At 41.1% G+C, this 121,896-nt stretch overlaps 3 protein-coding genes and 1 long non-coding RNA gene across 6 annotated transcripts in view; 2 read left to right on the top strand and 2 right to left on the bottom strand.

The window, feature by feature from the left end:
• Positions 1 to 782: 782 nt before the first annotated feature.
• Positions 783 to 2,756, bottom strand: LOC307026258. The gene is made up of 2 exons (XR_013804364.1): positions 2,015 to 2,756; positions 783 to 1,493 (listed from the first exon to the last, which is right to left on the bottom strand). It is a non-coding gene; the product is annotated as an uncharacterized lncRNA (long non-coding RNA).
• Positions 2,757 to 14,928: 12,172 nt separating this feature from the next.
• Positions 14,929 to 56,226, top strand: odad2 (outer dynein arm docking complex subunit 2). Of its 3 annotated transcripts, XM_079661114.1 has the most exons (21): positions 14,929 to 15,044; positions 15,825 to 16,072; positions 16,430 to 16,587; positions 17,344 to 17,545; positions 17,756 to 17,862; positions 18,306 to 18,442; positions 20,454 to 20,570; positions 24,540 to 24,751; positions 25,250 to 25,399; positions 27,243 to 27,396; positions 34,884 to 35,030; positions 35,358 to 35,567; positions 37,008 to 37,241; positions 37,967 to 38,077; positions 38,180 to 38,334; positions 42,950 to 43,130; positions 43,223 to 43,284; positions 45,643 to 45,757; positions 48,635 to 48,823; positions 49,032 to 49,253; positions 55,935 to 56,226. In XM_079661114.1, the coding sequence occupies exons 2-21, from the start codon at positions 15,849 to 15,851 to the stop codon at positions 56,049 to 56,051; spliced, it is 3,204 nt and encodes a 1,067-aa protein (XP_079517240.1). In that variant the 5' UTR covers positions 14,929 to 15,044; positions 15,825 to 15,848; the 3' UTR covers positions 56,052 to 56,226. The 3 variants fall into 3 exon arrangements, 2 of the variants coding, with proteins under 2 accessions (XP_079517240.1, XP_079517241.1); XM_079661115.1 differs by lacking the exon at positions 34,884 to 35,030; XR_013804324.1 differs by lacking the exons at positions 48,635 to 48,823; positions 49,032 to 49,253; positions 55,935 to 56,226 and adding an exon at positions 44,804 to 44,946 and having other exon boundaries at positions 45,643 to 45,758.
• A 10,344-nt stretch (positions 56,227 to 66,570) lies between these two features.
• Positions 66,571 to 91,797, top strand: mkxa (mohawk homeobox a). Its single transcript, XM_079661116.1, has 7 exons — positions 66,571 to 66,708; positions 67,864 to 68,129; positions 70,476 to 70,635; positions 73,239 to 73,392; positions 76,403 to 76,837; positions 89,005 to 89,038; positions 89,150 to 91,797. The coding sequence occupies exons 2-7, from the start codon at positions 67,954 to 67,956 to the stop codon at positions 89,355 to 89,357; spliced, it is 1,167 nt and encodes a 388-aa protein (XP_079517242.1). The 5' UTR covers positions 66,571 to 66,708; positions 67,864 to 67,953; the 3' UTR covers positions 89,358 to 91,797.
• Positions 91,798 to 109,218: 17,421 nt separating this feature from the next.
• LOC307025944 (ras-related protein Rab-18) overlaps positions 109,219 to 121,896 on the bottom strand; it is a 16,292-nt gene continuing 3,614 nt past the window's right edge. The window contains exons 3-7 of the mRNA XM_079660956.1: positions 114,023 to 114,084; positions 113,663 to 113,735; positions 112,545 to 112,663; positions 112,137 to 112,203; positions 109,219 to 111,623 (exon numbers count right to left, since the gene is read on the bottom strand). Of these exons, the coding sequence (XP_079517082.1) occupies positions 111,454 to 111,623; positions 112,137 to 112,203; positions 112,545 to 112,663; positions 113,663 to 113,735; positions 114,023 to 114,084 (491 nt within the window). The 3' untranslated portion in view covers positions 109,219 to 111,453. The remainder of the gene's footprint in view (positions 111,624 to 112,136; positions 112,204 to 112,544; positions 112,664 to 113,662; positions 113,736 to 114,022; positions 114,085 to 121,896) is intronic.

Raw genomic sequence — 121,896 nt, 5'->3', positions numbered from 1 at the left:
CGAAGGAAGGCAGGCAGGCAGGGAGCTTTGCATGACATGCTTCTGGACATGTGTCATTGTGATGACAGTGAGGGTGAGTCAAGCTGTTTGTTGGAAAGACAGTAGTTGAGTGATTACTGAGAGAAAATTATTAAAATAGATAATTATTCAGTGTTGTTACTTTAAAGTGTTGTTACTGACCTTTTTCTCTTATTGTCTTTACCTCACCTGTAACTGCTGAGACCCTGAGGAACATGCACACTGACCTGCTCTGGCAACCTGATTTCCACTGTACGTAATAGTATTTGGTTATGGTATATTATTTATATACATCAAAGGCACAATGCACCCCCCAGAGAGACACATGTATTGAGTGTGATATTTTGCATAGGTCATGTGAAATCATCTTTACATACTAGAAAACTGTAGGAGCGGCAACTTGTTTTGAAATTGAATTAATATCCGATAATAAAGTTGATCTGTTTTCTTTATTCTTCTCTCTTCCCAGCTCCATCCATCACCGTTCTCTGTTCCTGCAGGTCCTGCTTGCTAATAAATGCTTTATTTTTTGACACAATTACAAATAAAGTCAATGTATTGTATGACATGAAGTTGTGCTTCATTCTGAGTCAATAATAAATTCATTCTGCCTTCAACTGCAAAATGATTGTGGACTGCACCGACATCCATGTAGCTGCCCCCCAGTAAGATGAACCAAGCAAAGCTGACACAAAGCTGTGCTCTTAAGTTGACATGAAGAATTTGTGAAATATTGGTAATTATTTGGAAAAAATGACTGACGATGCAGAAAACTTTTTTTATTTAGGAACAGTGGTCAGGTGAAGCATTTATCACTACATATGTGTCACACTTAAAAGGCCAAACACACCTCGTTTACAACTCCCCAGTTGACAGCCATGACTCCGTCTAAATTGTACCCCCCAAGCACCCTCTTCATGAGGGACGCGCATGGAGTGGATGAAAGTCCCGACCTCAGCACAGCACCAAAATTGCTGGCTGTCAACCTGCCCTGCCTGTGTAACTGCCACTGAGGATTTGTCTGCTGTCCTACGGTGGCTGTCTGGATGGCAGCTTAATGGTCTCTGCTCAGTCGCATTGAGGCAAGAATTGCCTCAAGCCCCCGACCCCCATGCTCCTTCACCAGCTCCGGCACGTTGAAAATGGCCTGATGTTGAGGCTGCAGCTCTGGCTCAGGTGACAAAAGCCATGCCATGCCACGCTGCGCCCCTCAGTGCAGACCTAAACCAGTCTACTTCCTCAGTGGCGATGTCTCTGGCCAGTGGGTTGTATGTCTCCTCTTGCTGTTGGTAGAGTTGAGACACCGGCTGGACTACTTTTGAAGTGCCAGGCTTCCTCCACTGGCACTCAACTTCTGTGGAGCTGATCTGCCACATGGCAAATATTGCCAATGCTGCAGCGTGGCTGCATTTGTACATCCCCCGTGCACAACCACAGACAGCGCTCTGCATCGCGCCATCGTCTCCCATGTAGATCTGTACAAATAAAGTAAGTACCATGTTTGTTAACATGCTATAATAGATTGAATGAGCAATACAAGGATGGTCCAGATCTGGGGGTGGGAGGGTTTATTTTTCCATTGTTTTGTCCTCTTGTCCGATTGTTGTTATTGTTTGTTTTTTCTGAAGTTTTTGTAATTTGTGTTGTATTGGTTGTGATTGTACATTGTATTTTTTTTTAAATGTGTATTACATTTTTGAAAAACATTTGATCAACAAAAAAGGATTTGGTCAGGATCTAGACTCAGTGTGTAGTTTATGAATTAATCAATGCTCTCTACATTAGGAAAACACATACCAGTGTACCAGAGGGAGTCACACACAGCTGTGCCTAGATAACCAAACAAATTGACAAGATAACCAAAATCCTTGAATCTACACACAGCAAATAAACTCAAATGACACAACGAGATGTAAAAAGGAGATCACACATATAGTCGATATAAAACTGGCCGCTTCAATCTGAAGAGCAACTAAAACAAAACACGGGAGTATACCTTGTTCTTGTGAACACTAATGTTATCCACAGCATACACACCCGTATACAGTACACCCGTTCTAGGTTCTGATTGGCTCTCTAGGTTGGCATTCTAGCTTCTGACTGGCTGTCCAGGTTGTCAATCACAGCCGTGGTTCATATTATGCTAGTCGACTCGTAACATCGCTAAACTTTTTTTCTTGACGGTTTTCTCAGTCAACTAATGCTATTGATAACAGTAACATAAATTAACACAGCCCTGCACACTGCAGTCATTATATGCCGGGTCTGTGGTTCATCATCTTCTTTTTCATTCTCCTCCTTATTGACTGACATTAACGTTAAACATTGCACTCATGTTACTCACCGAAACCTTGTAAAGCCGGTCCCGCATGCTGGCTCTTACAGAACCGACTAACTCCCCTTTCGTGTATGTACAGCTCCCAACGGGCCCAGACTTGTAGTGATTTTCACCTCGTTTTATACTTGTATTCTCATTCTGAAAGAATGAGGTGAAATGTTCCAACGTGACGGTCATCTTTGTGTTGGTGACGCGTATTGTGCGGGACCAGAGACATGTAGTTCACTGAGCGGCTTAACATAAAAAAATGTGTTACTTCACAGTTTTACGACACATTTTAATTTTTTTGACTTGCAAAATGTTCTTTTAAATTGACAAACATCATATGTGTCATTCGTGGCACAATTCAAACGGGATCAAAAGATACGTTTTCTCTCTCCATTGAATTCAATGTATAATTTTCCGCTTCCGGGGTCCCATGGAGGCTCCCGGAAGGGGAGGGACTTCGCCTCTCTATACCATTACTCTCTGGTTGCCTCTCAGCCGCTTTTAACAGACGACACAGATCAGTTGATTGAGTCAGCTGGGTGGCCTCTTTGATGATCTTCAGCTTGAATGTTGTGTCCCACTTGTTCAGCAACTTGGAACTTGTTTCAGCACCAAACAGCAGGTTGAAGTCTTGATTCACCTGTTAACCACATAAAGAATAACAATATTGAATCAGGGTTTGGTACCACTTATGCTGCATTAAAACTGATTTAACCATCGCTAGAACAAAGATTTCAAAACTACACACAAAGGACACAATCATTGACACTAAGGCTGAAGTATATTGCATATTATAAAGAAAGATATGTTCTACTCACCAGTCCTTTGACATCCAGAAAACGTGGGAATGTTTTGAAGACATCTGCGCTACTTTCTGGGTCATGCACCAAGTCCTGCCGATATTGAAACGTCATCTTCATTTTCTCCAGCACACTTGCTTCTTCAGGGGTGTGACTAAGGAACGAAATGGCTTCCCTGCAGTCGTCACCATCAAGCTGCTCAGGCAGTGTTGTCACTTCTCTTCTCCGTTTTGGCCCTTGGTCTTTAGGCACTGATGGCTCCTTAGCTGGCCTCTTCGCTGTAGTCCTGCTCATTGTCTTCAGGCGCCACGCCAAATATCCAGTGCCTTTCTCTGCATCAAAAAAATGCTCCTGCAAAAAATGAAAGAACATCAAAATAGTCTTACATCGGGCACAGCAAAAGGAAACATAAGTAAAATCACCTAAATAAAGTCAGGTTCATAGCATACTCCAGTTTCAATAAAGTGGCTTTCTTCAGTTGCTATGAATAAAATATAATGCAATAATAACCATCTTATCATTTGGATTAGCCATCTTCCAATGAAAACTTTCCTACTGACTCCTCACAATCAATGCAAAACTTACATATCCTTTTGGTGAGAAAGGATCCTTAAGTGCAGGAAAAAGTGTAATGATTCCCAGCGCATAATTCTCCCTCTGTTTACGGGTGGGAATCCGGCTACAGTGACAAGACAAGAAATGTACTTAGTACTGACAGGCAGGACAACATTGTTGCACAAATCTAAACCCAATCTAATCTCAAAGTTCAATTGCTAGGTCTTACCCATGTCTCTCAGTCATGTCACTTGCCAGTATGTTGACAAGCTGCCTCCTGGTGCGGTGCTTCAGTGAGTTTTCTGATTTGTACTCTTCAAGAATGTCCTCTCCTCCAGATTTCCGAAGCAAGGCATTTTTGACCATCTGCTTACACAAAATACACAAAAGTAATTATCATCATTAAACATCAGAGCATGTAAATTGTCAAGCACCACATGACAGTTCTCTTAAAATGTTACCTCTTTTGCGGTGTCTGACAGGGGAGCCTTCACCGCAGATGGGCTACCTTCAATGTTCAATCTACTACGGCCTGTAGAAATGCCCTTTTCTCTTAGGTCGCTGTCACTCGACGAAAGGGACAAGGTGTCCGTGAGTGAACATGCAGTATCTGAAGTAGAAGGTGTTGAGTGGTCTAAAGGAAAGAAAACTGTACAACACACCCTTTGATTAATGATTGTCATAGTATCCATTTTGACATGGGCTGTTGTGGTAACATTCCAATTTCTTAAAGGCAGAGTATGCAATTTTGTACAAGACAAGTAATTATTAGTGTTTTTAATGTTCCTGAAAAGTTCTAATTTGGGAATGGGCAGCATAGATGCAATGCTGACTCGGGCCACAATCCTACATACCATATCTATAACAATTCTCAATAGTGTGCATCGATTACCATGCAACGAAGTACTGTATACAGTGCACAGCAAAAATGAGTACACCCCTGTTGAAAAGTAACATTTTGAACAATATTTTAATAAACACACAAGTTATTCCCAAAACGTGCATAGAGTAAGTTTAATACAACATCTGTTAAGCTTACAACAGAATAATAAGGTCAATAATATAACTTAAATGACATATTTGTCCATTTTTGTGAAATTATGCTGGTGCAAAAGTGACTACACCCCTATGTTAAACTCCCATAGAGTGTCTGAGAACGGGCTGTGTTGGCCCGAAACATTATGAAATGAAAAGGCATTAAAAGGGAGCTCATCGTTGTGCGTTTCATCCTTGCCTTACATTGAACTTTTACATTTTGGTCTGCACCAGGCTAAAAGAGATGCGTGTGAGATTTGACTGAAATCCTATGGAGTGTATCATGATCTGCTTCAGTAGTAACAGTACATGTTGACAAGCATGTTTCTTTTGGTGAAATTCAGCCTCCCTACTGTGTATGGCATCCATACAGCCCCAAACCATGTCACTCCTACTATAATGCTTGACTTCAAGCATGGGGCACTTTTTTGTACAAATCACTTTTTACCACCACACATGCTTGACACCACCTAAAGCAAATTTGTTTATCATCGTCTCATCAGAGATAAACAAAATAAGGATATGGATTGCTGGAACCATGTCCTGTGATCTGATGACACCAAGATAAACAAATTTGCTTTAGATGGTGTCAAGCATGTGTGGTGGTAAAAAGTGATTTGTACAAAAAAAGTGCCCCATGGTTAAAGTCAAGCATAGTAGTGGGAGTGACATGGTTTGGGGCTGTATGGATGCCATCAACAGTAGGAAGCTGAATTTCACCAAAAGAAACATGCTTGTCAACATGTACTGTGACTACTGAAGCAGATCATGATACACTCCATAGGATTTCAGTCAAATCTCACACACGCATCTCTTTTAGCCTGGTGCAGACTCAAAATGTAAAAGGTCAATGGGAGTGGGAGTTTAACATAGGGGTGTGCTCACTTTTGCACCAGCATAATTTCACAAAAATGGACAAATGTCATTTAAGTTATATTATTGACCTTACTTTTCTGTTGTAAGCTTAATAGATGTTGTATTAAACGTAGTCTATGCATGTTTCGGGAATAACGTGTGTTTATTAAAATATTGTTCAAAACGTTACTTTTCAACAGGGGTGTACTCATTTTTGCTGTGCACTGTATTTAGCTTAATTTCACACTGTCAGTCCATTGCCAGCTGTACCGAAGAGCAAAAGCATGATGTACATACGTATGTTAAGTACTCTTCATTGACAGCACAAGACTCATACCTTCATCTGAAGTTTTTTCACGAACTGTCAAGCAAAGACCCGGATTGGACTCCAATAATTCTGCAATAATGTCTTCGTCAACTGCTGTGTCCGTATCATCGAACACCTCAAGCTCAGAGGCATCAGGAAGCCCAAACTTTTCTTTGACTGTAAAAAAAGAGAAGCAATGACTAACTGAAATCTGACCCAATATAGTGTATTGCCATCCTTGTATACAATATTACTGTTATACTTTGCAGTCAATGGCAAAGGTGTCTCATTAAGGTACCAGTACCATTGCATACAAGGATGGCAATGTAGGATCATTTTTAAGTTCAGTTACTTTCTTTCATAAAACCATACAGATATGTCTTTGGAATGACATGCAAGGGGGATACACAGAGAAAATGCCTACTGACAGCAATAGAATCATGGCCCATGTCTTTTGGCATCAATCATAAAGTTCTTGCCTTTACTGATGAAGTCCACATAGGTCATGGCTGAGTGCCAACTGATGTACTTCTTCACATTCCGGTATTTCACTTTCAGCAACATGTTGTCCTAAAATTGCACCTGGAATACATTTAGAAATGCAATGTCAATATACAACAATTTTGAAGCTACAAATGGGACTCAAGGTGTTAAATAGTGGAAATATCCTTTAACACAGTGGTCCTTGAAATAAAATGATGTTTTGGCAACCACATTGAACAATCCCCCCCCCCCCCCCCAAAAGAAAGAATCCACAAAAGTCTGTGACAAACATTAATCTCACTATCTGAGTGAGTGAGTGTGTGTGTGTGTGTGTGTGTGTGTGTGTGTGTGTGTGTGTGTGTGTGTGTGTGTGTGTGTGTGTGTGTGTGTGTGTGTGTGTGTGTGTGTGTGTGTGTGTGTGTGTGTGTGTGTGTGTGTGTGTGTGTGTGTGTGTGAGTGTGAGTGTGAGTGAGTGAGTGAGTGAGTGAGTGAGTGGCACGTCACACAAGACTTACTGAGGCCCTAGAAAGAGAACCAACACATTAGACCCGACATTTGGAGTGCCTGCAACAAAGGGGTGGGGGTGAAAGAACAAAAATGAGTTAAAGGATAATTCCACTATTTACCACCTTGAGTCCCATTTGTAGCTTGTTTATCAAGAATAAGAGTGGTGGACACCATATTCTGAACAATTGCTCCTTTCTTTTCTTTTTGACTGTTTTTGCTGGACCACCTGACAACTTTATATCTTGATTTATTTGGCATTTTGTAAATAAAGTAAATGATTGTGAAAGTGAAAGTGATTAGTCTTCTAACAGAAAGCAATGGGCACTATTTACTTTACAAAATGCCAAATAAATCACAACGCAACACAACTTGTTTTCGGAACACCCACGAACACCACTAACCACTCGGCGAGTTGCAATTTTTTTTTAATGAACGTTTAGTGTTGTTTTAAGGATCCACTGGAGAGTGCCCAATGGAACCCTGTCTGTAGCAGCCAGGTGGTCATGCAAAAACAGTCAAAAAGAAAAGAAAGGAGCAATTGTTCAGAATATGGTGTCCACCACTCTTATTCTTGATAAACAAGCTACAAATGGGACTCAAGGTGTTAAATAGTGGAATTATCCTTTAATGTTATTTATGCTCTCATCTTTACATGTATACTTTTATAAATATAGTTATTGATACTCTCATCTTTATACCTTTAGAACCAAATCTTCATGACTGAGCCACTGTGTTAATGAATTAGCTTAGCATGTTAGCATCGAACTGGCGGGAGATTATAAACGTTCATAATTAGTTTATTATAACATTGTGATTGATTATTAATTAACAACATCATGTATTATAATAATTTCATGCATTATAATAATCGAACTTACTTCTATAATGAGTGAGTATTACTATAACTAGCTAATCCGTTAGCTTAGCATGTTAGCATCGAACTGGCGGGAGATTATAAACGTTCATAATTAGTTTATTATAACATTGTGATTGATTATTAATTAACAACATCATGTATTATAATAATTTCATGCATTATAATAATTGAACTTACTTCTATAATGAGTGAGTATTACTATAACTAGCTAATCCGTTAGCTTAGCATGTTAGCATCGAACTGGCGGGAGATTATAAACGTTCATAATTAGTTTATTATAACATTGTAATTGATTATTAATTAACAACATCATGTATTATAATAATTTCAAATGTTAAATGCCTTACTTACCTCTAAGAATGCCCTGTAGGAAGGATGAACGAAGATGCTGCTGTAGGTCTGGTCAGTGTCTGCTGCTACTTGTAACGTAAAGAGAAATAACGTAAATGTAAAGAGACACCCCCTCCCCTTTTCATTCGATGGGCATAAAACACTGGCTAGCATTTCTTTTAAAACATTAAATGCAGTGTTAAGCACTAATATAATACACATTTATTTTCACTGTAGTAAAATATTACCTTGTGGAAGATGGTGAGCTTTATTAAGGCTAATGAATCACCGCCTTCAACACAGTTTGGTATGCAATCCTGCATTGGCCACATTTAGTATTCTTTAGATTAATAACGTACCCCACTTATTAAAAAATGGTTTAGGCTAAACTATTGAATAAGGATATAAATAATAGAAGCCTTAAACTGATATGTATGGTGGTTCTCTTACCTTGTCAACCGTCCTCATCGATCTGGAGTCCACACGATCTGACTTCTTCATGCCCAAGAGCGCGCAAAAACCGGATGTAGAATTTAACTCCAAATGAGTGTTGGGTATTGACACCTTGAAATAACACCACCTACAGAGCCTTTTCAGCACTTTGAGTGTTAAAATAACTCTCAAATCAACACTTGTTAACTCTGAATAGTTAACACCAGATATTTTAACTCAAATTAACACTACCGATTTTGCTGTGTGTGCTGACCAAGAAGTGGATGGCAAAAAGAGTATGTTTAACATTGAAATGTTTTGCTCTTCTAGAAGTAGAAGTAAGACACAATTCTGCTATATAACATTTAAAAAGTACTGCAACATTTGTTATTAATATGATTGTATATATATTGCAAAAGGGATATTGGGTGATTAATACCACTCTCATATCTGTTTTAAACGCAGCTAAAGCAGGGAAGACAGCTAGCGTGCCTCTCCAAGCAAAACTACAATGTGTCATTTTGACATTCCAAACTAACAAGATACAACATGGAAGGATGGAAGACTGAGCTACTGTTACCCTTCAACATAATATATTATGATATACTATATTTATAGTGAATTATAGTTATAGAAGTTTTAGTAGACAGATTTGGTTTAACTTTGGCAAAGCCAGGCTAACCTTTTCCGACCCTGTTTTATGCTAAGCTAAGCTCATTGTCCCCTAGCTCTCGCTTCACATTTAACGTCTCATCTAGTCCTCAACTATTCAATTTAGTTTTTCCCCCCAGTTTACACTTTAGCCGACCCGCTCACATTCATTAGAAATAGGACCTGTGACAAACGTTAAGTAAACATTTTTGCATAGGGATCATTAATTATACTTTATTAGGACAAAAATGATGCTATTGCAGTTAAAGTACGATCAGATCTATTGTACCACTTCAATACAAATACTAATTCAAACCAAAGGAATACATGAGAGTACAGTAACAGTTTGAACTTACTTCAATTGGATTCCTTAAGAATAACATAGGATAACCAAGACTAAGTATAACAGTAACAGAGGTGTGCTGGTCTTTGTTAAAGTGATGAACAACAGAGATGTTTCGGGGGAAAAGTCATCTCCTAATTGCATTTGTCTGTCTCTTTCTCTTTTTCGTGCCTTTCACAAGGATGCCTCATTATTTCCAAAGAGCAATATAACTCTCTCATGCTTTTTCTGATTGGATTGGCAGCGCCCAAACGCTGGAAGCACACCAAGTTAAGAGTTTCATTCAGCACCCCCTCCCTAATGATGGGAGGACAGGGAACCAGCCTCTTCTCTCACTACACTTAACAAGTCGCCCTCTTTGTCTGTTCTCACTCTCTCTACCCGTCTCACAGCTTTTCCATTCCAATCTTCCACTCAACGTCCATCTCCATCTCAATCCACGTGTTCTTCTTCACCCCCCTTTCCAAAAACAGGCCTAGAACTCCCTCCTCCCCTGTCCTTCCTTGGTCTTTATTACCTTGCCCACGCTCTCCTCTCCTGTTTTCAGCTGCTACTTTCATCCTGAGACAGGGGAATGTAGAAACCAAGGGCCCCTGATGTCTTCCTGGAGAAGTTCTAAAACAAAAGTCAAATTGAATTAGAGCTTTCCGAACATTAGCAAAAGAGGCAGTGCCAAACTCAGACGTCCTCTTAGAATGCACTCTCACAGAAATAATTACAGCAGAGATGAAGCGAGGGAGACAGAGGATAAAGGAGGTGAAGGCAGGAGAGAGGGAATATCTCTTTTGTTGTTTTAAGCGTGCTGAATGTCTCCAAAGAGTAGAACCAGCTGCTATCTCCAGGCAAAGAGAAGAAGGAGCCGGGGCAACGCGACCCGTCTAGCAGAACAGATTATGCCAGCTGAAGGGTATTTAGAGGCTTTTATCTAGTAAACAGGTCAAGGTGGGGCCAACATATCCTCACATGAACCAGACAGCTTTTACAAGTCTTTCAGAACATTGTGAGCGTCTATCCCCCCCAACGCCAGCAGAACTAAAGCAGGCTTACTAACCAACCAAGTGGGAACCTACCCTGAACCCAATGACCTGGGCATATACGTTGATTTCATCCAAATGTTCCCAGTACATTTGCACTGCTTTAGTGATATACTGTACAGTATCAGCTGAAAGGCCTCCTAATGTTGTGGCCTTAAATATCTGTTGGTGATGTCATAACCATGTGTCGGTCCAGTCCAATCCACCAGTTGAGTTGCTTAGACAATGAAGCTAAGGTCGACTCCATTGTATGTGCTTGTGATCTTTCTATCCACACGTACTATAACAATAATATAAACAAATACAACAGGGTTTTGTCTAAACGCCCTCTTACTTTCGGCATGCGACCAAAATGCAGATTTTCCCCGTATTTCCCCGTATTTGAAAGTGATGGCAGAAATCAATATTTCTGTTCATCAAAAACTGTATTATTACTCCAAAAGTATGAAAACCGTGTCAAATAGGCCGACAGACGGCATACTGTAGACAGCTTTGTTTTTACGGAACTCGGACGTCACGTTGATGTTGACGTTCGCGGCACCATCTTGTATACAGGCGTCATGTTCTCGCGAGAATTGATAGTTCTTATAGATCAGCGCCACAGTATTGCCCTCATACTATATTTTTCTAGAAAAACCCCTTTTCAAGATCTGATCTATATTGAAGCCACACACAGCTTCAATATACTGTATTACTGTACATCTGCTTTTCAATTATTTATTTTGACGTTAAATGACAACCTGCAGTTTTAAAGAAAACACTGTAGCTATATGCCAGTCAGGGGTCCATCCATCCATCTTCTCCCGCTTATCCGTGGTCGGGTCGCGGAGGTAGCAGTTCCAGCAGAGAGCCCCAAACTTTCTTTTCCCTGGCCACATCAACCAGCTCTGACTGGGGGATCCCAAGGCGCTCCCAGGCCAGAGAAGAGATATAATCCCTCCATCTGGTTCTAGGTCTACCCCTTGGTCTCTTCCCAGCTGGACGTGCCTGGAACACCTCCCTAGGGAGGCGCCCAGGTGGCATCCTAACTAGGTGCCCGAACCACCTCAACTGGCTCCTTTCGACGCGAAGGAGGAGCGGTTCAACTCCGAGTCCCTCCCGGATGACCGAACTTCTCACCTTATCCCTAAGGGAGACACCAGCCACCCTGCGGAGAAAACCCATCTCGGCCGCTTGTACCCGCGATCTCGTTCTTTCGGTCATGACCCATCCTTCATGACCATAGGTGAGGGTAGGAACGAAAATGGCCCGGTAGACAGAGAGCTTTGCCTTCTGGCTCAGCTCCCTTTTCGTCACAACGGTGCGGTAAAGAGACTGCAGTACCGCTCCCGCTGCTCCGATTCTCCGACCCATCTCACGCTCCATTGTTCCCTCACTCGAGAACAAGACCCCGAGATACTTGAACTCCTTCACTTGGGGTAAGGACTCATTCCCTACTTGGAGTGGACAGTCCATCGGTTCCCAGTCAGGGGTGCTGAGAATATTCAAGTTTATGATGACTTTCTCTAAGATATGTTTTACGGCCACATGTGCTCATTCAGCTTTTCTGGAAATCCTTAAAAGCGCTTGTAAAGCGCCTCAATGATTTCCAAAGATGAGCCAAGTGTCGGCTTTCAGAAGTGCAACCAACATAAACAAAGTGTGTTTTAAGTCATGTAGATGTTGTCATTGGTTTTGCCCAGAAGCCCTATGGACATGAATCTTGAATTATTTCTATTTTTGACAAGAGTCCATCCACTCCAAAGAAAGCACTGGCACTAAGCGATCGCCACTTGAAATACTTACCGTGCACATTATTTAAAAACCACAATTGCAGGTTTATGTCCAAGAAGCTCCAGCAGTGATATTGTTGCAAAATCATATTCACAACGGTATCGGGTTTTGTTTGCTGGGACTCATTTAGAAAAGATTTTGATAAAATGTCATGTTGCATCCAAACTTTGAAGACAACTTGAACCTTGCTATACCTACCAAATACCTTTATTTAGATGAGTGACATGCCTCAATGATGGGTTAATATGTAGATATTATCCCGGCTGTGTGTGTATAAGAAATAATTATGATTAGTTTTCTTTGGTTCCATTATCACTCTTGTGTTTCAATGTGTCTCTCGTGCTAGTGCCTGTTTAAACAGTCAATGAACCAGGCAATTACATATAACTGGCGAATGATCTCATCAAAAGATCTTTTTTTAGCAATTACCCAGAGTCAACTATACGAAAGTAACAAAAGTGAGTCATAAACTTTTCCTTAAAAGAAATTTACACGACAAGCTTCTTGTCCATCACGATTCACCCGTGCTGAATCTCATTTGAAAGCACTTCTTTTGCGTGCCTAAAAACACAGGGGATTATGGGAAATGACAGGCGGGTTTCTGGAGCTTTTTTACAACGGGACGATGTGGTCACGGCGTCTTGTTAGAGTCCCTTTAACTGTTTCTATTTTAGAACCCGGTGGGTTAGAGCGACACATCTCACCGGTGCTCATTACAATGGCCAGTGTCACACAATGTCCTTTACTGCTTTTAACCGCACAGCCATGAGCCACACTGAACTGGTTTTGACACGAAGCCTGAATAAACATCCCTGGAGGATGTGAATGCATGGGGGAAAAAATACAGGAGATACGCTCACAAGCTCCCTTTAAACCAGGAACAGGAACAGTAGTCAGCGCACCTCCTCATCATCACTCTTGTTACTCACGCACAGCTTTTGTGTATGTTAAATGTGAGTGTTAATTGAGTAGTGTGGAAGTTGCACACACTGCGAGCGGATGCAATCATGATGTCCATGTGTATGGAGGTCGGCCGCTGTACCTTTCTGTGTGTGTCGTCAGCGCGTTTCCATGCAGTTCAATCAGCGACTGAACTCAGGCATTGGTGAAAAAGCACTCGTGTTTATTATGCTGTATTAAGTTTTAGTGGAAGAACATCTAAGAGGGAGCAGGTGCTTCTGGGCTCACAGCATATTTGTTTTACTTTGTAAAGGGCCCAGGCTGGGGAGAGCGTTTCATTTAATCCTTAAACGAACAGCAATTAGGCTCGCTAATGAGGCCCAGGGTTAGATGTATTAAGACTCTGTTTATCCTGCTTTCCTTCCCATTTTTTCTCCTCTTCCATCCGTCTTTGCATTGCTTTTTACTAGAAGGAAAGCTCAAACGCACAAACTTTATCAGCACTGTCTGAGCTCCATAGCCCCCCCACTCCAGCACTTAATACAGACAGTTGGTTCCAAATCAAATACCTGGAGGGGGAGGCAAACATAAATCTAATCTTTTAAGAACAACATCCAGACAGATCTCTCTTGATACTACTGATGAGCTACTACTTCTCCTACCCCTGCGGGATTCTTGGTGATTGATTTACATGCAAGCTCACTCCAAATTACCCAAAACGGTTTCATAAGAAAGTAGTTCCACCTGCTGTGCCGCCATCGCGCCAGGCTAAAAGGGAAAGGTCTGTGCTGCTGGCAGACTGTGTGACAGACAAGGCGGCATACGTTTGTGCTTTTAGAGTAAAGGGGTTAATCACATTACACTAAAAGTCGTCTGCATTTATAAGGAGAATGTTTCCTACCATGGTGTGGGGCCTGAAGACATTTTTATGTTTCTGTCACTTTTGAGTGAGTTTGAACAGAAAAAAGAGTATAAAGTAGGATTTTTTAGAGCTCTTCATTTGCCATATTTGCAAATAATTTTCTTTTCAAGCCACCATGTTCAGTGACTGTCCTCATCCACTTTAATTACTATTCTGTAAAAAAATATATGCTACAATTGGTGTTGCTTTTACACATCCAAAAGTACAATGTCTTTATCAGTGGCTTTTCCACTTAAATTTGAACATTTCCATGTCCAAAATAAGGCTTAACATACTCGTTTGGATTGGTGTATCTACCTTAAACTGAGTGAACCTGTTTGCCGAGTCTAAACAGAGAGTATCCACCCAAATAGACTGTTTTCACTTGCCAATGTTTGTCCGCAGGACACTGCCAAACCAGTAGTGAGAGGGGAAATAGGCTCTCAAATATGCGGTCATGTGGACACTCAAAAGGGAAAGCATACAGGGATATTATTATTATGACAGCATTTTCCTAGACATTTCGCAGACTCTGACCATGCAAGTCACAACACTTGCATTTCTACAGTTACAGTTCACACACAGGTAGTTTGCATCTGCTCTGTACACATAAATATAAATAATTATATTTCAGTTTTATTTGTATTCTTTATATATATTTTCCTTAATCTTATTTTTGTATTCCAAACAACATAGAACAATATAGTAATGGTAATGTTTCAATACACTAAAAGAGATTATTAAAAGTTTGAGTTTAGTCATTTTTGAACCAACTCGCGTTCCGTTGTATTTGGTCGTATCATAGCAACCAAAAGGGTCGGATATTGCTGGGAGAGGCGTGTGTGGTTTCCATGGACACGGTTGATACCAAACTTACGATAGAACTTTAGAAATAGACAAAAACCTTGAATTACACGGTAAGTTTACATGACTAGAAGTAGCAAGTCATGGTTAAAACTTGTAATATGTGTTTTTTATTAACAAGGAATAGCGCAAAGTGGTTGTAGTTAGTCGAGAGTAATCTAAAGGATGTGTATTAGCTTTGCTAACGGCACTACACTAACGCTTAAACTAAGTTAGCATATTAAACGTTGGTACTTAAACTTCGACATTGTTGTAAAAAGGAAGAGCTTGACAACTACCATGTAAGCACGTGAGCAAGTATTCTTATTCCCTACTGCTTAAATATATTTCATAAAGGTAAATAATATTCAGAAAACCATAATTGTAGACGTTATTTAACACCATAAACTCAACGTGCCTTTTTTTTAGAACGTTAGCTGAAATGTTAGTTAGCTTTTCAATGTATTTTCACGTTTTGAATGAACGGCAAAAATACATATGAACAATTACTTTCACTATAATTTAATCTGAACATATTTTTTAAATGAGTCATGATGGCTATGAACTGTTGGAAAATAGTTTCAAACGATTAACAATAATCTTAAGCCTAAACTAACTGTTAACAGGTCAGTTAAGAATCCAAACTCTTTATTCAATTAACTATTATATAAAGCAAAGAAGAAATAGCTAATCATTACACTTAAAAAATCAAACAATCTAATATCAAAGTAGTCTCAGAAATAAAGCATGACCTCTCAATTTTTCCTCATGAGCCCCAAAGCCAACAGATGATAAATAATGAGTTTGAGTAAAGTGACACACTGTTTAAAATAGTGTTGTTTTTATTTTTTCAGTTTCAGAATATCCCAGCCGCTGCTATGGGGCTATCACTGACGAGGGCAGCCCAGTGGACCCCGGCCAGCTCTGGTACTGGCAAACTTGAGTCCACGCCAATGAATGAGTCCTTGTTGAAGGAAATCCTGAGCTTTGCTGAGCAGTTCGGCTCCCAACACCCACAGGAGGCCTTGCATGTGTTTCAAGAACCTCTCCAGTGGAGTACCACTTTAGTGGCATCTGATTTCAAAACAGACTATGACATCAGGTTGGTCTAATCATGAGGCAGGCAGCTGGTTGGCCGGTGTTTTCAGTATTACGTGTCTGTGCAGGATATGCTGTCACCATGGTGTCCAAATGTATTTTACCTTGGCTTTACTCAAAGCAGTATAGGCTATAATTAATTTGTTATTCAGCTTCAGTTAGACTGAGTACATTCCATTTTATTTCTTCAGAAGTTCTGGTCTAGCGTGTGTTTAGCTTTGTATCTTGGAAGGGGAGAAGTAGAGAAACAAAAATACAGACTCTGATCTTCCTTAAGTGTGTTGGCTTTTATAATCTAATACAAGAAAAGTCATAAGAGGGATAAAACTGAAGTACTGTTTTTGGTTTCTTTTCCATGCAGTGACTCAGACGTAAAGTCCAATGAGAGAGACAGTGAAGGGCTTCCATTGTTGCAGCTCTCCCCTCCTACTGTTTCTGTACGCAGCTTCAGCCAGCTCTCTAAACTCGTTCATCTGGCAGAAGATAAGAAGGTGGAAGAGGTTCAAGCATGTCTAGAAGGTAAGCATGATGACTGCAGGGTGATATTTGAATCTAATTAGCATCTTAAGGAGTCTAGGCACCAGCATAGCTTCATAACCTACAGACTTCATTGTTTTTTGTTTAAGATCATCTAATAATGCTTGGTAATTAAGTGCGCTACATACATTAAAACCCAAGGCAGTAACATTACAAACGTTGAAACAGGAGTAAAAACAGATACAACTAACCACAGCAATGAATACAGATACAATTAAGAAGAGATAAAGATTTGACAAAACTTAAAAGTACATAGAGAGGGATTCACATAAAAGTCTGGTTTAGGTTATTTTATACCATTTTGTTTTACACATTTGGACTACTAACCTCCGCTCCGTGTGTAGAGGGTGGGAGTCATCATTTAACATAAAGCTGGATAACTGCTGTAGCTTTCTGAGGTACAGGGTCTCGAGGTTTCGCTGTGACTCACCAATCAGTCTGCTAGACCACTTGATAAACTCACTGAGAGAGTTAGAAAAAGACAGAATGGACTTAATAAAAGCACAATAAAACATGACCATCATGGTTTTCATCAAAATATGCATTTAAAAGATGAAACTGATTTCTCAAGCCCAATATCGTCGTGTGCACCACAGTACGGGTGCCCTAATAGAAAAGTACATACAAGGGCTGCCTCATTGTTGGATCCAAATGATTCCAACTCATATCGTCCATGCCACTGCAATCAGGCTCTGAATCTAAAGATGTGTAGAAGTTAATATCTTTTTTTTCCTTCAGAAAATAGATACCCCTTGGTTAAGATTCTTGGTTCCAGTGTTGCCAGCATCCTGCAGGGAGAAGACACCGATACTGACGTGCTAAGTCTGGTAGACAAAGTGAAAGATCAGGGCAAGGACTCGGAGGTCAAGGTCAAGCTGTTCCTGTTGCTCCAAAATCTGGATAACAAGCTCCTCAGCAAGTGCCTCGAAGAGATAGCCGGGTATGTGCGTCTTTTATCTCCAGCTGTCTCAGAAATCTCTCTGATTATCTATCCATCCTCCACGCCTATCCTCTTTCACTCCGACCTAACCAGTCCTACTGCGACATGCTGTTGTTTATGATTGGAATAGGCAGCAGGTTTAGAAAAGGGAACCATGAATGAATGAGAGGAATTAGATGTTTGTTTTGTTTTTCTACATTTTCATTACAGAAAAATCAGGCTTGACCCCACCGCAGTAAAGAATGAAGTGGATTCACTGAAACATTCAAGCATTGAAGGGGAAAAAAGGGTGTTGAAGTCCATTCGATACACATCAGGTTTGAATTATCTCCACATTTCACTGACTTGCAAGGAGAGCAATTGCTATTAACACTAAAGCTGGATATTCCAACGCATAAAAAAGTCTGCATTTGCCACCACAACAGACATGGAAGCTATTATATCTGTCAGATTCCAGTTGACCAAGTCGTTAGTCAACGCAGTGCACTTATCATGGCCTTATAAAGCAAGTGCACACCAGGCGGTTAAAGCAGTACTCATTTCTCATGTTGGATTGACACTGTATAAAGAAATACTGCAAACGGCCTTAAAATATACTAGCATCACATAGGGCCTCCTTTTAGTGGTTGATTTATATTGCAATTGAAAGGATAGAGTTACCCAGGGCTCATGTCTAGGACCTCTGCAGTTTTCCTGTATACTGTTAATATAATACGTTTTTGGCAAGATTTATGCAACGTTCCTCCCCTTTCCTCTTCAGATTATATATTTTCAAATGGCTGCCGTGCCCCTCCTTGGAGACAGGTTCATGGCGAGATGTGTTACCTAGTGATCGAGCCGTGTGACACTGAGACCCTCTGCGTCACCTGCAGCACTGCGGGAGTTTTTATTAATGGGGTAAGACTAGGAAGATAAAGCACTGTGTGCTGCTGAAGGTCAATGCAATGTTATTTCCTTTTTCTGTGTGAGGAAATGTTAAAGGAGCAGACTGGAAAATACTTTTCGATAGGCCAATTTATCATTGCACAGTCAGTAAAGTGGCAGTAAATTCACCTCAGCAAGTGTTCCAGTGATTTGGTAAAGATTGATTCCAAGTTCCTTTAGTCGTGCTGTTGAATCAAATAACTACATTGTGTTACTTTGTTTATCCTCCTCCTCAGCAACTGTTACAATAGCAATCTTAAAGCAACATCACAGATCAATCAGTTGGTAGTAAAGTCGAAACATCTCAACAATACATTACAGATCTTAATGCATACACCCAGAGCTGGAAGAATCTATTAAGAGTTGCATTTAGTTAAAAGTTCTGAAAAGATGTTTAATGAATGTAGTGTAGTCAAATTACATTATTTCCCTTTTAAATGTAATGAAGTATAAGAATTGTAGCATTGAATTAAGTACTCAAGTAAAGTACTTTAAATGTACTTAGTTGCTTTCCAACGCTGCATATACCACTTACACATTTCCAGCATATATTCAAAGGAAAGCAGGAAACCAATGGGACATACAACCTAGGGCTGCTTGATTATGGCAAAAATCATAATCTCGATTATTTGGGTCAATAATTGATATCACGATTATAAAAAACGATTATCCATTTACTTTGAAAACATAAATGTATTGGACAAGAAAAAATAAATAATAATAAAAATAATCGTTTAATTTCGATTACGTCGTTTTCGTAATCGTTGCCAGCCATAATCGTAATTGCGATTAAAATATGATTAATTGAGCAGCCCTAATATAACCTATAAGAGAGGGCAGAAGGAGCCACACAACTGTAAAAGTGTGGCGTATTCTTTCCAAGAAACATCCAATCTATGATCTGTGATCCAAAATGGGAAAAAGCCCACCTAAAAATAAAAAAAACTGAATTTGTAGCAGCTGACATTATTTGACTTAAACATACCATACTCAAACTGCCCATGTTTTCAGGCCTGAATAATATTAATAAAGTAATACAAAGATGGTTCTATAGCAATACATCTACAACATAAAAAGAGTCAACTGTTTGATCCTGCAGAGGAGTACATACAAGATGCGTTTCAGATACATAAACAGTTCTGAGTTTACAGAAACAGATCAATAAAATGAAAAACAATACCTCCTCGACTGAAGGCTTGGACCAAGAGTTTTATTTTCCAGATCCATTAAATCTGACTTGAGTTACCAAGAATAATCACTTCTGACATTTGTAAGTCCCTCTGTACATTGTTCCAGCTGGAAGGGGTATTTAAACAAAGATCAGTGGTCTACAAAATAACCACGCCCAGCAATAAAAGCACATACTGGTATAGTGCATCCAACAGCTTTAGGGCATGTGCACTCATTAATAGCAGATCTCCAATATCCAATAAAGTCTGAAGAAAAAGGTTTGTTTACATTGTTACAACAACAAAATAACTAAAATATCTCTTTTGATTTCAATCATGTTCATAAATAAACCTAAAATCGAGGTCAAACCCTGGCTTTTCAGTGCCCCCCCCCCCTCAGTGTACCATTACATAGAGAGCTCAAAATACTTTCAAGTCCAGGATACTCTGAATGTGTTTGCCATTAATCCTAAGAGAAGATTTTGCATGCTGCAGCACCTTTCACTCTTCCACTCACATTGCTGACAAGCCCTCGGTTTCCTGCGTCTGTTTCTTCACCTGGAAACGGTTCGACCGAGGTGAAAAACTACAATCTTAAAACACCCAACGGTCGACATTGATGCAAATGAAACCTCAAAGAGCACTAGTGTCTGAAACCTAATTTAGCGGTTTTACATGGTTTTACACTTCCTCTTTGAGGCCGCCTGGAGATACTCTGAGCTTTCTAACCCCGGCTATTCAGGCTGACATGTGGGTCACATTATAATTGTGGTTTTTAGAATTAATGAAGCTGTTTTTACACTTTGTTTTCACAGGGCATAAAACAGGAGGGGGAGGAAAGTGGCTACGAGCGAACAAGTGATGTGTACAGAGACCTGCGCACTCTTCTGAAGAGCAGATCTCCACATTTAGCTGAGAACATAAACACGCAGGTACAGTGGGATATAGCAGATGTAATTATCATTCATCCACACAGTAGGACCTCCTCTTTCTAACCTTGGATTTTATCTCACAAAGTGTGGATGTGTGGGTGATGAAATGGCTCTTTGTTCCATAACAAGGTCCTTTTTTCTAACCTCTGATTTGATCCCTGATACTGTGTGACTCACATGCATAAACACAGTTAGGATTGTGTAATCAGTGTCTGTGCTGCTCAACTCTAGTGAGCTAGTGTCTGGTTGTCACTGTGTTGAAACATTTCTAAAAACCTCCAACATCCAAACAGCACAGCCCCATCTTACACACACACACACACACACACACACACACACACACACACACAAACACACACACACACACATACACATACACACACACACACACACACACACACACACACACACACACACACACACACACACACACACACACACACACACACACACACACACACACACACACACACACACACACACACACACACACACACACACACACACACACACACACACACACACACATACACATACACATACACATACACATACACATACACACACACATAGACAGACAGACACATTTCCAGACATAGAAATACGCTTGATTTATTCAGTAGTGCTATTTCCTGCTTCGGTAATTTGACGACATAACAAATCGCCTCAATAATAGATCCCAGCTGCGTCCAGAAATCTGTTAATCATTTAAAAATATCTCACACTGATGTTTGTTGGAAAATATGGCATCATCCATGCTTTACAGACCACCTACTGCCCACTGCAGACTTTGTATTGATCTTGTATCTTTACCATACATAATTGTATTGTTTGCTCTTATGTCATCCCAGTCAAATAAAGTGGGAGGTAAGTTGTCTTTAAACAATCATTAATGTGAAATGTTTAAAATCAGCCATGCTAGCATACTGCTTATACGTAGATCTGTACATGGTGGTTGGTCTACCACATTGGTCAAGACTGAAAAATAGGCACAACTTTTGCATGGATTGCACAGCGTAATGACTTTGGTAGCATTCACATCAACATCACCTCTACATTGATAACAGAATGTTAAAATGCTAACAGGCGTCTAAGAGGTTAAACATCAACAGTAAGCTTTAAACACTGCTTCGTGGTTGTACACCATTAGACTATAGATTAGATTATGTTTACTGTGCACTATTTTATTTTTATTTGTTATTTGAGTGTGACATGTATGCACCATATGGAAAGAAGAAGTAGTGTAACCCCAACCATGGCATGTACTACTACTTTTTGCTAACAGTTTCACAATGCTATGCTCCTTATTCTATTGATTAGAACATAACCATTGTGAGAGACTAGTACATTGAAGAGGCAAAAGGTGAAGATTCAAAAATGTCTGAAACCGCAATTGAACCGCTCACAATTGAGTGACTAGAAAATAGGAAGTAAATGAATAAATAATGGAGGGAATCATTTTGGACACAGCCTAGTTAAATGAAAGCTATTCTTAGATTATATTCAGGGGCGCACACAACTTTTCTCAGTGAGGTACTCAGATGAGTACCTGGAGTCAGTGTTTGGTACTCCAACTTCTGGCTCCCCTCAAAGTTCCCATGAAGCCCTCTGTATCGCGAACGTCAACGGGGGGGGGTGGGGGGGGGGGGGTAGTGGAGTGCAGAGCTTCGTGACCACAGAGCACATCAGCTGTTTTAGCGCAGTGCTGCTCTACAGACCGATGTTAACAGCAGTCCTGTCAGCCCTCTGTCGTCCGGTGATCTAACCGCCTTCTGGAGTACGTCGGTACCTATGGTCGGTACGCAAATGCGCTTTGTGACACAAGTGACGGTACGCATTTCAGATTGTTGCCGCGCATGCTTACCTGCGTACCACTTATGTGCACCCCTGATTATATTCCATAGTTTACAAAGTTTTCATTATATATACGTGGAGTAGATATTGGACCGTCCATATTGCGAGCTGGAATGGGGTTAGTAGAGACTTTAATAAACCAATGTGTAGTGCCAGGCCGAGGCGTGTAAAAAAAGACATTCAGGCTTTTATGTTTTACGAGTCCTGTGTGAAGAGTGATGCTTTGAGTCTGAACAATCTAAAAGTGATGGACAGCCGCAGTAAACTTTGCTGTGAACCAGTTTGTGGGGGCACAAATCATCGTCACGGTTTCTCTCTTCTGGATTCTTTACCCCCTTTGATATCAGCCTTGCATTGTCCGGTTACTTTTGTTTCACAATATATTTTTCTCTTCCTCAACTTCATGCCAATCATGTGATGGGGTCAACTTGAAAACTGCTTTGAAACTCCTTCGGTTGATTGCCGACGACAGCAATCCAATGGCGCAATATGCATCCCATGTCAGAAATTAAGTAATTGCAGTCATGATATCTTCCAGTTTTTATTTGATAGAGCTACGGCAGTCTGTCAGAAACACGATCTCGCATATCTCTGTCTCGCTTCCCTGATTGCAACACACTTGGAAGGCGAACGCCAAAGATAACAACACCTAATCTCCAAACACATCTTTCCAAAGTGAGGAAGCAGGTCTTTTTGAGTACTTCTATTAGATCAGACAGCCTCAATCAAAAGAGCAGAGGCAGCCAGAGGAGACTGCAACACGGGGAGGAAGCTGGCCTGCCCCCTCTGCTCCCTGTTGTGGATTCATTTTGACATCACAGTGATTGGAAATTGGACATGCGATGTATTTGCATGCACACGACGCTCGCTGAAGAGCAAAACCTCCCTGGTTTGTAAGATTTGTTATTCATTTTGAACATCCTGAAATTAATTAAGACTGTCACAATGAGTCAGTAGAGAATGTGACAGATGTTATATGGCCGATGGCTTCAGATTTGCTGCCCCGCTGATTTTCCATCCGTATGGATCAAGTGATTAGACGCAACTCTCCGCCAAACACATGTAAATAGTTGGACGCTTTAGCAGTGAAATTAAGGGATACAAAAAAACTGCTAATGATTGAATGTCACCTAGTATAAAAATGTTTGCAGGCGTCAGGGCTGATTAACACAGCATTAGTCTCCAGACTTCTAGTGTTCTCAGATGAATAAAGGCACCTGTAATGGGACTTTTTTTACTATGACATGTCAAGAAATGTGGAGTGTTTCCCTCTGTGTAAGCGCATGGTCTTTCTCCATTTCACATATAATAGAATTAAGGAAGGTTGGTTGGCCTAATAAAGTCAGACTGTGGCTCTGTGGTTGGCTGAATTGACTTGTATGTTTCCAATAGCGGGTCACTTTGTGTTTTATGAAAAACAAGTCTTTGGAAAAGCGATTGGCTCCAGCTCGAACACAATCCCTCGGAATACATCTTAATTATTTCCCCCTTGCCTTTAAAACATGTTGAGCCCCTAACAACCAATGACAGTGTGAGCTGTTTCTGCAGAGCAGGTGTCTGTGATTAAAACATTCTCCTGCCTGCAAACCATTCATATGTGTCTCATTGGCATTCGTGTATAGGTTGTAAAAGTTTGATATAAAAGCCTTCAAAAGAAAGAAAGTCATAACTGAATAACAGTGACACAAAGGCGTTACTCTGTCTGTGCCAAGCTGCAAGGCTTTAGGTGGAGGAATGTACAGAAACAATAAACGTTTTGATATTGTTCAGCCAATTAACAGAGGGGGAACCTCTTCTGTGTAAAGCATGGGGAACGTGTTATTCTACCCCTATGCCTCAATAAAGACTGAATTGTTATTCTGTCGAGAGCGGGTTTATGGTAATTTTATGTTTTTCACGTGTCATTGATACTGTTCTGTAGTTTAACATGACTTTTCTGGGAACACTTTGTCAGACAGTGTTATGTAACGTGTCTCAAATAATGAAGAGAGAGGCATCGTGTCAGATGGAAAATATGTTTCAGTAAATTGTCTAATTTCTCCAATTTGGCCACATATTAAAAAGCCGTCTTTACCTCTCTCTCCTGTCTTTGTCTTGTTTCCCCCTCACCAACAGGATTTTGCAGTGCAAGAACCTCCATCAACTCAAAAGGTGCAGCATGTGGAACCGGTTGACGCGGAGGAACAAGGCCAATCCCAGAGTTCTTACGAGCAACGGGAAAAGAATGTGAATGAGAACGCGAGGCAATCGCTGTACAAGACAGGCGGCGAAAAGAAATATGAACCATGTCCGAGATGGAGGAATCTCGGCCTCACGTCTCCATGTGGGTACGTAATAATTCCTCATGAAGATGTATCCTAAAACACACACTGTGTAGCAGGGATCCCTCCTGTTGGAGCTTTACATGACAGCGATGCCAAACCTCGTCACGTTTTTCTGCCAGCACGGTTATATGATTTTATAATTTGAAGGCAACTGAAAATATTCCCGATTACACAAATATCTGAGTTAATGGATACGTTCACAGCGTGGAAACCCTTTCTGCCCAATTACAGGCAGAAATGTTGGGAAAAGCAAATCCCCCAAAGATCTGTCACATATGGTCTTTGATTGATAAATAGATCTCGTGAGGGCTGAGCTGTTGCAGCTGTACCTTGTGATAACTATACCCACTTGAGGAGAAACTGGCTAAAGATAAAAGCATCTCAGAAAAAGAAATGCCCGCTGAACCCTTGTCTCGAATTGTTAAATAATGATTATGTTAGAAAAATAACCATTTTCAAAATAGAAGCAGGCGTAATGACTCTTATTTCACATCATTACAGTGAAGCGGAGGAAAAGAAACGCAGTAAGAGCTCTGGAGAGGAGAAGTGTGATGGAATACAGAAGAGAAAGCGGGGAGCAGGAGCCAAAGGAAAGATGAAAGCAGAGTTCTCTGCGTCCTCTTTACCTGGGCGCCTGTCATCCCAGAAAATGTAAGTGTCCAAAAACAGGTATTTATACAATCCAGAGGAAATACCTATTTTTCTGTAGGAGGAGTAATCTACTGTATACAAGGTTTGGGAAACTGAAAGCTAAATCCTTTTTGTGGGGACATTTGTACATTCATTAGGGGAATGTAATAATGTACATTTAATCCCCTCCCTCCCCCCTCTCCCCCCTCTCCTCCCTACCCCACTGGACTATAACTCCCCCACACACTCAGACACTCAAACCCGGCACCAGACACTTTTTACGATGCTATGGACAATATTGCAATAATGCACGTTCGATGGACAATCTGCACTAATGCACATTCTCAAAATATTGAAGTGACTGTTATTTTGTATATATTGATTGTTGTGTTTTTATTTAGGTGCACGTGTACAAATGTGTCTGTGACTGTGTATATACATACATATTTGCACACATATTTTTATATTCTATATTCATTTGTTTTTATATTCGAGATTGTGGGAAACAGTATTTCGATCTCTCTGTCTCACTTTGAGCACATTTCTGAGTTACTAAACAATCAATGTATGCCACTATTTGCTTCTACTCCACTACATATATCTGACAGCTTAAGTTACCTTACAGATGCAGATTATTGGCTTATACAACATATAAATCAACTAATAAATAAACAATGACATTTCATTCTAGGTTAAAATGTCCAGACGTAGACAATTAGCTCCACTTTTCCCAGCTGCGATTGACACATAAATGCATCAACAATCATAATCAATTATTGAATGCCTATGATTCTGAAAAGGGTCATTACTCATAACAAGTACTTTTACTTTTCGTACTTAAGTATATGTTGATGTCGATACATTTGTACTTTAGAATTTTTAATGCAGGACTTTTATTAGTACCAGAGTATTTTTACAATTTAGTATTGCCCCTTTAAGTCGGTGCCAGTTGAAGAATAATCCGCTTAGCACTTGTATTATGACTGCCACCTTTTAGTCAGTTTTAGACTTTAAAATGCATATTGATAGGTTTTGCATATTGTATATGATTGTTGTATTTCATGCCGGTGCACTGAAACATTTCCTTTTTATGCAAATGAAATAAATAAAGTAACCTGAACTGAATGTGAAGTATCAAATAAAGGCTTTTTCTTCCTCTGTTTCTTGGCAGCTAGACCTCCTCAGCTCTTTGCCAATGCATATAGACTGCTAGCATCATAAATTGTCACTCGCCACTGTTCACTGATAGCATTATTGCTCATCAGGTAGTGTACTGTACATGCTATGATCTCCCCAGGGTGCATTCAATCATTCCTGAATGTCCACGCACCGGGGGCGTGCGTAGGCGTGGCAGCTTCTTGAAGGTTCGCTGTTTATCATGTTGCTTCCTGGAAAACGCTCCCTCCAATCTGCTCCCCTGGAAATGCCATTTGTACGTACATGGGAACCGTTCCTCCATTTGAATATGTACCAAATTTCATTGCTCCGCTGTGCCCCATTTTCATGATGAAGTTATCCAAGTGACCGGAGCAACTTCAAAAAGCCATCTGCATTTCTGTTTGCATCAATAGCCTTGCAGGAGTCTTCCCTCTGTATATGATGATGACGACTCCAGCCCTCCCCTGACATTAATCCAATCCTTATTCTCCTGCTGCTTAGATTCTGAGGAAGTTCAAACTTGACACTTGTATTTCAAATTCCTTAATGTGTCTCCTTGTGTGGGATGACCGTGCTGTTTTATCCATTTATGAAGCCGGAAAAGAGATATTCCATCCCTTTGTCTGGCTATTGTATTGTCTGGTTACACTATCCCGCACTTTTGTACGTTGTTATCTGAATGTGTACTGTTTTTTTCTTTGTTCAGTAAGACCCCAGCAGGATCAATGCCATTGGACGCTTTCAGTGAGAGTTCATCTGAGAGTGAGGAGGAGGAGGAGCAGCCGGAGCGCCGTCAGGAGAGTAACACAGACCTGCCTTCTGAATATTGGCAGATCCAGAAACTGGTGAAGTACCTCAAGGTATGTTACCTGGCACACTACCGTCTCCTCACTCCGAGAGGGATTTCAAATCCTAAAATAGCGATTTGTACAGAGAGCTGTACTCCTGCAGGCTAAGGCCGGCTTTAACTAGCAGGAAATAATAAAGTCAATGCTCCTTTCCTGTCATCTGTTCAAGAATGTTGATGCTGTCCTGAGTCGGTATTCAAATGTCAAAAACCGCGTGGAAAATAGACATTAAATCGTGGAAGTGCAGGAAAACTTAGTATCACGAAAAAGGTAATTTTCCAATCCCACCTGTCTGTTTTGCCTGATTCATATCAAAAAAATATAGGGATGTCAGATGAAATATATATATTTGAAGCAGCACTTTTGAAGGAAGATGCTTCTTGAAGTGGTTGGCTCATCTCATGGATTCGTGGTTTCTGACACAGGCCCGTTTGGTTGCACGTGTGAGTCGATGCACAGGGGGAAAGAGCTGTCTAACGGCAGCAGCTGTACGCACTGTTTGCCCACACCGCAGAAGCATAAAAATGAAGCGCGCCTGTGATAGGTCTGACAGGGCATATGGTGAATATTAAAGTGTCAAAACATGGAAAGAAAAGAGTATAGAAACGCCACTGAGCCAGTTGACTTCACATTTTACCGTAGCTCTCTCCCATTATCTATTTATCTGGACATTATCATTCAGACAGATTATATTAAAACAGACTGTGTTGACTTTATTTTGACAGGAATCCGTTTTTTTTGCTTCTATTTAACAGTAAAAAGACCTTAAATGCTCTTTCAAAATAATTCAGTTAATGTTATTTCAATGTGTAATAACAGTCTACATCACATATTTTTATTCAGTATAGAATTTCTTGATATGACTAACAGATTTGTGTTCTGCGGCTTGAATAAGATCGTTCACTTTTATAGAAAACACTGCTTGATATTTTTAGCTTAGCAAAATAGGATATAAAGGAAATTCCCACTCCATTCCAGAGAGGAACAAAAAAAAAATTGTAAATGATTGGAAAGAGGGAAACTCAGATATATAAAAACCTCACTGGTTTTTGCATATTCCTTACTTTTCAGCGTTGTGGCGTCAGCTTTAGGTGCGTGCGTGCGCGTGTGTGTGTGTGTGTGTGTGTGTGTGTGTGTGTGTGTGTGTGTGTGTGTGTGTGTGTGTGTGTGTGTGTGTGTGTGTGTGTGTGTGTGTGTGTGTGTGTGTGTGTGTGTGTGTGTGTGTGTGTGTGTGTGTGTGTGTGTGTGTGTGTGTGTGTGTGTGTGTGTGTGTGTGTGTGTGTGTGTGTGTGTTCATGCTTCAACAACATGCACCACTGCAATAACCAACATGTCCCAGCTTTCTATCTGTCTGGAAACCACACAGCACAGTTATTTATGGGGTTTTATCCAGTAGTCATTTTATAATATCATTACCATCAGACGCTGAAACTTGCCATGAGCCAAGTTAAATATCTGTTTTATTTTAGGAGGAGTTATTCCCCCCCCCCCCCCCCCCCCCTCTCCCTCGCACTATAGACAGCCGTTTGTACTCTAGGAAGTTTAACACTTTCATAAAGCGACACATGCATGTTCTGTTTTGTGTTTTAATGATATTTATGTAGGAATATTTGCCCCGGGATCCGATGTGTTTGTTTTTATACTTGTATGACTGGAGACCTGTGCCTGTAAAATTGTTACATGGTCTCTCACCAAACCCTGCATGCAGATTTGTGTCTCTGGGGATTATATTTGTGTTTTTTACAGGTCTGTAACATACTTCTTCACCTTCTTATTTAAGTTTACAAACAACCATTTATAAAAAAGACTTTATATTAAAAAAATATATATTTTAAACGCTGTTTTCTGTACTGTAGTTGTACAAAGAACATCCAGTATGGCCTTCAGTAGACCAAGCTAAATAACAACTTCGTTTAAAAGAACAAGATGTTTTTTCGCGAGTCAGGACTGAAGATTGTTATTCAAGCAATTAAGGCACAACATGTCATTTGAGTATTTTATTTCAGTTTAGATAAATACAAAATTCTCCAGCTGCTATCAGTTAGGTTACCCTGTGGCTTAAAAATAAATACATTTTCATGTTCTGACGGACGTAAATATTGTGTCCTTTACACAATGTGTTACTTGTTACCTGGTAATTCCAAAATTGAGTGTTGTAAACATTTTTGTAATTTAATTTGTACAATAATCCTAATTTCTTCCTCTTTGTTTTACTGAGCATATGGCTTTTTGAGCAGTCCCAATGAAATAATTCACCAGACTTCTCTTAAACAGTGTCACTGTTAGTGCAGACTTTCCCCATTGCTTTGACATTGTGTGTAAATCTCACTATAAATGTACAAATTCTGCAGATTAACAAGCTGATCCTGGACCCTGACACACATGGTATTGTGTTCAGCCCTCATTAAAGTTGCTCCCCCTCTGCTGGCCAGTCATGGTACTACCGCGCTGCTCTTCTCTCATGAGAACCATATTACTAATTGCCACACTAAAACTAATCCTGCCTCCAGTGTACAAGAGCCAGTATCAGCTCATTTTCTCAGCAGAGAGGAACATACAGCTAATTATGTTCTAAGCACTTAAGCGTTTTTGATTCTTTTTTAATAACACAATTAAAACATTACATTTTTACTGCCTGTGATGCATTTACAACACAGTTTACTCACAAGAACAGCAATCATTTCACTCTCATGAGCGAGGCGACTTTGCAATTGAAAGACTAGACGTTTGCTCAGCGTGCATATTTGATGACAGAGAGGCCTATTATATGATTATGTTTTATGTTATAGTAGATCCCATGTCAAATATGAAGCAAGAAACAAGCAATGATCATTAATTCTATCCTTACGGTACCTTTCCCCATAATACAGCAGGGGATTTGAGTTTGGTCTTGCCATTAGTGCAGTGAAGTTTGAAACCTCATGCATCCTCTACGGCTCGGCCTCTGCCAAGACCCGCTACTTTCAGCTACTTCTATCTTACACTGAGCTCTATGAAGCGCTGGCAGTGGCCCGAGTCCACCTGTCACCGCTCCAGCATTGCAGACACACGTATCTGAGCACTTATTCTCAATATGCACTTTTATCCCTGGTGACAGGAAGCCAAACACTCACTCATTCGCAAAATATACACAACAAAACGGCAATAAGGAAAAGGTCTCAGGTCAATAGGGTATCATTGACAGCCCCTATTAAGCCCCTTCCTGCTCCAACATGCTCACTGCGGTGATTTATAGGCTCGGGCGGGCCAGTCTGTGTCTGTTGAGTCCAGTCTGCTACCCCAGACAAGAATAAGACCTCCATTCAGCAGTGGGGAGGCATTAGCTATTTTAGTAGCCACCTGCAGTGAAGGAGGAGATGCAACGCATAAAGCATCTTTAAGTGGTTGATATTGGGTTCACCTCATGAATGGAATCTGATCCCTCTTACTGCTTTATGTCTAAACTCCTTGTTAGGCAATTTAAAGAGACAAGGCAATAGATCATTTATACAACTATCTCCTTAATCATTACTAGATGAGTTGCCATTAAACTGCTGATTAATGAATATTAAAGATATCCTAAATACCATGCTTGAAATTCCACACTCTACATGTTCTCAATGGGATGTGTAATGGTTGAGCTGAGTGTACTGTAGTATCACTACTTAGGGTTATATCGGCCATCTATCATCATTTAAATATCCATTCAGCTGATAAGAAACACTTATTTTGTCTCTTCTTCTTACTTAAGTGTTGTACATCAGGATTTATATGTTGTTTTTATACACACGTGCCGCAAGTCTCTATGGAAGGCAAGCTCAATTTATCTGATCTGTCTGTCCTGACTTACTCATCTCTATTAATATTCGATAGATTGCCATGAAAGGTTGTTCAGAAATTCATTGTCCCCCGAGCAGATTGTGGTGCTCCCCTGACGATTCTTAGTTCACCACAATGAAGTGGACATCTGCGCTGAACGTCTTGACAAGTATTGGATGGATTGCTGTGAAATTTGATGCAGATATTCAAGGTTCCTAGAATGTGCATTTGAATGACTTTGGTGATTTCCTGACTCTTCCTCTAGCGCCACTACAGGTCAACATTTCCACTTTGTCGGGGAAAAGCTTGACATCTACTGGATGCTAGACACAAAATGTTGTACATTGATTCATGGTTTCCAGAGGATAAATGACTTTGCAACCCAGTCTCACGGCATTTCGCGTTATAGTCACGACATTTAGTCGATTGATTCGTGTTCACCATCACGATTTTCCCCTTTTTTTCGTGTCACACAGAACGATTTTAAAAGCAATGTATGTTTCATGCTTGCAACACGTCTTTTTGTCCGTTCGGGTCTTGGAAGACCGGAAGCTGTGGAGTTCATAAAAACATCTTCTTACTCAATATCAAGCCACGATTATTGTTTTTATTTTAAATTGTATAATGTCAGACTTTTTTTGTCGTCTGTGAGGGAAAGAAATGTGGCTCAGAGCCTCAGAATACTGAAATCTGTATTTAAAAAAAAAAAAAATTCCTTCTAATTTTGTTATTCTTTTCTAAATAACACACTGTTATTTACTCACCAATAACACACAATTATCCTTGTTTTTATTTATTTGTTTAATTCCATCATCTCTGGCTTTTTTGGCGTCCGTCAGGAACTGAATGTCAATATATATTTTGAGCATCATTGCGATACTGATTACCCAAGATCCTCAGCTATGGTTTAAGCTCCCTGATTGGATGTTTCAGCCGCAATGCATGTAGGGATACGGTGTTAATGCGATATGAAATCCGAAAAACCTTTTTTTTTGAAAGAAAATAATACTTTATTCCGAGTGTTCTTACTTTTCTCTTTGAAAGTCATCAAATAACGGAATTGTAATACACTGTTCAGCTGCATTACATATTACAGAACCCCACAGCTTCCGGTCTTCCAAGACCCGAATGGACAAAAAGACGTGCTGCAGGCACGAAACATACTACCAAAAAAAATACATTGCTTTAAAAATCGTTCTGTGACACGAAAAAAAGGGGGAAATCGTGTTGGTGAACACGAATCAATAGATTAAATGTCGTGACTATAACACGAAATGCCGTGAGACTGGGTTGGACTTTAGTGATCCTCCAACCTTTCCTGAAGAGCCACCAAGAGGCTGAGTGAAATATCACAAATGTACTTACTTTTCAATGGATTGCTATCAAATGCAGTAATAATGTGGACATTCGTGTTCCCCAGAGGATGAATCCTGCTGACTTTGGTAATCCCTAGACTACTATTCTAACTCCATGACCAGGCCAATGTCCACTTGTCCTTGACTGTCGTTTTTTCAATGATTCCTGCTAAACTAACCACATTCCCGTTAGCCTTAGCTGTACTTGTGTTCAGTGCAGCAACCATTGAAAATGGAGAACCTTGTAAGAATGACTTGCTAAACACGTGGATATTAACATGTGTCCATAATGTGCAATTGAGCAAGTTGATAATAGCGTTTAGCTTAATGCAACGCTATGCCTAAGTACAAGCTAACATAGCTGCTAGCAAGGTTGTGGAATCTCAAAAGGTGGAAGCTAACCTGGGTTTAAAGAGAAGGCCTTTTAAGTTTTCAAGGACTATTTAAAATACATCGCAGGTTATGTTTCCTTATAACCTATAGAGGTTTTTAACTCGGTATGAGTATTGATTATGGCAATGCCAAGCCTGTAGGTTATGGAACACAGTATCGATGCAAAGCACAGCTATTTAACTGCTTTTTGAATTTATTGTTCAAAGGTGGAATAGTGGTTGAATTGGTTCCACTATGAGCATCTGCTCGTCATGCTCATAGAGTCAAAGATCTTTCATCATAAAAGATTGTCAGATGTTGTCAGTGTTTTAAAGAATGTCGACAATACTTCAAGACCAAAGCTAACGAAAATGAAAGCACATGATCTGTTTTCTGTTCTCCCTGCTATCACTCCTAAACATAGCATTCGTGTTGTTTTTACAATGTATGAACCTTGCCTGCTAAATCCTTTGAAGAATGAGAATGCAGGAGACAAAGGAAGCCGTAGAGCCACTGCTGTTAATGGGCAAATGGTTCACATTTAGGCTTGCATCATGATATGGAGAACACATGTGGCCGTTATCCTGCTGTGTCAGAGCACCGCTTTGTGAGGGAGATATGATCAAACACCACTTGATTCTCTGGTATATGCCTATAGTGATGAGCCCGCCCCTCCAAAAGCGGCATGAAACACATTACTGCTCGTGCATTCTATATAGTGATGGGCTATTTTCTACTCATAGCTGATAGCAGGACAAGCTACATTCTTATGTTCAGTTGAAATTATCTATGTAGGACGGTGCTGACGTCTTAAATTGTTCGCAAAGTGTGCAACTAATAAAGGACCTTCAAACTTGGAACGGTAGAGGCGGCCTTGAATCCAGTAGATGAGAATTCTATGTGTATCACATTCAAACCACAGCGAAAAATTGAATCATATTTGATTGTTCACTCGCCAGCAGATTTTGGACTAGATCTCAGTGTCACATATCAAAGCCATGTTGCAGGTCTAGTGTTACAGCAGCTAACTGTTGCCTTTGCGTGCCACAAGCTTCTGTTTTATCTGACTACCGATTTCCCCCCCTGTTTCATGATTAAAACCATTGCATGTCAACAAAGATTGTTACGCAACTCCTTATGATGCAGACTAAATATGGCAAGAAAAAAACATCATTGCTGCCTGCAGTTGAAACATCTCATAGAACCAACTGGAGGTTTAAGTGCCATCAACATCGGCCCATCTAGGACATTATGTTGATTTGTCCATTTGGAGCCGAAAGAATAGAATTTGGTCACTAAATTTAGTAGAAAACAGTCAAATAAGAAAGACTCTGCCACAGTTGAGGATTTGACCAGCCACACATGCACATTTTTTAATCTATTCATTTTTTGTGAACATATTTTAGCTAAGTTCCTATCAAACGTAATCAGTGTTTGGCCCCCATGTGTGTTTAGGGGCTTGAATTTAAATCAAAGAGCAGATTTCCCCACCTCGAGGCACTTGTTGACTCAGTAGTGTTGTAGCTACCAAGTTACTAATCGCTGTGGCGCAGGTCTAAAATGATATGTGTGTGTATAGCAACTGTCAAAACATTTTCTACTCTTGATATGGTAACTCACAAGTTTTAGCGCTAATAGTGTAATTTTTCATCCTCGGGGCAATGTCTAAGGTTTTCTGAGCTTGGCACTGTTGTCGTAGCTTAGCGCTCTGTTAGCAGATAATTTCTCTCCTACAGTGTTTATCGCCACAAAGCTTAACACTTACCAGGCTGTGGTATAAACAAAACAACCCCAAGCAGGAGTGGTATTATCAGAGGAAACAACAGAGGGAGAGTGAGCGTGGGGGAAAGTAGGGAGATTAGTGTCCTCCTCCCTTTTTCCAAGTGTCTGCTTAATGTTTAATTCTCTCCTCCTCTCTTTCATTATGTCTTCTTTTTTTCTTTCATTGACTCGTGTTGGGCATTATTATTTCAGGGAGGCGACCAGACGGCCACTGTTCTCACTCTGTGCGCCATGATGGACTTTAATTTGATGCAGGAGACGTGCCAACTGGCCATCCGGGACGTAGGTGGCCTTGAAGTCCTCATTAACTTGCTGGATACAGATGAAGTCAAATGCAAAGTAAGCAGAGCTGGACCTGGATGGCCTGCGGGCAAAAACCGAGCCGGCCGTGTGTGCCAGCCTGTGTTTTAGTAACAAAAACCGAGTGCTGGGTAGAGAGCGTGCCTTTAAAGACACGGGGTAGCAATCATTCTCCAGTTTGCCTAATGACTTGTGTGTGCTTTTTGACCTGATTTGATTACGTCTTTTGTCATGACTATTCTAATTTGTGTTGCTAGTAGCTTTATGTTCTTTTAGCACACAAGGAGGCCTTACATTAGCATAGACACAACCATTTATTTTCCATCAAATATCTTTTTGGGTTGGTTTTATTGTGTGTGTTTTTAGATTGGCTCCCTTAAAATCCTGAGGAAGATAAGTCACAACGTGCAAATCCGTCGAGCCATTGTAGACATGGGAGGCCTGCAGAGCATCGTGAGGATTCTGGACTCCCCAGTGAAGGACCTCAAGGCCTTGGCAGCCGAGACCATCTCTAACGTGGCCAGGTTCCGACGAGCAAGGAGAACCGTCAGGCAGTATGGCGGTATCAAAAAACTGGTGAGTATGAACAAGAAGCAACGTTCATTCAAGTTGGTGTAAATAGTATAACCAATCTTTGTAATGGCAATGTAAAAAGAAGGCTGAATATCAGAGCCTGGTATTGGTTAATGAATATAAGATTTTCCAATAAAACCATTTGTCTGTTTCAACTATTTTGTAACTTAGTGCAACCATTATTTGTACCACGGCCACTATGGACCCATTGGAAAAATGGTATGGTGCATAATTGCGATGTGATCCGCATATTACCGTTTATAATTAGTTTTAGGCGTAATAAACGAATCCAGACGTGGCTTAACAAAGTGGCAGCGCTCCATTTCTTTGTACTTGTGGTCATGTTCCTTTCGCCATTCATTTTTAGCTGGATGTCACTAGTCCCATGAGTTAATCAGAGGGTGTTCCGCAGGGTGTGGGGACTGGATCCTTGATGTTTTTGAATGGTTTTGTTTAGGGCTTTCCACACTAAGGGCACTCTGTTCCTTCTGTGATCTAATAAAACCAGTATTATATTCTCACTCAAAAACTTGGGTCTTCAGGGCCATTTCAAACTTATTTGCTGTCATTCCAAAAAATGTAGTTGCAATAAATATTTAAAAAACACCTTCCCACTAGTTTACTTGCATAAGGGCAGATTACATGGTTGTAAAAGCACTTCTGAGATTTAGTATGTGTATGCGGCTCGGAAATGGTTCTTCTTTACAATCAGATCAAATCTATGGAATCAATCTAAACTAAACTAAACTATGTTCTAAATCAAAGCAGATTAATCCTCAATGTATGCCCTCTTCACACTGTACGCACCCACCCAGGCTTTTAAAACCAGCAGAACGGTGCTGTGGTACAACAGATAGAATGTCCCCTACATCCTCTGACCTGCATTCATGTTTGTTGACAGAGGGACCTGTGATTAAAGCCTCCATGCCTTGTATATTTTCCCCAGCCCCAAATCGGATGTTCTCATGTGCAAGTCACTCACGAAGGCAGATTAATTTCACGCTATGCTATGAGACCACCTTTGAACTGCGCTGTGTGTAATAGCTTTGCCTGCTCTCTCTCACAAGCCAGGAACTATGGATTAGAACACTGAATGATGGCCATAAACCGTCACACTGGGCTTTTCAGGCCTAACATCAACATCAATCCTGACAGTTTTCCACTCCTAACAGTCTGGCTTTTTCATCTTTGCAGACCCAGTAGTAATAGAATTTTAATTACACCCTTAATCACAGCCAACAACTTGCTATTCTCATCTGGACCCATCCATTATCACTCCAACCATGCAGCAAAACTTCTCAGAGTCCTTGAATTTATGACAAGTTCACAGAGTTTGTATAAATGTGTGAGTCTGGAGTTTTTTTGCTTTGAGACGTGCGGTCTGGATGTTTGTTCGCACACATTTTTATGTTTGTGTTTATCCTCCCTCTTCTCTCCGCTCAGGTGAAGCTGCTGGACTGCGTTCCGAATTTAGCCAGCCTGAGTGCAAACCAGGAGAAGGATGTGGAGGTGGCTCGCTGCGGTGCTCTGGCACTGTGGAGCTGCAGCAAGAGCACCAAGAACAAGGAGGCCATCCGGAAGGCCGGGGGCATCCCTCTGCTGGGACGCCTGCTCAAGTCTCCACACGAGAACATGCTCATTCCTGTGGTGGGCACCCTGCAGGAGTGTGCCTCAGAGGTGAGAGGGAACAATATGCCCTTTATCGTCAAATGTGGCATACATTGTCAATTCATGATCTGTGCAATAAAAGCTAAAAGTCTCATTCTATAAGACATTTAAAATACTGTAAATAATGTTTTACTTCTATCAAAGGATCCAATGAAAGGCCTAAAGTAACAATGAATGTTCCTACCACCAAGTACTCTTTCTTCCTATTTACCACAGAGATGAATAAACCTATTCAAAACACATCAATGAGCCACACTTGCACCTTAATTACAATGGAAACACTCACCAGAACACCACATTGTTTATTGTTATTTGCCCGAAATGAGCTCCAAATACACTTTTTATTACAGTTTGAGTATGCAGAGTGAACTTCAGAGTGAACTTCTGCGTACTCAGTGAAGCATTTGTTTCTTTAGAAGGGGCGATGTGTTTTGAGGCCAACTAACTAAAACACCTTTACAATGTACTGTAGAGATTGACAAGCCTGACATTTGTAGAAAATACCAAAAGTGATAGGATAGTGCAAGCTTTACCTTTACACTATGTGATTTCAGCAGGGTGTGTAAGGATGTAAAAAACACATGTTTAACATAAATTTTAGGGTAGAAATGAAAGACACTATACTGTACTTGTCATGTGAAACTAAGAAACAATATTATAAACATAAAGAAACATAATACCAGTAAATATATAAAATACCTACTGATAAGCCAATGTTGTTCATGTCACTACAGGAAAGCTACAGGATTGCCATTCAGACCGAAGGCATGATCAAGGATTTGGTTAAAAACCTAAGCAGTGACAATGATGAGCTCCAAATGCATTGTGCCAGTGCAATCTTCAAGGTAACATTCATTTCATGAACAAATGTGAGAAAATGGCACTTAGTAAAAAACATTTTTCCTATACTTCCTGAAGATCTTGACCATCTCTTTTACTCTATGCAGTGTGCAGAAGGCAAACAAACTCGTGACCTGGTACGTGAGTACAAAGGTCTGCAGCCGCTGGCCTCTCTGCTGAGCAAGGCGTCCAACAAGCAGCTGCTGGCCGCCGCCACCGGAGCCATCTGGAAGTGTTCCATCAGCATGGAGAATGTGGCTAAGTACGCATGGACTCTGGGTCTTACCTTATTACCTCTCATTACCTCACATGCCCATTAACACACGCATTTAACATACCAGAGATACAGAAACACATTGCGGCTATATATTTTGGGATGTGTTTGTAATTAGTTGTAACAGATTAGTATGATTTTGATAAATCAATCATAGGAGCAACAATCTAATGAGCCTCATTTTAAAGGGGATTAATAGTAATTGGTAATTTCACGCATGTGTGCTCATAACTTCTGGAAAATATGTTTCTTGAGATAATGTGGTTACAGTATGTGAAAACAGAACACCAATAGGGTATCAACCAACTTGCGTGCATTACTCGTCGCCATGCCATCAGCACATATGTTTTTTTATACTTTTACGGCGGTGCTGTTATTCATTCACGACTAGCTGTATCACTTTTTCCACTCTGATGCTTTTATCATATCTCCATTTCCTTTACAATTGCATCTGGTTGAAGTGATTACTTGCATAAATGTAAAGTTTTTCTACGGATTCTATTTGCTCTGATCTTTTATGTGAGTGTTTGCTGCTAGAATTCAGTCTTTCCCATCGTTAACGAAGGCTCAAGCCGATGTGTTGATTTGATAGACTTCGGTGATGTGTTATTCTAAGCCTGTGAATATTAAAGGCATCGGCCTCGGAGTTTCTAATGTCAGAAGGCTGACAGAGCCTTTAATCATTTTTCATGTCAGGCTGGGGTTTATTTAAGTGTCATTCAGCCTGGTTCCTTCAGCAGTGACATTTGTGGAATGGTTTTTGACTTGTATTTAAGTGTCAGATGATTTTTAAATCCCTCATTTTCCCTCTAAAATAAATAATTCCTTGAGACCGCATCTTGGCCCTATACATTCCCACTAATGCTCCCTTGAAAGAATCATTTAATGTATTTATTTTCTTATTCTGTGTTAGGCTGGCTACATAATATATAACCCCATTGCATATATGTAATACCTTTGTAATGTTTTCATTCATTCAAAACACATGCTCTCCATTGTAGGCAAGCAACTGGTAATTGATGATTCTACGATAAAGAGTATTCTTCAATTGTAAGGCTTTGCGCTGAGGTGAGATGATGTGAAAAAAGGCTTTTTCTTCCGACCAAGAAGTAGTTCAAATTGCAGTGAACCTCTAAAAATAACAAGAAAAGGGACCAGTAGCACTCACAAAGATCTATCTTCACTTCATATATCATATCTGACAGAATGATATCCTACATTTAAAGTTTGAGTGAAATCCTCCCAACTGGAACTGAGTGTCTGCTGCCACATCGAGTTAAATGAAGATTTCTTTACAGGAGTGGAGGCATGACAATAACATTCCTCTGAAGCAAGATGGAAGGATCCCTGTCTCTTTAACCCACGCCATGCATGAACAAAAAAACCTTTGGGGAATTTATTTGATTTAAATAAAGATAGTGACCTTACTTTTGCTTTGTTCATTTAACAAACAAATCTCTTAAAACAATAGAAAAATGGACATAGTTTGGAAAGCCTGGCGCTTGTGTGAACTCCACAGACCATGAGTAATGTGGTAGCTTTAATAAACTCACTGCCAGGACAGGCCCTCTGCCATATGTAATTACCTGTCACACTGTTGCCATGTTAAATACTTATATTACTACTGATAATAACAATAATAGAAATAATTATGATAAGACCATTAATCACACGTAAACCACATTTAGTGACACTTCATTTACAACACTTTGAGGGCCCTCTCTACATTTAACAAACAGAGTGCCATCATTTTGTGGTTTCTTCCCCGTGTGTGTTATGTTTTATTTTGGACGCTGTGGGCTCTTGGGTGTGAATGAAGGTGAAATGTGGCCACCTCCTCAGGAAGAAAGCAGCGTGATGCACAGCCAATGTTTTAAATGCACACTTGAATGTGTAAGTGGATCTGTTTTTTCATACTCTCCCAGGCTTATTTGAATCACTTAAAAAAGTCTAGGTCAGGCCAAAGCTTGGAATACAGTGACCGAGTCATTACTGTCAAAAAGGAAAGGCTGCTAATGTAACAGGGTTTCAGGGGCATGTGCTCATTTCAGAATCAATCATGGGCTGAGTGGTGTAAAGAAACGAAAATCATTTTGGAATACATTTTTGCTCCATCAATATTGACAGGCAGGGAGGGGTTACTCTCTCTCTCTTTTCTTTCATTAAGTGCATGGTCAAATAAAACAAACCCTTTGGCCCATTGCAAACAACATTTCTTTTATGTGACTGGTGATTTGCGCGGTCTGGACAGCATAAAGGTCCGGGGACCTCCACTTAAGACAAGTAGCTTGTGTAAGCCATTTCGCTGATTAATGATGCATCAAAATGAGAGATGATTGATGCCCCAGAAATGTAATGACATTCATAGCTTAAGTGTTTATTTAAAGACCACATTACTGTGTGTTTTTTTGAGACGGCTGTACCTTGTCCAAGCTTATATTTACTATGGAAATACCTTTGTAAAAGCACTTCTTGGAAAGATATTTTGTTTGGATATATGAACGCATCGATATGAAGTCCCCTGAGCCTGTATACTGAAGTGTTATGGACACACAAACAAGCTGTAAAAAGCCCTTAACAAAAGAGTGAGTGAATACCCTGTAATGGAAAGTCACCACTGCCAAGTCTCTCTGTATTTGCCAGCACAGTAATGTTGAGGGTCAAGATTGTGGGGTTCGCTTCCAATGACTGACTACTCTGCCATCTTACCTCTGTTCCAACGCTATGATGAGCACACCATAATTGCCCTTCCAAATGATACTTCTCCTTACCTCACAAAAGTTCTGTGCTCACCCAAGTCACTGCTTTTCCTTTTTTTCTTTTTAAATGAGATAGATCAATCTATCTGCTCAATTTCAGGTTAAAGGAGCCAGTTCTTTTCTCTTCATAGTCTGGGTCTTTAAAATGTTTTACTTTCACTTTACCTTTAAACACTAGTGTGCGTAAAAGGCAGCATTTAGGTTTTCAGCACTTTGAAAAAGGAAAAGACAGACAATCAATCTTAGAATCTTCTACACATAAGCGCCAATGCGGTTCCTGTGTCTTCTGACAGGCTTTAATAAACGTCCCCAGTGTTTGCAGAAGAAGCAAACTCAGGTTGTCTTGTGTGATGTTGCTCTTGCCATAACGTAATTACCCCGACCGGGATTGGCTTCACAAAAATAGTCATGTCTTACTGTTCATTCATCAAAAGTTATGTCTGTGATTACGAGATAATTGTAATGCAGTCGACTGCAGATGACACTTCAGTGATGCCATTGGCAAACCATTGTTTTTCTTTATGGTGAATTTCATTGAAGTTAACTTTGGCAGCTCCGATGTTCATTAGCAGTGTTTTCCCTTGCGAGAATAGGCTGTGTGTCGTCGGCCCCTGACCAAACCCAAATGACCTTGGCCATCCACAACAGCTTAAGGACCATGATGCCAGCAACCGTAACTGTGAATAAAAACAGTCGTAGGGCTTAACTGTACATCAGAGGTTTGTTGAGGTTTTTGTGCGACCGCAGTATATCCCTTTTAAATGTTTACTGTAGTTTACCACTCTATAGCATTGGCAAACAAGGAAGAATCACAGCTAAATAGGGAGGGAGAGTTTCCAAGCCTCATCAAAGCTATGGTACGGACAAGGGACAACTGTGAGCAGTCGTGGGAAAACTGCCTGTACTGCTGGGTTACAGTAAGAGATCTATATCCATGTGGCTCAGGGCACTGTAGCCACTACTTATCACTTTAAAGTAGGGAGCCGGGAGGAAAGTACAAGCATAAACAGCTCTAGTGAGATGTTAGATGAAGACAACAAACACACCTTCAGTCAACCGCCCCTCTGAATCCCTGCCACGCTGCTGACGTACCAACTCAAACCAAGTCAAGCCAGACAACTATTGCGTGTTTAGCCACAATATTGTCCTTAGTCAGTCAATTGGCCAATCAGTCCACCACTTTGAATCTACACTTAAATATCTCAACAGTTATTGTGTAGAATGACATAGATGTTTACCAGACATTTGTGTTCCCTGGAGGATGGACAATCCCCTGACTTTTTTATCTAGCAGCATTTTTCCTTAGGGCATTTCATTGAGTGCCAACTGTGGTTGCCATTTGGGGTTTTGAGTGAAATGTCTGTTTAACTATTGATCTGATTGCCATTATATTGCTCACATGCATTAAACCACTTTTTCTCTAGCTCCAGGTATTTTTTTGTCCACTTCTTTATTTTTAAACACCGTAAAAAAAAGCGCGTTTTGTGTTTATTGCTAATTAGCCAATGCTAGCATGCTAACAGATTACGCTAAAAGGTCGACATGGTCCTTTGCGTCAGGGTCTTGCTCACCCTGTCTAGGTTTGTTTTGAAATTGTGAGCTGCTCCTTGTACATTGTCTATTAGTTAACATCAGCATGTTAGCATTGTACAAAGTAGTAGAAAAATTAAGCTATACCCTACCATCCTAATGTCAACATTTAGTCCATAGCACAGCCTCAAATACTAAAATCGCTGCAGACTCTTCTTCTTCTTTCTTATTCGTTAACATCTATCAATTATTAATACATCTAACAAATCAATGTGAATTGATTGGTTAATTCCCCTTTGTTCCACTCTTGACAGGTTTCAGGAGTACAAAGCCCTGGAGACCCTGGTTGGCCTGCTGACAGATCAGCCTGAAGAAGTTCTGGTAAATGTAGTGGGAGCTGTGGGAGAATTCGCCCGGATAGCTGCTAACAAGGCCATCATCCGCAAGTGTGGAGGCATCAAATCGCTTGTGAATCTGCTCACTGGAACTAATCAGGCATGTTGAATGATCTCTTATTGCATAATGGCCATTTTATCTTTTGACCATATTATATTGATTGATTGACTTTTTATTTGTCTTTTTTCTAGGCGCTGCTTGTGAATGTAACCAACGCAGTGGGTGCCTGTGCTACGGATATGGATAACATGGCGTAAGTGTCACCTTACATCCAACTAGCTCTTTTCCATTTATTACACTTTACACAAGGCAAACAGCCCCATGTGAGGTGTCTCTTAAAATATCATTAGTGGCTTGCTCACTGTCTTTACTCAATTACCTCCAAACCCCTATTCTTGGCCGCGTATTTATGTCAAATGTTTTGACAAGGGAATGACACCAATTACTTGATCCAAACACGGTATAATTAACCTGTCATGGGCTCATGCTTAAAGAAATCTATGTTCTTGTAATTTGTAATCATGCAGGTACTTTTCTCTTTTATCCCCAGCTTAATGACATCTTTCAGAAGCTTTGTTTATTGTACCTGCTAAGTTAAATATGGTTGTGGTGTTTTACTATAGCTTTGTGGTCTATGTCGGGACTTGAGCTGGTCACACGAACATACCTAACGCCCTTCCCTGTCCAAGAGTTCATGGCTGGGAAAAAAAAAGCGAACCACAGTCCAGAGCCGACTTTGTTCTGTTCATTTAACCTCGCCCTCGTTACTTCAGAACATTGTGGACCTTCCATCTGTGTCTCATTGCTTTTACGAGGCTGTTATGCACTACACAACACTTCTTAATTAGAACTGGACACACATACGACCTAATGTTGGAGTTTACATCGTAAGCTAGCTGTTAATGCTACCCTATGAGCCTATTACATTTGTTTGGATGAAAAAAACCAAAGGGCTCAATAAAAAGAGAATCATGTCAAAATACAGCAACCAACTGTGGTAAACTTCCCACAAGGCGAGAAGAGTTTTACGTGGTTCATCATGTTCTCCGTGTTTTCTCACGTTATGTATACAGTATTTAAGCCAGACCTTGTCATTTTTCAGCCTTCACACTCCGCTGTAAACAGAACGTTGTTATTTCAACGCCTTCTTGCATGTAGTGTATGTTTTGTGGCGATGGCTTATTTTGAGACATGTATGTGTTCAGTAGTTTGCTGAGCAATTAACATAACTCATTTTTGATTGCTTCCTGCTCCCACCAAACACTGTTTTCCAGATTCACAGTGATTAGACGGTATTTGGCTAGCTAACAAATATGATGATGCATGACACCACACAGTAAGCTACAATATTCTTGTCTGTTAACATGACTTCATTTTTTCCAAAACAAGCTCTTTTCTCTGATACCTTCTGTTGATCAGCACAATCATTCTCTCATCATGGTTCTGATGAAGCTCATCCATAACCACCGAAAGCCCAAAACAAACAACGGTCACTTTCAAGTTCCCCATGAAAAACGCATGTGTTTGTTTTCATTCTCAAGCAGTAGGCAGTGTGTGGTTGATGACACAGCACTTCCTTCGGTGAATCCTGTGTAGCTACAAGAGTGAGCACACGTTGTTTTATGCCTCCTGGGTTTGTGGTCTCCTCCTCTAAATCCATCACTGTCAGCTGTGACTTCATTGCTAATCTGTTTCATACCTGCTTCATGGGAAGACGGAGCTGTTTTGGACGATGATGTGACGCTTCACTTTTGTTTTCGGCCCGGATTTAGGAGGCCCTGCAGACTGGAATCTGATGTTATGATCCCTGCAGACTGATTTATGTGCAAACAGAAGACAGATGGCGCAGAGGACGTCCCTGATGAGTGTTCGCTCGTTGCCAGTCACGGAGATACAGTGATTAGAGAGTGTTTAAGTAATTATGACAGCATTCAATGTCCGCCTTGTTGGTGGACGCACACATGGGGAACACGTTACATGTTATTTATACCAGACAACGGGTGCACTGTGTTGTAATTCTTTGGGTTCTCAGACCCTGACTGCAGTTTTGACTACAGTCATGTATACGACATGAAATACAGTTCATGCCTAAGTAAACTTCACTCAGACCTCATGAAATATAGAGCGACCCGTCTGTGGCTCTGTTTGATTTGGAAAGAGTTCCTCTTTTTGGCTTTGGTTGAAAAACAAGCCACCAACATAAAGTGTAAGTTTGTCTCGGCTACTATTTATAAATCTATGTATGAAGCACTATATGTGCAGATGTATGTGCGTTAACCCCTGGCTCATTGAGCTTTTCCATCGAGAGGGATTTGAGCGAGCAGACAGTGGGTGGGTTTCAGTCCTGGAGAGGAACTGAGGAGGGAGGAGGGCTGAAGGCAAGTCGTGATGAAAAGCCAACTCTGAAATTGATCGATGTTTTGATCCTACTTGGCGGAAGTTGAGTTGAGCCTGCTGCAGGCCAGACTAAAACAGCCAAAGCTCTGAGAAACAAACATGATCAGGATGATCACACAATCATTCAAGCAGAAAATTACAACCAAAAAAGCAACATTTTTGGGGGCTTTCTTCCTCCCTTCTCACACTACTTCCTGTCTCTTTCTTCCAACAGAATCATCGACCAGCTTGATGGAGTCCGCCTGGTGTGGTCCCTATTGAAAAACCCCAGTGCAGAAGTGCAATCCAGCGCTGCATGGGCCCTTTGTCCTTGCATTAACAATGCAAAGGTACAGTACAGTGAAGTATATTTGTTTTTTCGGCCCCTGTCCTCTCTCTGCGAGTAAAGCACACCTAAGGCAGACGGATTATAGCCTCTGAATCAAAGAGGTCTGCAGGGTTCGTGTCGTTTCAGAATTATCCCACTCACAACACTGAAGCCCACTTATATCACCATGCTGCTATCCTAAGCTCTCCCTCCAACCTGCTGCTGCTGCTGGGAGGTTAGCGGGGGCAGAGCTGTGTCAGAGGGGGCTTACATGAACTTCGGGCTAATATGAAGCAGAGAAGCCTCCTTGGCACACTGGGATCTGTGAATTGGGAAGCAGGCAGGGAGAAAGGCTCAGTAATATCCTGTGGCATTGCTTCTGAAAATCTTGCCTCAACATGCTACCAGTTACAGAGATTCACAATCGACACACAGCATAGGGTACGAGACAAGTTCAGTGAAAGCGCTTTTCTAAAACATATTTTTTCATCAATAAATAAATACAAAACCCACAACATGGACAATAATACTTACTACACATATAGACTTAAATAAGAAAAACTACTCCGTGACACACTTGAAAATGTTTGTTGTCAAGTTGCATTATGGGTAATTTAGATAGGAAAGAGAGGACGTTAAATGAGAAAGACGACATCTCGGACTCATATGCATCGATTTAGATACTCTTTTTTTTAAACGGACCATCTTGAATCAGCATGTTTGCAGGAGTTCATGCTAAATCAGTGGGGAACTGTTCTTACACACGAGCAATATGAAAATTAGGTTCCTTTACCCTCGTCCGTCAACTCTCATTTCTGTTACACATTAGCAGGTCTTTGATCCCCTGAGCAGTCCCAACTACAAACGTAATGTTGTTCTAATAGATTATCGCAGTGATTAAGGTAAACAGCATGTCAGTGGGACAATCTGGGTTAATTTAAACAGTTGGGCCCAGGCAGGTGTCTATGGGGGTCTGGGTTTTTACTCTGGCCTAGAAGTATAGCGAAAATGATGCATGGCAACCATATGGCAGGTCTGCGGGTCCACCATTGAGCGCTAACAAAGTTTGACAATGTTTGTCTGGATGTCAGTTTGCCAATTTTGAGGGGAAATTCATGAACATGCTTTTTGGGTGATTTCTCTGGGACGGGGGCAATGACAAAGGCTGAATAGTGCTCTCGGCCCGTGGGGTTGAGGAACCTGATACAGCTGCTTCGGTGCAGCCGCTATTTAGATAAAGACCCCATGTGGTTTGTGTTAGCAGTTCCATAGTGGATTTATGAGAGAGCCGTGGTATAAATGCATCTGCTGGATGCTCCATACTGTACTGCCTCCACAGATAGATGCTCTTCCTGATGCCCACAGGTCCACAACCTAAACTCACACACCATAAGTATACTGTCAAGAGCAGTGAATCATTCAATTATCTTTATTCTCCAATCAAGGAAGTAGAACGATCCCAATCGTATGTAATGGGGTGTATAATTAATTTGCCTGGACGCAGAGGTGCATTTAGGTGCTTGATTTATTTTTCCTTGACATTATAGCCATGTATGTTATAGAAGCCTGATTGCTTCAGAGAAAAGGTCAGGGCACGCGTCTGCCATTCTGAGCTTGGCTTAGCATGAGATCACGCACAGCAGATAATGTGTTTTCTATTTCATTTCATCCTTGGGTAAGAGGAGGAGGAGAGAGTGAGAGGATAGTGAGAAAGGCCTTTCCGTGTGCAGCCTCATAATGTTGCGGTTTTCAGATCTGGGGGCCCTTCCAGGCCATGAAAGAGATTCTGGCTAGTCTATCGCAGCTGGTGGCTTGAGAGAGCTTCCTCTGTCGCAGGGACTCCCAGCCAGCCTTCATCAGTATTCCTGAGGAAAGACTTCCTGTGAGTCTGGGGGTCAGCTCCTGGCCCCGGCACCCCTCTCTCTACCCTGCACTGCACACATGGCTCATCCTCTGGCACGCCATCACAGGGCCCATACACCCTGGCCCGGCTCTCAGCTGTGGGCTCTCTGTCTGTGCACCCAGGTCTCCAAAAGTACCTCTACACTGAAACTGTAAATCATGCACTGCTTTTTGTCCGTGCTGAATTTGAAGAAATCCCTTAACTTATAGAATGAAGAACATTGCATGTAACAAATGTTCGGCCATACATCAGCTCTGGACATGCTGATTGATGTTGAAATGGACTAAAAATACGCCTGCTTTATGATTTGCATCCATAATTGTATGCTTCTGGGAACATTTCAGTTCTATTTTCAAAGCTGAACATCACAGACTCGGCCACGGTCATGTATTCTCCCATGGTTGGCGATATGGTGATTTCTGATTTTAAACAGCGGCCTGATGTGCCAAGCCATACTGCAGCCAGTGCCTCCTCCAGCTCTTCCGCTGTGGTTCCCTCAGCACGCCCCACCAGCCTGTTGGTTTGGTAGGCATTACCTCAAAAGTGGCTGAGAGTCCTGTGGTACCATCTGGTGCCATGAACTCAAACCATGAGGCCTTGTGTGTGTCTGTCTGAGGCGAGAGTTTCAAATGTCACCTCTAAGCTCTAAATTCTATGTGTCATGTTCGTTATGACAAGTAGGGGTTGACAAAGATGTCACACGTGTTGCTTTTTCGCCCAAATCCACAACACAGTTGTGCTGTAAGAGCGGTTGTTATTGTTTTTACATATATAAAGATAGGTATACTCGCTAGTTAGCACTGATGGCACTTTGAGTGTTCCCTTATGTAAATACTTTGCTTGTACTTATTCAGTGTTCTTTGTTTTTTATGCCTTTTTTTCAAATACCCCTGGCTGCCTCTCCTCTTTCCCCATTCATTACACTACCTCCCTCCTCGTCATCCCTGTTGCTCATTTTGACAGAGCCTAGGCTAATAACAGACTCTCTGACTATAGGATGCAGGGGAAATGGTGCGCTCCCTCGTCGGTGGATTGGAACTGATTGTTAATTTGCTGAAGTCAACAAACAACGAGGTGCTGGCAAGCATCTGCGCCGCCATCGCCAAAATAGCCAAAGACAAGGAGAACCTGGCAGTCCTTACGGATCACGGGGTCGTCCCGCTGCTCGCCAAGCAGACTAACACGGTAAGTGCACCCCACTACTGGAGACAAACAACAAGGTTTTACTATTCAACAACACTGCACTTACTGTCAATAAACAAAAACCCCGCTAATGAGAAAAACATAGGATTCTGCCAGGAGCCTTTTGCAGAGCTGTAGTAGAGCTTGTTATTCTGTACATTGTAAAGACTGGTCTCCGGGGGCCAATAGCATCCTGTTCTCCTGTTCGCAGACTGATGACAGGCTCCGTCGCCACCTTGCTGAGGCCATTGGTCACTGCTGCATGTGGGGCAGCAACAGGGCGTCTTTCGGTGATGCTGGCGCCGTGGCCCCCCTGGTGCGTTACCTCAAGTCAAAAGACAAGGAAGTCCACCAGAGCACGGCTATGGCCCTGTACCAGCTGTCCAAAGACCCCAACAATTGCATCACCATGCACGAGAAAGGGGTGGTCAAGGTCAGTGGTAGATGGATTCACGACTCATTACTTCTGCTTTTTTGGTAGCTTATTTTCAAAGTACTTATTTCTACTTTATTTGGTGATTTCAAGACTATATCTGGCATAATTACATTGAGGAAAATGTGCTTTGGCGTACCGTCACCCTTGTTTTAGCGATGTGTGAAAAACACTGAGTAATAAACTTTGAAAGGCTGCGACTATTTTCAGAGCCTTTGACCGACGGAGCAGAAACAAAGTGGGGTTTTATTCGACGGCGGAAACATGACTCCACTTTCTAGCCGTCATGGGAATTCAGAAAAGCAAACAGCTCAGTGTGTGCGCAGTGCCATTTCTCCGGTAGACCCTAGATGCCATTACAACACAAGTCAAAGGGCTGTAGCTGGGGGTAACTGTTGCTAAGGTCTGTTCCTGGACATCAGGGTAGAATGCAGCAGCGATATGGTTCACGCCAAAGAGTGGGGTCGGAGCTGTTCAAGGCTACAAGGGAACAATGCTTTTTTTTCCGACTCTAAAAGCTACATCCGCCAGCTTTCTTCTTCACTCCAGTTGTGTCGAGTTCTTCCAAAAAAGAAACAAGTATTGTTTTGTCTAACGTACAAGCCTGTCAGGCTTTTTCCAAGCTCCGCTCCAGAGACTGTTTATGTTTGCCTCTGACAGTGATGTGGAGATTTTATGTTAAGATTTCTCTGTAACTGATGTCTTGTCGCAGATGATAATGTTCCCATATTTCAGCATTTTGGGAAAACATTGCTATCTTATTCTATAATTCAATCATGTTTCACATAAAAATACTTTCACATGAGAAATCTTTATGTGGCCACCGTGCTCCCCCCATAACAACTGCGATATATATTATGAAGTGGTTATGCCATTGCAGCCAGAATTATTTTTCCCATGTTCATTAAATGGTGTGCTCTAGCTTCATCTGCTGTTATAGTGAATGTGGTTCAACACCAGCTATAATTGGTAGCTGGACTGAACATTGGGTGTTCCAAAACAGTTATGTCCAATTTGCAAAAGTCGTTAAGCTGAATGCTTTTTGTAGTTCGAGCCACGACAAAAACTGGACATGCCTTCCTTTTTTGCTCCCAGTGTGTGTCTATTTTTGAAATTCTAGCGTTTGTATGGGCGTGAGTATGTGCAAATGCGAGTATTACCACCCTCTTTAATCGTTCTCCGAGTTTGCCCTTATTAATGTACCAGTTAGAAGTTGCAACACCACTTCATAATGTATTTTTGGACTTTTAAAGAGCTTAATTACCAAAGGCCACGTAAGTGCAGCAGCATTGCATTTGTTCTTAATCTCAGACATTGAAACACAGGCAGCCTCATTGTTCAGTCTGATACCTGCCTGACCCCGGAGGAAACATTACAGTGTGAGAGCATGTCAATCTTCTCCATACTGTAATGCTCTGCTTCATGATATACAGGCGACTCGTAGACAGAATGTGTTAAAACAATATCTCCTGTGGTTCTGAATAGCTTTATCGAGGATTGATAAAGCGCCCCGTGTCTAATTTACAGCCCTGTGTGACTGCCTCTTTTATTATTGCAACCATATTTCAAAGAGCTTTTTCTTTGCCACTGAGAAGCTTTCAAAACATGTTCACCCACGTGTAGTATACGGTTTCCAAACGGTCGAAGGTCTCGCTTACTCCAACGTTGGTTTAGAAAGTTACTTTCCTGTCTAGCACACTTAATGGTGTATAGCCTGCTCCCTTAAGATCCACAGAGGAAATCATGCATTGAAAAGAAAGTATTTCACACTGGAAAACACATCAGTGGTCGTCTCCTTCCAGAGCCTTCCAATTTGGTCCAGAATCAATTCATTCGGAGTTTGAACCTTAACTTTCATTTGTTTTGGACAGCACCTACTTACACAGGTTCTTTGTTTCATCAACTTTTCTGTCAACATCCTCTCACGTCGGATTTGTTGGAGAAAAGGGATTCAGGTGCTCGTTCTCACAGGAAATACATACAAGGGGAAAGAGAATTTTTCAGCTAAGAGATGAATTACCCTCCCCGTTTGATTTGACATCCACTCTTGGTATCTCACAGTTTTATTCATGTACAAAATCAACATGCCGTCCCCCTGCGCTTTACAGCACTTCCAAAAGGACTTTTTCTGAAACCATAAATCCTTGTAGACAGCTTGAGCCAGCTATTTGTATTAAAGAGGCTCTTTCACGAGAAGAAGATTTTCTGAAGTAAATTGATGAAAATTACAAAACGCGGATGGTAATTATTGGTCATTTTCAACTGAAGGCATTCCAGTGCGCGGCGTTTGCCAACTCGTGGCATGTATTTGAGGCTTTTGCTAATGTAAGTGAGAAAAACGTTTTGCACTTTTGTTGCCATGAGCACACTTCTGCCCCGGCACGGTTAGTGTTTGTTTTATTTATTTTTTCTCTCCCGCGCGGTGTGACTTCAGGAGTGAAAGTGCACAGTGAGGCTGTGGGGGGGCCGAAAATGACATCAAATGTAAGGGAAGGAATAAAAAAGCAATCACAGGTTTACTTCTACGGTTTCCTACCCTCAGCTTTGCGTGTAACATGACTTCAGGTTGTGGGTGTGGTGAGCAGATGATACACGGGCGGCTCTGTTATGACTACCATGTTTTTGAGATCAACGGAGGGTAACGTTTTAGAGCCTTTAACTAAATCATCTCTCCCTCACGCCTGGACCAGAAATGTCCAGCCATGTTCTTTATGTTTCACAGGCACAACATTTCTATTATTAATAATGTAAAACTAAAGGAAAATCTGCTAATGGATTGTAGGTTTGAGAAACACTATGAACCAACCCACCATAATGTTGAGTCTGGAACACTGTCTCCGACCCAAACCATGTCGAATACAGTGAATATTAATTGTTACCATCAAATCAGTTAAACACCCCGATGTATGTTAAAGGATCTTGAACATGTCTTCTTTAATAATTGTAATGTAACGTTAAATGTCCGCCCCATGTTTCTTTCTTTTTTTTAAAAGTGTATATTATTTGACTATTGCTAGCACTAGCACTATATTTCACTGAGTGAGTTGGGATTTGAATACTTAACAGTAAGCCTTTACGCATGTTTCAAAGTTTCATTCCCCCCCCTCAAAAAAAAAAAGAAATATGTTGAAAAAATGCAAAGAATAATAAATCAGTTAATGAAAAAAAACATCGAAAGAGATAAAACAACAAGCAGTTGATGAATGAAATGGTGTCATCGCATACTTTTGCATCCCCACTCACTTACAAAACAAACGCCCCGCCCCGCCCATTTTGAAAGAGGCAGTTTGTTGGAGAGGAATCTTTATTACAATTGCAAGGATTTTTAATATCCTTCAAAGTCTTTTTAACTACCCACATGTTTCTGTCTCAAACAGTTGTCCTTCTTCATGCTCAAATGGAGCTGCTGTGATGCAAGGGACATCTCAGACTTGATCTGACAATAAAATGTAACATTTTAATTCTCATCTGCCATGTAATACGACAGGTTAGTCCAGGCTGAACGTTTCCCCTTAAAGTCATTGATTTGAGAGCAGCCCACCCTCCTCTTCGTCTTCCTCTTTAGAGACACAGAAAAGGCAACTTAACAGTCTCTGGCTCGCTGGAGGCTGCAGGGAATGTTGTTTACTTTGACTTCCCTCACCAACTTCCCCTGAGCCCAGCTAAACACTGCTGTCTGTTTGTGCTGTTTGCCTCCTCAGTGGAGTCTAGAACATGGGAATGCTGGGATACAGTGTGGATGGGGATGGGGGGGGGGGGGCATAATGGCTGTCAGACCTGGCACATGGGAATTTACAAAACCTGCAGGCAGCCGTGGTGCAACAGAGCACACTTAACACCACGACACCTCCTTGTGCGATAAGGTGTGCATGCAACAAGTCCTCCCAGACTTCACCCCCCTCCCTTTAGCCAGAGGGGGGGAGCGTGTTCCGCGGCTCCCTTCTTGGAGGTCAGGACTCACTGGAGCTCTCTGAAGTGCAAAAACCTCAAAAATTCACGACTTAGTTTTTCAAACACGGGCAAGTGTTCATGTCAGGCAATATCCAACAAGTGGCGTATTATATTCCTCGGGATCCCAGCTGGGGGGGAAAGAGCGAGCTAGGAAAACGGCCGCAAAGAGAGACACGCTTATCCTAGCCTAGCTGCGCGCTTCGGGAGACCTTATTTGGCGACGTCTGAATAACATGCTATGAGGTTGGCAAAAAGGCTGCCTCTGGCACTTCTCAGGCATCCTCTCTTTCCACAAAAGAGGCTTGTTTAGTGGGCTGCATGTTTTCTGGAGTCAGAGGATGTAAGTTTGCTTTTGGAGGTGTTTTGGATGCTATTTAAAAATCATATCAAACCCCAAAAGCAAATGTTTTCAGTAGAGCTTACATCTTGTAACGCTGCATTCCTTTTCCCACAAAATAATGTGATGATAATCAGGAGGAAGCATATTCTTTTTCTCAGTTTTTCAGCTGGACTTATACTTTAGGTTCACAGCCCTTTCATGCTCACGCACACAAGCTGGCTCACCTCAGCTTTCATCTGTTTTCCTTACACTGTTTATCTTTGTGCTGAAAATCCTGGGAATGTCTTCACTCGGCTTCTTCTTTGGCCGTTTGCTAACCACACAAATGTGCCGAGAGGCGTTTAAGGTTTGTGTGTAATACGGAGAAGGGTCAGGGTCAGCTCTGACATGCATACATGAACACAATGATAACTGAGAGGAAATAGATTCTCACGTTTGTAGCACTGATCCGCCGGACACAGATGAGGCAGGAGCCAGTGCTGGACATGATGGGAGAGTTTTGACTCAGAGGGAGAGAAATTGAGAAAATGGAGATTAGCCAGAAGCTTTTAGGATCTTTTTATCAGTGGCTGGATGATGGTTTTAAAGGGGCTTAGTTCTTGGATGAGTTCCTCTGACGGTGACAGTCTACATATTGTGCTCGGGGTTGCTCAGGATCAACAGGGATGTGGCATTGCTGCGCTGAAACCAGGGAAACAATCCTTACGGTGTTTGAACACCACTTGTAAGCCTGTTGCTTTGTGAAAGAAATCTTCTTCTAAATCCTTTTTTCTTCCCACAAGGCATTGATATATGGCGCTTAAAAGTGCCTCCGACATCTCAGCAGTAACTGTATTTATCAAAGCTTCATTATGTTGAGGAGCGGGGAGTCCTTAAGTGCTTAGTTGAGGGATGTAATGTTGCCGTTGGTTCATTATGGATGTAAACAAGAGCATACAAAATAATTGCCAGTGTGGCTTAGGAAACCTCAGTGGCGCACCGTTGTGATTTTACCCAGAAGCACACACTGAACGAATTTAGATTCACCCATTTAGTATTTACGCTTACATTTACTTTTATTTTGACTCAACCTCACAGCCGCCCACACACATAACGTAGTGATTTGGCTGCAGACAAAACAAGAATAAACCTCCAAAACACATGGTGGTATTCCATACATCCAGTGTGTTTCTTTTTGCTTGTTTCTGCATAACCCTTTAACAACTTTAAATGTTCAGTTTTATGGACCCAATAAGTGAACCTCCAAAGATCGAGGTTTCTTTAGAGCGCAAACCTTGTTCTGCAATAAGATCTAACGAGGTCCATTACACAAGCCACTAATAGTCGGATATAATCTGACCTTTGGAGCGGTGGAAAAGGCTGTCAAGTGGTGTGGTTCATGCTCAGGTTTTTAATGTCGAGCCTGCCCTGCACGACTTTCATCTGAACAAACTTACAGAAGCATGTGCGCTCGCAGCTGTAACCCCTTTGCTGAGGCATGGTTTGGAAGGGTAGAGTTGGACACACACACTGAATACACACACACACACACACACACACACACACACACACACACACACACACACACACACACACGCACACACACACACACACACACACACACACACACACACACACACACACACACACACACACAAAGAGGACCAGCCATATCTTTGAAGGATATGCTAGTGGTAGTGTGCAGGCACGTCCAATAACCAAACATGTGCAGAAAGCTACTTTATTCAGGATTTAAGGTGAATTAGGACACGATGATTCTTTTGGATTGTTGGTGCATCCATTTCCAATAACATCAGCCTTTTAAATATGCGTTATCAGTGTTTATCACGACTATTCGAATGCTTCAGATGGGCCACACTGCACGTACTGTTGCCGAGTGAAACTTAAAATTAAAAAGAACCGCACCACAGTTGTAAAACTGAATGAAATGTTATGTTTTGATCACAAAAAAGAACATAGCAACTTATCTATGTTTAGGCAACACAAATACTAGATTTACGAAAGGTTTTGGGTTAAAATAACTTGTAAAATGAAGTTAAACACTTTGTTGGCGTCCTACGTAACACCAAGAGAAGCCTCATGGGCGTGTATCCTGCGTTTGGTTTTCCATCTTTTGACTAACTCCAAACTCCACCCTTTATTGAGTATCTTGCTATGTATACCATGTTACCTGACTTGGGCCTTTTATCGTGTCATAAAAAAACAGTTTGTTGTCTTGTTTTGTTCCATCTTTCCTTGTGATAAAACCAGCTAGTATGTGTACAATGCCCCTTTAACCCATGATATCTATCTATACCCACTGACATGGCCTATTTAATAGGCTGGTAACATCCAACCGGGCCCTCTGTTCCTGCTGCCAACTGTAAACTCTGTCCTTTGTACCCCTGCAGCCACTCATCCACATCATGGGCTCTGATGAAGATATGCTCCAGGAGGCTGCTGCTGGCTGCGTGCGCAACATCCGACTCCTGGCCCTGGCTAATAGGAAGGCTGTGTTATTTAATTGACATTAGATGATCACAGCATCCCTGGAAATCTAACAGGGACTGCTCAAAAAACAACCTAAGAATCTGTCTGGTTGTACCTTATTTTACTTACCTTCAAATAAAATGTATAACAACTACCACAAGTGTTGAATATGTTATATGTGACAAAGGTTTCAAATAAAATGTTCTGTCTTGACTGATGTGTGTGTATTTATTTGCGCGTCTGCTTCCGTTCTAGCGGGCACATTTTTATCCAAAGCTCCGTGTTTACATCAACTACCTCATCACGAGTTCATACAAACATTTTAGGAAGCCCTCTCCTCGCTCTCTGACTGTGATAATAAAAATAAACGCTTCTTGTTAATGTTTGATCTCACGCCAAATACCCCGTACGTTGTTCAGCGTGAAACTCTCGCGTTTTCTGCAGTCACATTCCGTAAGTAATCCACACAAGACCACAATATCTAAACAAGATCCACATCTGCATCTAATGCAGTCTGTAGACTTCTGTCCTTGCAATGAGATATTAAAACACAGAGTTACTCACCAGCTCGGAATACTGCACAAATGTTCTGTACAAAAACCACATGAACAAAATAAGAACACTTTAATTCAATGATAAATGGTAAAAACACAACTATAACAATCAGGAATATGAAACTCTCTCCTGTCTCAACTAAATATATTATGTAGAGGAATGAATCAGGATTTTCCACATTACTTGCAATTTATTTAATCTAATTTGACATTCTTTCAGGGCATTTATTTTAAACTAGCTTATTATTTTGTCTGTAAAAACTAAAATGTTGGATATATTTTGCCAGTTGCGATCATCTCGCTACCAAAGCACTTGCATGCATCGACAATAAAACTATGTAATGAAGGATTTACTTTGGAAAATGCAGAAAATTGCTGTGCTTTTTCCAAAAAGTAATTATTTGTGTTGCTAAATATCTTTTTAAAGGCTATTCTACACTGCACATATTTAGACAATGCCACAGTAATGATGTGTGTGCGTACGTCATTGCAGCTGATCCGGTTTCGTCTGATTCTTTTGTCTTCTATTCTTGTTTATTATAAACAGGCCATGTCAGGCTTGACAGCGTTCTGCACAGCAGGTTTCAGTCAAATACTTTTGGCCTCCGCCGCCGCTGCCCTCTCGCGTGTCTGTCAGCCTCTTTGTCTCTCTGATCCCATTGTCCTGGTCCCGGTTAGCTCAGATGCTCAGCACCCAACCACAGAGGCTGCCGAAAAACTCCCATGGGACGTTCATCATTAATATCAGCCACGTGCTAAGATAGAAAATTAGCAAAACATTGAAAATATGTGGTTGAAAATCTTCATCACTCTTTGAAGTTTAAACACAACCAGCTGTAAGCAGGGGTCAGTGGAAGAGCGCGTATGGCGGAGAACTCTGAAGAAGCAACTTCCCTGAGAAAAAAAACGTAACTAGGAACTGAAGGAAGCCACTGTCTACGAATCATTCAGAGCAAATAAACTCACAATGATTAATGGCTCTTTAATTCCATGCAGCTAGCTTTATAACCTCTGCGACATACCCAGTGTCAAATGTGATACTGTTTAAAGGGAAAGGATTTAGTCAATTCAAACAAACAAAGAGGGAGACATTGTTTTCTTCTTTGAGCGCTGCATAAAGTTTCCTTTTCTCATGCAGATGTTTTTTTTTCATGCTTGAATATTTAGCTATCTAATTTCTCATGAAATTAAGCCTGTTTCTAGTTTCTTGAAGTGTTTGAAGGAATATATCAACATTTTTTGGAACAGATTATGTGCTTTGCTTCCAAAAGTTAGAGTCATTTCATAATATAAAATACAATATTTATCTCATATTTGTACATCAATTCTTGGTCTTTTTTAAATATATTTTTGTATATGGACAAAACAAAAATAATGGGCTTCAGAGAATGGTGTGCATTACGTAGCCAGGCTAGCTGTTTCACCCTGCCTCTAGTGTATGCTAAGCTAGGCTAACACATCCCAGCTCTAGCTTCATACAGTACAGATATGACACAAATATGATCTTGAGTTTCTCTTCTCTCTCTTGGACGAAGAGCGTATAAATACATTTGACAAAATGTTAAACTTTGAATGTTTGAAGAATTTGGACGTTCAATTCTACTGTGTTGTAGTCATATGGGGTAACTGTTGGCTTTCTGTCGTAACCTGATGTCAAAGCAAACAAGGAACCTTTTGCAGAATTACTGCAAATTGGCATCCCATCATGCCTTAGAACTCGGTATGGTTGGTTGGCCAAATGTACAACACTTTTTCTAAAGAAACGGTTCTTTAATATCCTTTCTGAACCTGATATTAAACCCAGTAGAGCACTGGGGACACGCCGAGAGGAAGTTGGTTTCAGGAGCATGGCCCTCAGGCCCATCGGTCATAAAGCCACAGTTGAGTGTATTAGCCGATCCACAACCCTCTGAGAACAGAAACTGCCACTTGTTTTGGCTGGCACGTCCGACACACGGACATTATTCACGAGAAATGAGAGGTTATGCCTCCACGCCTCGGCAGAGGCAGCAATTATGTCCGGCTCCGGGCTTTCTGGTCGCCGTTTAAGATCTGATACTTCTCATCTCTTCACTGAAGGGATATAAATAGTGCAGGGATATCCCTGATGTTGTTGCTCTTGTTTTGAGGTGGGCCTTGGCATCTGCCACACCCCTGTACCTCAACAGTTCTCCCCGTTGACCTGTTCTTCACCCTGTCCTGACTCCTGAAGGGGTTTCCCATAGGTCAGAGTGATGGATGCAACCACAGTAAAGGACTTTCATTTTGCATCAGACAAGACTTATGTGTGGAAATCAGTTGTGCAGTGGTGAAAACAGTCTGTCCACATTTTGGGTGGACAGAGTAATAAATATATATATCGCTTATTTTTACAGTCAGGCAGACCTTAAGAAAACGTGCTGGCTGTTGTGATACTATAGCTCAATTGTTTAAAAATGGAACAGCTCTTTTGAAGTTTTTTAAAGATCCTACATCTCCACCAGCGTCCAGCAGCACATTTTCATTAAAGAAACTAATGAACAGTAAAATTCCTTTCCAAATATTAGAAGTGGCTTTCTCTACCCTTCAGTGTTTAAGGACCGTTTTTTAATATAAAATCACAAACTGTTGCACAGCAGTGGCAGCAGCAGCAGGATTTGCTTGCGATGTTGCCATTAATAACATGCGCATACAAAGCGGCCTCTCAGAGCTCCATCCAAACAGAGAGCAGTGCTCTCTGGTAGCTGACGAGGGGGTGAACACGGCTCCTGTTCTCAATCTGTAACTTAGCTTTTATATCATTACAGTATACTCACGCCACTGGGTCTGCATCTTCATCACAAGGTCTGCTCTCCATAATCGTGACATTCCCTTCCGTAAAGTGCAAATAACAACCTGGAATGACAACAAATAAACAGCGGAAATGTGTGGGCAAATACCACAGTGTCTGGGTGCAAGAGTAATGTCTCCAAAAAAGGTCTCAAATATATTAATAATACAAGGTTTGGTCCAGTCAGATGTGGCTTTGGACATAACAAGGATGAGGATTGTAATAACTTTTTTAAACATTACATTATGTTATCCCAGATTTTCATCACAATCCTAACTATTATACTGTACAGCAAATCATTTCATTTGATCATAAATCCCATCTATGGTTTATTAGTGTACTTTTTTGTGTAATCATACAGACACAAATTAATGTATCGAGCACAGAATTGATTTGTCTAATGTTTTATCTACTTATTAGTATATATATATATATATATATTTTTTTTTTTAGAACTCATTGTCCAATTTGCATCCAAGTCAACGCTTGCTGGCTGTTTCTCGAGTTCGGCGAGAAATAGTTTCTACCCTTGGGTTTCTCATTTGATAGAAGTTGCGTATAAACCTGGGAACAAAAAGCATGGAGAGCTTCAGTATTGTGACTGACAAGCACTGGCCAGCTAGCATGTTAGCGGTTAGCTCTACATAAACGCCAAGACAGGGGGCTTAATTATGCTGTGCAACTTTATGGTTAGAAAATGCTTTAAGAAATATGAGCCTTGAATTGCATCACATGCAACTTTATTATACCATTGACTATATTCACATGAATACGTGAGGCCGAGCAGAGTGGAGGAGACTGTGTGCAGGACTTCTGTCAGATTAGTCCTCTCAGCTCATCCTGAACTGCTACGCTATCCAACATCTAAGCATTTCTAATGAAACACTCTTTACTCCCCGGACTTCATGTCTCTCTGTTGTAGTCAGTGTAAAGTTGGAAGGAGGGGGGCCCGCGGTTTAGGATATGCCTGTCAACCACATTAACAGATCATAGCTTTCTTTTTTCTGTACCTGACCTTGAAATTGAGGAAATTGTGAAATCGTAGACACCATTGCTGATTTGAGGAAACTTGGAAGGTCTGACTCAAGCTTTTATAAAATCACGCTGATTGGCTTCAAACGGTTACTGCATCTTTTTTTTAAGAAACAACATGAATTGTATTGTATGCTGTCTTTTTCACTCCGCAACTTTCTTTGTACTCTGACATGTGATGACGTTCCGGGTACTTTTCAGCTTTGTGTTCACAGCATGACCTGCAGCCTTTCTGGACCTTTTACTTCTCGCCGTTACATCAAACTTGAAAGGAGAGGATACTGATAGCCAACAGGCAGTCACATTCATCTGCAGACAAAGGATAATGTCTTATAAAGATAAAAAATGCCAAGCTCCTCGCACAGCAGACAGTGATGAGTTGGCACACGCTCCTAGCTGCACAGCTGTGCACCATAAGCCGGGCCAGGTTTCCCTAGCTGGATCCTGAACCAACCTGAGAGCTCCGTATGGCACCCAACCAAAAATGATATTATCCCAGAGTTTTCATCACAATCTTTTCATCAAGCGATCACAACTCTGGACCTGAGGGGAAGACATGCAACTGAGGGGAATAGCACCAAATCAACAAATCATCAGCGAGGCATTATCGAACATCCTATTTCAAATCTGTAACTGATTGCACACTTCAAGACATGAGCACACAGCGCAATACTGCTAGGTGCTGTCGGGTTAAGCTTCTTCACAGAATTAAGAGTTAGGTTTGTAAAAGTGGTCAATTAGGCAAATATTCAAAATGCATTTTTCCGCTTCGGTTTGGTGTTGTTTCCTTTTCATGTGGCATTCTCTTCCATCAGACTCGTCAACTCTAAATGTATTTTTAAGTCCTGCTCTCACTCTGACATTAATAAATGTCCTTTCCCTCCGCGCGATGCATAAATAACACCCTGTTCCAGTCTAGCTCACTTGCTGTCTGTCAGATTGCCCGAGCATTCCCAAATACTTCAGAGCTTTGCAACTGTCTGCTCACAAAGACAAATACCTGGACACAACCAAAGATAGCACGACCGGAATTATAGAGCCGACGAAACTCGAATAACAGAAACATTTCACTGAAGTTTTTCTCACTGGCATTATAAACAAGTAAGTCAAATATGACTCTTATTTATTCCAACAGAGTGAGTAGTTCTGGCAAGGCTTGGGCGCACACAATTGTAAGCTTTGTCTGATTTAATTCTACTTGGATCACTGGCGCAACAAAATCAGAGAGTCCGGTCCACGATGAAAGCTTGTTTTCTGACAGATGTATCCATCGCCTTCATGCACACTGCATACTGAATTGGCATCTCCTCCCTATGAAGTAGTATGTGCCTCCATAGTAGCCATTTGTGTATTCTTGGATAGCCATTTTTAGAGAGACAACAGAGGACTGGATGGTTAAAAGAGCATTGGGTGTTCCAAGTTGTAATTATTTTGTACTGTAATTTCAGGGAGCAATTTGAGTGACTTCTAATGACACTTGGTTTTATCACTTGATTACTTTTAGTAGACATGGACAGACAGACAGCACAGATTGCTTATTAGTGTCCAAAATGTTTAAAACCCCCCTGAAAACAGTAATTGGGTCGTTTTAGACAACCTGCTAATTTTCTCTTCGGTCACATTTTCCACCAAAGTTGGCAAACTGTGGAACAAATATGTCTGTGGCTTTTCAAGTAGTCCGTGTGCTAAAGCATGTAATTCCAACTTGGTTTACACGGCGAAATTAAGTCCAAGTCTGGAGTGAAAACATCTTCTTAAATGAGGGGGGGGGGAGATTGTGGGTGCAGAGACTGGGGTTTTAAAAAATAATTTGGATTGTAATGGCGTAAGGTGTTGACATTGAGCTAAGGCTGATTTCAAGTAATAGCCACCTTTCATAGCCAGATCCTTTAATACACGTTGAATGATGGAGTACCCCAAGGCAATAACAGGGTGTTCTCTGCTGGATCCATGATGTATAATGGATGTCTGCTTTTCAATTTAGCATTCAGTGATTTCCATTTGTGGCAGTACGATGTGGCTCTTCTAATGCCTGTTGACAATACTGTGTTTTTTTTCAAAACAGGAACATTTGATTTGCTCAGTACGCGGTGTGTCTTCTGAAGGGATCAGAGTTAAATTGGAATTTAAGTGAGAAAACAAAAGTTACGAGTGCAAGGAAATCAAACTTTCACTCCAACCACACTCTGGCAGGCCAGACCAAGCCCACATACAAACAAACTCCACTAGATGTGATATAAAACAATACAAGACTCAATGGCATATGTACATAAAACATGTACAGAGGTTGGATGTAAGAACGGGGCTTTACTGTAGAACCAGTCCCCAAAAATACACTTAAGTACAGCATTTAAATTAAGACATTTTGGTTTAAGGAGGTAGGGTAATGTTACACTCAGGTTTCCGTTCCTGTTTTGTATGTAAACAAAGCTCCATACATGTATGTTGGCATACCGAGTGCAAGATATCTGATATTAATCAGGATATGGATGTGTTGGAAAATGGCTTTGTATGTATTGTATTGGGAGACAGCAAATGGCAAAAGATAGAAAAATGATGGCCCAGTCAAACCAGCATTTCAAATGTAAAGTTCTTGGTTGTTCTCATGTGTTTAACAATAACAGAGAAAGAGAAGCAGTTACTGGCAATGCAATTTTAGACTTTAGGTACCTGCCAACAATGCTTAATAAACAAGGAACAAACTAAGTAAATGTTAACGTCAATAGATATTAATAAAAGTTATACAAAGTGTGGAACGTTTCAGACATACATACAATTAGTGCAAACATAGTGTATGTATTTGCACAATGAGAAGTTATTAATATATATATAGAGGTGTAAAGTATACAAGGGCAATGTGAAGGTTTATAGGTACAGTAACAACAGTGGTGAGTTCAGAAGTCCTATGGCCTGTGGGTCAAGCTATCCCTGAATTTGGTTGTGAAGGACCGGTTGCTGCGGTAACATCTGCCAGACGGCAGCAGGCAGACAAGTTTCTGGCCGGGGTAATTGGGGTCTTTGATAATCCCTTTGGCTTTCTTCCAGCATCGCTGCCTGTAATGGTCCTCCATTGATGGTAGGTCCATCCTGGTGATGTGCTGGGATGTTTTCACCCCCCTCTGTACAGCCTTATGGCACAAACCAGACCTTGATGCAGCCAGTCAGTATACTCTTAGTGGTACACCTGCAGAAGTTATCCCGGAGTCCATGTTGTAACCTACTTACCCGGGTGTGGTGATAAGGAAGATCTGCAGTCTTGCATTCTTCATGATGCAGTTGGTGGGCGATTTCAGGTCAGAACCTCACTGATGTAGACCTTGGGGATCCTCCAGAGTGCATACCTGGATTTCCTGTACACATCCAAAACACCTGCATTGTAAGCATTGGATTGGCCATGCTTCAAGCTTGCCACCGACTGTCCTGTACACCCATTGTTTCTACCTCCGCATAGTTATCCCCAGTACAACATAAATTGGCAATGTTGACCAATAGCAACCAGCGTTGACAGTCCAGACCTTTGAGGGAAAAGAGAGCCAGAGAGACCGCAAAAAGTTATGGTTTTAATGCAATGAGATAGGAATCGATAGGACAACTGTGACCCTTGAATAGACTTTTCCCTGTTTGCAACCAAGCTTTCAAACTTGCTGACTGACTGGCTTGCTCTTATAAATTCAATTCCAAGACAGGACAAAGCCAATGACGTCAATATGACATCATCACGATTGACTTGACAAAGCTCCTTCAGGGCCACAAACAACATTTTGTAACTGTTTTCACAGGCTGAATTGTAGCTACTCCGTACAACAGGGCAACTGACTTAATGTTAAAAACATTGTGCAACATAACCTCGAATATTTATGGATTTAACTTTAGAGGGGTGACGTGTCCCAGAGTTCCATGCACCATGTAACAGGTAATAGAAACAGTCAGGTTTCACATGAAAGTCCATTTTTAACCATTACAGGAATGCTTTTCTGAGCTCCTGTATCATATGAGCACAAATTGCCAATATCTGCACAATGTTTCAGCTGTCTGAAACTTCAGACTACAAATATTGGTCTATTGGATTTGGTGCCAGTCTTTCAAAAACATTATTGGTCAAATCCAAGTGGCTAGTAGAGTGACAAAGATTAGATGACAAAGAAAGCAGATGCCAGTGTAATTCAGGAACTCTAGCTTGAGATGAAACAGAGCTATGTACAAGAGACGCCTGCAGAGTTCCTGCCACCAACCCCTCCCAAGCAGGACATCATGATTAATGTCGTGCTCCTACCTGTTGAATCGTTTTGTACGCCCACACTGGACAAAAGGCAGGAGTCTGAAACAGAGATATAGTGAGCCAAAGCAGAGGCTACATAGATGGTGAATTAAGATAAAAGAGATGCTTGTGACAAGCACATATTTCCCCATCCCTAGAGACGGTCGTTCTTATCAACAGGTTTAGAAAACAGCGACAGGGTCACAGGAGGTACTGTAACAGAAGTTCCCTTCAGGCGACAAGAAAAACATACATATTGTGTCGAACCTGAGAAAATAAACTTTCCCCAGACTTAATTAAAGTGATTACATGACTGGGTCATTCATTGGATGTTTGCCCAAGCTGTTAGTAAAAGTAAACTTCCCCCATTAAATGAAAATAAGCACAAATAAACAATAATTACATGGATCCCTAACCCTTCATATGGCTCTTGCTGCTTAGTCACGTCCTTCGAACCACTACTTTGGATAAACCCCAAGGGAACACACAGCTGAGGGCCTCAGAAGCCATGAGTCATGGGCCCATAATGTGACAGCTTTTATAATGGAAGTCAATGAGAGGGTGCATCAGGAGTAATCGGCCGTGGCATGGCTATATACAGTAAGAATCTCTCTTTTTTGCCAAAAGTTACTAAAAGCAGCTGGGATTGTTTTTTGTTGGAATCTGGTGGAATAATTATCGTTGCAGCAAAAGCACTGATATTGCCTAAGGAAGCTTTGAGAAACTCTTCTAAAAAAAGGTTACTCATAAGGTCTTCTAAAAACTAATGGGAGAGCTCGACTATTTAAATCCTTCCAATTGGAGCTATTTGTGTGCCAAATGTATCTTTTTTAACTGCTGGATATTTCTTTGATCCTGCACCCATCGTTTTGGGCACTGGGATCATTTAGGACCAAGGTGTGATCTTCAGTAGAGAAATGTTATACAGTCTTTACAAGCATCCAAAACAGGTTTACTGCACTGTAAAGTATGCCTGCAGGAGACAGTTCGTAATAGGTTTAACTCCATGCACAGTGTAGGGGCTGTAAAAAATGTCGCTTTCACCAAGTGGCTCGGTTACAAAATCTGAAGACTTTCCTCTGTATGCAGAGTCCCAAATTCCAAACTATGGTAATTTGTTTAACTTTATGGCATTTTTTGACAATTCAGCCCCAAGGCTCAATAAGAAAGTTGGGAAAGCATTCAAATCAAAGACACAAAGTGGCTCCAAAAGTTAATTTACTGCATGTCAATGGTTTCTTGAGATTTGATAAATTGCACATTTAGCCTACTTATTTGGATATTTGCCTTTTTATGGTAAATTATCCAGGTCTACTGGTTGCTTGATAACACAACTTTAAAATTGTCATTTTTACACAAATAGAAGTTTTGTTTTTTACTATTTGTATACAGACTCCCAATACAAATATAACGTGTTAATAAGTAAGCTTCAGAAGTGCTGGATGGTGGATTTTGTTATGCTAAACTAAGCTAGCTCGATGCTAGCATTTCTTACATTCATATAATTCCGAGGTTAATTGTTATATTAACCATTGATAAAGCAATTAGTTGTTAAGTGTTTCAAAAACAGGAGACAAAAGATATATGATGATGGAAATGTACTTATTTTTCCCGAAGACTGCATTAGCATTGGGAGAGGAAGATGTTTTCCCATGTCAGTTGGATACATTTGCTTCAAGAAAAGTGACACTTTCAGACTCCACCAGGGATGCAGTGATTTTAGACAGCTACTTTTTGCAGCGTGATGCCTCCCTCCCTCTCTCTCTCTCTCCCTCCCTCTCTCTCCCTGCGCTGGCCCCGGCCCCAGAATCGGCGTAAAGCATCCACAGTATGTTCGCAGGCTCGGGCTGTGTACTAGGAAACATGAGCAGGGTGAGATATTCAGAGTCCGGGGTGGTATGGAGCAGGTCGCTGGATAAAGCCGAGCAGGAGACGGCGGTCCGTGTGGTTTGAGCTCAGGATCTCAGGACGGGAACATGTGAGCAGGGAATGGGCGACTGGAAACAGGATTATTGTTCTACACGCAGGAGGGCCCGGGACAGGTAACTAACCCAGATACACTTACACACACTGTTTTAGGAATATATATCAAGATTTGGAACCATGATGGAGGGATAAGCGCACCTAAACTGTACCAACTTTGAATGGAAGTGCTGTTTTATTATGACATATAGTTTGAAATAAAGCCTAGATTTAAAACATAATTTAAACATTTATTAAAATATCACTGCCAGTATTATGTTTTTGTATCACTCTATATTGGCTGCTATTGATGGCACCGCATCTATCCCGGTGACACATGCAATATTCAACTTGCACAGAGGAATTCCGAATTGAAAGTGAAGAGGAAAACACACTTTCACATTTCTGCAGCCTGCAGAATTGTTTGTTTTGCATTTAAAAGTGAGAGCACCGACCAAAAATAAATCATGCAGGATTTGTAGTGACATGCGACCGCAGAGCAGAGGAGACATGGCAGCAATATTCAACATGCTTGGAGTTAAAAAACACATTTAAAAAAAAAACCCAAATCAAGATTTGACAAGCCTAACCACCCAGTCTGAAGGCTACCTTAGTTTCACTGAAGTAAATTATATGTCCTCACAAGATGTTTGTTGAAAATATGCAAAATAGAATTGAGTAGAATTGTGTTACTTCAGGTTTTAATCTGAGTTGGAGATTGAAAAGGCGTTTTAATAAGCATTTTTCGCACTCATTAGCCAAATGTAATATCATGGAGCAGCTGTCTCCACTGATAACACTTATATTCCCTCTTTGAATTTCTCTTTTTCAAATCTATTTGTAACATTTAGTGCACACCCAACTACGTGCAATTATTTCGATTGTGTATGCGTTACAAGAAGCTTTTTATGCATGGCACTTGCAGTCGCAAATGTTTACAAAGATCGACCTTATAATGACGCATCACAACAGCGCCGTTACGCACGGCCCGCCTCAGTTTAAGACTGTCTGCAGGCTGCTTCATTCAGTGTGTTTGTATGAGCAGACACATAGTGGAGGTCAACTTTAACACACACCAGAGAAGGATAAGAATGTATCAGAGAAATGTGTGTTTTCCAGGAGAAATATACTTCTTTTTTGTTTTTCAGCAAGCAAAAGTTCTATTTTAGTTTACGATTGCATCACGGTTGTTAGGTTTACACTTCATTTGTAAAATATCCACTCTTGTTCCACAGGAGAGACACGGGGACACTGTGACAAACCAGGGGAGATTTTTGTTTTAATTTTTTAATTTTTTAATAAATCGTGGACATATCTGGCCAAAGATGAACACCATTGTGTTTAACAAGCTGAGCAGCCAGGTCCTGTTTGAGGAGAAGGCGAAAGAGGTGGAAATGAGCAGCAGAAATTATCTAGAAGTGATCGAGGGGCAACATCCAGACCTCCTCTCCAGCAACCACGGCATCAGAGACAACCAGGCCATCAGACACAGGCGGAACGGGTATGTGGAGCATTCTGCTGCGTTTAATATGAGACTTTGTTGACATGTCCGGGTTTACTGATGAAGAATACCTCGGGTATTCCACTCAGCATAGCAGTATCAGTTACAGCACATAAGTGGCGTACAAATATGATTTTCGTTATCAAAGTTCTGTGAGGTTCTAACGTGATGCATAATTAAGACGGGTAAAAAAGATCAAGCTCAAAAACGTGTTTGGTAAAAAGTCTTAAGAATTACATTGGTGCTCTATGTATGTGGATAATACTCCTTGAGTTTCCATTTATTCAATTTCGGATTAATAAAAGAACTCCTGTTGAATTGCGCATTTACGCATACAAATTAGCACCTATAAAATACCAAGTTCTTTTTTACGATCTACAACTGCAACTACTAACTTATCTGCATCTCAAATTTGAAACTCCAATTTAATTATAGAGTCCGGATGTTTTTTATTTGTGGTTTAGTGCAACAGGATCTGATGGCTCAGGGAATTCATATTTACCGTTTTTCCAATCTGGTCCTCATTTAGGTGTTGATGTTCACAGCTAATCTGGAAATTAATAAGTAGGTCAGCCGTGTTCAGTAGTGGGTCTCATAGTACACATCTGTTTCCAATAAATAAATGTGCCCTTTAACTCTCTGTGTGGTCTAGTCAATCACACAGGAGCCAAGTATTTTTTCTTTAAATCATATATTTTATTTTCCCTCTATGTGACTGGGAGCAGGTGTAAGAAAAATATCACGTCACTCTGTTATTAGTTGCCTATTATATGCATGTTTATTGGGTCAATGTGTCATAGAGAGCAGAAGGACAGCTTCATAATCCTCCTCAAGGACTAACCATCAATAATAAGAAACAATGTTATGAGCTGATGTGATTGTGAGACGTCACCTCTAGGGAAGCATCAGTGTTAACGAAGAACAATTAAATTATTAAACAGAGGTGTGTGTGCGTGTGTTTTACTGTTTAGTTCAGAACACGGAGCGAAATGTCCTCACGGATGTTCTTGCTGATCTAGATTACAAGGAAAATATTTGTAGAACATGAGGCAGACTTGAGGTTAGACTAAAATATGTTACATCTGCAGTCAGTGGAGCTTTTTGGTGAGATAAAGGGAGAAGCGGAGCACAGCACCATACTGACATCTACAGGTTCATAAAACCTGGGGGAAGGTGAGCCTTCACACACCAGGACCATCAGGCTGCTTAAGACGAAACATTTTTTAATATCCTTTAAGAAATTATCCAATCAGTGTTGCTGAATAAGACATTCACACTGATTTTTTTTAAAATCTTGTATACTATCACTACAATATTTTTTTAAAGTGCATTTTATTGGCTTTACTCACCACTGAGTGACTGATTTTGAACTTATATATTTCTAAAAGTAAAAAAAAAGTTTGGATAGGAGAACTGTTTGGACTGAAAATGAGTTATTTTTCCAACATATATATTCCTACTGTGATGTTTTTATAGCATCCTCAGGACATGTGTCATAGCCCTTTTTTCGTAAAAGAAAACCAGAAGTATAATTTCAAGATTTTTTTGTCAGTCCCTTGTGTGGTGGCTTGGCTGTGAATTGGACCCGGCTGTGAATGTGACCCGGCTACATTGTTCTTGGTCCACTTCTCCTTGGGTGTGAAATGTTAATCTGGCAAAAAAAACGTATGCGTCTGAGCAAAACATTTTTGTTTGTTTTATAGCAATGTGCTGGTGGTTTGTGGGACACGCAAAGAAAAATAAACTGTGATTGTCTGCGTGTACCTCTCTCTTTCTGCTTCTGTCTGCTTCAGCCTCCTTCTGTCTTTTGCTATGTCTTTCTTACTTTTAATCCAACCTTTCTTACTTTAATTGCAGTGCTTTGGGTGAGAAAATTGCATACTTTAGAGAGTGTGGTTCGCATATGTGTCATGACTAACATGCAGGACTCCACTTTAAGCATCACAACATAGTAACAAAAACATAATCCTGTTTGTTTGTATTACTTAAAACCAGATTCAACTCACATTTTGGAATTGATAAATACAAATCTAGGCTTTTCTCCAACATTTTATCTGATATAATGAACACATGATGTTTCTAATAAATGCAGAATGTCAAATCCTCCGTCTTGAAGCAAGTCAAAATCCTGCATTATTTGTTGGCAGATTCTAAATAAAATTAAAGTAACATTATAAAAAAATTATATTAATTGTGCTGGACAAAAAAAGAAGTGTCCAGGTTTAGATTTCAAACCCCAAAATTCAGATATGCACGGCTTATAGGTTATATTTGTAGACGTACATATACCTCATTATTAAGTCTGGTATTTGGCTGACCTTTTTCTTTCTACCTGCTCCTCCAAAGGGGTCGTCCCGGTGGCGGTAAAGTGCGACACAAGCGTCAGGCCCTGCAGGATATGGCGCGGCCGCTCAAGCAGTGGCTCTACAAGCACCGAGACAACCCCTACCCCACCAAGACGGAGAAAATCCTGCTGGCCCTCGGCTCGCAAATGACCCTGGTTCAGGTGAGTCTCCTTTCTGCTTCTTATCATACTAGTCATGTAGCAAATAAAGACAAAATAGAATGCAGCCATGCGTGTGATCAGTGAGGGGGAAAAAGTGAACTTTGATTTATGTGGTGGAGTTTGGGTCTAATTAGGTCTGAAATTTGGATTTTGACTTGCATTTGTAATAAGGAGGCTGTGAGTAGTGGGCTGTTTATTTTTACAGTATGCAATGACCTTATTTCTACTTTCTTCCAAGAGCTACATTTGGAAAATTCTTTTTAATTTCACTCAAATGTGACAAAGTGAGTGTGACTAATATTTGAAGTTATATAAGTCGGAGGTGTCCAATATGTTCGATTTATGAGACCTCCTTTTTATTAGTCTTGTCAATCATCCAAAAAAAGTGGTTTTATTTATTGTATCGTACATTTTATTGGCATGAACAGGTGAGGAATGTATAATATAAACATAGTAGGAACAAATACAGAATATTGATATCTTCAGTCCTCTTCTTTGGTTTATCTCCTCTTTATCCTTGAGCCCATTGATAGCCCCAACCTGCTGCTTAGGATCCCCAGGTCTAGATGTAGTAATACTGTAGTATTATTACTGTATGTTTCTCATATGCTATTGCACCCTCTACTGATAATACAAGAGTACAGTGGACTACCAGACTTTAGCAACTGACCACTGAGAGGAAAAGCCGGTGGGTATGAGTGTGTTTGGTGTCTGGCGCTTGCAGCTGTGTGTGTACAGTATCATCTGGCTGACAAGGTCACTGATACGGCCTCACAAAGTCTGCGGCGGCTTTTCGGGCCGCCGGCCACAATGCTTAATCTGGTTCTCATTTTGGGGGAGCCTGATGGAGCTGTTTGTTTTGGTGAGGGCGAGCAGAGTGCAGAGGAATGCTTTGTATTGGACACCGGGATGCTGTGCAGCGAACACACGCACACGTTTAAAGCTGACACCCAAATACCAGCAGCCGTGTCAAAGGTCGGGGGATGAGCCCGATGACAGGCATGTGAATGATTTTCAACACATTTTCCAACGCGGGGGTTCTTCCTTTTTTGTGCGTATGTTTGTTTTGAATTTCTTACATCTTACATTATTTGACCCTTCGATTTTTTACTGATGTGGTTAGTTTGCTGAGATTATTTGGTCAATTTATTGAATAGTTGATCGACAGAAAAGTGATATCTACAATTTTATTTATCACATAAGTTATCAAACAAAATGTTTTTAATTCTGTTTCTCCAACATGAGAATGGTAAGAATATTGAATATGCAATTATAAATGACATATAAATGGAATATAGGTATTATGGTGACGAAAAAAACTATGAATATAAAGACATGATCTTAATGTGCTGGGTGTTTTCATTTTTAAGTAAACAATTGATGGATTATTGGAATAATTCATCAAAAATCTTTACATTTTTTATTATTATTAGTTGCAGCCCCCAGAGGCCTCTTTTCCCTGCCTATTTGTTCATGAAGCCTAAAAACTGCCCATTTCTTCCACTGTTTGGTCCAATCAACCCACCGCTGCCAGCAATGGAGAACGCATCACTTCCTGTGCATTTTCCCCTGGAAACACCAACCTGGCACCAGGTGTTTTAAGCAACTAAATCTGTCATGTTTTAGCAAAACAGCCCCTTTTTTCCATGTAAACATTGTAAATTATTTCTTTAAAGTTTGTACTAATATGACAGTGCCATCTCTCCATCATTGTTCAAATGCCTCGCCGTGCCTGCATGCTGTCTGATCGACGGTGCGTACAGTTCAGACAGGCCACGGGTGAGAGAGCTGGTTTGGCTCCCCCTTTTTTTAATCTATTTGGGTGTCATCTGAGCAGGCGTGCCATCCCATCCCATGTCTTTTCTCCCACCCCATTGACAGCCATCTTCCCTCCAGCCCTCATTAGCGAGCCGTCCCACGCCTCGCCTCGTCTCACCTCGCCCCCCCTCCGGCGGAGCCACATGTACTAGATGCCGCCTTCCCCCTGGAGTGCCACAGCACTGGGCTCGAGACAAAAGGATGTGGGATGGTCTTAGTTAACGAGAAACACGATACTGGAAGAGGGGATCAGAAAAATAAGTACTCTAGCATAAGGCCCCTGTCCCAGCCCCTTCATAAGCCGCTTGAAGTCTATTGAGCATGAAAAGTTATTCTAGTATAACATCTAATGGTCTGCCTTCCCAGGGCAAGGAAGAGCGCCGGCTCGAGTGTCTTTTTTATTGCATCTTGAAGACACTGTTGGAAAAAAATGTATTATTGGAAGGAGGCTGGGAGTCCAGAATAAGCACGGGAGACGTTCATCTCGGTCGGAACATTGGTTAATGAAACGTTGCGTTCACTGGCCCTTCAGCGTTTGGAGGGTGTTTAATGTTTCAACATGGCATTGATATAGTGAAGATGCATGCTGGGGTGTCTCTGTGAAGTGTCTGGGATGTTCCTTAGGGCTGCTCTGCAACCTGACTCTGCTTCTGCGTCTCTTGGTTTATCTCAATGAGACTGAAGAGGCAGAGAGCGGACGTCTTGGAAGGGAAGTAGAGCTGTTTGGAATCCTAAAGTAATACATGTTATTTGCTTCCCTCATTCCTATTGCTCTTTTCTCTCAGGTATCCAACTGGTTTGCGAATGCCAGGAGGCGACTGAAGAACACGGTGAGGCAGCCAGACCTGAGCTGGGCGCTGAGGATCAAACTCTACAACAAATATGTCCAGGGCAATGCGGAGAGGCTGAGCGTCAGCAGCGAGGACAGCTGCTCAGACGGTACGCCTCGACTGCATCCAAAATCACATTACATTTAATTTAAGCTTTTATCGCAAGCTTTTTTACAATAAGCGCAATCAACCATGTGGATATAAACCCAGAACAGCCAGAATCCTGCAGTACATTAGCTTCAAATAAGCCAAGTCCTTCTCTCTTCCAAGTTCCATTCCAAGTTAAAAGGGGCGGCTAAAAATGGGTAACTGCCCTTTCATTATTATCATTATTTCCTGAGCACTTTTCCTTTATTTTCAGGCACATAAACATATGTTTTGAGATTAGTCTGTGACCCTTGACTTATTTAGCTGTTGTTGGTTGTATTTGCAATCAAGTAAGTTTAGGGTTATTCCTCAGTTTTCTTTTATTTAATCAATCCACTAAGCTACATTTGAATTTGAATCACTTAAAAACCGACATACTTTGAATAACTCACTTTTTTTATTGCTACATTTTCGTATTTGGACTGCGTACCAAGCCGCGAAATGTTAACTAACAATCAGATTTGTTTCTGGGCTGTCTAAATAATAAAACAGGATTTCGACAAGCGTTTTTCATTTGGCACTTCTTCCCATTTCATAACAATATCGGGATGGGGGTTTAAAAAGCAGGAGCTAAAATGGAGCGTGGGAGAATACAGGTACATTCTGGTGACAGTATTGGAGAAATAATTAGTTTCACTAACATAAAAGCATGTAAGCTTGTTTTAATATAAACCCAAAATACAAAAATCAACCTGAATATGAGCATGATATGTCCCCTTTAATATGTATTATTGGCAGGGTTTGACCTTCTATGATCATGGTGGAAATCTTTGCATTACTTTGCTAAAGCGTCTTTGGGTCTAGAAAAGCGCTATATAAATCCCATTTATTATTATTATTATTACTGACGTCACATCATAATATATCACATGAAAACTCAGTTATAACTTAACCTTGTTTGAACCTAATGTTCTTTGTCCAGAGTGAACAGGATAATCCCCTTACATCATACTTCTTCTGCCCCTGAAATTCAAATCTTGCATTATGACATGAAATGAAGCCCAAGGCCATGCAATGTCCCTCTGTGCCTGACCCTAAAGCAGCGGATGCTATGCAGGGCCATGTTCTGCGTGTATATAAATGGCGAGTGTGTGACCCACCCGAGAGACGCAGAGGCCGGCGGGCTGCGGCACGCTGTCATTAAAACACCCCGCTGAGCCAACCCATGTCCCAGAAAATGAGTAGCTCTCCGTCAGCCTTGTATTTACAGCAACTGCCTCTTTCTACTCGCTGACAGCACTGAACACATGCTAGGGAAACAAAAAAGTATAAAACACACATAACTCACTCAGAGAGAATGAACAGAAAGGAAGAGCACTGTGGTGTCGGTGATCTCTAATTAGATTTTTGAGGAGGAGAGGCTGAAGCGTGTGGCTGGAAAAGGAATGTGTGCATGGTGCTTGCATTGTGTCCGCCACAGGCCACTGTACCACCGGAGGCTCTGTATATCTCCCGGACTCTTCTCCCTGTCACATTATGGTTATGAAGCTATCCACAGCCTGCTCCCACTTCTAACCCTTGCGCTAAAAAGCCCTCCATTATGTTTTTAAGCCTATGCTTTTGTTCCAGAGGCTATTTATGGGATCAGACCTGACCCCTCTGACTCGGCGTACATTCCTCTTACTGTCCCTAAATGGTCCAGCTTGTTTTGCAGAGAGAAAAATGCTGTTTCCCTGCATGTCATGTAGGTGTTTAAAAGGAAGTTTTATTTAAAAAAAGGTGGATGACCTAGAGGTAAAAGGACACTCTTATGGGATTATAATGATTAGATTTATTATAGCGTTTGTGGTTTCAGAAGAGAGGCTGATGCACTCCCTGAATTCTACCTCAAATACACAAGGGAAAAAGAGCAAGTATGTTACCTCCATGTGTTTCTGATAAGTGGGAGCTATAATTTTAATTTGGCCCAGGCTGAATCAAAAAGTCCAACCTGCCCAAATTACAAAATTACAGTCTTGGCAGGGCCAGTATCTCGAGTGAACTTCTCCCTGATTTCCCCCCTGCCAGAGGATATCTGGTTTTTCAGATATCCTTCCCACTCAGTTTCTTTCATCAGGTAGAGAACTTCGCTCTAATTCAATCTTTTCTGCCACAGAGCTCCCTGGAAATTATTTATTTCTGCAGGGGAATTGAGGGGCAATGTGGTCTTGATGGAGAGGAAATAGGCTACCATCCGTTATGCTCTGGTAATGCGTCCAAAGTCTCGCTGGGCTTTCTGCTCTTGAGGTGATGCCAAAAGCAGGGCAGGAGCGCCAGGTTAAAACCTCCATGCCCTGCTATTTAGATTCAAGATTAGCTCAGAATAACCAGACCGTGAGTCAGTGGGGATGTACTGTACATTCAATGCACACAATTGAGTTAGACTTTACCTGGAGAAGCATTTGCTGAAGAAATGTCGGATTGCTCGGATGATGATTTGGCAGGATTTGTGGATGTTATAGTCATTTGTCACATATTAAACTTAATGTATTTGCAGTGTGCGTAAAATATATTTCTTTAAACAGCAGTAGGGGTTGTGTTATAAATACAATGGCACTAAATGGGCCTCTATTCTTTTTTAATGCATTACATAACTATAAACTGTCATCCACATGAGCTAATTTAATCAGTGCAATAATGAAAATTATAGAATATAAAAATATAATATATTTATTGAGACTGCTTTAACATATTAAGACATTCTTTTTCATCATGAATAAACATTTTTTTTACCCTTCTACCAAGAATAACACATGATTTCATTCAAAAATAAATACAAATCTGTAAAAGAGATAACATAAATCTATAAGATCTGAACATTTAAGGAAAACACAGGAGTTCAAGGAGAGATAAAAAGGTTAAAAATAGGAAGAAATATGCAAAGCAATATGATCTGATTGAGTAAAAACATTTGTAAAGATGCCCTGCTTGGAAAATTTAATTCTGCAACGCATTTAAATGTATTTCTTCTGATTTTCCCCACGGTGGCGTAGATGGTGACAACCCTCAGAGGACACAGAGCAGCCCTGAGGAGCTCAACAAGCCCATGTACCCGGGCGTGATCAAGAAGGAGGGGTCCTCCATGGTGGGCATGGGCATGGGCATGGGCATGGGCATGGGTATGAATATGAGTATGGGCATGGCCATGGGTATGGGCATGGGTATGAGTATGGGCATGGGCATGGGCATGGGAGCGGGCCTGCGCTCTGCCGCCTCAATGACAGAGGACTACGTGTCTCCACCCAAGTACAAGAGCAGCCTGCTGCACCGCTACCTGAACGACTCTCTGCGCCACGTCATGGTTGCCAACGCCGTCATGGACGCCCGCAAGAGGAACCACTCCGGCTCCTTCAGCTCCAACGAGTACGACGACGAGCTGCTCTCGCCGTCTTCCTCCGAGGCCGAGGCCAACTTTGTTTATCGTGCTGGTAAGGAGCCACATTTCTTGCATTCTTTCCCTTTCAAGAGTCTCCCTCGCACACATGACATCCTTCACTTTCGTTCTTTTTTCGTCCCCTCCATCTGCACATTTTGTTTTAATTCCTGCAGCTGGTCCAATATTTCCAAACACACTGTTTTTTCTCCCGCCTCAATATGGTGTGAATCTTATTACTTCTGAAATGGAGATGCGGGAAAGAGGACCTCTTTCTAATAACGGTTCTATTAGATTTCAGTGTCTCCAAAACAAAATATCGCACATCCACGTATCAGTGGAGGAGCCCATGTAGTGTCACTTCACACTCTCACACAAGAACACTGTCTGTGTCTGCAGTCAAGCAGAGAAGGAATTCCCCCCGGCCCGCTCCTCTGACCAGGCTTTAGCAGGCCAGACACAACAAGGCCATGTGGAGCACGCTCACTTTCAGACTACTGTTTGGCATGCCTTTGATCTTGCCATGAGGTCCCGCTGAAAGCAGGGGCAAGGCAAATGGGGCTGTGTGTTTGTGTGCCGGCAGTCTGCGTGTGTGCAGTCCGTGAAATATCTTTTTTTAGACCAAGGCAGCATCACTTTTAGGGTGAAAGTAATAACAGAAAAAACTTGCGCAACAATGTTGGATCTGTTGATTTAGGTCCTTTTACAGTATTGCTGCCCCTGAATTCGGCTTCCTCGTCGTCCTCTGTCATTCATTCTGCTGCAGAATGAAAAACACATTCCAGAGGCAGATAAAGCCAGATGAAGAGGTTTTCTTTTTCATATTTTCTCTAAATGTTTTTCACAAATTCTTCAGTTTTTCTACCGGAGGGAAATAATCATTTAAAAATGTTTTGCTTTATGGACTTTATTACGAACACATGTTTTTATTTAGGGAGTCTTTATTAGACATTTCAATCCAGACTAAACATTGTGAACTTGTCAAAATGAATAACAGAAATATATGGCAGGGCAGCAAATGAAGATGAATTAGTCACTGAAATACATACAGTCATTAAGTAGAACCAACTAATCATTTATAATAATTTCATTCAAAATTGTATTAGGTTCACATTGATGTATACAAAAGTAAAAATGAGATCAACATTTTGCTGAACGTTAGCTTAAAAGAAGAGCATATTAGAAACCTTCCCAGCATGCATTGTTTTAATGTTAAAACTCTCATAGTTTGAAGAGAAACTGCCCTATTGTTGAGCCAGTCACCAAGGGTAGCCTAATACGTTTTCTTTATCTTAGGCAGCACAGGAACTTGTTGTTTTTCGTTGAACTACCTCAAAATGTTTCACAGCGGGTTTATTGATGCTGATCTTTTCCTCGCTGTAAACGCAGTGTCGTGAACTTGCAAATCAGTTAAAGTACGGTTGTTACAAATGTGTCTAAGCTGTGAAAAATCAAGGTCAGATCTGTTCTTCAGATGAGAACACTGGGTCTTTGTTCACAACCAATTGTGATGTTTTCACTTTCTGCAGAGCCTTGGCAGTACTGAGGGGAGGTGGGGGGGGGGGGTGGATTTGAAGGTGATGGAGTGACGAGACGGGGTCTTTGTGCGAGGAAGAGATTTTATTGTGTTTCATTCAAAGCTCGCCTTATGGACAAATGTGTTTCATATTATCCGAGCGTGAAGGAGAGTGGGGGTGTGTGTGTATGAAATGCATGAACGGCTGTGACGGTTACAATCCTCCTGATCGAAGAACTTGAAACCCTGTGACCTGAACCAACATCGGGCTTTTTCTCACATCGAGGCACCTGCTGGGGCTCACACATGGAGAAAGAAACAAAGAGATGGATAGACCAAGTGAGACTTATAACTCCCTCTTTACCAGATTTTAATAAGAGAAATCCCCCAAAAAAAGGATTAGTTCACCTGGCTGGCCTGCTGTTTCTAATAGAGAGTAACTATTTTATCTCTATGGTTAATATCATTTCTTGGCACTGACGTCTCCCTCTTGGGTTCCTCGGGCTCTGGCACTTTTACAGAAGTGTTACTCTGTTACATGCGAGTGAAGCTTTTGAATCCACACATGGAAAGTTCTCCGAGGCGGTGTTGACTCATGGGATGGAACACCTGCTGGGGCCCTCGGATCCCATCGCAACAAAGAAAAGTCGAGAAAATGACATTTTAATTCCACATCTGATCTCGCCGACGCAGACAGAGCAAATGAAAGAGAGGGAGGCAGGGAGAGATCATTTTAAGCTCGGGTTTGCATCATTTCCCCTGTTTTTTACGCCTGTGGCTGCACATTCCAGATATTTCTGAAGTGAACGCATTCCTTTTTAAAAAATAGTTTTATTTTTTATAAGGGAAAAGTGTTTCCGTGATTTAACATAAATCTGTAGTTATATCAGTAGGAAAAAAGACTAACTCTGATTTAAGCTCTGTGAATGTTCCCCACTTTTTGACAAGGACCAAATATCTGCAGTTTCACTAAAGGGAGGAAAAGAATTTGAACGAGAAAGAAAGATCAGAACAGTGTCTTTTGGCACATTCTTTGGACGAATCCCTGCCTGTAAAATGATCGGGATTGGTCAAAGCAAAAGTGGCGTGCCTGGCGACCATCATCCCATTGGCTGAAAGTCCAGTAATGTACCAGTTGGCTGTTGTGGCCGCAGCCTGAGCCCACAGTGTTATCTGTGACTACAGAGGGCAGTCAGACGTGGCAGGAGATGGAGAGTGTAGATTTACCCCAGTGGAAAACTACACTTATTCTGGCTAGAAAGGGACTCACACACTTGAAAAAACACACAGTCATGTACCATTCACAGGCCGCATACAAGCACATGCACACATCCAGTACAAACAACCGAACGCACGCACACACACACCTACAATCCAAAGCCTGTGGGGAATTTCATTGAACACAAGGAGCAGTAGAATTCCATCACACATGCCAGGGGTTTCATGCCAAATTACCCTTAAATGGGATATTAAATGGCAGGAATCTGGCTCAATGTTTTTCTTCTCCCTCTGTACCAGATTTCGCCCCGTCCGATATCATACAGATCATTATTCGGCATACAACTTCAATGTTTCTGCGGACAGAAATGGAGCGATCTCGGTCAGACATTTTACACGAGGTTGACACTAGTACATTTTCTCAGGTTCTCCCCTTGTGGACTCTGGTTACAGCTACAGTAGCCTGATGGTGAACGTAGATGGCTTGCCAATTCTTCTATTGATGTGGAAAAGTATGAATAGCTGAAATCAAGTCAGTGGCCACCAACAAGTTTCCAATAAATACATTTTTCTGTTTTTTCTTGGAAAGCACGTCTATTTTATTAAGATAATAAACATTTTTCTGAGTCCATGTTAGTGAGCTAAATGCTATCATTGGCATGCCGACATGCTCAGTTTGGACCTGATGATGGCATTTGATAAAAGGTTATTGTATTAAACTACAGAAGTGACTCCAATAATTTCAAAGGGAACACGACCGTCTGCAATGGCTAAAAAAAATCGGTTACTATGTGTCTTGCATTTCGCATGAAGTCAGAGACACTTGGTCATGCAGTACAAAGCCTTATTTATTTAACACCATTTAAGAGACTTATTTCTTTGTCACGTGCTGTTCAACTCGTATTTTTCTTAGAAATTGGTTCAATGAAAACAGTAGTGTTTGACGCTGAGGTCCTACGGGCCTTTTCAGAATCAGGTCGGAGTGAGTGTGCCAGACAGTTATTGCATCCTGGAGAGATCGCTGGCACTTAAATAGCTCTGGAGTTGTCCAGGTGAACGGAAGAAAATGAATCTTAATGTGGAAAAAAGAAATCTCTTGAGATAAAAATTTAGAATGTTTTTTGTCTCTTTTGGGGTTTTTTTGTGATAGAAGAGATTTCTATCATGACCCTTCTCATCTGTTTTTACTAACTAGAAATACTTAGATTACTTCACAATCAATGTCTTTCTTGTCTTCTCTCAAAGAGAAACACGTAATGATTTGTACAGCAGCATTGTTGATTTAAGACGATGTCACGTTTTGCTAACAGATGAACGACGGCGTCATTTACTGCATGCCACAGAGCAACAGAAAGACAATGCTTGACACAGAGCTGTTCGGTCACAATGAGCCACTCCCCTTCAGTGATGAATGAGTACGGAATCCAGAGGTGTGGATATACTGGCTTCGATGACCTCTTTCCACAGTTTCATAGGAAAGGAGAAAGTTAAGACAGAAAGAGGAGGGGTTAGTGATGTTGTTCCAAGAGAATAGCATTTGCCAAAACCTTTACTGGGTTCAGGTTGGGTTTTAGGAATCAGTAAGGAAGGGATGAGAAGAGAGAGAGAGAGGGATCATGTGTTCCATCCAGATCTACAGAGTGGAGTTTATCCAGTCCAGCAGCGGCCTGGTGGGATAAGAAAGAAAGCATGGTGGCATGGCTTAAAGACTGAGCCAGTGGTTGGAAGAACTGAGAGTGAGCGTGTGTGTGTGTGTGTGTGTGTGTGTGTGTGTGTGTGTGTGTGTGTGTGTGTGTGTGTGTGTGTGTGTGTGTGTGTGTGTGTGTGTGTGTGTGTGTGTGTGTGTGTGTGTGTGTGTGTGTGTGTGTGTGTGTGTGTGTGTGTGTGTGTGTGTGTGCTTGTGTGTGTGCTTGTGTGCTTGTGTGCGTGTGTGCGTGTGTGTGTGTGTGTGTATTTTAATTCGTCTATACAGATCTGTCAGAGTGAGTACAGTTCACAGGACTTGGTTTTCTGTGCAAATTAGGAGAATTGAACTGAGTTGAAGGTAAAGCCCACATTCATAATTTTCATATGTTGTGTCAGGCCATGTAGCTCATTTTCGATCAACGCTGATAGTTTTTAAAACAGTAAGATATTTTCCTAAAAACAGTTTCCCTGTTTAGCTGTAATGTGAAGAGACTTCGCTGCCACCTGTTTGTTTCTGGCAGAAAACCAGATGAGTCAGGGAACCAATGGCTAACACTTCTTAAAACTTATATCACACCATTTTCTTTGCAGACAAATCATTCTGGCGTATTTTACATGGATGTTTGCCAATTTCCTCTCTTTTTACACATTTAAAGTGTGTACCATGACATTGTAGTCAATGCTATGGTGAATAGCTATTCAAAGAGAGAAAAAAGGAAATTAACAAATATTGAGGCAGCCTTGGAAACAGGGTAAAGGGACATTGTTTCCAGATGGACAAGTTACTTTTTGAAATGTAATTCTTTAAAATTGAAATACTTCCATATTTAAGATTAATTGGGGGAAGGAGAACTAGTGAGAGGCAGACATCTGAACTATCACAATGGCTACATATCATTAAGGTTATGTTCAGGGACGTGCACAGACATTTGGAGGGGCTATTGCTATAAACTGGAAAAAGGCCCTCCCCCCCGAAAAAATAAATAAGACCAAAACGATTATTACATTAACTAATTTGAACATTAATTCACATCATCATCTCATAACACAATACAAAAAGGCAACTACTTGCATTCGGTGACATTTTTTGTTTTGCTGTCCATATCTCATTAAAATATCTAATGTTAGAAACTACTAAAGAAAAAATGGGGACAATTCAATGTAGTTTGACCATTGCAGACATACTGATAAAATAGGCCTTCTATAATTACCTTAAATAAACTCACTAATTAATTAAACCAGTTCAATACGCATTATTCTTATTCTTATCATTCTTTATGAGCACAGTAATGTGTAAGGTATCTAATTACTTATTTATTTAGTATTCCATAACTTAATAACAGAGATGGTCAAATTAAATTAGAGACATGGCAGAAATCCTACAATGAAGCGGGCAGTGAAGTGTTCTCTGAGAGAGGGCGATCAAGAAAAGAGCGTGAGCGGCGCGTTGAGGGAGTTTACCATGCGGGCATTTAAGAAGAAGGAGAAGAAGAAAAATGAAGCTGGTGTGTTTCCCGAAGCGAGACACTGCAATACTAATTGTGGGCTTATCATGTTGATTCAACCACAACAGAAAGAAAAAAAAACCTCTCGCTCTCTCCAGAGGGGCAGGTCAGCCAAAAAGGGGAAACGGGCCGTTGCCCGGGCAACAATAGCCCGTACCTGTGCACGTCCCTGGTTATGTTAAACATATGTTGTGTAATATAGGTGGTCAGAAAGAGGATTTACTGTAATTTACAGATTAGCATGGGTTAAGGATTTTATACATATATAAGTTAAACTCCTAAGAGTGTGAGTGTACACACATATTTGTTGTGTAACGATAGTCCTCAGTGATGTATATGGAGTGCAGTTGAGTGCCCTGCTGGGTGTGGCTGGTGGGAACAACAGTTGGCAGTGGTGAGGTATAATCCTGACATTAAGCTGTGGTGCAGCTCCATACGAATGGAAAGGTGGATAAAAACACAGAGAGGAAATTAAAAAAAGAGGAAACCCTGATCAACCTGTGTCACTGGAAGATTGGCTTCCGACCGCTAAACAGAGGCTGGGTGAGGGCAGTGTTCCTGCTGTGGAGAAGTGTTAACAGACAAACATCGGGACAGACGCTGTTTATACGCAACTCCCTAACATAGAACATAGCAGAATAATGAGCCCTCTCAACCTGATCGTTTTTAAATCATCAGCACGCCAAGGCTTTACACTTACACATTCGGGTCATCAGAAAACACAGCTGGCTGCCTAGTCAGGGAAACCGAGCCGCACTGCCCCGGCCCGTATAAAACACAAATTGTTTCCATTTTAAAAGCTGTGTCTAGAACAATAGGCTGCCATTGTGTTCCCACGGGACAGAGCTGAGCAGAGAGAGGTGTGACATAGTGAGCGCGCAGGACACACACAGAAATCCCCCAAGAGTGTGAGAGGGCAATTCAACCTACCACTGTGAGGAATTGCAACATAATGATGCAGGGAGTGCAGCGCAAACATATCATTTGGCCTCCAGATCCTGGAAAAAAAGGATATTTTGGGGCACATGAAAACACTTTAAATTGGAAATAATGTTTACTCGTGGTTTTTGCATTTTTTCCCCTAATGTGTTGGTTCGAACAACGAAGCTTCCCTGAGTGTGTTGTTTGGAAAGCTGTGATAGGATAGCTCAATCAGGAAGTCAGCCTAGTTTAGTATCTCTTGTACTTGTTGTGTCAGAGCAGTGGTCATCTGTTCATCATCACATGTGTCATTAAATCAGCATTTGAAGAATGAGCTCTCTGATCCTCAAATGCTATCACTGTCTCCTTTTTAAATCTTTCGTGATCATCCGTTGTCGTCACGCCAAATCCCAATTCTTGATTCCTCATGATGAGCCTTTTTTAGTTCGTCCATGACACCATGGCAGTCCGCGCACACACGTTTGCCATGACAACATATTTACTTCTCGGTCGAGACGCTCTTCTCATTTTGGCTGATTTACAGGGGCCCTGATTACACTCTGTTTACTGGCAATCGTAAACACAATGACAACCTGGCAGTGCTTAAACATCTAAAACACTGTTATTATTTCTCCATCTAGCAAGAAGACACAAAGCGTAATCCTCTTTTTCGGTGCTTGGTTATCTGCCTCCACCACAAACACATACGCACATACACACACACTCACGCACACTGATGTGTCATCGGCTGGGCAGACATGGAAAAAAAGGCAACATAGAAAAAGAAAGGCAGTGAACGAGAGAGTCACTTCTTAGGCAGAGGCTCAGTGTCTGTCTGGCTCTGTCGCTGTGTGTATGTTCTTTATAATAGTGTAGGAGCTAATTATTCAGTCTTTTTTAAGTGATGAAAGTGTTGTCAGGGCAAAAGGAGAACGCATTCAATTCACGCTGTGTATGATGTCTTTGGCTAACTGAGTGGAAATGACAGTTTGGTTCTTCAGCGCTTCAGACTCAGACTCCTTCACCGCCTGTAGAGACGTGAAGAGAGAGAGAGAAGGCTGGAAGGGGTAAAGTTAAAGTACTGTTGGCCGAGCACACTGCGGTGGCCTGCCAAGGCATCTCTAACTTCATTTACAGACTCTTCTTGACTTTATAAAAAGCACAGATCATTAAAGAAATATATAAAAGTTCGATCTGGGGAGGCAGTAAGTGATGGCTTGGTGTCGCACCATGTGCTAAACACTCGGTGGCTTGGGTTGGTGTCAAATCAAAGACAGCATCAATAGACATTCCTTTTCGAAGACTTGGCAAAAACTAAGTGGTCAGTTATTTGAATGAGACTTCCCAGTATGTCCCATAAGCTTCGTGCCACACACGTTTCTGGAGATAGAATGTAACTCTGACTCACCTGTGATGACAGTAAGTGCTGGCTCTTCCTGGAAACGAAAGGAGCCGCGTAACAACGTGATGATCTGTTCTATCACGCTGACCTGCTTGTACAGGTCAGCGGCGAGCAGATTGTCTGCTTCGCCACTCTGGTTCTCATCAGGTGCTTTAGAGGAAATCCGCTTAGCTCATTTCCTTTGAGTTTAGATGTGTGTGTGTGTGTGTGTGTGTGTGTGTGTGTGTGTGTGTGTGTGTGTGTGTGTGTGTGTGTGTGGTGGAATAATCTTCTCACTCCGGTCAAAGTCAATGCATTTCACATTCTTCCCAGCGACAAACAACTTCTAGCATCACTTTCCTTTAAACCTGGGTTTATACATCCAAATTAATAGCTTTATTAAATAAAAAAACTTTCACATTTTTGAAAAATGCTTATTTGCTCTCCTTCTGTGAGTTGGATGAGATTATTGATGCCAGTCTCAGATAAGACAGTGGTACTGTATACATTTCCCCTAACCCTAACCCTAAGCTGTTCCTTTAATATACTGTCCCTTCTAAACACCTTATTAAGTTGTTTTATGGTCATGGGAAAATTGTTAAACCATTGAGGTCCTATTTTTGGATAGGTGTGATTTTTGGTGACCTAACACTTGACGCTTATTCTAAGTCACTTTGGATAAGACCACCAACCAAAAGCCTGAAACGTAAATGTCCTATAAAATGTGTGTTTATTTGTCTGCCTAATTCAGCCCAGCCCTTGGTTTTTGCACCAGGGCCTGCCTTGTTTATTGTTGTATGTTGCTAACAACAGCACCAGATGGTAATGATGATAGTCGACCACTCTCGTCCGCAGTCGTCTTAACAGGTGTAACCTCACTCCCTTTCTAATTTGTCAGTCCCCGCTTGTTTTCTCTCATTTTCACCAAACTACACTAGTTTTTCTTTTTTTGACCTCTTATTGCTCTCCCTTCATTACCCCGCGGTGATGTTAAGTGAGCTAGTATTTTTGGACTTCCAGAATGACGCCAGAAACCATCAAACTTCTTAGCTTTCCCCCTTGGTGGTCCGTGAAACCCCGCTGTCAGCAGAGCCCAAAGGCAACAGCGACTGAGTTTTCAGCAGTACTCCCGTAAAGCAAAAAACTAAAATAAATAACAAGGAGAAAAGCAGGATAAATAATAAAAAGTCCTAATTGATCTATTGAGGATTTATTGAGTCTTTAGCGCTGTTCTTGTTTTTTTTTAATGTTTGAGGCACAGAGTTTTTGTACGCATTTAGGTTCCCAAGGGCAGGGACTGGATCTTACTCCAAGGGTAGTCTTCAATCACTTATTTGATTGTTCTAAATGATTATCTTTAAAGTGGCTGCCTCATACGGTTCGTTTTTTAAGTTGCTTCCTTCTTGATTCCACAACAACCGATCTATACACCGAGCCCTGCCGCAGTAAACACTGAGCTAATATATTTTGGGGCAGCATAAACAACACAGGAAAACAGTGTAATTGCCTGTAATTACAGAGCTGTGATTATAGCGATGCATATTTTTAAACAGGACCATTCTGCTTCCAAGTACAGGCAACAATCCAATGAGTAGATAGAGTGCAGAGATGATGCCTTCACAGCCTTCACCAATCTACCTGATATTCCAAATCTACGCCAAAAAACAGCTGCTTAAGAAATGGCTAGGAAATAGAGAATAAGAAAACATGAGAGATAAAGAAGGGATGTATTACATCTTTGAAAAACAGCTTTGAAAACGTGCTTATTCTTGACACAGCACTGAGTCACCCCTTACCAAAACATAGACGGGAAATATTCCATTTGTTTTGGCTGGGCTGCATGAGAATGGTCAGTCTCTACCTGGATCACGGATATTAGAACAAATTGCTGCAGCGAGCGGTGAAAAAAGTGGCGGACAGAAATTGAGGGACCAAAGGAATATCCACGAAGGAAAAGGGACCTGCTGAAAAAGCAAGCTGAAAACAGCGGGAAAGATAGGTCAGCAGGGAGTTGCGTCCAGAAAAGAATGTCTTCGGAGCGCTTTGACGCACTGAAATCTCATTCTGTGGTTCTCTATCATGTCCTTATCTCCCTAACACATACACATTCATATCATCTTCTGTCTAACAACCAGGAGAAAACAGCTGAGAGTGAAGTCTATCAATCTCTGTGGAATACACCTATTACAGAGCGAACAGGAAAACTACAGGAAGTGTCATTATCAGGCTCGTATTAACCCCGGGGCTTTGCAAACACAGTTCTGTCAACAAATGTTGCGATACATGGAAACGTTTTTTGAAAAACAAGGGAGGAACAGAGCAAAGAATTGGGAATAATTAGGCACTTATGTCAGTTTGTATCCAGATCTTTTGAGTGCATGAAGGGTTTTGGCGAGGTTAGAGGTGACGAAGCAGAACGGCAAAATGTTGTTTGCGATTTCTCCCAAAAGTTTGAAGTCTGGCAGTTCGTCTCTGTGGCTGTCAGCAAGGATGCTAAACCCTTAACACAGTGTCCTCGCGCAACCTTTTTCCAGTTTTAACAATCACGGGAATGAAATTCCTGTGAAAATGAAGGGTGTAGATTAGCAGAAGGGAAAGCTCAGGGACGCCCGTTGAATGTTGTGTTGCAGTAATGGTGGCTTAAGGAACGGCTCGTAAAAAACGCCAGCTCAGGGTTAGTCATTCGCTTTACTGGGAAAAATGGAGTCACGGTTTCAAGACACTGGCTGTCCCTGAAGTGGTCATGAAAGAGTCATTGCAAGGAAGCAGGAAGTCATTGTTGAAGGAAGCGCCTGGTAAAGATGAACTCTGGTACCTTTTGACTAAATGGAAATCCTGAGGTAGTTCTTCAAAACGTTCTCGCATTGATCAGCCATCTATACCTGGTCACGTTTGAGTTCTAAAAAGCTGTTTGTTTAGTTTACTTAAAGAGAGCGCCTGGAGGCTGCACGGCTAAGAAATCCAGATGCTATTTTAATGCCTCGTGAAATGCCAAGACTGTGTCATCATATTGACTGCTGGGCAAAAAGTCTGTAGAACTAGACCCAAGACTGAAGACAGGTTCAGCGCAAACACACAAATCAACCCGCACACACACGCCAATGTGCACATGGCCTTTCTCTCCGAGTGAACATCACGCTGAAGTAAACACGCCGGTTGCCCCGAAGTGAAGTTCGGTTTCATCGTTTAATTACTGCTATTCCCCCTCTAATGTTTTACATATGAGTTAGAGATTGCTCCCATTTGAAAAGAGAAAAAGGCGAGCAGACATCCATCTTTCTCTCACTTGCTGCCCTTTCATTCCCACTCACATCTTTTACGCTCAGTCATTTTCAATCTAATTTCCTCAGACAACTCAATTACGTTGGCCGGGGCCCATTTTGTTTTCGATCAAAATATTAGCGAATGGAGTTTATGAGTCATAAGAAACATCTTTCAACTCAATGCTATTAGTCACCTTCTTGTTTTTTGACGGCTTCTTGCAAATAGTCCTTTTTGTCCAGCATCTTGAGTAAAGAGAGAAAACAGAGCAACACATGTTTGCACAGCACAGGGTGTACACTTACAGTACAGACCTCACACAGGACAACGCACGCACGCACACACACACACACACACACACACACACACACACACACACACACACACACACACACACACTCACACACACACACACACACACACACACACACACACACACACACACACACACACACACACACACACACACACACACACACACACACACACACACACACACACACACACACACACACACACACACACACACACACACACACACACACACACACACACACACACACACACACACACACACACACACACACACACACACACACACACACACACACACACACACACCCACACACCCACCTCCTGAGCCTGTATGTTCAGCTACATTTCAATAAATCCTCATTGACCCCAGAGAACTCTGCCAAAATAAAAAAAATGTCTTTTGGTTTTTGTCCTTCCAGAAACCACAGACCATGGATCAAGTAAATGTGACAAGTGAGTTTCTTTTTTTTTTTACCAAGAGCCAAGATCAAATCCTTTATTTTTCAATGGTTACAAGCTGAACTTGACCTCTAACTCTGTTGTGTTCTTTCCTCTGATCATCAGTAGCAGCGCTGGCGTAGGACTTGCGCAAAAGGAAAGAGTGAAGGGCAAGGACGAGACGTACTGGAGAGAGATCAACGCCGCCATGGCCTTGACCAATTTGGCGCAGGGTAAGGACAGCGCCTGCGGGACCACAAGCTGCATCATCCAGAAGTCCTCCCATATAGCAGAGATCAAGACTGTCAAAGTGCCGATGATGCATAAATATTAGTGCTGACATCATCCTCCCATCTCTCTATGCAAACCAGCAAACATTCCTGTTTCACCAAACTTACCGGAGTCCAATTCAACTCCCAAAGAAGTGAAAAGAGAACTGTCGTTTACAGAGGGGGCGAGGAGGTCTGGAACACAAAGAGAACTCATTCTTTTTTGTATTGTGTCTGAAAAAGTACACAAGGGGCCTTGACCTTCATTTTCTTTGCTGGGTTGAAAGACAAACGTTGATGAGTTTCACTGCAGTATTTCTTAAGACAAGACACTTTTGTAATGTTAACTTATTTTTGATGAGTATGATTTTTTTATGTCCTACTTTTTTATTCTACAAAAAAAAAACGTGTATTTTGCCAAAAGTGCCTTTTGTTATTTAGAAAAATAACTTGCCGACTGTGGTCAATGCAAAGTACAGATAATGATGTGCCTCTTTGGAATATTTTAGTATGTTAGGTCATGATTCAGGATTGGTTTTGTGAATGAAACCTACCCATTACAGCCTGTGCCTTAAGGACTGAATGAGCTCACCATCTAAGGCACTGACACACACACACACACACACACACGCTTTCTCTGTCTAAAAAAAATACCCAGAAGTATTTCGCTTAAAAGCATTGCGCCGATTTTGACTGGAGTCTTCATTTTGACCGTAAACCGATCACTGTTTTGTCTTAGCCAGCCCTTTGCTGCTGGCAGGCCAACAATAACTGTTGGATACGAACGTAGATAAATTGCCCTAACGTGAGCAGCAGATCTACAAGCAGCAAATATCCTCCTCCTTGTCCATATGTCGGCCTTGGATTTCATTACCCAGTGAAGGATTCCTTTAGTTGCTGAAACGAGCACAAGCGATCAGCTGGACCCAAATAAAGTCACGTTCACCCACACAATCTCACAGATTTACGTACAGGCTTTAAGGTTGAGTATCTGATCAGACAGAAGAATGACCTGAAAGGGATGTTTTTACTTTGCATTATCAGTGTTTTATGTGGACAGTGTTGCCTTTTGTGCAAGATAGTTTTGAGAAAAAAGAAATGAGAAAAGAAGTCTACCAGCAGCCTTTTGATCCTCAGCCCTCTCAGCTGTTTAGCATTACATTCAAATTGCTGTTTACAACAATTCGGAGGACAGACTTAAAGGTTTTATTTCCTCCCCCCTCGCTTTCTTGTTTTGTTTGTCTTTGAAATGCATTTCAGTATTATCTATTTGTCAGCCAAGCAACAGTTCGAAGTATTCCTGTTTGTCAGTGTGAATAATGTGTGGTCGTTTTGTTTCTGATCAAAACTTTTTTACCTGGTTTCACTTAACCCTACCACATTTTGTCATCCAATGGAAAGACACTCCTTTCTAGAAAAGTACTGATGCATATGTTATAAACGTTTGCGGCGAACGATGCCAAGTTCTCAAACTGGGGGAAATCGAGTTGGACTTATGGGAGAAACTAAAGTTGGCTCTGTATGCTGACTTTTTAATTGTATGTATATCTTTAAGGTACTGTTTATGTGTGTCAAAATGTACACTCCTCCATAAATCGTGCAGTTTTTCCATTTTTTTTGACAACCCATACTGTGCTTATGGTCAAGGACTTTGAGAGGGAGCTACACAAAGTGATATTTTTAGCTTTTTTATGTCTTGAATGTGCAAACTGTTAAAAATAGAAAGAAAAATCTGCACTTACAGTTTTTGGTTTTCAACCAGAAAACACACAGCCTCCATTGAGAGCGAATGGTGTTTTTACACAAAGGTGAAGAGAAGTTAAAGGACTACCCTATGTTATTCCTGTTGGCGTGCCTATGGAGGTATAATGAAATCTATCGCACTAGCCAATCCCCAGGCACTATTTTCTTATGCAGTGGGGGTTGAGGGCTCCCACATGTGTTTTTTATACACCTGATCCAGGCAGGATAGCTGTGGGGTAGTGCCGGGCTGCTCCTTGTGTTTTTAATCTCACCTCTGGACCACTCGCGACCCTCACACCTCACACGATACCCACTCCCTGGGAAGAGAGAGAGGGAAGGAGGCTTCGGAGACAACAGAGCAGCCTTTGTTGTTCCTACCTGAACTCTCTCCCCAACAACCTCACCATTTCTAACAAAGGGATTTCTACGGCCAACATGTTGGTACTGTACACGCCTTTCTCCGGCCCTGCTTTCACAACCAAGCTGAAAAATAGAAAGCAACGGTATGTATTAAAGCCTATAAATTATTATTGCGGACTTTGTAAAAAAGAAAGTGGTGACCATAGTTTGTTTTTTATTGTTAAGTTATATAAATTGAGATTTTTCTTTTTTTGTTTGTTTTGATAGAGACTGGATAATCAATCCAATGACCAAATGCATATCTCCTTGTATTGTCCAAGTTGCCCTTATGTAACATTTCTTTTATAAAACAGTTGTTGCTTGGTCAAAGCAAATAATGAATGAATAAACCTCTGAATGAAATGATGTGTTTGTTAGTGTTCATTTTATTTTTTGAATCTGGCTCCTACAATTCTAAATGCTCCACTATGTTTACCAGTTGCTGCTGTCTGTCCGCTATTTGGTGCTGACAAGTGAGTTTCAAAGTTTTTTAGCCAAAACATTACATGTTGAATACCTTACATCAATTCATGGCATAAGATCTGAAAACAGAGGAACAGCAAAGTAGGGAGATAACTATAGAAATCACTTATGTCAGATGTAAAGTAATTAGATAACACACACAGTTGTTAATTATTTGGAACTTTTACCTTGAAAGGGAGGGCACTTCCTTCGTTACTGCTATCACTTCCTGTACCTACAGGAAGTCCTTTTTCCATGGAGACAAATGGAATTAGCATTCAATGGGATCACACTGCAGAATCTGCACCAATCCTATCATAGCCTTCAACCCGGCATTATCAGTGAGTGAATCTGTTCATGACTACGTACCTTAGCTGCAGCTAAAATATAGTTTTGTAGTTATTTTTGCAACAACATGACCACATGTTATCTGAGCTACAGATTGCTAATGCTAAATCATGTTAGATAGCATAGCCTACTTTAGAATACTTACCTTTATTAACCAGGTCTTTGTTACACGTGCAAAATAAGCACTTTAAAGGTCCCATGACGTGGCCATTTCTACTGATCATAATTCCATTGTTAATGTCTACTAGAATAGATTTATATTGTGCAATTTTCGAAACTCACATTGGTTTCTCATACAGCATCTATTTATAGTATGTGTATTCAGTGAATTTCAATCTCTGTCCTAAACGCCTTGTTGGAGCTCCTGCCCCCCCTCCCTGTGAGCCCAGAGTGCTCTGATTGGTCAGCTCGCCCTCAGGCTCGCTGCTGCGAGGAGCTGACAGTGTGAGCTGGCTTACTGGTGTGGTTTCCTGCTTGCTGCGAGACAGCGAGACATCGCGAATGGACGCGGGAAGGGGGGTGCTGAGGGGGCTGCACTGACGGCGCACCTACAGTGCTCCACTTGCACCCCCCTCCAGCGTGTCACATTTTTGCCGCTAAAAGAGTGTGTGTGTGTGTGTGTGTGTGTGTGTGTGTGTGTGTGTGTGTGTGTGTGTGTGTGTGTGTGTGTGTGTGTGTGTGTGTGTGTGTGTGTGTGTGTGTGTGTGTGTGTGTGTGTGTGTGTGTGTGTGTGAGTGAGTGAGTGAGTGAGTGAGTGAGTGAGTGAGTGAGTGAGTGAGTGAGTGAGTGAGTGAGTGAGTGAGTGAGTGAGTGAGTGAGTGAGTGAGTGAGTGAGTGAGTGAGTGAGTGAGTGAGTGAGTGAGTGAGTGAGTGAGTGAGTGAGTGAGTGAGTAGCTCCACGGATTGGTCAATTTGGGTATGGGCACGTCACCATACCCAGGAAGAAAACAATACAAAAAGAAAAATCTCCGACGAGGCGTTCTGGGGCAGCATACTGTAGACAGGTCTTTTCTGTGTTAGAGTTTTGCTCGCTACAGGGTGTACTTTGAGTGTTTGTGACTTTGCAGACCGTTTACATAAAGAACCTTCATAACACACAAGAGGACGGGTAATAACCGGAAAAGCATGACATGGGAACTTTCATTCTGAAAAGAGTAAGAAATAATTGTTTTCTGCATATTTCAATATTTCAATTCCAGCCAAATACAACACCTGCTGTTCCTTGGACGATGCCGGGAGGGCTTAGCTAGGTGTTAAGTTCCTTAAACTCACATTGAGCGAGAACAGTACAACTTTTTTACGTATTTAACACAAGACATACATGATTACAGCTTTAAATACCATTATAAGACTTTTGATTCCATTAATCTTCCCCAAATAGTATTGTATAAATGCAGCAGTGTCTGTGTATTTGTTTAGAAAGGAGGAAAAGAAAAAATTGCATACATATTGTGGCCTGTTGGTCTGAACGTCTGAATTCTAATCATTGGCGCTCAACACTGATCACAATACAGGACATGTTTGTTTACGACACACAAGGCGGGGTGGTTTTTAAGATCTACTGTAAACAAACTAATCATGGCAAGCCATTGGTAGAGTTGAATGTATACACCAGGGTTCTGCGTTAACCACACACCACACATTAGTGGTGTGGGCCCCAGTGTTTGCTATCTCCTGTGTATTTTTCCTACCTTTAGAAGGATGTTGGGCGTTTAACTTTATTTGTTTGACCCGAGTTCAGATCAAAATCTGTGTTTAAAGAGCAGTTCAACAGGGCAGCAGCAACAGCAGCAGCAGCGAGAGATAGATGTATTAAAATAAAGACTTCCTAAAGTTTGGTTTTTCCATATCCTCTGTCGTGATGTGGATACCTAGAGAAGTATACTGCCTACATATAATTTGAACTCTTGTGGTATTGTTGATCCAGTCCGATAGCGTCAATAGACAACCGAGCCTTTGTGCAGTGTCTGAAGCTGAAGGTATCTCAGGGAGGCCAGGGGAAGAGTGAATTTATGTCTCATACTTCCTAGGTGTGTCCCTTTCCACGGGTCTCAATCTCACTTCTCTTTCCTGTATATTAATGGCTCTACCATGCCACCGCTCATCCTGAAACTAAGCTTTGCCACAGAGCTCAGACCCGCATTACATCGGGAAAGAAAGCAGAAAATGTGATTGAGAGAAGTCATTTTGAAGACAGAAATAAAGATGTTGACAGCAGCTGTTCCCAAGCTGGCAGCGGCAAATGCCACAAACTGTAAATGCTGCCCAGTGTTGGACGGCCCGCTGTCCTTTGGTTCCATTGTCAGTCAGAACAAATCAGGACGCTTCCTGTTGAGTGGCCAGAAACTCGACAAGAGGCCCGCTGGTTTTTGGTTGTGAATAAGCTGCCTCTGGACTTCAGCGAGACGGCTCGCCCTTAAACTTCGTTTATTAATCCTATCAGGTTGGTTGACCTCTCATCCCTCTCCTCACTGAGCCGCCCAAACCCCACCTTTTACTTCATGAGACACACTTTCCATTGGAAAACTAAGTGATATTCCATGTTGCCTATAGCTTCCCCCTTCAACATTTTTTTTTTTCATCCATGCCTCCTCTCTGCGATGCTGACAGATTTGAAAGAACTCGTGGAACTGCACGGTTATCTAGGCGCGGGAGACGGACACGGGCAGATTCTCGCTTGGCGCGGCCCTGGCCTTGACGGACTCCAGACTTCACCTTGGCTATTTAGTCCGCCAGAAACTCAGCTTTACCGACAGCGGGCGAAACCACACGGAATGAAATCCGAGAATGCAGACGTCCTGAAAATCATTTCCCATTTGATGAGGAAATATGACTCCCGTGGCATGCTGAAGTAATTAGTTACATTGCTGCGAAGGATGCTCCAAGGAGCCCCTGTTCATTAGAGCCAGGACTTTGTATTGCTTACTCCTGCCCTTGGACACAAATATGAGAGAAACTGCCGGCCCTAATTGTTAGATTCCTGAAAGAATTGACTGATTAAAAACTTGGTCTGGCCTTGCAATCATTTCGGGACCGGGGGCTGTTTTGGATCAGCTGGAACTTCATGGATGTTTGAGGAGGTGATGCATGCAGGCCACTGCTCAGATCATGGACACTGTGTGAACCAGAGCTAATCAGACAGCAGACAAAGGGTCAGAGAGGCATTATTACATTGCAGACAAATTACCCTGAAATTAGCATATTTTCCCACTGGGCATGTCTCTAGATGAGTGCACTTTGAGTTTGCATGATACCGGGAACTTACACTTGATGAAACTATAGGAAACATTAGCTAACACTGCACAGTGCTTACGACGATTACTGACTAAATGAATTACTTTAATGAAGGAGGAACGTGATGGAAACAATGTGTTATTTCACTATGAGTTCTGATTTCTGGATTTCCTGCAAATATTTAATATTCTTTGATAATATTTGCTCATGCATGTGTTCAGAACGGAGAAAACCTGTGGATCCAGGCTGTTCTCACCCAAGTAGGAATAAGAGCCCTACGCCTTTTTCTGGATTACACATTTTGTGACTTTTATACTATTATATTATTATTATTATATTCCTCAAATCATTCATTTCAAAGTGAGCTATGCCTTTCTTGTTTGTCTTCTTGATTCTATTATTGTGTTCAACCTGTTTTTCTGCTCTTCCTTTGGACCCAGTTCTTTTGAGAGGCAGTTTCTGAGTCTCCTCCGTGTTGAACTAACCTAAGGCAGTTGAAAAATATTTCCTGTCTTCATTACTCATAATAAACTTCTTATGAAACCACCAGAAACAAGAGGGAGAAAGCTGTGCTTACACGGAACCGCAAGTAAATGCTGCTTTTGGCCAAACAGGGACATGCCGGCTGTTATTCCAGGTGGACATCATCTTCATTTTGTGTTGTGAAAGAGTCTGGGTCTGAAAGGGAAAAATGTGACACATGCCAGTTTTAAACAAAAAGGGTCAATTGCTCTTGTAAGAACAGTCTGTGGAGGCATGCACATTGTTCTGACCTAAGAGCATTGGGAAATGGATAAACGTAGATGGTTTAGAAACCCTCTGCTCAGCTGCCAGAGTAAACTGCTCTCGCTGAAAGGGAGACACACTTTTCACGAAATGGAACAGGAATGGGTCTTTGGGGGCGAGGGGAATGCAGGAAATCTCTGCTTTGATACCTGGTGTCGGGTTTACATGATTTCATCGACCGCAGTTGATCGTACATGCGCCACGTTGTGTTGTCAGCGAGACAACGCTTACACAAACTCCAACCACGCAAAACCTTTCCTCCTCCTGGCTACAAACGGACATAATCCCAATCACAGCCTCGCCACAAAGCCCCGCAACACAACAGGGCTCATGTTCAGTGCTAATGCTCCGAGGCTAGTCTGATCTTTTTTTTCTATTTGCCTCCAAAGTCCAAACAGGCCCACCATGCTTAGCCACATGCGGCAGATCTCCCTTTTGTTTATTCGAGGATAATGCCTGTGAATGTCCTCCCCTAGATCCCTCGACTCAGTCCATCCAAGAGTCACACGCACTCACAGCAACAGGCTGGACAGCGGTTAAGCTGCCTGCTGCTCAGCTGTTTCCTAAATCCTGGTAATTGTCCTTCTCTGAGCTCCAGAGACAGACCAACTAAACAGCTGCTACAAACAATGAGACCCCTTCCAGAGGTGCCGGGGGTCCAAGCCAGTGCATGCTGCCAACATGGGATCAAGATGCAGCAGAAGAACCTGAAGGGACCAGATCGCATGCTGTCGGGTGAGAATGAATATCTTCTATTGGTGCAAACTAAAGTTATAATGACGTGTCTATGTTCATATACACATAAAATCCCCCCATTGTCTGCGTTTCAGTGATCCAAATTACACATGAGAAAGTTTCGAACTCCACTTCTTTTATTTAAAATTTCAGCTCATTTCCAGTCATTGCTTCGGAACTCGCAGAACGAATTGCTGGATTTAAGAGATTTCACTTCACCAAAGTACTTGCATCTAATTTTCTGTCTAAAAATGATCCAAGGAAAGTCGATGCCTCAGATTTAAAATGCTACCTCAGATCTGGGCGTGCTTGGCTCCCTATCCTAACATTTCTTTAGTCACATTTGATCTTTTAGCCTACAAGCAAACAATGTTTTAACTCTAGACCGCCATTGGTTGGCCACATCTTTTAATTAGCCACACCCTGACACATTGATATAAGATTACACCTAATTCAGGTGGTGTTTCCTGAAGCTGTTGAAAGCTCTCGTAGATGAAAAGGAAGGGAAGATTGAGTTAGGCTAAAATTATATTTATATGGGGTGCATGTCATCCTGCTTTTTCTTTTTCCACATATTTCCGGGACACCTCTACTGAGGTGATTAAAAAAAAGGCTGAATATTCAGTTTTTTGTTTTAAAAGTTTAAAATACTGGACTGGTAATCCTTTCAAGTTCATCCCTCCAAAAATCTCACAAACATAAGTCATGCAAATGTACCAAAGCTATAACTTGTGATGAGGTTTTAAATGAAATGTTGCCTCAGGCCTTTGTTTAGCAGTTTTCGAGGACTGAGGATTGACTGTTTCTTGAAGACTTTGTTTAGAGACACAGGTCGGGGCCACGACGTTCCAAATATTTCAGTACAAAAGCTATTATTTTTGCATTGGAGGGAACCTCTCATTTGAGTCTTATTTGAGCCCCTGTGAATGAAGTGTGGGTGTTGCCAGGAGCTGAAGCAGCATTATTCCAAAATAACCGTCACGGCAGCACCATATGCCATGATTGCATGATTGTTGTTTTCGCATTCTGTGGTGTCACCAGTAGATCCACTTTGCCCTCAAAAGCTCATCCTCAAAAGCCGATTGGCCAGCCCGGTTCGCGTTGGGTTTGCCCTCAACCAGGCACTAAAAGGTTGGTTTCAGCCTGATGGATCGGGCTGTTAAAGAAAGTGGAAATCTCAAAAGGAGTGCAATTTATGCAGACAGTGCCTCATTGAGGTGGCTTTGTCATCCCCCTACATCCACAGCGCAGTTAGAAAGACATGCTGCTATGTTTACCTCAGAAAGGAATACCACTTTAACTTCTGCATAAGTAGTGTTTAAAACGGCAATAATTACTTGTAGCATTACTTACATACCTGAGCTTAGAAGTTTATTTAGAATGTGGGAGCAAATAAGCTCAACTGTTGGTCCACTGCTAGCTTTCTTGCAACTAACTGAATGTCATCAACAAAGATGGCAGGACATTGATTAGACACTCAAGCCAAATATAAGCCCAGTTCCAAAACATTTTAAACAGGGTTTCCCTCATAAATTCTTACAATCCTTACTTAAAGCGCAGTTTGGGGCAAAATGTATTGAAAAAGCTATTCATAAAAATACGTGTGTGTGTGTGTGTGTGTGTGTGTGTGTGTGTGTGTGTGTGTGTGTGTGTGTGTGTGTGTGTGTGTGTGTGTGTGTGTGTGTGTGTGTGTGTGTGTGTGTGTGTGTGTGTGTGTGTGTGTGTGTGTGTGTGTGTGTGTGTGTGTGTGTGGTACAGGCAACCATGTGGTCATCAAACCCTTTTCATATTATATATAATGTATTATATTACATGTGGACAGAAACAAATAGCAACATATTCAAAGTGATATTTTGTTAATATTGTGTCATTTTTTTCTTACCTATCATGAGTAATGTGTCATTTTTGTGATAACACTTAATCTAACTAACTTGTTGACTGGCAACTTAACCACCTACTTATGTTGAGGCTTAAAATAAGTGGTTTTCTTTTTGATCAATCTGCTTTTACACACTTCTTTGGGGCCAATGTCCACATTAGGTCGCTGTTGGAAGTCTTCTGAGGGCAGAAAGCATTTCCACAAGGCGTTTGTGAGTTGTAGCAAAAACAGCAACAGCAGCGGGCAGACAACAGAGTCAAACAGAAGCCACAACCACTCATAACATAATGACAGCCGGGAATCACAAATAAGACATAGAGGAGAGCGGGGCCTGGTGTCTCTGTGTAATATTTCATCATAGAAAAGCTAAATAAATTCCTCACTACAGTGAAGTGAAACCACGTCAATGCAGCAGATGTAAGAAATGGCAGCTGCCGGAGGAATGTGGTTTGGCAGCGAGGCGAGGCCTGGAGAGAGACTGGAAGGTCCTCTCACGTTAACACTTTGTGTTTGGGAACACAAAGATACATTGTTGATGGTCTAAGCGGGATATCATCGGATATCTGCTTGTGTGTGTGTGTGTGTGTGTGTGTGTGTGTGTGTGTGTGTGTGTGTGTGTGTGTGTGTGTGTGTGTGTGTGTGTGTGTGTGTGTGTGTGTGTGTGTGTGTGTGTGTGTGTGTGTGTGTGTGTGTGTGTGTGTGTGTGAAAAGGACAGGGTAGTGGGTCCCATGCACTTTACAGTCATATGGAAAAATACCACACAAAGCGGGCCTCCATGTCTCCAGTCATAGTGAAACTCCATATTTTAAAAAGATGGCATTACGGAACCAGTGTTTTAAAGGTATCAAGTGCAGGTACACACACACACACACACACACACACATACACACACACACACACACACACACACACACACACACACACACACACACACACACACACACACACACACACACACACACACACACACACACACACACACACACACACACACACACACACACACACACACACACACACACACACACACACACACACCTTTTTACCATTTTATAAGAGCATATTGTGATTTTAAAAATACACAAAGGAAGAGGGAGAGAGACCTGGCTGTAGACCTGGCAGGCAGCATGGCATTAGTGTGGCAGCCAGTTTCGAAGGCCAGCAAATAAATAGGCCTCACTTTGCACAAGTATACAGCCGCAGCCAAAACTGTAATGTTACCATAAATCTGGAACCAACTGGGCACACTCGGCCAACGCAGGAGCCCATTCCTCCAGATGTTAGTTATGAAACTCTTGTTTTTATTTTTTTCCCTGTCTCCCCATCAGATAAATATATACACATGTTAAGCGTAAAATCGTGGAGTGGTGCTGACTGGATTCACAATATCGTCACGGGTGCTTTTGCAATTTGATGAAGTCAGTTTACTCAATGCAACCATTCTGCTTTAGTGGTCTGACATTAATTAGATCTCTAATCGTGTCCAAAAAGTATAGTTATAGGGTTGGTGAATATACTATATGTCAGGAGTGTTGGTTTGACTTTCTTCACATACAGTACAGCCTATTAATGTTGGGAAAAGTGATTATTTGTCTCAATTTATGCCTCTAATGGAATAACACACATTATAAAAATGTTATCCCAATGTCTCATCTATGTTTATACAGCCCCCTCATAACTCATTTATCCTTATTCACTGGCAATCATTTGTAAAATTACCAAATTTCATAATTTTTAAATGATGTCACATTTTCAAGCCATGTGTAATAAGAATAGTGTTGTGTTTTCCCATTGTGTTAACCTTAATAGAAAGCAGCTGTTATTGATCATTTGGTGAAGCAGCTGTTAGCATTTTACACTAATGGTGTGTTTACTGTCCGTCCCCTTTTGTGACATTTATGATTGGATGATAGATATACAAGCTGGAGCTACAGAAAGTATAGGATTTAACGTTTGTAGGTCCTGTGTATCTTTAATTGTATCTACACTAATCTCCCCTCCTCTAGCTGCACGAAAAGCTTTATTCCGTGGTTACTTTTTATACTTTTTGGCACACTTTGCTGATAATATGTCGTTTTACTTTTTTAAATGGTTTCACCAAAACTTGTATGTGTTTCCAAAGCAGACTTAAGCATAATGATGTTTCTGGAGTTTCGTTCCATTGGATGTTTGGTGTCAAATCTGATCTAAAATATAACCAGTTCCTCCCAAATTCTTGATGTGTTTTAAACTCCTAAATGGCTGTGAGCACCAGCCAATCAACACACTTCAGTTCCAAGAACAAGTCCAATTTCTAGAGTGGACATCTGCATGGCTTCCTCTTGTTGGAATCACAGAAGCCTCATCTTCAGCCGTGCCTCAGAGGAGACCTCAGCAATGTGTACAGTAGCACTTTATAGCCTACTGCGTGACTTTAGTACCATTTGGCAAGGACCGCAAGAGACCTCCGGAGGCCTTTGGAAAATATGGCCCTTTCACTGCCTACAGAGTACACACTGTGTAACACTCTGAATTCTTCATCATCATACCATCTTTGGGAGCAGATAGCTTTGGGACCACTTCCTGAGGACAAATATGGTCACATACAATATCCTTTTCATTTAGAGTCGCCTGGCTGTGACCAATGTGGGCTTGATTTCAGGGCTGCTGGGATGACAGAGAGAAGTGAATCAGCATTATTAAAAAGCGGTATGCAGAGATGACACCACAGGAGAAAGGGTCCATAAGTTGGATTTCTCCCTCAAATGTGACTTAAAAGTCAAAAAAACTGCATGTAATTGCATTTTGTTCCAGTGGTGGCAGATCACAGTATGCTACTTAGAACTTGCCTGTGTTGCCATAACAAAAAGTAAATATTCCTCTTTTTACCTTAGACAAGTGTCATCATTTTTGCACCCTTGGCAGCAAAGTCAGTATGGAGACGAGTGAGATATAGCAAGTGAGAGAAAGCATAATGGCCCATTTGGTTTGTGTTTAAGGAAGATAATGAGTTCAAATCATGGACTGAAATAGAAATCTGTCTGAAACAAGAACAGACAAAGGGCCGGAATGTGCTATTCAAACTGAAATGTGTTATCTATTATTAGCATCTTATGATAGAAATGTGTGATTTACAGCATTAGTACTGACATATGACAATAACCTGACTGGCTTTCTTGCCAAAAGTTAGATGAAAAGTGTCATGTTAACAGTAATTAAATATATATATAGACAAATTAAACAAAGTCAAGCTGTTTCAAATTTTAAGCTAAACTTAGCTAACCAGCTGTTGGTTGTAGCTTCATATTTATTCTATAAAAAATGAGAGAGGTGTCAATTTGTTAATCCAACATTGTATTCTCTATTTCAGAGCACATCATGACCTCTAGTTGTGTTTAGCTCAGACCATTGAGGGGGAAGTCACAGCAGAGGAGGTTTCTTGCTAGTTTTTTACCTTTTTCATCTGGTCCATTCTAAAGACTTTAGCTAGTCCAACACGCAGCAAAGGTGCTACTGTCTGCTGCTTTATTGGACATGTGTAAATATTTAAGCATAGCACAGACAAAGACAAATGTGTGTCCACAGCCTCAGGAGGGCACAAATCAGCGGTAGGGTACAAGGGGGTTGGTCTTTTATTACAAGACCACTTTGGGCACAGTGTTTGTGAAAGGTAAAGCAAAACAGGGCATGGGAGATGAGACAGTCCGTGTTGGTCGGCATTAAAACAAGCTGCAGCTCAGCAGGGTAATAACATGAGCTCTACTGCAACTGGAGGTGTAGACAAAATAGTTACCCCAGGTACTGTAGCTATTACACCCCACTGTTTTCTCACACGGTCACGAAAACACCCCATGCAGGCGGGCGTACGGCCTGTTCACATGCATGGACATCTGGTTAGCAACTCTGTAGCATTAAGGGGTGTCAGATTTCTGACATCTAGATCTGAAGACAAACAATCAAAAACAGTTATTCCCTAAATTCCTAGAAAGGCCAACCACAGTCATAGTATGTTTTTAAAGGCAGTTGTTTAACCGTATACAAATTATTATGCCATAGAAATGAGTTAGCTTTAAGAAATCAAATTGAAAGACAGCTAGAACAAGATAACATGTTCCACTCCAAGGATTCAAAGCCCTACAAACCTTTGTCAAAGAACGGTCTCAAGATAGCCTTATCTATTTAAAACGATATCTATCTACTCTTTTCAAACTTCTTTTTTATAACATGAGGTAATATTTGGATTATCTGACATCAGTCTGCTATCCCACATACATTAGGCAGAAGCTACCCTTATCAGGATGAAAGAAACAGGATATAGCAGTAAATAAAATGTCCTTCTTTAAGTTAGCAGCCTAATAAGCTAATAACCTTAGCTTATTCTTGAATATTGTTGAATAATTCTGTGAGGTAGTTTTAGCGTTTTTTAAATGTATTTCTTCAGCACGGAACAACAAAGCTAAACTGTCATTTTGAAAAGGACAACAGCGACAAATGTGCACTTAAAGACCTGGCTCCTCGTTCCTTGATGTTTAAGTAGCTTTAAGTGACCAGAGATCAAACAATGTCCTCTTTCAGTCCATTAGAAAGACAGGCGTACCTGTGCTTGAACCCTGCTAAATGACTCTTGCAAGCTATGTGATTACAAAACACGTGTCACGCCTCTGTTATTCTACATAATCTGATTGTAAGGGAATCCTGCGACAAAGTGGATAGTGGATACACAGTCTGAATGAAATGAAACGTACTTGTGAAGTGTCTTGTGTTTGTGTGACCTGGGTATGGTTTCCTTGGAGAGAGCTTTATTTGACTTTAGCTTGCTGGTGGGAGGGTGGGAGAGGTAGAGGTTAGTTTTGTGTTTTCAAATTCAATTGTCCACTATACAGTCAAAGAGCCCCAGCTTCCTGTGGTTTGCAGTAATAAACCTGAACTCGGGTTACATCCAAGGCACAAAGGACTGCAAATGGTCAGGAAAGAAACACATGGACCTGTAATAAGGTTAAGGCCTCAAGCTACAAGACCTAAGGAAAGTGCCAACAAGTTCAACCACTGAACTCTGTTCCTGAACGCAAGGCTGAGGTCTGGCCTGGTTGGAAAACATCTCTCTGAAGAAACAGCGGATCTTCCTGGGGCCTTCCAGACCTCCTTGTCTCTTCAAAGTCAGTGAAATCGGGGTCTTTAGAGTTGGTGGTTTACAACAAATTCTCTGGTCCAACCCCAAAATCGAGATCAGCTTGGCAAAGGAAAATAAGCAGTGCAATTACAACACAGGGGCCAGATTATTTATACAAAATAATGAATTTGTTTCTATACATGCCAATCATCTCGCCCAAAAGAGAGTATACTCATGTTTTTCACTGTGAGCAAATCACTGCAGTAAAAGCATGCGTCACGTCCAAGGGAGTGTTTGAGGCATGTGGAAAGCTTACACCAATCCCATGTTGACACAAAGTGATTAGTTTATTATAGAAGCCAATGGCCTGAGTACATGGGTATTTGCTTCCATGTTGTAGCGGTAGCAGTAGCGAGATCCGGCTGGGCGTCCTGACACGATGAATGACGGCAGGGCCGCGGAATCTGAGAGGGAAGAGCAGCATGTGGCCGGGGACATGAGCACCGTGAACAAGGGGAATTATGGGTGGTGGAATGATGAGTAAAGTTACTCATCCTTCCAGATTGTTTCCACAGGGCAGCAGTGCCCCTGTTTTTGGCCGTTGTGCTTATTGCCACAGTAACCTGAGTCCAGGATGAAAGCCATCCCCGTGGTGAGAGGAGTTTTCTTTTTTTAATGTGAGGAGTCACTGTCTCATGCTTTCTTTAGGACCTGTACACGGGGCACTATGTTTTTGAAAATAACAAGATTGGGTTACAGTGCAATCATTTAGGTATAAATTAGATTGACAGAGTATCAAATATGAGGAAACTCAATTACAGCTCTATTACTTGCTGAATTGACTTACAAGGATCCGAGGCCAGAGGTTCACACCAAACAAGGATAGAGGTTTCCTGCTTACCTGGGGCCTGTTCTTATTAAGTTAGGGGGGTCTGGTGTGATTGATAGGTACACATACAGGCCGTCCGCTTCTGAGGATGTAGGTATGTGGATGTGTTGACAGAATCCACAGTATTCCTGATCAAATGTTTTTACTCTGTACATTTTAGCATTCATGTAGTCTCAGAAGCTGACATATTATTTCATTGAAGAAATACTGCAAAGGCCACACAAGAAGGTCAAGGTTTGTCATCGTGAGTCAAGAGAATGGGGGTTTGACTGACTTCTCTGTAACCCAAAGGACGCTAAGGCCTACGGCAGGTCACGAAGCTCAGATCAGAGTTCTGAAACGAGATGCTCCCTCTGCCTGATGAAATGTCAAAGGGTCTAAATGTAAACGGGTGCAACAATATAAACACAAGGTTCCACATAATCAAAATGTTTCCACCTGTAGTGACAGAGCCATCAGTTCTGGGCATGCCGGTTATTACCTCACAGCCTTCTGGTGCTCGGAGGGTAACCCAAGAGACGCCAGAGGAAGCAAAGAGTGCGAGCAAAGGGGCATTTTCCTCTACCTCAGCTCAGAGTGTAAACAGTGAACAGTCTGCAGACCTAAAGGTGACTCAGAATATTTTCGCCTAGAATAAGGAAGATCATCTAGTGAGAGAGGGCAGAGAGTCTTAATCACATTTGTAAAGGTTCAACACTAACGGCAGGAATCCAAATGAACTCAACTTGAATCATTCTACTTTTGGTACTTTTCAGAATAATAAACCTCATCGCAGGCTTTTTATCCAAGAAACTGCTGTGTAGACGGATGACTGCAAACACACAGAGGTACATCTACACTTTGTCAATTGTAAGAAGTAGTTTGCCTGCTCTAATTTGTTTTTAATGAGTCAGTGAAAACAAAAAATGAAACCCCTTTTGTTAAAAATCACATTCTAAGTATCACAGGGTCTAGAAGGAGATTCAGGTGATAAGGTGGAAGGGTGTTACCTTGGTTGGTGATTGGCTAATGACACAAGCCAAAAAATCGTTATGACATCATAAAGTGGCCCAAATCTGATCAGCTCATTTTCAGACAGGTTTTTATATAAATGGATCAGGACAAAAAGAGAGAGAATCTTTTTTCCTGAAACTTTCAGAATCTCTTTACACATCAGAGGGGACACATGTCAAAGACATGCAAAAGTGGGTTTTGCATAATAGGTGCATTAAGGGGAATATATTAGCTCCTGACTGAAATATACAATTCAGGTGGTTGTGACTGAGGATGATCTTTCCAATCATCCCCTCACTCACTTCTATTCTCTTATAAGTTAGCATGGCAAAACAATTACCTGATAGCAAACCGGCAATGAGCATGACAAAGTGACTGACGTCTGCGAACCCGACACCTTATGAAACGATGCCCGACGTCTCGTAACGTTTTTACACATGACAGCATGACTGCTCTCCGAGGGGCTCGTCTGAGCGTTAATCCATACGTCCTGCTGCTGCGACAGGGAGACGAGCAGCAGGGAGACAAGACGGTGTTAATGAGAGCCAGATCTGACTTGGAGTCAGACAGAAGACAGAAGACAGTCCATCACGATGCCCCTGCAGAAAGAAAAGAGTTTGGCATGTTGCGCTAAAGATGGTTCAGTCCTCCCTCCTTCATAATAGCTGAGCTTTCCTCCAGTATTTGCTTGTTCTTTTGCCGCATTAGTACATAATATTTTCTTATCTATGTCACCATAGAAGGCCTTCTCTAGGTATGTCAGAATGAGAATACCTTTATTAGTCCAACAGAGGAGAAATTTGCATTTGTTACAGCAAGAAAAGAGCCAAAGACATAAAGGTCACCTGTTATGCAAAATCCACTTTTTCATGTCTTTTCTACATAAACATGTGTCCCCTCTGTGTAAAGAGATTCGCTCTCTTTTTGTCCTGATCCATTTATATGAAAACCTGTCTGAAAATGAGCTGATCAGATTTTGGCCACTTTATGATGTCATAACGTTTTTTTGGCTTGCGTCATTAGCCAATAACCAACCAAGGTGACACCCCCCCACCTTATCACCTGAATCTCCAATATAGAGAAACAATACAACAATTACACATTACACAATTTACAAAATAAACAACAGTTCTGAGATATAGCAGTCAGGTATATATTGCACAGTTATTAACGGCATATATATATATATATATATATATATATATATTGCACATAATTGGTATGTGAACAGTAAACAGTTATTTCCTCTGGTAAGCTACATTCATGACCCTCATGGGACGAATTGACATAACTAAAGTGACAGGGTATATTTGCTTTGCATACTTTTGTTAAACTGCTAAAATTATACATAATGTTAATATAATATTTGTACCATTCTATACAGTGTTGTTTATTAGAGGTTTTTATTTTACACAGTACACTATATTGTTTTTTTGTACATTTAAGACGTACTATATGTTTTATTATTGCATATTTTAAACATACTTAGCTGTGTCACTTTTTTGGAATATTTTCGACATTAAAATAATGCAAACATGCATTAGAAGTTAGGGGAAAGAAGGTGGATGACTTTTTTGTCATTTTTTTCCACATGCTATATTATGACTTTTCTATCGTTTTGAACATTCTACACACTATACCGTTTCTACACACTACTATACCGTGCCTTATTTCGACATAAAATACCATGTTTTTTTTGCATTTATTGAATTGTTTCGACATAAAACACTATGACTTTTTTGTCATTTTTTTCAACATGCTATATTATGACTTTTCCATCATTTTTTACGACAAACTACGCCTGGTTTCTACACACTATACCGTACCTTATTTCGACATAAAATACCATGTTTTTTATGCATTTAATGCATTTTTTCGACAGAGTATATTATGTTTTTAATTAAAAAAATCGACAATGCTATGACTTTTTTTCAACATACTATGTGGTTTTTTCTAAAAAATATTGACATGCTATGCTATGACTTTTTTTCGACGGCTATGTAGATATAAAGAGACATTTTTTACAACACATTATACAATTACTATACTACGACACTTTTATTGACTTTCTTTCTATCACTTAATTTTATAAGTTGTTTTGATGACATATATTCTATGTAGACTATATTATAATTTTGTATTTACATTATTATTTTATGTATATTTATGAATCAACATTGTTAAAGTCAATCTTCATTCTGTTTTTCTATGACAAAATCTTCTATGAACTTTTATCACATCTATATTTTTGAACTTTGATGATTTATTTTGTGGCATATTAGAGTTTTCACTGTATGGCTTGTGTATGTGATGATTGAAAACATTTCTAGAGCCGTTCAAACAATGTTGAGCATGTTTTTTAAGCTGTTAAAGAACACCTGTTGCTTCTACAATACCAAATAGACAATTGTTGTGTTATCAACCCACCTTTAAAAGCTGTAAAGCCACCTCAACAGTGATTTTTGTAAAAGTATATCAGGAATATAATTATTCACCAACCCTACATTCATGTCCAATACTCTGGTTAATACCTGCAAATTACAGACAATCAGAACAAATAATTAGATTCAGAATAAGAACCATAATACCAGGAAATTAGGTTTTGTGACTGTTGCTCCATTTTAGAATCAAATAATGAAACGATAATAAAAAACAGAAGGGCAGTGAGCGGGGCTTTTAGGAAGGCCACTTCACACCGTCCTTCTCCTGATGTAGCTATAAAAGGAATGTATATCTGCCATCTTTGTACATTCTTCTCAGAAAATATAGAATGTGTCAGCTCAGCCCCTTGAGAAGCTGATGTTTTTCCAGTGTAGGCACGAGGAAACAGCAGTGCTACAGCTCAGCACATGGTTGGACCACATGAAGGCATTATTACGCCATATTCCTCCGTTGTTGTTTGACTGAGACATATTTCCAGACGGCTGCGGCAGGAGATGAGGGATATGCTACGAGCGAAAGAGTCCTCGCTCTCGCTGCCAGCCCCCGACCCTTTCATAATCGCCCAGGAATTAGGCACATCCCAGTTAGAGCACTAGTAGAGTGAGTTATGGCTGCGGTGGTGTTTCCTGAGAAGCCTGCCAAAAAGATGATTTAGATAGATCACACGTCTGGGGTCTGAGGTTCCTCGGACACTGTTTAAACACAAGTCTTCATTCTGAGGACAGAGGAATGTGAAGGGTGCAGAGTGAAAAACCCATCACCTAACAGTGACATTTCCAACATGACAGACAATGTATGGCTCATCTCTGACCAAGACTTGGACACTTGAGCATAATCAAAAAGAAGACTTTTTCTTGATCATAATACAAGCTTGCACTTTGAGTTAAAGATTATACAGCATTACACCATGCAACAAACTCACTTGATTTCACTTAAAAAAGTCCTTTATTTAGTTTAATACATAGGGCGGTTTGTATTGAAATATGTATACATTCAGCTTTACAATTCTTACAGGAATTTCCCCACCAAATTCCTGAAATACACACAATTTACAAGGTATACATGTTTCAACATATTTCTGAAGACATAAGACAGCTATACCGGTTAAATAAGTAAAAGCCACTTCCTTTTTGTTTAGTTATTCCATTCATTTCCAATGGTTTGCAATCTTTTACTTGCAGCTAAATATAAGTTAAAGTATTTATAGTAAAAAGCCTCTGAAGGCCATTCACTGGACAAACAAACAAATAAATGGCACGCAGAGTTTCCCATGCAATTAAACAATATTTAAAAAAAAGTGGTGATAAGACCTGCTTTGTATCCATGTCTTTTTCACGATCCCTGTTTCACTTTCAGAACGGCGTTTCCCAGAAGACAGACCAGCACTCGAATACTACAAACATGGTGAGGGGTCGGGGGTACGTACATTTATAACGGCTTCTCAGATGCAAACACAGAGATAGGAGTACTGTAAAATCCATTAGCACTGGGAGCACACAGCGTTTTCTTTGATTTTCCAAATTCAGTGGAAACACCCTTATGACTCACTGCCCCGTTTAATATTGAACACTTTTCCTTTGTGTCTGTCCAGTCGGAGGGATCCATATGAAAAACCATAGGAGTGTTATTACTGATATTATCTGTCTGAGTGAGGAGGTGCCAGTAGGTCGCACTCCATTAAAGCAACTCGTTACAACAAAGGCGTGCAATTTTAAAGAGGTTCAGTCTTCTTCGGCACCCAGTGGAAAGCTCGCTGGTGCCAATCTCTTTGATTTATGCACTCTTCAAAAAAAAAAAACACACCAAAAGTTTGAAGTCCCAAGTCAATAAAAAGTTGTAAAACGTCATTCCAGACAGTTGGTAACTCTATTAGGTTGTGAAGAAATGAGGCAGTTGTGTGAACAACACATGATACCAAGCCTTTAGCCTCTAGTGCTGAGCGGGAATACAAGACGGCTTGGCGTGATAAGCTTCTCCATAAGCAACAGCGTAATGTTCATAGAGTCTGGGGGCAGGATCAAGCACAGGACAAGGGGGGGGGAGTCGGCCCTGCTTTGATACAGATGTGCTTACTAAGGCGAGGTGCTCCGAGGACAATAAGCATGCTGTAGACAAGACAGAGTCAAATCTGTGTTTCCATTCTCATTCTCATTATCAGACTGCAGACTGCATCGAGCCATGAGCCTGACTCACTTTGGTTTCTACTAGGACTCATTTCACTGCCCTGCTTCATTTAAATCCAGTGGTGGAAAAAGTACTCAGATCCTATACTTTAGTCAGATTAGTAATACCACCGTTTAAAAATACTCCATTGGACGTAAGTAAGTCGTGAGTTCAAAATGTTACTTTAGTAAAAGTAGAGAAATATCACCAGCAAAATGTACTTAGAGTAATTAAAGCGCTGATTTTGCAGATTGGCTCTCTTTTCTTATTACAGAGTATTATATTATTCTGTTTTAATAACTTATAAATACATTTAAGAGTTTTTTTGTTTGATTTTAAAATTGGAGCACATTTAGAATATTTTGAGTTCTATCAAGTGGGTTAGTAGTTTATATAAATCATATAAACACGTCATGTTAATGTGATTTTGTTCTTTCTCCTAGGTGAAGTTGAGTAGAAGAATAAAGTTAAGTACAGAACTGGATTCAGTTAATTCCACCACTGTTTAAATCCTCTGTATGAAACGAGAATGGTTAACATTTTGACCAAGGACCAGAAACTGCACAAAAAAACGAACTCAAAACAAAACAGGAGAGAAACTCACTCAAATCCCATTGAGAGGAAGGCCGAGCTGAATTTGCATTTTTAGCGCAGCGTTGTTATTAGAAAGTGTGCAAAAGTCTGTGAGGACACAGGTAGTGTGTGTGTGTGTGTGTGTGTGTGTGTGTGTGTGTGTGTGTGTGTGTGTGGACAGGAGACCTCCACTGCCTTCATGTCTGAGGAGGGAGCTCAGCTCAGGACAGCACACAGTGGGGGGGGGGGTTTGGCTGTGTGTGTGTGTGTGTGTGTGTGTGTGTGTGTGTGTGTGTGTGTGTGTGTGTGTGTGTGTGTGTGTGTGTGTGTGTGTGTGTGTGTGTGTGTGTGTGCGTGTGTGTGTGTGTGCGTGTGTGTGTGTGTGTGTGCATGTGTGTTTGTTTGTGTGTATCTGCATGCGTTGTCTAGACCAGGGAGCAGAAGCCGCCACAGCTTCCCCCGCCCCCGTCATCGTCGGAAAGCTGGACCCCTCGGCCGTGGGTCTCGCTCTGCCATAACCCCGGGGTCTGGATGATCTTCTCCACCAGCTCCTCGAACGCACACTGGACACCGTCACGGGTCTTAGCACTCGCCTCTACGGAGAGAGAGAAACAAAAAGGACAGATAGAGAGAAAAGAGGCAAAACAAGACGAGTTGGATGGAATGGATTAAAGAAGAAAGAGGACTGTTCATGTCTGCATCTTGATATCATCAAATGCTGGGCTCGGAGCGCGGGGGGGGGGAGGTGGAAAATGTCTCAACAATAACTGATACCCAGACTCATTAAGATGCTAATTAGACATCAATCTTAGTTATGAAATCTAATCAGAATTAATGTAGAAAAGGCCTAGGACATGGATATTTTAACAAAATATTTTAATTGAAAAATGTTTGATGAAGACAGAAACTAGAAATGCAAGCTCTTTTAAATAACGAAAAACACCGGGCGAATAAGAGCGCATGGACGATGATATATTAAGCCCGTTTTATGAATAGAGCAATGCATTCCTCAGAAACGAGTTATTTCAAAGTGGTTTCCCCGGTGTAATGGCCTGCTGTAACTCATGCCCAGCAGCCCTTTGTAGAGCGGGGAATCCTCCCGACTTACCTATAAAAAGCATGGAATGTTTTCTTGCAAACTTCAGCCCCTCGGCCCTGTCTAGATCGTGGTTTTCCTAAAACAAAAGAGAGGTAATGGCTTATTCCAGGTCTGCCAGGCGGAGCCGTGAGCTGCTGTGGCCGTCAGAGAGGAAAAGTGAATTTCACAGACAAAGAACAGGACATTCATCATGCTCTACTTAGTGGGCATTTCATCCTGGTGTGCTGGTGAAGGAAGGAGCAGCTGCCAAAATATGAAAGTGAGTCTGCCACGGTCAGTTAGCTCTGTAATTTGTCAAATGGCTGTAAGATGATTTTCAGTTTTTTGAGGAAACTAATATTTAATTTCCTGTTCTCTGAAATATATGTTTATAGTAAAAGAAAAATGATATATAATGAATTATGCAAAAGCGCCCACCTTATCGATCTTGTTTCCAACAAGCATCTTCACGAGGTCGTTCCTCGTGCAGTACGTCTCCAGCTCATTGAGCCAGTTGTCCAGCTTGGTGAAGGTTTCCCGTCGTGTGACATCATACACTGGGACAAACCAAATACAGAATAGAGTTTCAGAATAAAGGCATACACACATTGTACATGTTCTCATAGCTTTATTTGAGGTGCTGATTAAGACCACATGAAAGGCATTTCTTCTATGAATCCATGTTTTAAAAATATCCTATTATTAGACGTATACTATATCAAAAAAGACTAATATTACTTTTAACCCTTTATTCTCTGTAGTGATTATGGCTTTCAATTTAAAAAATGATACTTGATTGCTGTTTTATTGAAAAGCACAGACATAATAACACTTAACGTCCGTAATCCTGAGTTATTTCAACATGTAAAAAATGGTATAATACAACAAATGAAGATTAAAATAACCACCTAAAATAAAAAGGTATTAACGTAAAAACACATGGTAGATCAAACCAAGGGACTAAAGCCTTGTGATATCAGAAGGGAAGCGATCATAATCCCAGCGTTAGAGCAGGGCGCCTTGTGTTTCTATACATCATTAGAGTGGTCAGAAACCGTAAGCTGCAGAGGAAGTCTGTTTAAGAGTTTGAACTAAGTTCCTGTGTGTGTTTGTGTGTGTGTGTTCATATACAAGCTGTACATGCATGTCCATATGTGAAGTCTGACTTAAGAGCATAAACTAACTTCCAGAGAGAAGAGGCTAGAAAGTGTGCGTGGGTCACAGGATGAAAAGCCATCACTCTCTTAACAACCAGGAGCCTGACCTGCCTGATGGAGCACACACACACACACACACACACACACACACACACACACACACACACACACACACACACACACACACACACACACACACACACACACACACACACACACACACACACACACACACACACACACACACACACACACACACACACACACACACACACACACACACACACACACACACACACACACACACACACACACACACACACACACACACACACACACACACACACACACACACACTACAGGTGTTGGAGCAATGATGGCGTCGACTGCTCGGCTTACCCAGGATGACTCCCTGGGCTCCGCGGTAGTAACTGGGCGTCAGGGTTCGGAAGCGCTCCTGTCCCGCCGTGTCCTGCAAAACACAAGCAGCTCAGCTCTGAGACACTCACAGGGAAATCAGGACGTTCCAACAGACACAGGGAAAAGCAGGGCGGAAGGGGACGTAAACAACAAGGCCGACTGCTCTGAGGGGAGCACGGAGGCAGGAGCGGTGTTACATAAGCGCCATCTACTGGCCGCTGGAGGGAACATTCAGATAGGGGTCAGGAGACGGTTCATCTCTCTCCTCTAATTTACAGATAAGAGCCATATTTTAGTTTGAGGGGTGACAGGAGAGAGTGGAGCAGAGCTGACACTTACCCATATCGCCAGCTTTGCCTTGTTTCCGTCCACAGAAACGGTCTTCACTTTGAAGTCAACACCTGTCAAATAAAAACAAAAATCGGTCAGTAATCATGCAAAACTAATTATGAGAATCTGAATACTTTGCAGGAAATGTAGGTTGCTCCATTATATCATTAATTAAATTAAATATTTAAAAATAAAGAGAACAAATATAAGTTAAAGTAAGAATGAGCAATAAGAAGATTAAATATATATTAGTGTTAATAGGATATGAATGCTGAATTGCTCAGTTTAAAGGGGCTTAAGGCCTGAATCCCAGTATGGAGACTCTCCAAAATATCAAATCCCTGACAGACTATAATTATGGATGATGAATTGTCTGATCATACACACCACACTTTGTCTCTGAACTTCTGCTAACCCCAACTCTTCAGACTGGCATTGTGCCCTTCCCATGTCCTGTCTTTAAATCAAAGTGTGACTGTGTGTTCATATCCACCACAAAGGGACGGTGTGTGGTTCAATGTCCTAAAGGTCTGTATTAGAGAATCCACCACCTGCACAACGGCTCAGGGAACCATGATTCACCCTGAGAGATCCAGCCGCGAGAGGAAGAGACATTTACATGAAAATAACAGCACTGTCCCCCATCCCCTCAACAAGTAAATCTCCTCTATTGCCTTTGTGCAGTGTCTCGTCGTGTTTGCGTGACATATCTGGCCGGAGCTTTAGCATCCACTGACAGATTTACCAGGGAAATGTACACTTGTGTCAGGCTTGTTTTTACATCTGGGGCTAGGGAGGAGAGTACAGCTCCGAGCCAAAACACAGGAGGAGAAGAGGGGACACGAAGACAGGCGGAGGATATATGACATTAGAATGTGCACCACACACAGGATAAAAAGCGTTCACACAGTCAATCACAACAACTAGCTCAAGTCCAGCAGGGTTGCTCGGATACTGTTGCCAAAAGCATGTGGAGAGGAGTTTCCGCTGAACGTTCCCCTAACCTTGGACCAGACGGACCTCTCCCAGAGAACATACAGTTACACATCTGTTCGGAACACAACAACATGCTACTGCTGGAAGACAACATGTCTGCAGGCCTCAAAACAGCCCTAAATATAAATATGACATAAACACAACAAGGTGAGTCAGCGTTTCCCTGTCTTGTCTCTTTTTAACCCTTTGTAATGACTGATCCCAAGTGATGATAACTTTATCAAAGGGGACCCATCATGCTATATTTGAATAATATATTGTAGGGCTAGTACTCGAGTTGAGGGGGGATGAGGGGGGATGGCATCCCCCCTGAAATAAAAACGGTCAAAATCATCCCCCTTCTAAAACTGCCATCCCTTATGTCATTTCATCAATGAACGTGGCACTGGTATTACTGCTATTTCAACATTCATTTTGCGCATTTTGAGTAAAATACTGTGGACGAGGGAGCACGCACACACGCAATGACATTTTTACCAAGTCACTGACGCTATGCTATGCGAGTGCCCTAGAGGGCACCAGAGCGCTGTGATGCGCCTGTTTGATTGATGCCAGAAGCTGCATAGCAGCACTCGCGCAGGTAACGGTCATTACAATGGCCAAGCGACCAGGAGGACAACGCAATCTGAGGGACTTCATATTTAAAAAGGCTAAAAATAAGTCAAGAGTCAGTAATCTTAGTCGTTACTCATTAATTTTGTCACCAAAGGTGGAATCTATGGACATAAGCAGCAATAACAACTTAGTTTGGAGTTTAGGTACGTTTTTCTCTCGTGTTAGCTAGCTGGTAAGACTCAAAACTGTTGATGAAATGATACCAGTACCACCAGCACCAGAAGAGCTGAAACCCCTCCTTCAAGCAGTGAACACTCTGGTCATCTCCACAGCTGAGTGTGAACGTGGGTTTAGTCAGATGAACATTTTAACCACAAGTAGAAGCTCCCTAGAGGTAAAAAGCATGTCAGCCTTGCTTTTCATCAAGTGTGTTGGCCCTCCACTGAACAAGTTCAGACCAGATGCATATGTCAAGACTTGGCTTCATAGCCATTGCTTAGCTAACAATCCGATAGCAAGAGCCAGAAAAATCGAGACCAAAACGCATTATTATGAAAATCTTTGGAAACTTCTATGAGATGGGGGAGAGTGATATAGGCAGCCATTGACAACATTGATCCTATTTTGTATTATCTGTATAATCGTTTAATATATTTTGTAAACAATTTCAATTTGCACTTAATGCCCTGTTAAAAAAAGTAACATTGGGAATGTTAACATAAAAGATTTGTATTTGACCTGCAATAAAATGATGACGGATCAATATATTTCAAAAATGTTTCCTCAATTGTTTCATTAAGTGTTACATTTACATAATGATTTAATTAATCACGATACAAAATTAACCCTTTAGATACCAGTTGTGATCGTATACCAGTAACTGCTTTTTTGAACAAATATTCTATAATTCAATATTCTAAAAACAATTTTGACTTTATTATTAGTATCATCAGCTGATCCATCTGAATAATAAATGAGGGACTGTTAACCTACAATATTTGTACCATAGACTTCCATTATAACCACTTTTGTGTATCCCCTCCCCCCCTTTAAATTAAAGTGAAAAAAAGATTTTGCACTAATTGTCCTCTGCATTTGACCCTAAATGTTAATGGTGCCATGGCAGCCCGGGGACCGACTCCAATTCTGAGGTGCCTTGGTCAAGAGCAATGAAAGGAGTATCTGAACATCCATAACATGCATGTTGTTTTAGGAATATAATAATTATCTTTATGCTGGTTGGTCTCCCACCCTCTGCGGGTTATCAGCACAAATTATGTCCCCATATTAGAGATGTCCCGATCCGATCACGTGATCGGGGATCGGAGCCGATCACGTGATTTTCAAAAGATCGGAATCGGGAGAAAAAAAATCGGGGATCGTTTTTTTTTTTTTTTTATAAATACTTTAAAAAATATATATATATTCAATGTTACAAAACAAAAATGACCATGTTCAAGTCTTAAAGTCATCCTGAGGCCTTAGTTTTGGTTTCAAATTACAGAACATCATGTATGTGTTGCTTCTTTGGGGCTTGTTTTTATAGACCTGGTTGCTTATTTCTCTCAAATCTGGCAACAGAGTGGGCGCAGTGTCTAATAGTAGCAGTAAGCTAACGAGTACTGAAAGCTTTATTTTGTTTTGATCCAATGCTGCACAACTGAACTGATCCATTGCTGCTGTGAAAGAAAGAAGCTATATCCATGTTGGTTAGAATATCCAATTTAAATAAAAAAAATAACCTTAAGGGACAACTTGAATGCTTTTTTTCTTTTTTTTCTCTTAATGCATTGCATAAAGATCGGATCGGGAAAAATCGGTATCGGCAAATTGTCAAAATCAAATGATCGGAATCGGATCGGGAGCAAAAAAAGGTGATCGGGACATCCCTACCCCATATGATAAAATCCACCATCCCCCCTGATTTCTTTTTTACAACTTGAGTACTGAGTAGGGCCATACCTACAGTGGGGCAAAAAAGTATTTAGTCAGCCACCAATTGTGCAAGTTCTCCCACTTAAAAAGATGAGAGGCCTGTAATTTTCATCCTAGGTATACCTCAACTATGAGAGACAAAATAAAATTAAAAAAAATCCAGAAAATCACATTGTCTGATTTTTAAAGAATTTATTTGCAAATTATGGTGGAAAATAAGTATTTGGTCACCGACAAACAAACAAGATTTCTGGCTCTCACAGACCTGTAACTTCTTCTTTAAGAGCCTCCTCTGTCCTCCACTTGTTAACTGTATTAATGGCACCTGTTTGAACTCGTTATCAGTATAAAAGACACCTGTCCACAACCTCAAACAGTCACACTCCAAACTCCACTATGGCCAAGACCAAAGAGCAGTCAAAGGACACCAGAAACAAAATTGTAGACCTGCACCAGGCTGGGAAGACTGAATCTGCAATAGGTAAGCAGCTACTCAACTGTGGGAGCAATTATTAGAAAATGGAAGACATACAAGACCACTGATAATCTCCCTCGATCTGGGGCTCCACGCAAGATCTCACCCCGTGGGGTCAAAATGATCACAAGAACGGTGAGCAAAAATCCCAGAACCACACGGGGGGACCTATTCAATAACCTGCAGAGAGCTGGGACCAAAGTAACAAAGGCTACCATCAGTAACACACTACGCCGCCAGGGACTCAAAACCTGCAGTGCCAGACGTGTCCCCCTGCTTAAGCCAGTACATGTCCAGGCCCGTCTGAAGTTTGCTCGAGAGCATTTAGATGATCCAGAAGAGGATTGGGAGAATGTCATATGGTCAGATGAAACCAAAATAACTTTTTGGTAAAAACTCAACTAGACGTGTTTGGAGGAGAAAGAATGCTGAGTTGCATCCAAAGAACACCATACCTACTGTGAAACATGGGGGGGGGGGAACATCATGCTTTGGAGCTGTTTTTCTGCAAAGGGACCAGGACGACTGATCCGTGTAAAGGAAAGAATGAATGGGGCCATGTATCGTGAGATTTTGAGTGACAGCCTCCTTCCATCAGCAAGGGCATTGAAGATGAAACGTGGCTGGGTCTTTCAGCATGACAATGATCCCAAACACACCGCCCGGGCAACGAAGGAGTGGCTTCGTAAGAAGCATCTCAAGGTCCTGGAGTGGCCTTGCCAGTCTCCAGATCTCAACCCCATAGAAAATCTTTGGAGGGAGTTGAAAGTCCGTGTTGCCCAGCGACAGCCCCAAAACACCACTGCTCTAGAAGAGATCTGCATGGAGGAATGGGCCAAAATACCAGCAACAGTGTGAAAACCTTGTGAAGACTTACAGAAAACGTTTGACCTCTGTCATTGCCAACAAAGGTTATATAACAAAGTATTGAGATGAACTTTTGTTATTGACCAAATACTTATTTTCCACCATAATTTGCAAATAAATTCTTTAAAAATCAGACAATGGGATTTTCTTTTTTCTCATTTTGTCTCTCATAGTTGAGGTATACCTCGGATGAAAATTACAGGCCTCTCATCTTTTGATGAACTTGCACAATTGGTGGCTGACTAAATGCTTTGACCCAAGTTTTTCATTCATTGCATAACTACACCGTTTGTGTATATGATATGTCAATAAACCTTAGAAAATCTTGAAATCTTGAAAGGGATGTGCAAAATAGCAATTATATACAGTCTTTAATTAACCATTAGTAGAGAATAACGAGAAATGAATATACTTTATAGACATCTGCAGATTTAGTCTTCCCTGAATTTTACTCAGGTGTAACTAAAGTGTGCTTTAAGGGTTGTTTATTTTTCACATCATTACTCAGAATTTGCAAAGTAACTAAAATAAATGTAGTGGAGTAAAAATACCAGGTTAACCTCTGAATTGTAGTGGAGTAGAATTACAAAGTAACAATGAGCTGTCATGTGGGTATATATTAATGCTGCCCATTATGGACACAAGAGATTTTCACCCATTTAGTAATTACATGTTTTAAATGTGTACACACCAATGTGTTTCCCATCGCCTAAACCTCCAGGGCTGTACACAGTTTAATACTGTCAACTTATAATTTTGGGAAAAAATAAAACGTCTTTTAAAACTACAATTCCCAGTAGAGACGTGCCATAGAGAACATGTCGCAAACATAGACTGTATATATAAAGGTTGCGAAACACAATAGCCAGCGTGTGTAGTTCTCGGGGGGCGTTCGAGTCCAGTTAGTCTGGCGTGGTTTCATTCCATTTCAAAGAGCTTGACGCTCGGCGTAACCTTGGCCACTCCAACATCCAAATCCCAGAGCTTGAAGATTAATCATGGGGTTTGTCAACGGGACTGTAGTCCCAAACGATAGCTGGGAATTATGGGTAGTGTAGTGTCTTCGGCCATCCTAAACTGAATTTTTTTTCGGATATCATATCGCATTAACAACACCACATCTGGCTTCACAGAGATCTTCTGTTACTGTCCTTTCTTCTTAGAGGTATACAGAAACACGTAACTCTGGATTTGTTTTAATGTTTGAGGTGCAATAAACGACATAGCAGCTTTCTGGCATGTTACAACTGTTATTTTTTGCCTCGTCATTGAGAGTAACAGCTGGCGAAATTACAGCCTCGCCTACTGATTTCAAATGTATGCTCTAAAATGATATTTATAAATGACTATTATCATTATTATAAGCAAGACAATAAATGGCAAAGATATGTAGAAAATAAACGTAGTTAAGATACTTTCATAAGAAACGTAACGTGGGAGAAAATATGTTTCTAGAAGATATATAGAAAATAAACGTATTTGAGATACGTTCATAACGACCGTAACGTGGGAGAAAATACGTTTCTCGCTAAACGTAATTGAGGATGCAGTATAGCTCTGTGGGAACGTCATTTTTAGGAGACAGGGTTGCGGGAGGGGACATTGACAGAGGATTACTCAAAAGGTACACAGTAAGTACTTCATAGTACTTGTTGTGGGAGTAGTTTCACCACTAGCCTACTGAGTCCAACAGGGTTGATCTCACGAATAACTATTGGCAGAAAAAATAATAACAAACTCGAGAGACGGCTGAGTTGACCGCAGTGCAGAATCGCTGTATCGTGGAAATCTCCTAACAATGTTGTCCATTTTAGACACAGGCCTATTATATTTCCAGCCCTTAATAACATTCATTTTCTGGGCTCAATGTGTGTGTTGGCTGTTTTCGTTGTGAAAGCAAATGGACCGTAGATACACGGATTGACAGTCCTCATCTGTGCTCTTATTTTGAAAGACAACTTCCGGTAGCAGAATATGAAAAAACGGGGGGTTTTTTGTTTCGGTTTTTCTAGTGATTTAATTTTTTGTTTTTAGAAGTAGAAAATGAAAATCATCTCGTTTTTTAAGTTTAATAAATCCATTTTTGACCATGATAAAGAAAAACGCCAATTTTGGTTTTTCAATTTGAAAACGAAAATCAAATATCCAGTCGTTTTTTGTTTTTGAATATCCATTTGTGAAAAGAAAATCCAATGACCAAAACATACACTGACCCTGGTGCAGGTCTACAATTCTGTTTCTGGTGACCTTTGACAGCTCTTTGGTCTTGGCCATAGTGGAGTTTGGAGTGTGACTGTACGAGGTTGTGGACAGGTGTCTTTTATACTGATAACGAGTTCAAACAGGTGCCATTAATACAGTATTGTATTACACACATTGTATTAATACATCATTTACTTCATAACATATATATACTTTCATTATTAATACATAAATAAATGTATAAATGTATATATATCATTTTCTCCATTTGTCTCACTTGTTTTATTTTGATTTCATTTTTTAATGAAGGGGAACGGCGAAGACGAATGAATATTTTGTTTATATTTTATTTATTTATTCAAAATTATGCAAATAGAAGAAAAAAAAGATGTAATATTTCCAATACACTAATGGGACACTGTTACTCGGTTACACAGTTTAGGTGTGGCAGGGATGAAAATTGCAATAATCGAGATGGAGTGATGGCGGATTACATTTCTGTCGAATAAAGGAACTTCAGTCAACGATGGAGGCGTAGCTCCAATACAGACATCTCTTTGGCAAAAGCTCCCAGCAGAGATCCATGCCCTGACCTGGGAGAAGAGAAAAAGTGTTTCAACTGTTTCAACCTCTCCTGGGATGTGTGTCTCTAGCTGTAACAAAGAGAGCACTGTGAGCTATACGCGCCTTACAAACCACATTAGATACTAGGTGGTTCATTCCTCTAAACTCATCAGTAGAACATTGTAAATCTGGAGTTGCTGAATGCTTGAACATAAGACAAGGAAGGAAGTTACAGCCTTAAAAAACAACAGGTGTGTCCTCTGTGCTTCAAATGATTCATAACACTAAA

The sequence above is a fragment of the Notothenia rossii genome, assembly GCF_949606895.1.
Source record: "Notothenia rossii genome assembly, chromosome: 12".
Taxonomy (NCBI): Eukaryota; Metazoa; Chordata; class Actinopteri; order Perciformes; family Nototheniidae; genus Notothenia; species Notothenia rossii.
The sequence above is the reverse complement of the archived record's forward strand: the minus strand, read 5'-3'. Positions and strand labels throughout refer to the sequence as shown.

What these genes read in the sequence shown, in the direction of transcription:
- mkxa (XM_079661116.1), top strand. Translation starts at nt 67,954, where the DNA reads ATGAACACCATTGTGTTTAACAAGCTGAGCAGCCAGGTCCTGTTTGAG. An exon ending in CGAGGACAGCTGCTCAGACG is followed by an intron (nt 73,393 to 76,402) that starts GTACGCCTCGAC and finishes ACGGTGGCGTAG; the next exon opens with ATGGTGACAACCCTCAGAGG. An exon ending in GGATCAAGTAAATGTGACAA is followed by an intron (nt 89,039 to 89,149) that starts GTGAGTTTCTTT and finishes TCTGATCATCAG; the next exon opens with TAGCAGCGCTGGCGTAGGAC.
- odad2 (XM_079661114.1), top strand. Translation starts at nt 15,849, where the DNA reads ATGGGGCTATCACTGACGAGGGCAGCCCAGTGGACCCCGGCCAGCTCT. An exon ending in ATGGCGGTATCAAAAAACTG is followed by an intron (nt 35,568 to 37,007) that starts GTGAGTATGAAC and finishes CTCTCCGCTCAG; the next exon opens with GTGAAGCTGCTGGACTGCGT. An exon ending in ACGAGAAAGGGGTGGTCAAG is followed by an intron (nt 49,254 to 55,934) that starts GTCAGTGGTAGA and finishes GTACCCCTGCAG; the next exon opens with CCACTCATCCACATCATGGG.